Here is a 144,179-nt window from a genome sequence, read left to right as displayed (position 1 = left end):
CACAATGTCTCAAGTGACCATAGTTCTACAGGGGAGAGGTTAAAAAAAAAAAAAAAAAAAAAGCCATATCTCCCAGACACTGATATTTTTAACACGTCTGAAAATTTTGGACTGGGAAATTTCAGTACAGTATGGAATCCACAGAGTCTTGCAGAATTTAAGGAATCCATGACATTTTTTATTTTAAATGCACATTGCTCAGCAGCGCTACAAGGTCCCAGGTGAAATCAGGTGTCTACTGTGTGCACTTCTGTACATAGACATACAGAAAAAAAACCCTTCACCACCCCAAAGACTTCACAATCAAAAGAGACAAGAGAAGCAATTATTTTCATTTTTCAGAGGAGGAATTAACATGCAGGGTGATGAAGTGTTATTTGGAGACAACCTTCTATCTATGTCCAATTTATGTTGTGTAGATTTTAGTAAGTTAGGTGCTGAAAACAGCGGGGTGGTTCAGGCTTCCTGCAACTGCTGTCAGAACACATAGGTTAGAAACCAAGGGTGAAATTTATTACATGTAAGTGTAGGAGTGGGAATAATTTCACCCACCTCTGAGTGCACTGAATCTACACTAGGTCTTTGCCCATTTGATTTTCAACTGCCAGTCCAGAAAGGTTACTGTACAATTAAGTCGTGTCATATCTGCTAGCCCCAAACAGATGTCTTATCCCCCATAAGGTGTCTTAAATACCACTTTGTGCTCTACAAAGGATTTTGAGCTCTAACCTAAGGAAATTAGTTAGATTAACTTTATAACTATACAAAGAGCCAATAGAGAGTGCTAGACACCTCCAAGAGCTGATTTGGTCCTTCCTAATAGAGGTATCTGGAAAAAGTGGTATGGTTCACGTTCTGGACTTGCCTAGCCCTCTCCACAAAGAGCAGAGGAAGGCTAGAAGCTTGGCATACACAGGATATATATCCCTGAGGTACCTAAATTCATCTGAAACCCTTCTCACATGACCAATAAAAACCAAACAGATAAAGCTCCTTTCCCTTTCTCCTTCTCCTTCTCCTATGCTTAGCATCAAAGCCGTGTCAGGTCACCTGAAATTCTTATCTTAAGATACATAAAGACAGCAAGGCATTACGAAGGAGCAGAGCTCTACATATCAAGAGTTCCATATACCAAGGGAAAAATCTTATAATACACTTGACTGCAGAACCTTTGATAGAAGGGGCTATAACTAACTTTACGTCTGTAAAGAAGTTCTTACCTTGAGTTGTTACCTTAGTAAGGCCAATCTCTGCTGTTGCCATGGGAGTGGTAAATAGTAATATTACCGGAACCAGTAATTTGTGAACCAAGGGTGGAAAGCATTCATACTACAATACAATGGCTTTTCATAAAAAAATATTATCAAGAACCATAGCTATTCCACAAACAACTCAAACATGTTTATTGTTATATATAGGAAAGGCAAGAATAGTGGACAAATATGTTACTTCCTATATTAGTTTCTGTGCTCTTTCTCGAGATGGATTGCATCTGCCTTCAGCTTCTCTTATACCTATAAAGAGTGCCTGGGAATAGGGTGATGGGCTCCCAGATACAGCTGGAAATGGTAATTTTGTTGGTACTAATTGTCCCTGTGCTGAGTTCCCTTATGGATGGTTTTCAGCTGTGGATTAATAATTCACAGATCACTGTGTTTTGCTTCTCAAGGTGGTGAGGAAATTTCAGTGTAGTGATGTATGACCTTTTTCAACTTAATTCCTACAGGCCTTCATGCTAGGAGACAGTAATTGAGAAAATACCTTGGGTGTGAGAAGACTGCATTTAGTTTCTGTATAAACAAGAACAAAGATAATACTTGCTTTTTTCCTTATGCCTTCAAAACTATTTTATTTGGCCCAGTTGGATTTTATTTGGCACCCATACCAACGTATTAAGCATAGCCAGGGTTTGTTCCTAAACACTGGAACTTGGTCATCTGTACTGTTTAATTATTAATGAATCATTTTGGCCTTATCCAGCTAGCAGTCTCTGAAATAATTCCTAGGCATGGTCAAGAGTCAGCATGGGTAGAGATCATTTTCAGCAGGTAGTTTAGTTGTTGTATTTTATTTTTTTATTTTTATTTTTTTTTGTTGTATTTTAAAAGGATGTGGCCAGACTCCCTAGTGATCTCAAAGTCAGAGAATAGATGCTGTGACTCTTTAGTATATCTGTAAGGATTCAACTATTTGAAATTCAAATAAAATAAAAAGAACACCCTTTCCCTCTTTTATAGGCACATATCCAGAGATTATAAAAATTTGATCCATATTTAGTGTTTTAAGGGGAAAATATTAAACTCCCTGCCAATATTCCATGGGAAAAGGTTATGGATTCACACACGTATACCAAAGTTGTACCCCTAATGACAAACCGCTGACAATATTCTTGGTGTGCGTTTGAATCCCAGATGTTTGGGTAAAATCATTCCCACACAATCCTTTATCAAAAAGGGACAGTGACCCATGCAAGCTTGCATGACTAGTATCGCCAGGACACTCTAGTTTCTGTAGCCAAAGGCAGCAGTATGGCCAGCATCAGGATTAGTTACCTCGGCTCCCCAAATTTCAGCCTGGATGATTATATGACAGCTGGGTCAACTTGCCTTTGGCATGAATCTGGAGTGAGCATTCATTCTGTACCATGGGTTTATGGCGAAATGCCTTAATCATTACTACAGTTCCTTATGAATCCCATAGTTAAGAACGTCAGTTATGTTTTGGAAAAAAAAAAAGTATCTTGAAGCAGCACTGTTTCCCTCTTTACTTCTTTTCTTTTTCCCTCCTTACCTGTCTGTAACAAAAATTCAGTTGTTATTTTTGAGTCTAAGACATGACTTCTACAGTTTGTGTAAATCGGTTGTTTCTAAATTCAAATGATATATGATTTTTTTCATCAATATGACAAATGAAAAGTGGTTTTTTCCTGAAAAAAGATTCATAGAAAGTTGATTTCTTCAACTTGGTAACAACTTGGTCTAAAACTCCAAGATAGAGGAGTGGATTCTTCTAATGAAGGATCAGACTTCCAATTTTTTTAAAAAGCAGGAATGTTCCAGTCAAGTTGAAATCAAGGCCATGTTTTAAAATGTTATGACTTCTGGATTTTACATTGTGAATGCACATGGAGCAAGATGTCCCATACCTATTTCTATAGCTGGACTTTATCTATCATTGATAAAATGAACAATGATTAATGGAATGAAATTTAACAAGTCCAAATGTTGGATTCTGCACCTAGGATGGGGCAACTGGGTGCAAATTGGGAGAGGAGTGGCTGGAGAGCAGCTCTGCAGAAAGGGATCTGGGGGTGCTGGTTGACAGCAGCTCAATAGGAGCAGTGTGCCCTGGCAGCCAAGGGGGCAAACCACACAGTATAACCAGCTGGTCAAAGAAGGGGATTATCCCACTGTGTTCAGCGTTGGTGTGACCTCATCTTGAGTACTATATGCAGTTCTGGGCACCAAAATTTAAGAAAAATGTGAAGTTCCTTGAATGTGTCCAGAGGAGGGTAACAAAGCTGGTGAAAGGGCTGGAAGGCGTGTCCTACGAGGAGTGGCTAAGGAGTTTGGGCTTGCCTACTTTGGAGAAAAAGAGGCTGAGGGGTGACCTCATTGCTCTCTGCAGCTTCCTGAGGGGGGGAATTGGAGAGGGAGGGGCTGATCTCTTCCTTGTGGGATCCAGTTGATAGGAGGGATGGGAATGTTTCACAGCTGCTCCAGGGGAGGTTCAGACTGGAAATTAGGAAGCATTTCTTTACTGAGAGGGTGGTCAAACACTGGAACAGGCTTCCTAGACAGGTGGTCAATGCCTCAAGCCTGTCAGCATTTAAGAGGCCTTTGGACAATGCCCTTAACAGACTTTAACTTTTGGTCAGCCCTGAATTGGTCAGTCAGTTGGACTAGTTGGTCATTGTAGGTCCCTTCCAACTGAAAATTATTCTATTCTATTCTATTCTATTCTATTCTATTCTATTCTATTCTATTCTATTCTATTCTATTCTATTCTAAAATCTCCTCCTACAGCTACAGCAGAGACACTTTCTGAAAATGTCCTCCATTATGGTGGGGAAAGGTATTTGAATTCTCCACTTTACATATTCAAGGTTTATAAGTTCCATCTAGTGAAGTATTGCCTTTCTAGCTGTTCAGTTTCTCATTTGACTTTGGATCAGGTTGTGAAGATGTCTAGTCACCACCAGTCAGCTAATGTGTGGTAAGATTGTCTGCAAGAGAAACTGAATATAAAAACCAGGAGGTGGGGATAGGATGAGAAAGCATAGTGATCCTAGACGTGAGGTATCACGATACTCACATTATGTCTACAAAGATTAATAATTGCTATTAAAAAGATCTGTGGCAAACCTTCATTGGAGCTATCCTAGTTGAACTACAGTGTTTTAAGGTAAGTGCAATAAGGTGAAATTTGATATCTTAAGCATAGTTGGGAAAAGTTGCCAGATGAACATATGATGTTATCATATGAGGTACTGAAAGGACGCTAAAAAGTCTCTCCGGAGCCTTCTCTTCTCCAGGCTGAACAACACCAACTCCCTCAGCCTGTCCTCATAGTAGAGGTGCTCCAGCCCTCTGATCATCTTTATGGCCCTCTGATGGACCCCTTCCAACAGGTCCATGTCCTTCTTGTGTTGAGGACTCCAGAGCTGGATGCAGTACTCCAGGTGGTGTCACATGAGAGCAGAGTAGAGGGGGAGAATCACCTCCCTCGCCCTGCTGGCCATGCTGCTTTTGATGCAGCCCAGGATGCGGTTGGCTTTCTGGGCTGCAAGTGTGCATTGCCTGCTGACGTTGAGCTTCTTGTCCACCAAATTATCCCCATTGTAACTCTTGGAGTTAGACCATTGTAGAACGTGTTAGTCTAACGTTGTGTCTACTTTCTGTTTCTATCATAATGTTGGCCATAGTGGAAAAAGTCATTACACTGTAAAATTGATGTGCATTTAGACCTGCTGTCTACATGACTGCTAAATGCAAGTGTTGCTTCATTTTGTAGCATGTCTCATCTGTGGGTTGAATCACAGCTCTTTGGAATTGGGGGCGGGGGGGGTGGGGGGGTGGGGGAATCAGTGATTCATTTATTTTGTAGTTATTTTTCTTTCTCTCAAAATATGACTCAAATGCCTCAAAATAATTTGAAAGATACTCCAGAGTTAATCTAATGTAACGTTGCTGTCTGAAATGTAAAGGTCTACCTCTGAGCTACTCACCCTGGGCTCCTTTTGTGGTCAATGGAGAGGAATAGGTATCTCGAGGCTGTAACTGATCTCACCAAAAGTAGAGCATTCAAGTAGGTCAAATGAATCAAGCCTGAATGTGTCTGTTTCCTTCAAGAGCAGATGTAGATGTCTACATTAGAGAAGTCTAAAGTACCCCTTGAGTGCTATTCCATCCTTCCACAGTTCAGAGGTACAAACAAGGCTCAGCTAATTCACAGTCAGATTATTCTGTCTGAGTTCCACTAAGATCATAAGAACATAAGAGAGATTTTACTGAATCTCACCATCTATCTCAGCATGCTGTCTCTGACAGCTGTCGAAAAGCAGATGCCCAGGGAAGAGCCATAAAAACAGGGCAAACATATCATATTTCCTCCAGCTTCTTTCCCAGCCTCTAACCATCTGTAGCTTCAGAACTCTCTAAGCCAGACATGTTTTTGATGTGTTCAGTAATCTATGAATGTGTCCCATCTTCCTGCAAACCAATGTTAAAGACTTAACCATGCACAGCATCCTTCAGTAAGGAGCCTCTCAGCTGAGCTGCAGGCTGCGTAATGAATTTCCTTTTGTGTGCTTTGTTCTTGCCTTCTGCTAGTTTCATTTGAAACAGAGGAAAGTGATCTCTGGAAGATAGTTGGTGTAAAAAGGCAATCTGTTAGCTTTCTCCAACCTGAAGCGTGCAAACGTTGTTGGTGGTAGAACCCTGTGTGCTCCAGTAACTTTTTTGTGACTTTTGTGTGTTCTTTCCAGCCACTCTAGCTGATGCCAGGCATCTGAACCAGGTGTCCTGAACTACAGCCCTACAGACATTTCTTTATCTGTTGTTGGAAAAAGGCACTCAGGTGCTTTATGTTAGTCTCTAGAACTGTGTTTAAGCTAAATGTTGTAAAGAGTGTCTAGTTCTGCTCTAATTTCAATGCAGCAGAAAGTCCTCTACACTCTTTGGGATGTGACACTGCATGTTTTATCTATTTTTAATTACTATTTTGGTTTTGTTTTCAGATTTCATTTCCCACAATCACAATTGTTAAAATGTCATTCATTCTGTTCCACTTTCTCCTTAAAATTCTGTCATTTATTCATGGTTGCTAACCCAAGCACTTGCTTCGCTTGCCACATAAACAATCAGAGGGTTAGAATACCTCTGCTATGAGGACAGGCTGAGAGAGTTGGGGTTATTCAACTTGGAGAAGAAAAGGCTTCGGAGAGACCTCATTTCAGTACTTAAAGGGGGCTGATAAGAAAGATAGGGACAGACTTTTTAGTAGGGACTGTAGCGATAGGACAAGGGGTAATGGCTTTAAACTGAAAGAGGGAATATTTAGACTAGGTATAAGAGAGTTTTTTGTGATGAGGGTGGTGAAACAATGGCCAGGTTGCCCAGAGAGGTGGTAGATGCCCTAACTCTGGAAACATTCAAGGTCAGGTTGGATGGGGCTCTAAGCAACCTGATCTAGCTGAAAATGTCCCTGCTTATTGCAAGGGGGTTGGACTAGATGACCATTGAAGGTCCCTTCCAACCAAAATTATTCTATGTTCTATGATTCTATGGTTCAAAGTTGGACTTTAAAGCTGAGTAAGAAAGGGAAAGTTAAAGAATGACAAACAACTAGGTCTGGCATGTGGAAAATTTTGTCACAATATTTTGAAATAGAAGGAGAAGTAACAAATTGAGGAAGCAAAAGCTGAGTTGGTGTGTCTGGGTCAAGGGCAGAGAACAAGGTTTAGGTTAACCCCACTGCAGAGTATGACAATAAAGTTAGACGTGAACTATTGACCATGAAAAATTGTCTAGACAATAATGTACAAAGAAATATAAAAGTAACTTGTGTAGAAGACAGGGAAAAGACAGAAAGGGAGACAGCTAGATGTTTTTGGGGATTGAATGCAAAGAGACTGATGACCACAAAGCAAAACACACTTCTTTATATTCTTGTACTGTGTTCACTTATGAAGAGAAAAACTACAGTGCAGCCAAGCCAAGGAAAGAAAGCATGTGAAAAGAAAAAGAAGAGAAAACCTTGAGAGGCCTTGTAAAGGTGAAAAAACAAATGGGAACAAATGAAGATGACTGTTATTATCCACCAGGACATAATAGTTTATGCGGTTTTCCCTTCTCATCTCTTTTTCCCTCTTTATTTCACCATCTAAGAACCAGTTCTGCAAGACTTGTGACTTGCCTCCTCCTTCCTGCCCTTTTTTTGACCCAGTTGAATTCCCATTTATCTTCTATATCTTTGCTAATTTCCAAGTCTCTTGCTGCATCTTACAAACACCAGACCTGCCAGTCAGAGCCTGAGTACCAGATTTCAGGGCCGTGAGCAAATCCTAAAAGAAAAAGTGAATTGAACCACCACCTTTCCATCAATTTTTCATGTATAGACTGGTTTGGAAAGCTTTATTCCACCTTCTGTTCCTTCGTGGTTTGTTCTGGTTGTATTTTTATGTATCTGTAGTACACAAAAGTACTAAAATCTCCCTTGAAAGATTAAGTTCATGAGAGCACTGGCTTTTCATAAATATTGAGAAAGAATTTGTAAATTTTCAGAAACTACATAGAATTTAATTAAAAATGATACCTGAGTTACAGACAGTAATAAGATTTTTTTTTTTTATCCTTTAAGCCAAGAAAAGTTTTCTCTATTGAGAAATGTAATTTCTTTAGAATCCTACCAATTTTTGTAGCCTAATTTTAGTCTTATTCAAACTGTTTGAAATCTGCTGCATAATATGCAGCAGATTTCACTATTAATGACATACTGCAACAATAAATAGCTAAAAGCAATTATTGGAAGATTGACAATGGGCAAGAAAAATAAATTAGTTAATTCAAGCTACATAGCAAATGCTTTCACATAACCAGCAGCATCTTCAAAACCAGGGTAGATGAACTACAAACAGTTTGAAATTCTCCACAAATACTGTTTACAGCAGACAATGTGTTGACAATCAGACAAGACTGAGATTAAATAGGGTCTGGCCTTATTTGTTATTTTTGTTTGCCAAACATTCCTTTTATAAAATACACTATATTTGGGTTTATTTCGTTGTTCACACATCTCACATGAGTATCACTTCTTAATTAGCAACACTAATGAGGGCATATGACTCAAAATCATATTAAAATCTTTGCTGTTTAAACAGCGTAGATTTACAAATATCTTAGCAAAACAACTATGTCATTCAATATCAAAACACTCTCATCACCTACTCAACAATCTTGTTCTGAAAGGAATATATTTCAGCATCATATTTATGAAAAAACAAATAAAGCAATGTCTTCAATAGAAAAAGAAATAAAGCTGTGTCCAAGGAAAATAATTTCTACTCTCATTTCTATTAGGTGTACTAAAGAAAAAACAGTTGAGCTAGATTCATAACGGCTTATATTATTACCATCACAGAGAACTTTCCAGTGGTCCACGCTGGAAGAGACTAGCAGCGTGCTCTGTTCCCAGGAAGTACCCAGTACTTCCCACATGCTGAAATATTATTTGACTGATACAGTCCTCAATTTTTTTTTTTTTTTTTAATTGAAGTAGGAAAATACGAAGATGAGTCTGTGCAGAAAAGTTTGGCTTTTCTGTTAACTTAGGCCCACAGAAATTCTTATGAAACTTGCTCACAACTCCTGATGAAGAACTCACCCTGTGTTTAGTGACAGACAAGCCAGGGGTCAAACTGACACAAATTATAGACCTCTGCCGATATATTTGTGGTCTCTAAAGTGCTGCCTATTACCAGTTCTGTAAGGAAGAAAAAATCACTCCTACAGCAGGGAAGGGGTAATGCTTGGTTCTCTAGGCCATTTGACACCGGACGTTTATTTGCTGTATGTAGCATTGCCAGAGAGGGGTTTTGTATTGGTGAAATGTTTAAACTGTTTTTTACTAGTAAAAGTAATGCTAGTAGCATCTCTTCAGAACATTGTCAAGGTTTTGTATTTTTTGGCTGGAAGGGAAAGTTACATTCTCTCCATCTTTAAAAGTTTCCACTTCCTTGCAACAAAGTAGAGGGGTTCATTCTGCTACGCCCTTTTTCTGGAGATAACATGAGGGCTATTGACAAAAAATGGTCAGGTCTCCAGAGTCCTTGGCCCTGACAACACCAGCTGCAGAGAAAGCAGGACACAAAAGCATCAGCAATTAAAAGATCCAAATTGTAGCATGGTGGTAGGCTGAAAAAACCCTTTCCGTGTTTCTCTGAGCTTTAGCTACATGGTCTTATGTTCACATTCAAGCTAAAGAGGAAAGTTCATAAGATATGACTGTTCTAGGGGTGTAGTGAAGAAGACAATGAGGAGGATAGTGTAGGTGCTTTGGTTTGGTTTAGTAATTAGTTTTAGTACAGATACTTTAAAAGTTCTTTAAAGAAGCTCCTCTTCCACCTTGGGTTTAGATCTCAAATAATCTCTACTCTCTTTACGTGGTAGGGCTGAGACCCTGCTGTCTTTCTGTTCCTATTCATACCTACTTCCAACTTCGTGGTCCTTGGTTACAACACTAACACAGTCAATATTTGATCTTTATCTTGTTCATGGCTCTGAAAGCATGTCAGAACACCACATTTCAGTTCTTTGGTTCTTCTAGTTCTTTGGTAAGGCCTAGCTCTGGCATTGCATCATCTCCTGCTTTTTGTATCTCTTGCTCATTTAGCTTGCAGACTTCTGGAAGCAAGGACAGGCTGTTGCTGGGTGTGCATTAAGGGTGAAAACCACCAAAGGCTATAAATGAAGCAGTATCAGAGACAATAAAAAAACCACCCAGATAACTGATTGTTCACTTAAGGTAACAGAACTGCCTAACAAATGGAGATTTTTAAGCAAACACAATTAAAAATGGAATTTATTCCAATCTTTTTACCATCTACTTCCTCATTTATTCAGATTTATGTCATCATGAAAAATGGAATATTTCAACAAAATAATAATGCAAAATTTATCAAAAGCTGGAAAAAAGTGAACATATTATTTTATTAAATTGGAGTGTATATTTCAGAAATTTATCTAGTATTAGTGTTTTTAATTGTATAATATGATGAAGTAGAACAGCAGCCTAGAAGAAATATCTAAGTTGACTTCCTTGACAAATAATTAATTGTTAATTATAGTAAGTATTTTTTATATCACAGTAAGAAAAATAGCATAACTTTATAAAACTACAAGCTATGTACAAAACTACAAGCATCTCATGTTTAGGTGTCCACCTAAACATGAGGAGGAACTTCTTTCCTTTGAGGGTGGCAGAGCACTGGAACAGGCTGTCCAGAGAGGTGGTGGAGTCTCCGACTCTGGAGACATTCAAAACCTGCCTGGATGCGTTCCTGTGCAACCTGCTCTGGGTGACCCTGCTCTGGCAGGGGGTTGGACTAGATGATCTCCAGAGGTCCCTTCCAACCCCTACCATTCTGTGATTCTGTGGTTCTGGTTTGCCATCTAAGTCCTTGTTACAGTTGATGGAGCACAAGAGGTTTTCAGAAGCTGATTCTGAAACTGGTGTGATGAAACATTCCCTGGAGAAACATATCTCTTTCCACAGTTTTTAGAGTATGACTAGACTAAATTAGATATACAGGTTTTAGACATTTAAAATACAGATAAATAAATTCTGGATACACCAAAAAACAGATAAGGCTGGTTTCACCCAAGTGAGGAATGCTTTTGGTGACATATACAGTCCTCAGCGACTTGAGAATCTGCCGTCCCAACACTAGGCTTTGTCTGTACATGGGACATTGCGGTATATTCAGCATATTTTCTGAATACAAACTGTGGGTCCAGTTCTAAAAAACCTTCCCCACCCATCAAACTACAAGTATATAAATTGGCTTCAGTGTTTCTGTGTTTGCAAGATTGGATCTATGTCAGACACATATTGGGCACATTTGAGCATTACTGCAAGAGCGCACAGCTCAGTTTGCACCGTTTTCAGATAGGTTTGACTTTTACTTCCCATTATTTTAAACGTATGGTTGAATTCATATTCACTGGAATGTCGCCCTGCCACTTTGCTGACAGCTGTAATTTATCTGTTTGACTTCCTTCATTTGAAACTCTTCAGAAATACCTTTTTTTTAACCCTGTTATCAGACCTTGTTTTCCCCCATTTACCTCAGTCAGGCAAAAGGATTCCTGCATTAAGCAAGTGGTTCAGGATGCAGCCCCCATCTCTGAGAAAATTTGCTCTCAAATAGACAATTATCCATCTTAGAAGTTCTTTGCCAGGATTTTATTGAGGCATATGGTATGTGATGGTTTGCCCTCATGGCTGGAAGGTATGGACACTGTTGGAAGGAATGTTTCATAATAGCTTGAGTCACCCTTGCCACCAGCATTAGCATAGCCCAGACTGATATTTAGTATTCTCTTTGTAGCTGTGAGCAAATTGTGTAGCACCTTCAGTGAACTGGGTTCCAGTCCCCCTGAACTCAGTAGGAATTTTGTGGCTGTAATAAAATGTAAGTAAGGTTGGAGAGCAGCTTCCAGTCTGTAAAACAGAAACCATGGCCACACTTCAGCAAAGCACTTCTGTTTAGTTTTAACCTCGTGAATAATCCTTTTATACAGGATCACTGTTCTGCTTAACTCAAAGCCTGTGCTTAAGCCCTTTGCAAAATCAAGGCCAAGAAGTCACAATTATCTCTCAACTGTGCTGACACTTAATTATTTTTCTGTATCACACAGATGATAGAAGAGCTTTATTTAATAATAATAATAATAATATAATAACAACAACAAATAATAATGCTATGAAACTCTCTGTTATTTTTCGTTAAAGGTGGAAGGCATTCTTATCCTTTATAGATGGACTGGCATAAATCCTTACAGAGTTAGAATGTTTCTCTCTGAAATTAAAATTCAACAACATTATCTTATATGCAAAATATATAATAATTTATATTACACATCTTAGGTTACCATGTTGAAAGCAGATTTCCAAGGCCCTGTCTTAATCTTCATTTTTCTTTTCAACAAGGAAAGAGATACTGGTTATACAAAGCAATAATATAAACCCAAGCAACAACATGAGTCAACGCAAACTGATTATTTGCACACATTTTCCTGAATCCTAATTGCTTTCAGTGTTCTCAAAACACCATTAGATGGAGAAATAACAACTTTCATCATACAGTAAAAGGCAATTACACCAACTTGGAAAAGATACCTTGGGAACCTTCGTATCAAGTTTGATTTACCCTGATGTTCTGCAAACGTGTACCAATCACAACAGTTTTGACTTAACTCCAACACAAAATAGAGTTCCCTGAAGTTCATTGGAGGTAAAACTAAATATTCACAGTGGTCCCTTCTGGCCTTTAATCTATTAATCATGGTCTTTTAAGATTAAAGTACCAGAATTGCCTATGTACCCTATCTTCCTGATTTCCTCCTACTCATTTTCCTATAGTCTTTCTGATTCTATATTTAAACTCCATACTTCTTTCCAGCCTTAACATATGCAGTGCATCCTACCCTCCTTATCTCAACCTGCTTGTGAAATTGGGTAGCCTGGTTTGTATGGCCATACCCGAAGAGTATTTCGGAACAAAACAAATTTCTGCCTAATTACCACCTTCAACATGTGAAACTGCATGCTTTATTATGAAATGAAGCAATGTCTGAAAAACCAGTCCAAGGTTATTCAGTAAAGTAATTCAAATGGAGCTGATGGGCAAAAAAATGCATCTGGGTTAAAAAGTCCTGAAGAACTGGGGAAGTTACTCCCTGATGTTACTTGGAACAGCCATGGGAGTGGTCATTATTGGTTCTAGGAGCAAAAAAAAAGCTTATTTAAGAGACTCATTAATCCTTAAATCCTGGTACCTCCTTTTGCAGAAACTACTGTATAAGGAATTAAAATGTTATCTTTGCCCTAATATGTTAGTCAGAAGCAGAGATCAGCTCATAACCTGCCCCAACAACAACTTATTTATTCTGAGAGCTCCCTAGACCTGCAAAATAAAGAAGAGTTTCACCAAGTGCCAAACTAGAGAATGAAAACTTCCGGTTGCATTCTCTGGTGTTTAATAAAAAAGTAACCATGTTAAGGTCTTCATGTGTCTTCTTGTGTCACTCACAGTTATGAAAGTTATTTGGTTTGACAACTTTTAGATATGTAGACCGATATCAAGCTTTTCACTGAAATTGGCTAATGAGTTCCTGGGAGAGGGCAAACAAAGAGACAATGACATGTTTGTACACAGTGTCCTCATTTAAGTCTTTTTTCTCTTAAAGAAACAGACTAAAAGACAATCTTCCTCCTCAGACAAAATTATGTAATGAAAGAGAACAATTTTAACCTGATAAATAAGCAGGAAGACAAGGCAGCTGTGACAGAACCAAAAAATGTCATCCTGCAAAGTTGGGTTTATGTACTTATTTACTCACTTGCTTTATGTATTTATATAGCACAACTGACTTTCCTAAAGCTGTCATAAAGCATAAAGGTCACCTCACTTAATTTTATGAGTCTAAAAGGTAGGTGTTAAGGCTAAGCTAGCCTTCTAAATTGCTTTTGTAGGCACTAAGGAATTCATGGCCTCCAGAAATCACACACTATGAAGTGGCGATCTCCTCGCAGTTCAGTATTCTTACTGAATTAGGCACATTGATGAGTCACGCGTCCCTGGGAGTATTTAATCTGAAATTAATTTCATTATGCTTTGATCTGTCCTTCATGTTTCAGTTTCACTTGTGCTATAATTTTGTACTCAGAACATGTATGTTCATTACAGGAGTCTGCTGTATGGCACAGCAGCTTTGGTAAGTGGATGAGAAACACTCCAACTTTTGCAGACTCCCAATTTATGTAGCAGCTTGGGATTTCTCCCTAAATCCACTGACTCCATCCTTCAACCTAAAATATCACTAAACAGTAGCTAATGACATTTTATAATTATTACACAAATTGATGAGTGATTAATACATATTTGTGCAGGCAGCTCTTATTCTCAATAATATTTTTCTTTATATTTTGGGTGGGCTACCTGCCCACTTAGAAAAATATGCCTGTACGCATTCTGTGACAAGCAGTTTACACGCATGGAATTACATGCAAAGGATGTAAAATGATCATAACTTTTTTTTCTTTTTTTTTTTTTAATTAACATTTCTAATTTCACAAAGCAGTCTGAGCAATGTTTCCTGCATGCACAAGACCATTTGTGCAGCATTGCCAATCCAGTCTGTCATTTCCCTGTCTATATAGGAAGCAACAACCTGGTTTAACCATAAGCTGACTCATATCTTCAGTCCCCTCAAATGTCATGTTGTCATAGAGGCAAACAAAAGTGATCAGTAGGAGGGATAATGACTGCAGCACCACCCCTGCATATTCAGAGAGGGATGTTAAGAGACATGGGTTTCAGACAAGCCACTTCCACAGCCATCCTTGGTGACAGCTGTTGGCACCCTGGTAACCTGCTATGCTTTGCAGAGTTCTTGGACAGTAAAGTGAAGCTAGTAATGAAGGTGAGCAGGAGTTTTTACTTGCTGTTGTGAGAGGAGGGGAAAAAAAAGAAAGTTTCAGAAAGAGTTTTTTCATCTGTTAGATACCACGTGTAACCGACCATTTCATTAGTGCTGCAAGGACATACCTCTGGGAGGGAGGGCAAGCAGCGTGGGAGAACTGAAGTCTCCTTTTCATGAATCATAGTCCTTGTTAGGAGTTTATTAGATTATGATGGCAACTTTTTCATGTCTGTTCTTATTTTTCTGTCCAAACCCCTCTAATTGTTGAATGCCTTTGATTCCAGTTAGTCCTGCAGATCCAACTTACTTCTGAGACTATAGCCTGGCACCCATGTCATGAACTGGACTGATGACTAGGGTTGATCCAGTTTCCAATAAATTTAGTGGCAAGCTGCCTGCTTACTTCAGTAAGCAATTGCAATTTCAGAAATCATGTCACTTCTGATGATGCATGAGATGGAAAGAACGTGGACTGACTGTTGTATTGTTAAACTGAGTATGTGGGTTTAACAGCTGGAAAACGAATCCATCTTTACCTCTAAGATGTTATCTAGGTATCTGTCTATCTATAGTTCTGGAGCAGATTCAGAGGTTCTTCTCTATACAAGGCTAAACATCTAATGGAATATTTTGTTTGCATGTTATGTTGGGGATACTGTAAGCATTTTGTCTTTGTCAAAGACATTATTCTTGTATTTATTTTAAGCCTTCAGAAAACATGTCTTATTTTGGGCCTTTTCTCACACTACAGCCGTCAGAGGGGGAAGAACCTAATTTATAGGGTTTGAGGTTTATTTTCACAGTTTAATCAATTAATCAACATGTAGGAAGAAGTAGAACCCATATTTGATCAATATCTCCCTCAAAAGATGTTTTTCAACACAGCTTCAGTCATCAGTTTTATTAGTGTTATTTTGGAGTAGATATTCTTTTATTTGTTTTCCGGATGTGGGAGGGCTGGATGTGTAAGGACTAACAAAGCAGAAGCCTAGCTCTACACAGCTACCCAAATGAAAATGGCATTTTAATGGAAATGTGGAGCAGAGTAGGCATTGTGAGTCTGACCTGAAGTTTATGTCTTTTGTTCTAGTTGTATACTGACTCACTCCTGTGTATGCTAAGCATTTTCAGAACTACTACATTCAGGCATCCAGAGTGCTCACAGCTCATAGTCAACTTCACGTTGTCAGTTTAGGTGGACTGCATTTATCCTTAAATTACTCCAAACCTCAATTTTTTTCGTCGCTTTTTTTTTGAAATTGCATGTGCCTTTTCCAAGACAACACAAGTGACTTAGCTGAAGTGATCTTGATAAAGTAATAGTCAATGTGACCTGGTAACTGTTGCCTTTACATTGTCACTAGTTAAGTTTTTTGGGAGGACAAGAGTGGGATTAAATTTGGAGCAAAGCAAAGCAGCTTGATATTCTCAGGGCTTTATGTAGCAAAAGCATTTCTAGTCATATATATGCATGCATCTAAACAGATCTGTAGGGGGGAAATCACAAAGGCTAATTTTGGCCTGAAGAGGTGGATATCTCTGAGCTGCCCTATAGACAGGAAAAAGAGGGAGAGAGACAGCCTCCTTCAGGGAGCGATTAAGGAGAACCCCCTCCAGAAGAGAGTATTTCTTTCCTCTGATCCAACAGAACCAAACGCTGTGGGCTAGTGTTAGCCTTTGCTGACACCACCCTTAGAGTGTTTGCTGTTAGCCTAAGAGCTAGAACAACTGGCCATGTCACAGGATGGACTTTTACTTGTAAAGTGTAAGTCATAACTCATTAAGCCTTTGGTCATGTGAAAATTTACATGCACCATTAAAGGCAACAAGATTACTCACAGTGCATAAACCGCTATCTGACTGCCATCATTTTTAGTCACAGTTTGGAAAAACTTATATATATGCTTAGCTGCAGGCACAACGGGTAGCAGAACTAGTTTGAACAGTGGTGTATAATATAAGGATTTGTCAATAGCAAAAATATGTTCTAGGAAAATAACTTTGTCAACACGCCTTGCTTTGGGAAAGGTTTCTCAGGTCCAGGAGAGAATTTCAGTCCAGTTATAGGCATGCTGGAGAACAGCCAATAGCCCAGGGCTAAGGCATTCACCCGGGACAGGGGAGACCCAGGTTGTCTCTGCATTGCCTGATTCAGCCCAGGTGCTTGAATTTTTCTTCCTGTCTTTCAAGTAAGTGATCTGATGCCTTGGTTAACCCGAGGTGGGATATTTCCCTCTGGAAACTCAAAAAGTCTTCCTTTACTTCAAAAGGAAAAGGAAGCAGATTTAATTATAAAGCAGCTTAGTTAGGAATGCATTCAAATGTATTTTTACATTTTCCATTAAGGCAGGAAGGCTTTTATTGCTACAAGCTCAAGAAGGTTGTTATTGGAAAAACACCCTGCGTAAGAGTACATTTTCAGGTCTTAGCTAGAAAAAACCTGTGTCCCATTTTCTCACTGCATTTTATGTCCTCTTTTGCACCTATTATTTTGTAATTTTCCATTAATTTTTAACCATTGTTTATCCATACCTTTCCTTATTAGTAAATTAATAAATGCATTAATAAATTTATAATTTATTAACGTACAAATTCGAAGTGGTTTTAACTGGTTTTGCAGTCAAGAACCACATATTTACTGAGAGTTATCACACTAGATCAAATTTTAATGCCACGTTATGACAAGAAGACATATCTCAGAAGTTCCAGTCCTAATAAGAAGTAGCTAGCTTAAAAAAATCCCATATTTTTCATAAGATGTGAAAATAACTTCCCAGTATGTTCTTGTAAGTGATGCTGTTACCTCAAAAAGGGCAACTTGCAGTCGGTAACACTGAGGAATTTACAGTGTGATTAATGGGGAAAGTAGTTCATCTGTCTTTTAAAAATAAATTGCAGATGGATGAAATGCCTAATAGGCAGAATTTTCATCTGCAAATATTTTTTTATTTTTCCAATGCTATGGAAAAAGAGAAAATAATGCTGACAGCCTATTTGTATGATTCTTCCTGCTCTTTAAAAACTGCAGCAGTGGGTTTCTTTATTTTAAGTCCGGTACTGCTTCTTGTTCTTTTAATTACTTAATTGTTGATAAAAATGGACAGAGTGGAACATGGGTTTGGTTTGAATGACTGCTAACTTGTTTTTTATTAGCTTGGCAATTAAATGTAATATTTCACAGACAGTGAAAAGAAGAAAAATAAAAGCATTGTTCAGCAATATCTCTAACCCCACTGTGTAGTAAAGGAATATTATAAGAGCATTATTATCATAAGCAAGACAAGAACTTAGTTATTTCCGAAGAGAGTGTAACTTTTTTTTCAAAAAATTAGAGGAAAAGCAGAGTATTCTTAGTGAAATGCTTTATTTTTATTATTTTTTTTTTAATGGCAGCATCTTTTAGTTATCCAACAAAAAGTAGATACACTCCAAAATAAATTGACATGAAAAGTTTACAAAATTATTAGTCATGCAATACCAAACAAAACAGCTTTCCCTCAAAACAAAAAAAAAGATATTCTAACTTTGATCCTCACTTATGATGCTTTGATGAGTATAACAAAAAAAAGGCTGACTGACAAGGTACAGATGGTGTCTGTTGATCAGAACCCAGATCTTCCTCTTCTTGGAGCACTCAGAATAATAGTCATGCCCCTTCTTGCTCATGGTCTGTCTAGTCCCACTGAAGTTGTTCCCATTCATGAGATTCCCTATGACACCAGTCATAGGGGAGAGTTTTCTGCACCTTGCCCTGCACCCAGCTCCCTCATTCATCTTTGCTGACATCTTTGAGTGTCATCTAGAGAGATATGAAGTCCTCCAACTAAAATGGGTCTCCAAGCTATTAGGTTTGTAGATCATAGAGTCGTAGAATCATAGAATGGTTTGGGTTGGAAGCGACCTTAAAGATCATCTAGTTCCAACCCCCCTGCCATGGGCAGGGACACCTCTCACTAGACCAAGTTGCTCAAAGCCCCATCCAGCCTGGTCTTGAACACTTCCAGGGAAGGGGCCCACTTCCCAGATAAATGAGGGAATTTAGACATTTTTTTGCCTAATTTCTGAGACGCTCAGAATAAAGACTCAATTAATAATGAAGGCAGGAGTGCTCCAGGGAACAGCCATAAGGAGGAGCTTTAGACAACCTTGGATGTTGATTGAGGGAACCCAAAGGCTGGTAGGTGTGGGTTGCAATAGGCCTGAAGTCCACCTTGGCTATATTTTGGCTCTAGCACTTGCTAGAGAATAAAGAAGGATGGAGGAAGAAAGAATAATGAGTGATGATTTAAAAATAAGTTCAAGAAGATAGTTTTAAGTACAAAAATATCTCTATCATCTCTCTGCAGTCAAATACTTTCTGAACAGCAAACCCTAAGCTGTCTGCACTGAAACAGAGACTCCAAAGGCCAGATGCTAATTGAAATGTTCAGGTATGAATCCTGAGCAATCCTACAGACCTCAGTTAAGACTCTCCATATTTACCCTGATTGATTGTGATTACGTTCTGTCTCTATAAAAATAAACAACTAAGGATCTGTTATTGCACAAGGCTACAAATGCTGTGTTCACGTGTAGTTCTGAGTAGATCATTAAGGTCAAGTGGCTGAAGTTGAATATATATACACAGGTTTAAGGCTCTGGGCAGAAATTGTCATTTATGCTTGTGTTTAGCACATAGACTAATACTGCAGTCATCTCTTGAACGTTAAAACAATGCATCGTGATGCTAAACTGATAAGTCAGCCTGTACATACATCCTGAAAAATGTTTATATTGCAAGGGACAACCCTGTTGCATTCTCTCCTGCAAATAGAAGTGTTTTTTTAAGGGCCAAATTTGTTGGGATGTGTTGGTATGTGTAAATCAGCAGAGTTCTGTGATGTGAACAGAACTACACCAGTCTACCGCAGCAGAGAATCTGATATTTTTCATAGAAAGTAATGACTGTTTATTTACAGTTTCAGCTATTAAAATTCATTATTTGGAAATTCTTAGGCTACATGTATTGAACAGAAATTATTGCCGTAAGGGTGCTGTTTTAATAACCGTGTACCTAGCTCACGAAAAAGCCTCTGCAGTTCTTTCCCCTCACTGCATTTTTTTGTTGCTTTGTTTACTGTTATTTTGACCATATATTAGTTTAGCAATAATTCACATCAGCTTTAGAAGCTTGGGGACTGGTATGAGGGTTGTTGTAAGACTATGTTTTAATATCTGATTTTGAAAACTCAGTAAAGCAAAAAAATTATACTTACGTAAGCTAGGTTTTATTATATTTTTAATGGAATGAGTGTTAAATATTAGATTTCATTGGTTTTAATGGCAATAGCTCCTTTTAAAAAAATAAGAAAAGAGAACCTGTGTGCTTTCATTGCTAGAAATGCCCTTGTTAAATCTTAACATATTGTTTCCCATGTTTGAAAAAAAATAGATTTTAAAAAAATCATAATGAGCTTAATTTTACCATAAAGCCTCAGAAGAGCAGACATCACCCGGTGAAATAAAGCGCTTCTAGAGCCATTTGCTGTATGCTATTGATGTCAGATATTATGTAGACTGCACTCTGAGTACGATTACCTTTCAGAATTCTGTTTTGGAAGGAAAATAAAATCAATAGTACATCATAACAGAAAATCTGCAGCGAATCAGTAAATAGAGTTCACTTGATTAATAATTCTTATTTTTAAATTTAGTAGCAAAAGGAAAGGTATAAGCAGTAAAACTGGGTTAAATGAGTTAACTGGGTTAAGAGAACTTTTTTCTTGCTTTTGCTTTGTTTCTTGTAGTTTCACTGTTTCTAGGATGTTCATTATTTTGCGCATAAGAACAATGAAAGGTTAAAGTAAACTTGATTTTTGCTTTTTGGGATAGTGTTTGAAACAATTTAATAAAACTATTGTTCATTTTCTTTTCAAATCTATTTCCTTTTGATTCTATTTGTCTGGTTTTATATATGTGTCTGTCTGATAGAAATGTACCCGAGACTCAAATTTATTCAGTTGTACTATAATACTCTTCTGTAAGAAAATAGCACAGTAAAAAACCAAAGTCCCCAATCTATTCTTCAAGTGAGTACACAGAAACAGCAGAGCTCATTTTATGTACATTCCTACATGCAACTTATTTTTCATAAAATCATATCATGCTGTACCCTACAGAAAACTGTCTCTGTAAAAATGTTGCACACACAATTCTAAACTGCTGTACGTATCTTGCAGTTTGCGAGCTGTCACAAAACAGATAAATGCCACAAAATCCTACACCACATCTTTGAATTTTTAGTTTTATTTAGATGAAACACTGAGAATAATTCTAGTAGGGAAATATTAAATTCTGCATGCATGTCCTATAATCTTTTCTATTTAAATTGACACCGTCTGCGCTTAAAAGTGGCTGGATTAGTATACTAAATTATGGTTGTGATAACTCTTGGCATTATTTTTAATAACAATTAAAAATGACCTTTCAAAAACTTACTTACTGCCTACAGTCTTCTCAGTGAGTGTGATTCTGAGCACAGCGTTATCAGACCAGATTGGAGATTTCATGTTACTTTCTGCATTTCAAGCCTTAATATTAAACACTTTTCCTTGCCTAGTATTAGTTTCATATGTTAATATCATTTTTTATTAACATAATACAAATATCACTTGCAGTACTACATCCTTCATTGCTAGCGGCTTTCATATCAAATGTCACAGCAAATTTTATTTTCGCTAATAGATTACGACTTGTACATTGTATTAGTGAAAGTGAACATTATTACAGGCTGACACTAAAATTAAAGAACATACTGTACAACAGCACATAACACTCTGCTAAATTACCTACTCCTCCTGACCCACTCCCTATCCTATCCCACCCCACAAAACGCTATCAGAAGTTCTGTTAGATATTTTATTGCTTCTTTGGAGAAAACTTCACCTTTCAAGAACCTCACTATATCCATTGTCAAAATATCACATTATACAATTCACTGGAAGTGAACTTATTGCTAAATACCCATTAGGATCCCAGGAGATGCCTTACATTAATTGTTTAGTGAAAGCACCCTTAGGCTATCGCTAGGGAAGTACATTAAATGCATAAAAAGAGAAGTTGACAGAGATCCCTGTAGAACAAGATACATCTACTGGCTTAAAACTTCTCCATGAAGAATCCTGCAAGTCGCTGTTCAAAATGGTCATTTTGGGGTTATTTTTCCACCTGCTCCTGCAAGCACAAATACAATTAATTTGAATGGAAAATCAATGCTGCATCAGCAGAGAGTCTTTAAAACGTGGTTATGAAAAGGCAAGCTGGGGGTGGTAAACAAGGAAAAAAACAAAGAAAAGAAAGGACATTGCTTTGGACCTGAGATGTCTGTGTGTCTTGTGGAGATAATAACAAGGAAAAAAAAAAGTTGGAGAGCGGAAAAACTGCAGAACTAAAGCTGCAGATGAAATAGAAAATAAGAAAAAAAGGTGGTCAGGAGAGATAAGAGGGAAAATGAAGACAGAAAAGACAGAGGGGATGCTCAAATGAGTTATGTATTGAGAAAAGTTGTATCTAAAATGTCAGTTAGCTGTTCATGAGCAAGAAGTCCAGTTCAGAAAGGAAGGATAATGATTTCAACAGCAAGGCATATCATATTTTCCTATCTGATACACCCTTTCTACCGTGTCCCCTTAACATTGCTCTTTTCTCTAATATTGATAGCTGATAGATCTCTTGATTATGCATATAATAGCATTTCACCTCTCTTACGATAATTTGTATTTAAAACACCTCTGGAACGAGCCTATATTATACTCTGTATTTTTCTTATTTTAGGAAAAAGAGATTTTGGGGTTTGGTACTGCTGCCAAAGTACCACAAGAGGGGGCACTAGTTAAACAAGACGCAACAATGTATCTTTTACTTTTCTCGATTTTTTTTTTTCCTTTTGTCACTCGTAAATACAGAAAAAATATTCTCTTTCCCTGCTGCATAATAGCAATTCGATGCTATTATAATGAGAACATTTATTCCTATTGGGATAATTAATCAAAGAGTAGCTACCATGAAGATATATTGTAAAAAGGGACGTAGAAGCCTGAGTGTCCTCAAAAGTAATTAGCAAAATAAAATTAAGTTTTTGTTCACATCCCCCTTAAGAAAAACATTTACCTAAGAGGAAAATAAAATCTTTTTTATTTTAGTCTGATTCTTCAAATCTGTTTATAATCAACGTTTGAAAACACAGGCCTCCTGAATATTGAGATGTGCCTGTATTTTCAACTGTCAGTGCCTTGCAGCTTGCGTAGTCATTTGTCTTTGTAAAAAGTGTACACAAATGATATTACTGCGAGTTTTATTTTCATTTGGCACTCATTTTGTGCAGGTGCAAATGCCTGCAAGGCTGTAGAAATCAAGCATATGTACTTTGACGCTTTATACTAGCTGCCTATCTTAGGGGCTTGTATGTAAGCACCTCAGTCTGTTCAGGATTTTTCTCCAAACAGCCCAAGGAGGTAGAAAGTATCATTATGCTTAGTTTTATATTTGGGGAGCTAAAGCAACCAAGGTCTGGAAACAAAAAGACCCTCAACTCCCAGTGAAATCACTGGAGTCCAGGCAATCCCATATATGTGAGTTGTTGGGCCCAGATAATTTGCCCTGAGCCACTGGAGATGCCAAGAAACTTAAATGAGGGATCCCCAGTCCTAAAATGGAAGATTTAATTCTTTCTCTGTAAGCAAAAATACGTGGCCCCAAACTGCCTCTGTTCTCATTTGTATGAGCTTTATCAAAGTGCAGTTCATGCCCAAACTACAGGGCTCTCACATTCCCAAATGGTGCTGTTCTTAATACGCAATGTGAGGAGAACCAGCACTCACTTTTCCAGCTCTTCCGATGTTTTAGGGCTTTTTCTGCACTCAAATTGACAAATCTGGCTAAATGCAAGACTTCAGACTTAATTAGGTTACTGAAAACTCCCTGATGCCTGTTCCCACCAGTTCACCCATGTTAAAGATCTGGGTAAGTGAGGACAACGACTCAGGAAAATAGGTGTTCTGTTTTCAGGTATTGCAGTGGGCTTTGTCCCCAGCCTACCCCAGCACAAGAATTATTATACATCATTAACCAATTTCTATCTTGATTTATTGTGGAAGATCAACAGGCTATTGAATGGGAAAGCACCCCTCATGGTGCATCCAATCTCCAGTCACTGATGAACCCATTTCAGTGCCTGTACTGGGGAGTCTCATACATTTCTCATGACTGGATTAAAATAGACCTGTTTAACTCAGCACAGTTTGTCCAACATGGGCAAAGTTGCAAAAAATAGCAAATACCCCTCATGAAGCGGCACTAAGCTGATGAAAAAGAAAGGAAGACCAGTGGTTTAATTTTTAGCTTAGAGCTTGAGCAGCGAAGAGTCAGGTCCCTGCTCTATCACAGACCGTCCTTGTCATCTCAGGTAGACATCTCCAGAATAGTTTAATGGATTGTTTCATAGGCAGCTTGAGTTGAATTAACTGTTCATTGCAACTGAAAAGATTAGGAACAGTTTCCTCTCTCGCTTACCTTGAGCCAGGCTTTGTGTACATTTCATGGCATGACAATGCCAACTCAAGCCTCTCAAGAGGCTGAAAAATAATCTGGCCAAAAAGTAGCCAATGCTCATTAGATTAGTGAGCTGAACTCTCTTGCTGTGTAGTTGCATGAGCAGCATCGAAAGCTGATGGGAGGAAAGAATTACAATGCTGGGACTGGGGATGAGTGCAAGGAAAAGCAAAGGAAGGAAAAGCAGGAAGGTGGCCATGCATCCTTGACAGCAACAAGCCATGAGCTTGTCTCATCTGCCTGTGAAGCACATCTGTGTTAGGCAATCAGAGCACATAATGAATGGGGAATAAGATGAACCCTGAGAATGAGAACCAAGCCTCTGACAAAGAACTGTCACCAGCAGCCAGATGGGAATGTGAAGAGGAGGGTAGCTTTCTTCCTCATGGTGCTCTTGAGTGGTTCATGGTCTGGATGCTCTGGCTAATTAGAAGCAGCCATCCATACCCCTTCTGGAGTGAGGGAAACTCTCACAAGTCTCCTTTGGAAAAAGACATGATGTTTCTATCTAGAAGCCCTGGGCTAACAGTATTCACTCAGAATACGGATTACCAGCCCTTCTCTCTATGAGGGCACAGGGTATCACCATTCTTACCTTCCCAGTCAGTCCCCAAAACAGCAGGCTACATATCAGCATTTCCAGAATGAGGTGATTTGGTGAATCAGTTGTCAAGGTGCTGTCAGCTGAAATTTCTAAAAGAGCTTGATTCTATATCAGGACAGGCTATGTTGTCCAGTGGACAACATTTTTTTACAGTGCCAGCAGCTGAGCGAACCAGGGAGGACCATCCTCGAAATGCTATCAGATTCATGGTCCATGGAAGATCCATAAGAAGACATTGGGAAGAGCCCCACATGCATCAAGCTTGGTGTGAACACAATCCTTTTGACCAGGAGTGGATATGGGCACACAAAGAAAACTTTGGCATGAGTTAGAAAAATGTGTGTTATTATACGATATTTGAGTAAAGAAATTAATGGTGTAAAATGCAGTCTAGAGGCTGAATACGCTGTTTGTCTTGTGGGTGATATCCCAGAATATTTCCCAGAGTATAAAACCGCAGGAATCTGCATCAGACCAAAAGTCCACTTACCCTGATGTCCTGCCTCTAACCGGTTTCACAGAAATGCATACAGAAACAAACCATTTCCCCTGTCACATCCTCCTAGACTCTGGAACTTTTCTTGCCTGGGCATGTTGAGAGACTTGTTATAATGATGCTTCTGATGGACTTTTTTTTCATGCATTCATCTCATAATTTTTGAATCTGCTCATCATTTGGACTCCACAGCACACTGTGGTGAATATTTCCACAGTTTAACTACGTATGGCAAATGTAATTAGTTTTGCTTGTTTAAAACTAGATACCAGGGCATTTTGTTTCATGCCATCTAGATTTGGGCATTATAAGAAGCAATGAATAAACCTTTCCTATTGACTTTCTCCATGTCAGCCATAATTTTATCTACCTTTAGCATGTGAGAGGGGAAAGTTCAGAATGGGGTGTATGTTCTTCTCTCCTCCTCTCTTTTGTGTTATAATATGCTTGTCTGATCTGGAACAATCCCAGCTGGACAAGACTGCTATCTGGAACTCCTCTGCGGATGGCCACCAACTACGTGCAGGCTGAGTGATCATATGGAGTGAATCCTATTGAATCTGTAGAGTTGGTCTCACTGCTCATGCACAGACAGAATGCCCAAAGCGCGCATCCTGAGTACCTCAGATTCACTGGACTTTAGTTGCAGGTTCAAATTGTGCACAGCTAATATCCAACACACTTCAAATTCTTCAGACTTACTGTAAGTGTAGCATAGGTCTGAAACATCCCCAAATTGAGACACCCACCCTGGAAGTGCTTATGTATGTAGTTTTATATATATATATATATAAAAGATGAATATGTAACTTCCTGTAAGTGATGAGGTAGAGACAATGTGTGGCTCTGGAAGGAGTCCCCTAAACACCCAACCTTGAAAGAACTGAAGAGACGAGAAGGCGAAAGAACTCAGTGATTCCCAGTTTGTATAACCATGAGTGGAGAATGAAGTCTTCTTCAGTCTCCATGCGAGGTCAGCTTGCGTGTTCTATGTGTTGTTGCTAAGTTCATAAAGCAATATTCTCCCAGTTTCAAAAACGGGATGACCTCTTGGAAACATCATATTGGAAATGGCTCACGTTAAAATGTTGTTTGGCAGTGACTTCTTTGCCCTGCTTAACTGTGTATCAGGCTTCAATCTAACCAGGTAAGAACAAAGGCAGTCCACATGCAGTATCTGCATCTGTGCCCAGCAGTGTTTCATTTACTGGCATTGCCATAATCCCAAAGAACACTGTAACTTCAGGATGAGATGTGTCAGCCTGTACACTCCACATATTAAGCCCATTTTATTGTTCCCTTTTCCCGCACCTTCCCCCTAGTGCCACCATCTCTAGGGTGTACAGGACAGTCTGATGTTTTTCTTCCAGGGCAGGTAAGGCTTGGTTCATGAGGCCACAAAGAAAGTTTTCATGGTGTTGTGGATAAGGTGTTGACTTCTACCAGAACTCTATCATCAAATGGTCCCTGATGGAGACACATGCCTAGAAGGCAGCTCACTGCTACAACCCTTCCTCTATCATGTTGCCTGAATATACAATATTCTCAGTTACCTTTATGTGAATTGATCTGTGGAATATCACACTTCAATATCTGGGAAGACTGATCAGTTTGGAAATGGGGGAGGAAAAGCAAAACTGTAGCGAAAGGAACCATTCTCACTTCCTGAAGTATGGACAGATGTTCCTGAAGAAAATATTTTAGGGTATGAAACGTGGGGGAAAGGAAAGAGATGATGTTAGAGATGGTCACTAGAGCATTTCCATGTTAGTCATAAATTAGTATGTCTGGGATCAGTCCAAGCTAATCTGGAAATCTGTTGTGCAAGTGTCTATGTGAGAATGATTCACCTGAGAGTCCCTTTATAGTCTAGAGAAAGGAAAACACTCTTTCAGGATGGATCAGAGGAATCACACCTACTTCACACATGGAAAACCTGGTTTTAGTTCCTGCTTCTACTGCAGGGAATTTAACCCTGTTGCGTGAAAAGGGGCAAAGCGGTTTTAGCAGAAGATAAACCCCCTTGCGTTCTAACACTCCTCACTGAGGTGGGAGGCTAGGTGCGGCTAGGTTTAAATTCTGAGTGATGCCCAATTCAGCACTATCAGTCCAATCGCGTTTAATATGTATTAAACTATTACGATTTGGATACACTAATAGTGGACTGCACCTTCAGTCTAGTTGTGCTCATGAACTAGCACGGCCACTCTCGAGTCTTTGGTCGCGTTCAGTGAGAAACCAAAACGACTAGCTACTTAAAAAAGTGCAGTTTATTTAAACAACAGATATATAGGTTCTTAGGATTGCCGGTGATAAATACACTGTCTGCAAAGCACGTGCAAATGAAAGTATTGTTACATATACAAAACGCGCGACAAAGTTATAAACAATACAGCCTGGCTTTAAATGTAGAAAAAGAGAGTCTCTAGAGAAATTTCTAAGTTTCCCGAGGAAGCACTCGGTATAATCTAAGTCTTACCCAAAGGCATCCCTATGGGGGGGAAGAGAGGCTCAGCCCGTCGACTGATCCCAGAAGTCAGTGATGTAATTCTTTGTGATGGTGTCTTCCCTGGGTATCCCCCCTCTCTTGGGCTATTTTTATACTATTTGTTATCTTCAAGGTGGAGTTTGAGTGACTTTAGTCATACACACTTTTATCATGATTGGTGTAAATTTCTCTCGCTTCACAGTTAAAGGTATAGTTTACGAGAAATTCAGGGCGCAGACTCAAGAAGGAGTGGTCGCACCTTGGAGGCGGGTAGCCTTCGGGATGGAGGTGTGTTTTGGTATTATAATGACATTATAATGAGCAAAGTTCGCACAAAGGACAGCATTTCATCAAAATTTGACAAAATGTTGGCTCTGAGCATCTAGCGGGCAGCTAATTGGCAGCTTATCTGTTTCATGGTATCATCCCATTCCTGTATCCGCTATACATCATAAGGTAAAGCCACGGAATAATTGCATCCCGTCCCGTACCTCATGTAGCTTATCAGGGAACCACAGATGTTGTGTCCTTCATGCCAGCTGCGGCTATTTTCTACCTCAGAAGCCTCTTGATTTTATACTTTTCCTTAATGTGTGAACAATGCTGTACTTTTGTATTTTTTAGCCAATTTAGTATTTATTCCACAAACTCATCAAAACCAGGGAAACCCTCAGTGGCAAGGAGGCAGGAGATGGTATGACCACATTTTGAACATAATCCAGCCTGATAAATGTGCTCTAACACCTACTAAAGCAAGATCCTCAAGGGAAAGATGTGGAAGAAGGCTTAATTTGTAGATCCCAAAAGCCATACAGGTATTGACTTGCTGAATTCTGTCAGCACTGAGACACTTTGCAGCACAGCCACAATCAGGCACTGAGAAAACTTTACTGAAGAATATTGGGAATTTGATTCAGTTAATCTATTTTTTCTTCATTTTGGGATTTACGTACCTGAATTTCATGTACATTACCATCAGAAACCCTTCTGCCATCTATTTTCTGTTCTCTCTTCATGTAGGAACCTAATCCCAGCATTAACCACCATGTTTGGTCTTCTGGGAGATTGCTGACAGACTGCTCCTTTATGCTTCTCCAGTTTTAGCCAAAAAACTACTTAAATTCTAATTTTTGGAGCACTCTGAGAAACGTAATTTGCCTGCTGTGATGTCTCACTTTTTTTCTCGTAATAAGTAATCTAATGATTACTACGTCTGTCCAGAAAGCAAACAGACAGGGTTCTACATCCTCTCTGGCAGGAGAGGATCCTAAACCACCTGTCCTCCATTTTATCAGACTGTCCCAAACATCAGACGTTCTCAAAAGGAAACTGTCCCTGTTTCTGAAGATGACCACCGAACGCTCAAGAATGAAGATGTCCTCAAAGCATAAGAAGCCCAGGAGTATGACTGCTGGAAAGGGAACAGAAACGAGGTGATGGACCCATCTCACAAGGGTGAGTCCCTTAACCATGACCAAACCATAATTTTAATTATAATTATTCTGAAGAGTAGAACTGATGCTATTAGTATGTAAATATATAATAAGAGGATAATAAGAGGATAATTCTTACCCTGTTAAACACTTATTCTAACTTAGGTATGGATAGCTGAGCTCCTAACTATAGCCGTGTGTCTGCACAGGCCTTTTAGTGCATGAAGTTGAGATGATAGGTTTGGTTTTTTCCTAATGTACCATGACTATGTAGCTCCTGGGCCAGTCTAGTGGTTTAGTAAATATAGAGCTTGACTAAGTGAAAAGGGTCTTCTTCATCATCTACAATTCCAGTTGTATTATTTCAGTATCGTCATCTATGTACCACACAGACCATCTGTCACTTCATCCTCCTTTTAGGCTACATTTCCACTTCAGTGTAAAAAGATGTAAAGGTAGAAGATTAAAAATGGACATTGTTCAGGCTTTTGAAGAGAAGGGAGTTTATGATACCAAGTCACATTATGGCAATTTCCAGCCACCTAGTGATAAGTGGTTTTGACTTATTCCTCTCTGATGGAATTTCCTCCTCTGGAAAGTGGAGGGCTCACAACATTGTCACAGTGTTGGCATAAACTATTCCCATTGACTTGACTCTGATTTTCCTGAAGGGTTTCTTTCATGGAAAGACTAAGTAATGGAAGAGCTCTACTCTGAATTGTTTTTAAGAATATGCTTTAATGATGAGCATAAATGAATCTAGTCTAAGTCCATGTAACTAATTAAGGGAACAATACCTTCAAAAACAATCCTGGAGCAATTCTGTTCCTTTTCCTTACCCTGAATGGCAATCCTGTGGCTGAGTGATCAGGTAGAATGGAGAGGCACTGGATGAAAAATATGGATTTTTGTAAAATCTCTTTTGCATTCAGAAGAATTAATTTCCTGATACGCTAATTTTGATATTTCAGGAGCTCTGTGATGACACAAAGGTGATGATTGAGAGCTGGAGGTTAGCATGGAATCTTTCCTTTGAAAACAGCCTTAGATTGCCTTAAATTCACTGTGAAAATAAACCCTTTGTTTACCCTTGTCCTGTAACTACATGTCCTTGTAAAAAGTCCCTCTCCAGCTTTCTTCTAGGCCCCTTTCAGATGCTGGAAGGCCACTATAAGGTCTCCACATGGACAGATGTGCTTCTTTCACCTAGACAAAACCATAATAGTAGATTCTAGGAATATCTACCAGTAGTAGATGTTTCTAGCTTCTATGAGCCACAGCTCCAGGTCTTGTCCTCCAAGAACACCAGTCCCTTGGACAATAGGGTGAAGATTCACCTCACCAAATTCAAACATTTACAGCATAGAAATATAAATCCGTGGTACTCATTATAGCGTCTCTGAGTAATCAGTGGAAAGAAAGAAGCTGTCTAGGTTATAGGTTTCATCTGAACTCAGGTATCTAAAATAGGCCATGCGAAGCAAACTAAAGAACCAGCCTGCATACTGCTATCAAGTATATTTTCTGCCTTTTATCTGCATTACTGCGGGAGAAAAAAACCTGGCTCCACGGTGCTCAGATTGGTAGAAGCTTTTAGGATTCAATCTGCTGCATAAAGAAAAAGAGAGAGGGAGAAAACAGTTGGTTTTATGTGGTATTACATACATTTGGCTCCATTTTCATATTGATTGTATATATAAAAAAGGGGAAAAGTAAATAAACATGAGGAGGATAATGTCCCAAATTGAGTTTTATCACAAGTGCCTCCTGCTGGGATTTGAGAGCAAAACCTTCCCTCGAGGGGACAGAATAATATCATTTTCGTTATGGCCATATTCTTCATTTGGAACCTCGTCATCAGCATGTCAATGCATGTTATTCACTGCTTGGAGAGACAATAAAATCAAAGGGCCCATCTTTAGGAAGAAACACGCATGTTACCAACATTTACACTACAGAGATCTTGGCCCTTAATAAAACCTACATCCAGTAGCGAAGTTATCAAATGGAGTTGTGCTCATTTTCTTTTATACGCAATGAAGGGGCAAAATATATCTTTACCAGCAGCTGGGAAATTAATGCTACAACTAAAATGACATTCCGCGTCTCAATGAATGATTTCCTGTGGGGTTCGGATAGTGGCTGTGACGAGAAGAGGTGTGATAATGGATCTAAGTCCGTAATGCATTTATCCCCAGGTGCACTTGCTCAATCTGTTCCTTGTGCAGCTCTTTTGGGCTTAGTAGGACTTTTAGAGTTTTATTTTGCTGTGCTGAGGCGAATGGTTATGATATTCACTTTTTAAAAGCTGCAAAGGGGAAGGTTTCTGTGCCTGTGAGATTGTGCGGAATGAGATTGGGCTTCTTCGCCGTGCGATTCCTCAGAAAGGAAAGAATTGAGATTTTTCAGCAGGACTGCAAAACAGAGTTGTACCACCATTTGTTTTTCATCTTGGGAAACTGAGGCACACAACAGTCAACCTTGAGAGGCAAAGGCAGGTTGTTAAAACCCAGCTTCTTTCCTGTGACATCCCTGTCCTGCAAAGAGACCAACACTGCAGGAAACACATCCTCTTTTACAGCTTAAGTGCAAGACATTTCTAAGCATGCTTTGTATTAAGGTTTACCTGTATTAATAATTGAAAAAGGGCTAATACATGATTAATAAATATTATAAGCATGTTACAGTCCCAAGTAACATTTCTCAAAGAGGACACTAAGAGCTTCAGCAGATCTTTTAGGTAGTAGGTTGTATGTCAGGAGTTTACCCCGTTAGACTATGCGGTAATTTCTATGAAGGAGTTATTAATCACTTTTGAAAACAGTTCCTTAAAAACTGAATTATAATGCAGTAGATTCTTTCTGTGATGAAGGAAAATACACAGAGAAGTAGAACAACGTTTTGAAAGGAAATACAGAGAATCTTAACCAAATGGTGCAATATTGCAAGCTGATGATGACTGTGAGAAAAAAACCCAACAAAACAAAAGTTGTCTTATGGCTTTTATTGTCTTAAGGGGGAAAAAACCACCTGTTTTGCTTTTCATTTTAAGGAAGCTGATGGGGCTGCTACTTGATTATTTATCTCTTCAGTATTATTAGTAAATAATGTTAGTACATTATTATCACAAGTACATACACACTAGATCTCTATTGCAAAACTATTACTATGTTCTATTATCAATATTAGTGCTATTGTATCTCTGAAAGATGAAATTTAGGGGCAGAGGGAGTTTAGGTTTTTCTGGAAGGTCCTGCACATGAGCAGAGCTGCCCACTGGCTTGGGAAACTGCACAGCCCACCTCAAAGCCACAGTAGTGGGAGAAGTGGGGCTGTTCAGCCTGGAGAAGAGAAGGCTCCATGGAGACCTTATAGTGGTTTTTCAGTACCTAAAAGGGGCCTAAAGGAAGGACGGGGAGGGACTCTTGATCAGAGAGTGTGATGATAGGACAAGGGGTAACGGTTTCAAGCTGAAAGAGGGGAGATTTAGTTTGGAAATTAGGAAGAAATTCTTTACTGTGAGGGTGGTGAGGCACTGGAACAGGTTGCCCAGGGAGGCTGTCGATGCCCCATCCCTGGAAGTGTTCGAGACCAGGCTGGACGGGGCTTTGAGCAACCTGGTCCAGTGGGAGATGTCCCTGCCCATGGCAGGGGGTTTGGAAATAGATGATCTTTAAGGTTGCTTCCAACCCAAACCATTCTATGATTCTATGACACTATGAAGAAAATACAAATCCCTTGGTGTCCTGTGTAACATCTACCTTTGCGTTCATACAGTGCTGGGTGCTATACATCCATGCATCATAGAATCATAGTATAATAGAATGTTATGATTCTATGATTCTATGAGTGCTACACAGCCATGGGTCTGACACACCCAACCTGCAGCCTTGATGATGGAGATTCAGAGATCTAGAGCTTGTGACGTGGAAAAGTCACCTGTTTCCCCCACCAGGCTGCCTTGGTCCTGACACAAGCTGACTCACTTGGCTGTGAAAACTCCTCTCCTCTGTCTTAAAATCCCCCCATGGCCCATGCGCTTCCCCACCTGCCAGCAGGAGGCTTTGTGAAGTGGTTCTTGGGGGGAGATACTGAACAGTTGTTCAGTAAACAAAACCTAAGATTCATCTGGGACTTCCTACCTCCCGAAATGTCATGGGATTGCTTGGGAAAATATTGTAAAGAGGCAATATACAGCACAGTTCCCTGCTGCTGCAAACATGATCTGAGACGCTCTCCAGAAGGCCAAGTAACTCTGAAAATCCAGTATCCAGTAAAGGGAACAGCTTCTGCTCCTACCCCCAACCCTGTAGGGAAAAAAAAAAAAAAGGTTTTTATGGAAAAAAATATCTGCAATTATCCAACACCAGACAACTTTCCGAATCCAGCTCACCTAAGCTATATTTTTTTTTTTTTCCCCTCCATGAGCAAAATGAATGCTGCAAGCAGTCACAGTGCTAATGGTCTTTTTTCACATCGCTTCCCCTTGCTCCCCGAACTGAAGGCAGAACTGCAGAGACTTCAGGAGACTCTTCATGCTATCACTTCACAGGCTGGAAGGTGACAGCTTCGCCAGGGACTAATGCGGGCCGACATAATTGAATGTGGCCTGCAGCAAAGCAGCTGCCTGGAGCCACTGTTGATTGTAGCTGTCATCAGGTGGAGCTTGCTGCCGTAAAATACGGTCCGGAGGAACGCGGCTCTCGCATGCAGCTCCGCAGTGATAGCTTATTTACTCTTACCCCGCTACAACAGTTTTGTAGTTAATAATTGTCAGTATCACACTGTTGAGTGAGCACAGATGCTCAAGCTCTGCATCATCAATAATTTTCCCGCTAACCTGGTCTCGGAAATTAAACAACGGCCCTAATATTCCCATTTTCTGGGTGTATATTGTGTGTTCCAGCATGTCGTCCTCTTTTTTTTTTTTTTCTTTTTTTATGGAGAACCTTAAATGATTTTAGAGATATTTCCTACGCCTGTTTATTTAACTGTCACAGGATGTGGGAGAAATATAATCTGCTAAATTAGGCATGAAAAACTGTACACAAGGAGAAGGCTCCCTGATTTCTGCCTTGAAAAAGAAGTGGCTTTAATTACAAATTCAGATAAAGAAGCAATCACATCTTCCATTTATACAGCTTTTTTCATTTCAAAGGATCTCACCACAATGAACAAGCAATAGGTTTAATCTTTTCTCCTTTATTTGGAGATTGTGAAGTGTAGAGGGAGTATGAGAATATTTCACATGAACAAGGCTGCAGGATCTCTCTCCTAGATGCAAGTAATGTATATCTCAGATAACACTGATCTTTGCTACTTAAAGCCTTCCCAAACTCTTAGTGGAAACCTATGCAAGCCCCAGGATAATTTTGGTCTATTTTTTTGATTACTACGATTCGTAAGCTATTTATAACACATTATAAACTGTGCATATTATATTTCAATTTAGTATATGAAATATAGTATATAAAGGACCATGTACAAAATACGATATATATTTAGTGTATTTAGGATACCATCACTAAATTTAAATACAAAATACAAACCTTGGTCTGTATTAAAATATATACAGGCTGAGGAAGGAGATCCCGTAGCTCTCAAACTATTATGTTCTTTTGCTGATAATACATTACTCTAGTTAAGCTTAATAAGCATCATTTTCCTTTAAATACTTGTCCTTTTCATTTAAAAAATAGATTATATTGGCGTCATGGCGTTTTAGACATCCAGTGCTTCCACACCAGTTGACAACTAAGGAGGTGCAGAGCTGCAGGTGCATCAAAGAATTCAAAGAGAGTTGATTAAAAGAAAAAAAAAAAATAAAAGGAGAAAAAGGGATATTGGAGAAGAGATATGAAAAGAATAATTGTCATCCTATGTCTGCTGGATGTTTTGAGTTACTTTACTGTTTGTACCTGCTTGGCTTCCTAGGAGGTTAGCTTGGTGGAGATGAGGGCAAGGGGGTTGGCTATGTCTGCATTGCAATGTGACACACATGTTCCTTGCTGGGACACAGGAACTGTGCATCCCTTTGGGTGTCTTTATGAGGTTCTGCCCAGCCTGTAGCACCTGGACCAGCCCAACTGCAGGCTCAGGAGGTCCCAAAAGGCTCTACAAACTGAAGTTTAACTCACAGAGAATGCTTTTCCCGTGCAGTTTTTTAGGTCTTACTCAGGTTTTGATTACTTTGGTTTTGCACTCCGTCCATCTCCCCGGCTGCATTATGGTGGGGGTGAGTTGGCAATTACGTCTGTTATTATAATGATTAATCTTGTTGATTCTAGTTTCCACCTAGGCTTACATTAGGGGTGGTCCTTTGATTTGGCACTAAAACAACTGGGAGCAACATTCTGTCCTTTGTCTTGATTCTGAACTTCCCTTACACTGCTGCAAATTAAGAATAATTCTGGTATGAAATCGGTGTACAATAAGAAAAGTTTATCCCATCTATGAATCTGCTGAATGAAAGCTGTGGGTCTGACTCTGTCCTTATGGTAGTTTCACAGCGGTGTAACTTTAATGATTTCAGCAGAGTTACTGCTGATAGATACCCTCAAGAGTAATCAAAAACGGAACCAATTGCTTTTATGCAGGGCTCTTCTACCGCAGACAGAAACAAAAGGTATTTCTTTCCAAACCTCAGCTGCTTAGTCGGTTGTGAAATATTTCTTCCTTTCCTTAACAGAAGTGGATCTGTTGTTTATGAAAAGCAAGTATTAATTATACAAGGTTTAGCCACAAACATCTGGTTTTTCTGCTTTTAAATAAACATGTCCCTTCAGCTGGTACCGAGCGTTCTCGGGGAAGGGAAAAGATGCACACTGCAAAATATGACTGTGGGTTAACACAAGCGGTCTGATCATCTTGTCAGGGATGACTCCATACCTTACCCAAGAACACGAGCAAGCAATATTCTCATAAACAGTAAAATAATGTGGTTTTAGTAGGGGATCATGATGTCGCCTTAGCTGTCTGCTTGTGTTTAGATTTTGGGAGCTTGCAAGAGGATTAAAACCACTTGTTTCTTTTCTTTCTTTCGTTTTTTTTTCCCCTTTTTTTTTTTTTTTTTTTTTTTTAACTTGTCACTGCAATAAAGTTGGCTGTGGCTCTGGGGAGTCCTCTGTAAAGTACAATGCCCTGGGCTATGGGAGATGGAGCCCTCAATAACTGATATGAAAGGTCCTTAATTAAGCACTTAGCATTTCAAGGCAGTTATCACGGCTAGCCCACAGACCGAGCTGGCAGTCCGTCACCACCGATAGGCCACCTAGATGACTAACGTGAGTTGAGTCGAGTCTTTTGTACTTTAGGCGAGGAGCCCCGAGGCACAGGCTGATCTGGTGACCCTCCCAGATCCACTTTCTCTGCCGAAAGGAACGGGATATCGGATGTGACAACACTGCAGACGGGGAACATGGGTTTTTTTCTTTCCCCCCCTGAAGAGCAGGGATTGAGGAGAAAGTTAGAATGACAGTGGCACTTTCTTGGCTCTGTGCGTTGGTATGAATATGACCAAACCAAATGAATGAATAATTATGAATGTATTATGAAAACAGAAAGGAAAACCCTGTTGCTGTGGTGCATTCAATTATTTCACCAATTACATATGGCCATTGGGAAGTTAACTAGGAAAGAGACAGTTCATCCCCCCCAGTACCACTTTCCTTCCTGTTCTCTTTGAAATCCTCTGGACACGAGAGCATAAATGTTTCAGGCGAAGTTTATCTTTATATTAAGGAGAGGGGGAAGACTTTTGTGGCATTAAAATGGAAAGGGTTAATGGAATGAACTATAGATTAAATTGTAAAGCAATCAAAGAAAACCAAACACTTTATAGCAGACAACCATCTTCTGGTGTTTGGGTCTGTGTCAAGCCATGGATGTGGAAAATTAAAGCCATACTGAGAAGGGAAATGAACCATGTCTAATACATCCCCAGCAATAAAATGTTTTCACTAGGACTGTAAAACTGTGGCTTACATTAGGAAAAAGAAAATCAAACTATATGTCAATTCCACATCATGGGACATGAAGTGTCCACAAAAATTTATATTACTATTTAGAAGTGTTTCATTCTGGTGTTTTATTGTGATTGGATGCGCCCTTCTCAGTATCTTTTGACTGGTATGAAAATGATTTGAACTACTTTTTTAGCATTTATTTTACATCTATTACCTGTTCTATTACTTTTTATTATTTTATTGTGCTTGTGTAGAGGATTTTGCACAGTTTTCATTATAATGTAACATTAAGTCAATTTATTTGTGTATTACACGCTGTATAATTGCACCTTTTTTTGTGGAACAATTTGGATTTCATTATCCAACAAATCAGCAGTGTTACATTTTGAAAAGCTCTTGTTAGAAATCAAGTGCATTTTCCAACTAAGACAACAGAGGTCAAGTTTGCACCAAAAAGGGAGCAGAAGATTGCTTGCCTAAAACACTTGCACAGATGAGGAAGGTCGTGGTGGAAAAAGAAATACTCATTTCTTTGAGAAAATATTTAATCACTATGGTCCAGATCAATGGAGATCAATATTTGTAAGAAGGGAAATAGCATGGAATAAGGTGGTCTGACATGAAACAGGTTTGAAGGGGAATAGATCAACGCAAAACCAAATGGGTGCCAGGAACAAGTCAAATATAACAGCAGTTTTGTTTAATATTCTTCTGTATCATTCTGTTCCTTAATTTACAAGTGCCATAAAGAGTATAACTAACGTAGGCAAAACGAAGTGTACATCTGTTTGTGCAGATCTGCTTTGCTATCATATATCAGGCTTAAACCTTTCATAAGAGGTGACATAAGAGCAATTGCATCTCTCTCAAAGGTGAACTGACAGCCCCTCTGAAATAGAATTGCAAAATATAATTGTAAATAACACACCAAGAGTGAGAATAGATGTGAAGGTACAAACCTTCACTTTTTTTTAATCCGCCATAATTGCTACCTGGATCCCTCAGTTCTTCTCTGGTAGTTATTACAGCTTCACTCAGAAAAGTTAAAATTAATTCATGAGTAAATAAATTAGCAGGTTGAACATGAAATCCTCACATTGTGTGAAAATCTTTCCACTCTTAGTCATCCTATGTCGTTCAGCTGTCCTGTCATGACATAGTGGGACCACCAGTTTTCAAAGGGCTATGATTTCCCCTCCTTTTTTTCTTTTCTGTTTAACAGGGACTTTTTATTGAAGATATTGGATTTACAGGCAGGGATTTACATGTGTGTGTATGTGCTTGTGTGTCCACGCAGTGCTGAGCACAACTGATCTATAGGATCACTTGAACTTCCATGAGCAGTGAGCCCTGCAGGTCTTCCAGAAATGATGGAAACAATGTAAATAATCTCCTTTTAGTGCTTTAAATTTTGTCAAGTTTTATGTGGAATTGCAGTGCCTTGAACTAAAATGGATGCAGAAAAAGAGAAATGAGAGTATTTTGCAAATGCAATTTTTTCTGTCATTTTGGAACTATTTTGCTGTTGATAGATTTATTCCTCTAAAATATTGTTCTGACAGACCTTATGCTCTGTACTGAAATTCCTTAAGGAAGATGTGAGGAAAAGCAAAACAGATTTGGATGCTTTTTCAAATGTAACACTTTTTCAACAAATTGTCGAGTTCACTCTTGAGCTGTGGTTTTAAGTCTTCACCTGCTTCATGGTAGCAGATGAATCAGAGAAAATACCAGCCCTGAGTATTTCAATTACTGATAACACCTTTTAACTCAGTCCTTTAATTCTCTTTTCCATCACAACTGGCTCAGAAGCTCTACTACAGAAAGCCTTGTTTACTTCAGGCTCCTTCCCAAACCACACATCAGATGCCAATGTATTTCAACACCTCTCAAAGGTTAAACAAAGGACTGAAGACTGCAGCAGAACAATGAGGAGTGACTGCCCAGTAATAAATCTTATTTTTAATATCTAATGTCTGTAATTCAGGTTCTGGACTATTTTGTGCACGTGTATATGCTGTATGTTTGAATACTCTACCATTCACTGCCTCAATACTAAAAGCATCACGTATTTAACACCCCAAATTCTCGAGTTGATTTAAACAGCTTAACAGATGTAGTATTTCATATTTCATAAGACTGAAAATGGATTTTGTCCCCCTTTTTGAATGTTATGCTTTATTTTCAGTGAGTACTAACATCTTTAATGGGCTGAGATGAGGTCAATAACACACACACAAGAAGTACATTCTGTACAAAATTACAGTTTTGTACAAAATTACCGTAATTATGCAATTTCTGTACAAAATTACAAGTGCTTTTACTTGGATCTGAAAAAAATATTCAACTCCCATTTCCAGACAGAAATCAGTGAAAACCTTTACTTCTTTCTAGTAGATAATCACACACAGTAGTTAGTGGAGCAATGAACTCCATCACTTCAAAACATATAGTCAGAAACCAAGTTGAGCAGCTGAGTGGGCGATGATCCAATGTGAAGTGTTTTCTCTCAGTTCCTCAGTTTCCCACAGACTTATTGAATGGGTCATTTAGGCCACTGAAAGCCAGAGTTTGAAAAGATTTTTAGATATTTAACAATCAATAACCCTGAGGGTTTTGGCTTTTTCCTTTCCTTAGCTCAAGTTCCATGTGTAAAAGTGTAATGGAGCTTTTATGTGACTTCTCTTGAATAGTCATGAAGTTTGATGTTCAACCATGATCCTAAAGAATGTGAAGCTTTTTTTTTTTTTTTTTAAGGGCAAGACCTGAACAAGTATCACTTCCATTCAGTAGCAAATTTCCTATGTCCATTCAGAATGATAAAAATGTAGTAGCATATGAGTTCTCAGTAAAATCTCTTCTAAAAAGAGCATACTACAAGCAAAAAAGGAAATTACTTCAAAATGAACTATTGTTATTGTTTTTAACTCATTCAAATTCTGTGACAAAATCTAGATCCTGTTGAATTCATAGCAAACACTCTCTAAGTCCCACAGATTTAACTGATTCTGATCAAAAGAACAACCCAGAACCTCAGAAGAGAGGAGCAATTCGTCAAAAATACTATAGAAGAGTGGGATCAGAGACAACATTTTCAGCACAGAGTGGATAGTCTAGCAGTTAGGCATCTAGATAATTTCCTGAGAGTTTAAGTACTCAGATTGAAAATATTTACTTTAGTATTAATCGCAAGCAATTAAAGATTTACAATCATTTATTTGCTTTAACAATTGTTTTTAATTATGTAGAGGTGACGTTTAATAAAAAGCCTGCACAAAAGTAGGTAAAAATATTCCAATAACATAGGTAAAGGAATTGCCTGTAAATTTTTATCTGACATATGGATGTATTTTGATTTTTTAAAAAAAATACTATTATTACCTATAAGAACTTAATATGCTAATACTTTATAGCAAAGCAAGTAGGACATTAAATTTGGATCTATACATTTTCATATTTATATATTGAATGTATATTTTACAGCAGTATGGAAGACATTTCTGTCTTTTACAACATACCTGATGTCACAATCTCCAATTCCGAAACCATTTTCTTAGTCAAAACACAAACGCCACTATGCACGGAATAACCGTATGTGACATCATAAAATACAAGGACAAGGTAAGAATATTGGAGCGCAAAGGACCAGACGTTCCATCTCCTGAAGAAATGGGCAACCATATAATAGGTGTCTTGTTTAGAAGAAACAACTGTCAGCTATGCACCCTGTCCTACACTGTTGGCCATAAGACATTTCTTTATATGTTATAGCAAACATACAGATTGCTGTACATGACCAAATTTTTCAGCCGTAATATGAGAAAGTGAACAGGGGAGAGCAGGAACATTACCAATAGTTGTACAATAGCAGGGAATTTGTTCATTAAAATTATGTGATAAACCTAGGAAGGAAGGAAGCATGACACGCCCTGTGCTAAGACATTTCCCTACTGCCTGCAAATAATATAGAATCTTCATGGTTGGAAAGGACCTCTGAGATCATTGAGTCCGTTTTTTTTTTAACTTAAATTTATTCTTTAAAACATCTTAGATGTTGAATTTCAAATATTTTCAGTTGTGAACAATATATACACTAAAACTTACTCAGAGAAATGATCTCATGAATACATACATAATATAGAAAAAAATAAAATTAAAAATTTGCCAGCGTGACCAATGGAAAAAGTTGTCCTAGCATTCCAATTACAAGAATAAATTTTAACCTGAACCTCTAAATGGGAGACACAAACTGGGCACACGATAATAAAATGAGAAGAGGAAGTACCCTAATTCCTGCCTCCAACACCGGGCAGAAATGTGAAAATACCCTAAGCTGACAAAAACTGGCGTTTCTTGATTGTTGTCGAAGTAACAATTCTGTCATATAACAGCTCCTGCAAAGTGCAACCTCCTTTATTTTTTAATAATCTTGGTTCATGAAGTATTCCTGTTGATTTCTTCCCACCTTGAGTAAGTATTTATGACCATAAATGCTCAGGCTCTTTAATGGGCATTTGTACTAGATGCAGTGAAGTTACCCCAGAGATCTCCCATTATCTTTACGAGCATTTTTTCTTCCATGTTCATCCATTTCTGCTCTATATTTGTCTCAGAAAGGCATCTTGAGTCCCAAAGAAGTCTTTGATAATACGAATTCATAAGCAATGACTTATGCATAAGCAACGACCTATTTACATGCAATTGATTCTGTGGGGAGAAGGAAACTGAACCTAAGATGACAAACTGCACGACACATTGAAGACCCATTTCATTTACATACCTAATCCGGGGATGGATTCTGTACACTGAAATTCAGTTTGTTGCCTCTTTACTGTCTATTGCCCCCTTCTAGAAAACAACCATTATTGAAAAGTCCTTAACTGGGCAATCCTCATCTAGTAAATCAGAAAAACCTTCCTTCCTAGGACTCCTTCACCCTTTCCCTAGGTTGGTCATCTGCAGTGGAGTAGGATTTTCTTGGCATTTATGTGTAAAAAAAAAAAAAAAAAAAAAAAGAAAAAAATGTTTCCAAGAGAAAACAAAAGTTGAAGGTTAGTCTGGGTATACTGCACTGTCTTTGGTTAGAAGTTCAGGTGTGCCTTTAGCAGCAACAAAACCAACAAATCCCATTTTTCTTCTGCCCCATATTCCCCAGTTTCTCATTAGTTGGTTACAAGTGTTGTTGAAGGTGAAGAGGAAAAAAAGCCCAAAACTGCTATGACAAATGAAATTAGCGCAGTGAAGGCTCAAATAAAGAAGTAGTAGGTTTTCTAGATGCAGGGGTTTATAATTATAATTATTTTATTTTATTGTTTGCTGGGGAGAGTCAGAGTTTCGAACAGTACTGGCACGTAGCTATTTCCTCTCTTGTGAGAAAGATGGGAGATGACATGTCAGTGCAATTCTTTGTCAGAAATATACATCTGCATGAAGAGAGTAGAGTTAAAAATTTAATCTGCAAAGCTATTTAGAGAGTGGATAGGCCTTGACAGGCCTCCCAAATGTATTAAAAGAACAAGAACAGCAGAGTTATGGAAAAAAAAAGCTGTTGCAAGCAAACAGAATGAAACTAAGCTTTCTTGACAGAATCAGTTTGCCAAATGACTTTAAAATTGCACTATGTCTTGTAGTTTTTTCTTAAATAGATTTTAATTTAAATGTGTAAAGCAGAAGAAACTTGCTTAACTTCAGAGACCTGCACAGCTTTTCCTTAAAAAAGAGAAGAAAAGGACCCTCACAGTGATGTTTAGTCAGGTCATGAGGCTGAGGAAGGAAGGACGGATGGTGTTGATGTTGAGCAGTGGCTCAGAGCTCTGGAGAGCTGGCTTCAGTTCCTGCCTATACGCAGACTTTGTGTGTGACTTGATGCAAGTTACTTGATCTTACTGGACCCATTTTTGCAAGCATCTAAATATTCTGAAATTTGGGTTCTTATGTCACTGAAGGAAATGCTGCCCTCTCTACCACATGCCTCCCTGCCTGTGAAATGAGGACGTGCTACTTATCTTATTGGTCTTTTCTGCATATATAACAAGCCTTTGAGTCAGGGCAGCTAAATTTAGGTGGTAGTCATCATGCCTAAATAAAATTGTCTAAAAGTTAGACATCCATCCTAAATCACTCCTGACTTTTTCTGCAGTCAGGAGTCAGGCATCTCCAGAGACCAACCCATTCTTTCCATTTTAGATATGCCTGTTAGAATAGGATGAATCACTCTCTGAAAAGCCCTTTCATTCTCCATTGCTTGTGGAAGAAATATTGACTGATAAAGACTTTTACATGGCTAAACCCAGGAATTGTTTACATAGTTAAAGACAATCCTATTGTCCGTAACAGTAGCGTACTCAGCACAAAGAGGTTTCGAAGAGCTATATTGAAGTAGATAATGCAGACCAGTCGAGTCTTAGATAATTGACAACTGATTCTGCTCCCTTGAAGCCAAGCCTGTACCTCCCACATTTACAGCCTAGCACTGCAGAAACATTTACACAGTTCTGGACATCCCATACTTGATATGATCGTATGGAGTTGCTGGCTGGAAGGGAGCCTTGAGGGCGGTCCTGCAGAAGGGTGTTTGCTTCATGGCATGGACAAAGTAGAGGGCAGCCACAACAGATGTTCTTGAGTTCCTTATCTCCTTTTCCTGTGCATTACTTGAAGCGTAATATTTCTAGTACCGAGTTAAAAAGCACTTCACAGTTGTAATTAGAGCAACTCTGGCCACACGTAACTACTGACCATGAAAAATGAAGTCCATATGCTGCTGAATGACCTCAGAAGACCTTTTGTAAAACATTTTGTTGATATGAAGCTCTATCATTTTCAAAGTACTGTGTAGATTAAATAAATAAAAAAAAGAAAGTCAAAGTTAAATTCTAGATGCAATGAAACACTTTTCTGCCCAAAAAAATTCTCTTTCTCAGCAAACAATGAGAGAGCAACCTGCATGTGGTAGGTTCTACTCATCAGTTATTGCCACATTTTGGAGGTGTCTCAGAGAATTCAGGGATGAGGGAGGTAAAGAAACCCACAGAGAACAGAATTAAAGTTTGCATAAATTTGTGTGGCATTAATAATATTTATAATAATATTTATAAATAATATTTATTTTAATGGTGACGGACCTGCAGACATACAAGTGGACTCAATGAAGTTGATGAGATTTCATTGTAAATTTTAAATTATTTTCTTCTTTCATACAACCCAACGATGTTACTTTCAAGGCTTTATTTCAGCATAAAACAATCAGTCACCAAGATTACTGCCAATATATTTGCCTTTTTCCCAGGTTTACCCAAATTCCCAGGTTAAGCTATAAGTACGGATGGCTCACATAGTTCACAAAATACTGATGGTTCCTGTTCTCTTATAGGGTCATTCTACCTGTGACAGGGAGGTGTTGTAATATCATCAAGATTTACAAATTCTAAAGCAAGACTATAATCTAACCTTATCCTCTCAGTAATGGAGAATAAAGACATAGAAATGTCACAATAGGTTTGGAATTGGAGATTAAATATTTTATACAATAATGCACTGTCATTATTTAGATAAGTTGGCTCAATGTTTGCTTAACTACAAAAAGCACATTTTCTGTTCCCTGTTTACTACTTGTTGATAGAACCCATTTTGACTGCTGTTCATATTAAGAGTGGATGTATTTTGAGTTCTCGCATGGAACCAATTGAAAGAAAAATTTCTGGTCACTTCTATCTGTGAAAGTGTCTGTGCATGGGCAAATGCTTTGTTTTCTTTCCTGGTGAGCATCCCATACTTCAAGGAAAATAAAGGAAGAGGTTGTCCCAGTACTTTTCTCAACATGCTGGAAGAGTAGAGGCCTCCGGAATGAAATAGATTTCTACATCCACTAGTGTAGCAGATTAAGATCAGATGACTAGGAAATAGCAAAAATTAATCAGAAGGTGATAGAATTTGTACAGAGTTCTGCTCATTAGCATACAACAGGACACAAATGAGTGACTTACACTTTAGCTTTGAGTAAGCCTTTAAGCTGTGATTTCTTTTTTTTTTGTGTATTCTTTCTTTCTATCATCCTTTTTACCACTGTGGCTTCCATCAAGTGCCAGTTCAGCCACTGTATTTACAGATTTGTAACCACTCAGGCTCAGCTACTCAGTGAAGTGTATAAGGAAAACATTGCCTTTTTATGCTTTATTTCTGTGGCTTTTGATTCATGGCTTAGGGGGTCATAAGCAGGTCTTGTTGACAGGAGGAATAGGTCTACAAAGAAAGAAAAAATGAAACATCACTTTTTCATTCCCAAACTCATAGTTTGCTAATAAATAAAAAAGGATGAGAAGAGAAGGGAGAAGTTGTATATCTATTTCCTTTTCCATTAACATACTGATCTTATCCATTTTAAAAAATATTTATACAATATTCAAATACTGCGTTTTAGTCATTCAGACCATTTTAGTGCAATAAATACTTAATATTTTAATATAACACAATAGCCCAAATGAAACAATTGGAAATGAAAGTAATAAAAACAATTTAATTATTTAACAATGAACTGTTTAATACCCTTAATAATTTTTTTTTTACTTGAAAAGCTTGGATTTTTGATTCAGATGCAGCTGACTTAGAACATCTTTCTTTTCCAAATGCCCGAACTACCCAGAAGATACATTTAGTTTCCCACACTGCTGTGATACCATGGCAGAGTCAAAATTACAAGAATACATTGTATAAAAATAATACCAAGATTCCCTGTAGAGAAAGGTAGAGGAAACTAAATGTATTACGTAAGTGAGGGGAGAATAGAGAAGGTGGAGTAATTGGGAAGAAAATGCAGAGACACGCACCTTAACTATAAATGACAGGAATGTAGAGAGTATTGTTTGAGGTTATAGCAATGAAATAGAGATTTAAAGGAAAAGCTGGAGAGGTTTTTTATGTGAATCCCTGGATTTGGTGTCTAAATATAATAATGAGAAGACATAGAGTCTTTATTCCTTATCTTCAGCATGGTACTAGATAAATTTTTAATTTCTTGGAGATGAGGTTTTCTTAGGTAACTTCATAAATATACTCTTTTGCTTAGCCTGTAGTTTAGCAGCAGAGGTTGCTAAGAAGTCACTGTTAAATGATTTTTTTTGCCTCTAGAGAGTGGTTTATCTCATCCTAAAACAAAACAAAAATCCGAAGTATATCAGATGATTCGCAGCTGGAAGCACCTATTTGTTTCCTTTGAGCATAAAGGAACTTTGGGTGATGAAACCTGACCTAGACATATGATTCAGTTGAACTGTGTCCTTTGTTTCACACTAAATCCTGTCTCAGGTGTGTACAGCTAAGGCCAATGACTTCTAGTTTTTGTGACCTTATGCCTCTTTTCTTTAAGTTGGAAAATAAAATAATACTGTCTAACCAAGACAATCTTTTAGGGATCCTCATTTAAACACAGCAACACTGCGGCTGTTGGAAGTATGATGTCATGTCAAAAGGTCTTATTCCCTTCTAGGAATAAGAAGTCAGGTATTTAAATAAACAACAAGGTTTTAAGAAAAACTTGATTTGGAATAGGTAACCTATTCCATTGTTAAGGACCTATCACTGAAGATATTTAATAAGAAAAGAAAAAGGAAATAGCCAAAATATTAACGCACAGAGCATTAATACAAACAAGAACTTTGAGCAAAGGGACCTGCCTTTGATTTCAAAAGGTTTCCTGGGCATCAATATGTCAGTCGTTATTTTTTACATAGCTAGAATGTTGGTTATGGTTCTGCTGTAGAGCAGCAGAAGTAGAAGGAATTCTTAGCTGTCGTACTGAACTGCTCAGTAATCTACTGAATCTGTCTGCTGTGCATTCACCCCATCTTTACTTGCCCAAAGTTTTCATTGCTTGGTTTTATCACAAAATCCAGAAGTGGAAATGCAGTCGGATATGGGAACCAGACAAGATATTGGGAGCAAAATGTAGTAAGTTAAAGTGCAATTTAACCAACCTATTTCAATGGAAGTTTTACAGAAATCTGAAGTAGTGGAAGATGTTAGAAAGTCTTCAGATAATAGATTATTCTTAAAAAAGTAGCATCAGACCTTGATGAGAGTTTGAATAAGTCAATCTTTGAAAGTATACTACTAAAACCATGCAAAAATGATGATGACCAATTTTAAGTAGCACCACCTATGAATAAATAATCTGTCCCTCATTCTATCCACCCAATTCATTGACCAAGTTTATGCCTCTCTAAGAGACCTAAAGTTATTATAAATCATATTTGTCTGGATGTAACATTTCATGCTTACAGAAACTCATACACTGAATGCCTCCGTAAGACTTCAGGATGTAAAATATCCTCAGGCCTTAGTTCCTATTGAGGAGTAATAATGTATCCCTTGCATTTAGAAGCCTATGAAGGGCATAATTTTTATTCCCAGTCTTAGCCTTTAGGTGTCAGATTAATAGGGTGTAGAAGATTTAAAAGTAGCATCCTGAGGCCTTGAAAGCAGGATTCATCTAACCTAATTTTAGCCATCTAAAATTTAGTGGCTCGGTTTAATAGCCCACACATGCTGGGGTTGCTAGCACTGTCTGAGATGTAGAGTTGCAGCTGGAGTCCAGGTGGAATACTTTAGGTATTCCAAATGGCACTAAATACTTGTCTTTAGCCAGCTGACTACTGCATGTCTACTTCATATTAATTACCTAGGATATGATTCAGTTCAAGATTAACACACTTAAATTTAGGTGTTTGCAATGTAGGTTCTTGCATAGGTACTGCATGTCTGAGCTCCCATTGTTCATAACTTAGTCAATATAGTTCATCTGCCTAAAAATGTTCTTCTAGTGCCATTTGGGATGACGGAGTTTATCCCCCACAATCTTGTTTTTCCAGATCATGGCATGCCTGTAGGTCCTGTACTACACCCATCATGAGCATGCAGATGGCTCAGGTATCCTAGGGCAACTCTGATGTGGTTATGCTTCACCCTGAAGTGGAGAAATCTTCAAGAGGTTCTTGGGAGCTTTTCTGCTGGTTAAATGGAGATGGTTACTGACTAAAAGGGGAGCTTAGTCATGTAGGGAGTAATTCATGTCACTAGTGTCATTTGATATAACACAGAATTTATGGGACTTGTAATTTTCTAAAGCTAGACCTCAATTTCTTCATACGTGATGATTTCCTGGCCTCTGTTTATCCCTGCCTCAGTGCCCATGACCAGGATTATTAAAAAAGAGTATAATTGGTTTTTTTCTTCTTTTTTTTTTTTTTTCAGAGAATTCCAAACGTATGTTTTCATCAATGTTTGCAGACAACAACATGTGCTCTTCTTTCGCTAAGTGTGTCATAAATAATCAGGTCCTAAAAGCTGTTTAGTAGCATTCCCATGTCACTGCTTTTGAGCGAGAAAACCTCAGGAATCTGTTTAGCCACACCTGAAAATTAAACAGGACGATTCAATCAAGATATGTGTTTTATTAATATTCCTTGTAAACTCATCTACTGCAGATCCTCCTTCAATATCTAGTCTAAAAATGTCAGGAAAAAAATCTGTAAGATAGCGTTCTGAGTAGAACCATGCAAGAAAGGAAAAGGAAAATTGCAAACAGAGGTAAGATGGCTGAAATGGAGATAGGAAGAAGCTCAAGTATTCAGGAGGGAAAAAGACAACATAGAACAGCATAAAATGATAAAGGAAAAGATGGAAAACCTCTCAGGAACATCAAGAAGGCTGACTGACACCCTCTGACTGATCAGCTTGGGTGTCTTACTGGTGATGGTGAGCATACCAATGCTTAGAAGAGCAACTAATTCGTCTCAGCTATCTTCTGTGCTTATTTACGCAATGGATAACTGCTTTTTACTTTTGAGCTGTGTATCTTCTGTGTATTTACACGCTTCTTTACACACAGGTAAAAGTGGCAAAAAAAAGTGGCCAACAAAAGGAGGGTTACAACAGAGACAAAATTAATGCTTCACTAAGAAGTTGCATAGGCTCTCACCTTCTCTTCCTTCCTCTCCTCGTTTTGCTCATGTATCTGTGTTTAAGTACTGGCATGGGTCCAAACACCTATGGTGCTTGGTGAATTGGGGCCCAAATAGTTACAACCAATTGAACCGCTAAAGGGGAAAGAAGCAAATCAATAAATGCAGTCTTCTAACCCTCTGGCTGTCAGTACAATTCCAGTGCATTTAAGGCAGATATTCAAAGAAAGGATTTCAACTGTGGTCTGTGCTGCTCCCTACATTTTTCAATCAGAGTCACTCTGCTCTTTCAAGAAGCTCATTTTCAAAGTTTGGGATCTTCCTAGGGAAGGCAGTATGCAGGAGAAGTTGTTTTCTAGAGGCAGCAGACAGGAAACGCTAAAGGGAAGGATATGTTACAATTCCAACCCTCACAGACAAATACTGAAACTTTTAACATATGTTTTGGTATTTTATGAGATGTTTCTTTGGACTGTCTTCAATTCTCTCTACTGAAGACTGGATCCAAGATATTTCTTTTATAATGTGTATTCAAAACACAGCTGAAAGAAGTTACATCACTGCTTTATTAGGTATTTACATCTACCTAGAAGGTGAAATATTGTGTCCAAAAAATAAGAGATCCATTTTTGTTTCCTCTTTGCCCATTTTTCTCACTTTGTCTAAGTAAGTAATGACTAATAGCTTCTTTTGGAGGTGATTCCTTAGCTTTCCTGGTAAAGCCATTCTCCCTGTCACTAAAGAATTAAAGAATAACTGAGACAAAGAGAAGGCTTAAGAAAGATGCTAGCTTTCTATATTTCTTCAGGCACTTGGCTGGAATGGGGAGAGGAAAAAGTGTTTAAATTAACCCCTCTCATTTTGCTTGAAGTTCATTAGAGAGTTTTGAGATGATTGCACAAAAAGTCTGAACTCCTGCAAGTGGTTAGGGACAGTAAATTTGCATTTGTTATACTGTAAGAGAGTACACTTGCTGCTGTGTTTTACCAAAAGCCTGATCCAATAAACATTCTTGGATTTCCTCGTTGGCTTTAAGTTTCTTGATAGCAATGAATGAACACCATTTTGTGATCCCGGAGGATGCTAGGTGCCCAAGGAGATCTGGTGTGTTGAGACTGAAGCCCTTCAGAGCAGTTGCATATCCTAAGTGCCAAGCACCAGAGAAACTTCAATAAATGGAGAGAGGATCTGATAATGACAGATTTAGATTTAGGTGCACAAATTTTGTCAGTATCCTGCCATAGGCATCTGTGGTTTACTCACAGACCAGGTCATTGTCTGTGCCTATCTACTGTGGAAGTGGAGTAAAATAATAGAACAATCAGAGAAAAAAAAAGGACCGGATAAGCAATTCAGAGTAAAAAGTGTACTCAGCATAATAATCTGTGTGTGGGTATGTGTGCATGCTCATAGGTTATTCACTAACAAACTTAAATTTTCAGGAAATCTTTGTGCTTTGTTATTTGTGTGGTATGGTGGATCAGCTAAGTCATGAGATACTTACTGAGATTAATTGATGTTTGTAGAATGTTTCTGTTTCATCCAAGCATTTTGCTTTTTAGTGTCATGATTAAACACCCCCAGGTTCAAAATTGACATTTTAGCATGTTCTCAGTCCAGAGGATAATCTGTGTTGAGAGAAAGGATCTGTGCCTTCTTATGGACTACGCAGAAGGGGTCTGAATATCTTATTGATTTGGATAACCGTGATCACGTTTTCCAGACCAAGAAGTAAACAAGAGTTTTTTTAACTCAGGAACTGCTAAATTCATTTTTCATAGGTAATTCTAAGAAGGGCTAACTACAGATACTTAACCATAGATGGTCAATCATAGATTGACCAACTGCAAATCATAAATGTTTCTCTTGCTCATTGGATCAGCTCTCCCAAGAACAAGACATTGATGATCAAGTCCAGCTCCTTGCTATCACAGTCCATCATTGTCATACTTGGCCACGGTTCCACCTAGAAAGCAGCAGTAATTTTGTTATCATTTAATCTCATTTTTTCTCTCTTTTCAAATGCTTTTCCTGAATCTCCTTGGCATATTAATTATTAGAACCTGCCAATAAGTTCAGATCTTGGTCAGCTTCCACATTTGGGGTTTAAATCTGGTTCAGTCCTAGAAGAATCAATTCACTGAAGTGCAAGGGTACAAGTACTGCTTTATTATATCAGGTACTTACTGATCCCCTGATGTTCCTTACTACATTGCCTCTGAACACAAGCTAAGAGATTGTGTTAAAAACTTTAATGCCCCTAAAGTTAGATTCAGAATCTCCACTGATTCATATATGCAAAAATTGCTAATTACTTTAAGCCTAAAACCAAGACCAGAGTTTCCTAAATCTTTCATAATGCACTTAACTATAACATGACCACTCATATCCAGTCATGTGTTGATATAAATTTATCCCCTACCTTTTCTGCTTCCTTTTTTCCTTGGCTTGATTCAGACTATATCCCAAGCCTGTCCAAAATATTAAAGCTAACTCTACGCAACATTTTAATGTATTTAAAAAATTAATAAAAGGTAAGTTATGCCAATTTATAAATTATTAATTACTGTATATCTGTAATTAAAAGAATATTTTGGTTAGGATTTATGTAGTTAGGGGTTGGGTTTTTTTTGTTATTGATTTTTTTTTGCCATGTTAGCTTTGAGAAAACAGGTCACCTCTGCAGATAGATTGCAGCAAATCTGATTTATGGTCAAACCCTACAGAAAAGGAATCCCTATGAAATATTCACTTTGATTCAACTGCAGTGGGAAAATGTAAAAATAGAGAAAGCTCATGACATGATATATGAAAATAATTCATTCTGCTGTATATGAAAAATGAGGAGATCCGGCAGCATCAATGATTCATCCTCTGCTAATACAAATTCAAAGTAGAGGAAATGCTGGATTTTGTAAAACAACAGTCTGACAAGAGTTAAGCTGCCAACTATTGTTTCAGATCATTATTTCCTGAAAAATGGGAAGATGATTATTGTGTTTTCACCTGCTGCAGCTTCCTAGCACACTATTAGCCTGCACAAAGGGGTTTCTATCTAGTTTGCACCATCCACAGACATATTAAGATTGCGGACAGCTGGTGACTGTTTTGTTACTGTTTTCAGTGCATGTCACTCCTTTTTTTTTCAAAGAATATCCTGTCCTATTACGCTGATGACATTTTCTTTGTCAACACTTTGGGTCAGCTACTCAGCTGATGTAAATCAGCATAGCTTCACTGAAGCCAGCAGAATGATGTGGACTTACACCAACTGAGAATCTGGCCTGCAGATCCTAAGACAAGCAAATAATTCAGTGAATTATTTATAGGGTGTTTCACATGTTTTTCTGTTTATGAAAATCTCTGATTTATTTTGCATTCTATGCAGAATTGCTTCACAATATTTCCTTTGGCAAAGAATCCCTTGGACTGCAGATATCTCAGTTTGCAGGTGACAGGTATTTTATCCACAGTAAGTTGGTGTAAGATTGGGTAAAGACACACGAGTTTCTCAGACTATTTCAGACCACTTCCTCTTGCTGATACAACCATTTCAAAAATATTTGCATGTTATTTATTATTTTATTTTGCTTTCTTGAATTCAAGATCTAGAATCATGGAGGAGGTTTTGTCATACATTCCATAGGTGATGATGTTTACTTGGCCAAAGTGGAAGATCCACTGAAATTTGTGATTGTGACCACGTGGAATTATATACGTCCCCGGCCAGGTGGAAGAATGGTGCAGTGGACTGGATACAGGATCTAGGAGACTAATATAGATTTGGAATCCCTTCCAGACTTGCAAAGACCCTTCACACGTGCTCAAGCAAGTCAATTTAACTTCTCTATATCACATTTTCCCTATCTATATGTAAAATTTTTGAGTAATTCACATATTTTTAGGTTTCCAAAAGCTGTGAATTTAGTGTGAGAAAGCCAAGAGGATTTCTATACACTTCATGGATAATTTATCCCACCCACTCTAGTCTTGTCTTGGCATGGGATGGCATTACCTAACTCTTTCCATGATAACCTCCTCTTTCAGCTGCTCTGAAACATTCATATTCTTACACTGTTTGGGCTGCCAATCTTTATTTTTTCCCTGAAATATAAAAAAAAAATCATAATGGTTCGTTATAAGGGGTGCAAATAAATTAGCATTTCTGTGCTTTTAAGGTATTTCCCTTTTTCTTTGAGGACCAAGGACACTGCCACTTTTAAACTTCAGCTTAAATTGTTGAAAATTACTCTAGAGCTAAGCCCATTGTTTTGAGATGCTGCCTATTCTGTCCCAGTGACGATCCATCCCAGTTTAGTTGGGATGAAGCAACTTCACAGTGAATAATATTCTCAAGACCTTTTGCACAAAGCAACTCTAGACACAGGGTTGGATTCAGTTCCCTAAAATGAGATGTCTAGTGCCACTTCAAGTGCCCTGGGACAGCTGACTAGCCCCATGGGGCTGGCAGGTATTACACAGAACACACATGAGACCTGGACAGTAGCTGAAAGTCAGGCACAGTATCTCAGGATGCCTTAAACTTAAGTAGAAACCTGTCTTTAGGCAAGTGAATCTAGCTGCTGTAGCGCGGCATTCAATCCTCTTAATGTCTAATGGCACTTTAGATTCAGTGAAGCATTTTACCTGATCTCCAGCTGCTGTTCTAGAAAGGTGTTAATCTCTGACATACCCTTTGGTTTCATGCAGACTTCTTGGATACTCTAGAGTATCTTACTCAGAATTAAATGTCATCATTTAAACAATGATCCTGCTTATGCATCAATATTCAGGTCCAGCTGAGGACAACTAAGTTTAGGTATATCCATGCAGGTATCTAGATGTACCCTAGGTACATCCTATTATAGTAATTAAATAAGTGATGAATAGAGGTCTGTAGATAAACACATCTAGTGTTTGAAATACCCATGTCCACTAGTTTTCTAGCTCTTGCTCCAGAATAATGAGAACCACACAGTGTTGACATCACATTTGCCAGATCAGTGTAAATGTCTCTGATGCTCTAATGTATTTCAGATCACGGCAAATTCTTACATTTAAGCAAACTGACAGTTAAACTGTCCTCCCTTGACTGTACTGACTAGGTTTCCATTAACTGTAACAGATAATTATACATCTTTCATATCTATAAAAATGCTTATGTAGACACCTGCATTCAGTTGCCTTAAACTCAAACTGAATTCTACTCCATGGAGAAATAAATAGCAAGAGGTCAATCTGAAAGGATCAGGAAGGGCACCAGCCATTCTATGATTCTATGATTCAATACAATGTGTTTTATCCTAGAGGAAAGTGCACTGATCTAGGATTAGCATGATGATGTCATCAACCTACTCTCTTTGGACAAGACTGGGAAAGTTTGAGACATGTATTTATGTGCCATTCTTTGTGTGGGATTAATCTCATCCAACCTGAGATGTGCACAGCACAACAGTCTGCATCTGAGATGGGTGTCTGAATGCCATTTATAATAAAGTGAGAGAAATGTCCACTTAACTTACATTTTAGCTTCCAACATTAGATGAAACTTTTTTCACCATTATTTTCTCATTTTAAATGTCTAAGAGAAGCTGTTTCTTCAGTTGATGTATACTGGTTTATCACCAGTTACTCCTCCAATGCTGTACTGATTCCAATATTCTTACATATGTGAATTTCTTCTGAGTTTCAGTACATAGAGTACCATGAATCAAAATAATTCTTTTAGGATTATTTCCACACAAGATTTTTAAGGTCATTCACAACTCCATTTTCAAGATAAGATTCAGATGTTGCTTTGTGGTGGGACCAAAAAGACAAACACATGACTTTGAGAAAAACATTATAAAATGTCATTGTAACATTATCGTATTTTTAGATGCTCTGTTGGAGTCACACCTCCATGGTAAATATACAAAACTCAAGAAATTCATTAGTGCTCCATGCACAAGGGAGTTCTGAATCCAAAATCCATCCTCCACTGTCCCTTGTTCCACTGGAGCAGTGTTGTTACATATAACCAGTATAAGAAGTGATACACTTTTTATTTCAATGCAATGTGGTGTTTGCGAGCAGCTATTATTGTGGGAAGTGGGTTCAGAAGGTAATAATTGTTGTATGCATGGCACGCCAATCTGATCAATAGACTGCTGAAGCATGTGTGGCCGGCTCTGCCCAGCCCCACCATTTGCAACCTAATTAGCAGCTGCTCAGAGATGGGAAACAGGTGCAGATCCGGGCCCAGGCCAGGGAAGTCTGCCTATAATTAACAAGGAAAAAAGGGTCAGATATTGGGAAGAATATCAAATCTTGGTCCACTGGGGCTATCATGCTGGCCTCAAAGGCATAGTCACCTGAGATCTTAGGCATGCTAATGTAAATTATGCAAGCTTTCAAACAACATGGCTGTATAATCAGTTGGCAGGGAAGAAATGACTGGCTGTTTTTGTGTAGTTTAGTCTGAGCGGTTAAAAAAAAGAGAAAGGATTTCAATGTTCTCACTGTGTTGTTTTTTTGTTTTGCAAATAACAGTGGTTTGCTGTTGAATAAACAGAGGAAAGAATGCCTGACTACTGGTAGTAGTAAAATGCAGGAGTATTATTTAGCTCTGAGATTTTATTTAATCATTGAACTGAGTGAGCACTCATATATTCAGAAAAATTGATTCTGAATTAAAACAGATTACCCTGGTTAATGCTTGTATGGGCACTGGAAGGTGAAGCCTTCCTAATATCATCACTATTTTCTAGCTATATTCGTATAACTTATGGAGAGCCAAATTACATCTTTGGGATATTGAAAAGAAAATGTTTGATGATCAGTTGATTCTGGCTGTGGTGACGGTAGTCATGGTATCAACTGGGGTTCCAGGTCTCATTGGGCTAAGCAGAATATTTACATGAGAGAAAAAGGAAGGCTTTTTACAACAGAGGAAAAAGGTAAGAAACTCCCCCAAAGTAGTTAAAATGTATTGATGACTTGACAGAACTTTCTGGATGCCAACAGGTACTTCAAAGGAAGGATTGTTTCCTCATGAGGTAAGGCATAATCCTTCAGTTTGCCCTTTGAAGTTTATCTGATTAACTTCAGGTCTGTAGCAGAATAGAGGCCAATCACTTGCATTTATAGTAATGAGCCCGTTACAATACATATCTAATTGAGACGTTATTAAATATGTCATTATGTACAGACACACACACATACACAAACTTGGGGCCACCTTTTAAACAGTGGGATATGGGGAAACCAAACTAAAAAGAAAAAGGAGAAGGAAGGCAAAAGACTTAGTCTCTTCCACTGTGAAAGTTCTGCACAGGTCTTTAAATGTATACTTTTAGGAAAAGAGCAGGCAGAGAGTAATGTTTGTACCTGTTTTTCACTAATCTTTGCAGAATAGATCTTTTCCTGCCTCCTAACATCTTATTTCTTTACCTAAAAATATATGTATTCTACGTAATTTCTCAAACAACCGTGACAACTGAATCAAAGTGTCTAGTCAAAAGGTAGGACCCTTTTTTGAAAAAATCCTTGGGGTTTTTTTGGCAATAATAGCCCACTGAAAGTAGAAGTATTTTGTGACTGGAAAGGCTGTCATTCTAGCAATTTGGATTTTTTTGGTTACACCTATTTTGTAATTCAAAGTTCCAGTTCCCAAACATTTGCCAGATTCTAGTTTCTTGCTTTGCTTTAACATGGGAAATATTTCTAAGAATTCTTATTCAGTATTATGTAGCATTATTAGGCAGAATGTGACAACAGAAATAATGAAAATAGTATAAGTTTTTGAAGAGGAAGGATGCTCCTGTGCTTACAAGGCTGACTAGGCTGGAATATTTCCCAAAGGAAACCTGTTTACAAGATCTCAAGGTCACTGTGGGAAGTGACTTCCTGGGAAGTGTAGGAGATGACTAACTGACCTGACTGTGCAGTAGGCAGCCAGTGAGAAGAACCACAAAAGTTGTTCGAATTCAACACACCTCTGAGGACAAGCAACAGATCCAATGTCCACACAATAAGTATTCTTGCAGAGACTGGAAATCTGCCCACACCACGTAAGCAAAGCTGGAGCAAGGGCCCTGGAAGGACATGTGAGTTTATTAATCTGAATTTTTACATATGTGATTAGTTGTAAAAGTGGTCAGTCTGTAAAAAGTGTCTTATCCCAGAGATTTGGAGCATATACTGCCAAGAGACCAGCTTCAACAAAGGGGTACCGCTTGACATCAGGGTGCACATCCTGTCCTTATGGTTTCTGTGTCAAAAACTTCAGTGGAATAGACAGGTTTCTTCAATTTTTTTTTAGTTCTGGTGAATCTGGTAGAAAACTATTTTACTTGGAAATTATTAACTGACTGTACTCGGTCTAGACAAAAGAAACAGTGGAAGGTCGGGGGAAAGGGTATATTATTAGCTTTGATCAACAGATGGGGAATAGAGACACAGTGGATTTAAAACAATTACCCAAGATTATGCAAGAAATTGAGGCTGAGCTGGAAATGTATGCCAGGGGTTTATCTAGTATATTTTTCCCTTTCACTAAAGGCAAAATCCATGAAGTTCCAGCTTAAAATCAAAAGGTAGCAAATAAAATATTACTATTTTTTGACTCAATCACATTGGTGATCATAGAAGAGGCAAGCTTTCTATACCATTTAAGAAGCTAAACCCCTTAGTTTATAGCAAAAAATAAAAGACCTTGCAGCATTTTATTCACATTTCATTTGTTTCTTTTTCTTACTCTAAGAAGAAATGTAGGAATAAATTTGCAGAACTGCCTCATTTTTCCATGCTGGTCTTATGATTATACATATAGGTCCAGAAAACAGCTGATCAGATTATTAGTAATCATTTGCCCAATCTTGTCTGTGGTACTACAGAGTACTGAAGATTAGTGATGCTGTTTAAGAAGCCCGAATACATCCATATTTATTTCTTCTTAAAATAAAACTTTTTTTTCTTTATTTCTCTCTTTTTCTTGCCCTCATAGCAACAATGGCAGGAGCTATGTTGTACCTCTCAGTGGCCCAGACTACAGTATAATATACAAAGTCTGACAATGTCCCATAAAGTCGAATACAAATAACCCCATATCATCCTGGAAAAGGAAAGTTATGTCAATTTTTTCAGTATCAATAACCTCAGCTTCTTGAGTCTTCTGAGGGAAATGATTTCAAGAAAAGAGAGAGAACTTTATATCTGGAGATAATTTGGAGCAGGGAAGTATGACTGTCATTTGAATTTGACAGCCTGAATTCCCAAGACAGGGTTTTTTGATTATTCTTGTTAAAAAATTTCAGGCTGATTCTAGAACGATACCCTTTATACCTAACATAAAAAGTAAAGGAAATATTTATATATATTCTGCATATGTGAAAGTTACATATACACACACGCACACCTTTTCAAATCCCGAGTGACTTGAAGTGATTAATTAATCATTACAATACCCTTGGGACAGGAATATTATCTCCAATTTAGAAGCAGCAAAGTGGATGAAAACAGTTCAAGTGATTTATTCAAAGAGTAAGAAGCCAGCAGAGTAAAGGAACTAATTATGACTCATTTCTAACTCCTTGTGTGATCTACATATTCTTGTAAGTTATGGAACACAATATTGGAACCCTGCATGCAAACACCTCTGAATTTTGTGATAATTCATTTTGAACTGACCTCTAACTCTGTAAGGGCTTATATAAAAAATCCTGGCTGTGCTATCCCATTTTGTAGCATCAACTCTTTTAGGGTATAAAAAACTTCAGCATTTATCATTGGGTTATAATTATAATTGTACATTTCAGTGTCCCGGTAGGTATGTAACACATAGATAATTATTTGTTGGTCTTATGACAGACATCACCACCCCTTGCTAGCCTTATTTAATTTCTATCCTGAGAGCATCATAGCTAAATTAACCGTACTCCTGTAATGTAAGGCAGAAAATATAATCAGAATCATTGGAGTTATGATGATCAAAGGAGATAAGGGAAATCTTGACATTTTAAATGTGATTAAACTGAAGGTACCTTTCTAAAATAAACTTCTATTGCTACAGACTATAGCTCATGGTTCTTAGGAACAGAGATTTTCAGTAGAGTGTCTGTCTCATGAAGGAGCTACTTGTTTCTCTGACAATGTGCCCTTACAGGTTTTTTTCTTTTTATTATTTCTTTCCCTGCTACTGTCATTAACCCTGTCTAGTCACCATTACAAGCACCAGACAAGGCAATCCAACGCCAAGGCACTAAATTATTGCCAACCCATTTGTACCATCTGCTGCACAAGTGTCTGTTGATGGAAGGGGTGGTGGGGCACCTGGTGACTGTGATGTCAAAACAACATTTGTAGGGGAGGCAGGGAACAGCAAAAGGACTGCATAAACAAAGCATTGGAGCAGTCAAGAAACAGATTAGCAGAGACTCCAAAGCAAGGAAAACTGATGCTCTTCTGCTTGGCTATTTTGAGAATCCCAACTGCATACCTTGTGATGTCCATCTCAGAAGTGGGAGCAAAGTTGAATTTCGCTGCTTATAGGTTACAGAAGTAAGGCTATGCCATTGCTGCTACAGGGAATCACAGAGAAAAAGAGGAGAAAAAGTACAGAAATAAGGAAAGTTGCTGTGGGGCATCAGGCTTGCTCATCATCCGGCTGGAGGAATGGGGAAGGAAGGGAGAATTGCCCATTGCTGCTAGGAGGGGTGTCCTTTTCCTCCTTCAGAGGCAGGTTGTTTTTCTAGGTCTTGTTGTAGAAATAGCTGGCAATGCAATTAAGGATGTTTTCCCGTCACCTGTATGTAGCCTGTTTTCCTCTTTTGCTTATATAAAGTAATGTGACACCACCTATACCATTTCTTTTTCATAAACCACTAGTAGAACAAAGCACAAAATGCTCACCCTAAAATCTGTCCGATTTTACCCTTACTGAATATCCTCTCCTTGTACTTTTGCCTGTGCAATAGACCATGCTAAGCTCTTAAACGTCCTCCCATCTCTAGAAAAGCCAAGTTTTTTTATTTATCAGGTGTTGTAACCAAATTCTCCAACCATTCTCAGTGTAACTGTTAGTTACCTGGTCAGTTTTTTTCTCCAGACAACTTCCAATCTCTCATATCATGTTCTAGCATTCATGACTGATATCACTAAATGAAATTGATTCTTTGATGACTTCTAAACATGTTTTAAAATAATTTATTGTAAAATCCATATGGGGTGTACTTTCTTTTTCTGTTTCTCTTCCTTGCTTGGTCTCTCTCTGGAGAGACGTGGATTTGTAGCACAAACTTTAAGTTGATTTGATTCGGTGAGGTTCATTGCTGGAAGCAAGGTTGTGCAATAGATTAAAATCTTACAAATTTCAGATGGTGAACATTGTTTAGTGGCCTTTAAGGCCTTTTTGTATATTTGCATCTATGAATTCCAAGATGGAAGTTTAAGATTCTGCAATTGGCTTCCTAAAAAGTAGTTTATTTTTTTTTCTTTTCCTAGTTGTTCCTTTCCAAGTAACATTCAGAACACAAACAACAAATACAGATGTATTACTTATTTTAAGTGTGACTGTCTTCATTATTTTCAGGTCTGCTCCACGTGTTCAGTAGTAATAATAATTTGCATCTATAGGTCTAAAATACTGGACAAGAATTGACCAGCACAAATTTTCACACTTTTTATTAGAAAACAAAAAGCCTAATACAAAGTGAAGTGTCTGCTAAGGTATTCATCCCTCCTGTAGGAAGGAGAGTTTCTCAGGACCACTAGTCCAGCTAGTTAGAAAATTCAAGGTTTGCAGTTTCCATGAGGCAGGGTATCAGGTTTTTTTTTCCCCCTAATGGTATCTCAAAAGTCTCTGCAAACATTTTCTCTGTCACTGTCTTTTAAACTTTTTAAAGAGTTCTGTGAACATTTATACTTCTTGGACCAGCTTCAGAAGTCTTTCAGGAACAGCTGCATTTCTTGCCTTCAATTTAATTGAATCTTTCTCATCTTTTCAATCTTTCCCCATTATTACGTTTTCTGTATCTCTAAGGATCTCTTCTACTTCCCACTAGAACCACTTGCTATCTTTATTGACATACATTGTCCAGCTGAAGCCTCAAATCACAGTCAAATTATGTGACTTGTTTTGGAAATCTTTATACATCCTAACCTGACAGTTAACTCTCTGAAACAGAATGACAGAGACAAGTTAGTGTTCCTGTAGTATGTAGGTAATTTTTTGCAGAAGTGCTGACTACTCAAACATCTCCCATTCTGCAACAGCGCAATTCATTTTTACTGTGTAATGTAGAACTTTGCACTTGGGCTTATTGAATGAAATCTGTGATGATGATTTTGACTTCTAATTCTTTCCTCTGTCACACTTGCAGCCCTCTCATCTGGAGTCACTCACAAAAATTAATAACTCTACTCTTCATTTTATAATTGAAGTCCCTAATAACAACATTAAACCGTACCTGATTCACTTCAGGTCCCTGTCCTGTTGTGTTCAAGATGTTATGCTAGTGGACCTTGTCCATCAAGTATCTGTGCTGCTCCACATATCACAATACAGCCTGTCTCAGCCCTGATTATATCAGTGGGAAACTCAAATAAGAATGTAGCTGTGAGTCATACTCTTTCACGTAGGTTAAAAAGGATGTGCATGATCTGGAGGAGCCCTTTGGTCTCTATCATGTCTTCTAAGCTTCTCTACTATGTGTGCACAACAGGCACCATTATTTGGACGAGGAATCTGAGTATACTTCTGGGACATAGCCTAAAAGATTTTACATGAGGGGAGTATTGCAAAATGATCCTTTATTACATTTTGCCCTGATCCGACCTTAGCACATTTAAATAGTAGGGTTATGAAACTGGAGAGAAATGATATCAACTGAGTATTTCCCAGAGGAAAATTCACTTTCTCTGGTTGAATTTTCTTCTGCTCACTCCTTATAAGAGTCCAGAATCTGCAAAAATAAAACCTCATGAACGATTATTGAATGAATTTATCATTAGAGATGGAACCATGCTACAGTAAAAAAAGGGCAAATGTTCATGCCTGAATTGAAAAGCTGTTACGAATTGGTGATAATTAAGTCAACAGACTGATAAGGATTGGGATTGAAATTTCAGCGTGGCTGAGAGTTTTAACTCATTCTTTGCCTTTGTCAGGTTGGCTTTAGAGGTTTAGGCTTATGAATGTGGAATGGATAGCTCTTTGTTCCAAGTGTGTTTGCAACATCTTCCCAAAACTTGTGGTTTTTTGTTTGTTTTGTTTTTGGATTTTTAATAAAAGACCAAAAATGTATTGGCAGAACTCAGAAGAGGAATCAGATTTTGAAAGCTTACTTTTCTGTGCTATTTGACTGTGTTATTCTGGCTTTTAGAACTGTTTTATTACAACAGATCATTATTCATTATTCAGACTTTCCTAAGCTTCTAGTTCCTGTGATATACAAAGAGTTACTTTTTTATTTTCTCAAATTCTTCTGTTGAAAATTTAACACAAAACAAATGGAAGTTTTAGTTGATCTCACAATAAATTTCTTCTCATAATCAGAAGATGCAATTTCACAATGTTTCCAAATACATCTAGACCCAGGCCTGAAGTAGAAGAAAATAGCTGAATAACTGTGACAGATAGAACATTTTCAGATACTGATTTACTGCCTTGGGAGAGAGTCCGTAATGTTCCATAGCAGAAAAAATTGACAGCCTTATTTTATGAAGCAAAGCAAGTATGAAATTTTCTGTGATAATGAAGAGCTGTTAAGCCTTTTCCTATATCTTTTGGATAAGAGAGAAAATTAAGATTCTGACCATATCTGCCATTAGACATTCTTTATCTAGCTGTGTACCTCTCTACCTGCCTTCCTACTTGTGTGATTTTCAGCCCTTCAGTGCTAGAATTCATTTAGCTGTCCCAGCATCTGCAATCTGTTGAAATATGTGTGACTCTAATTTGCCTACACAATGTCCTACTTTAGTTTCTTCTGGAAAAAAACAGTTTTTGTTTCTCAAGCTGAGCCATGGTGTGTTTCAGCTCGGTTTGTCAAACAGAGGTTGTTTTCTGTCCAAGAGGGAGCTGCAAATGTAATCCAAGATTTACATACACTCAGTAAGGTTGGCCTTCCACTTTTATGGTAAAGTACCGATTAGCCACTGACTAGGAAAAGAATACGAGCTCCAAATAACTTTCTGCAAAATCAGAAAACTTTATACTAGTGCTTGAAAATGTCTGAGAACTAATTAAAATATTGGTTTATCCCTAGGTCATTTCTATAGTGTCTAAGAGGGACAAAAGTAATTCATCTGAACATGAAATTCATAAAATAATAACTGTCTTTGTATCTATGACAAATCTTTGTTGATTTCAGAGCATCTGGGTAACTTTGTCATATAGGCAGCCACTCATGTAATCTGGAATATTGTCTTATTTTCATAATAGCAAAGTTTGCCTTAGGGTTTACTGTTAATTAATCATGTCCAAATATTAACTGACATCCATTCTTGGGTGTGAGCAAAACTCCCCCCCAGGGCACCTCCTCTGCAGAAAATTTAGCATTTCCATTTAGAAAGTGAAAAGGATGAAATGCTCTAAGAATTAGGGCAGTTGTATACAAGGGAAAAAACACCTCACATTAGCTGGGGGAAGACAGGGAAAGACCAGTTGGCTCCTGGGAGCCAGTTGAGGAAGAAGTCATCAGTTTTGGCAGAGTTTGAGTGAAAGAAGGGAAAAAGGAAGAAGAAGTAAGGAGCTGCCATCTTCCCCTGGGATCACACTGGTGTACATTCAAATGGACTCTAATGTGAGTAGACAACCTGATCTTTGATCAGTATTGCATTAATTTTACATTCTTGGTGATCTATGTAGCTTTAATGGAATTATTACAGACTTAAAACAGGGCGAATGAGGATAGACCTAAACCTACTGAGAAAATGCCTTTTGTTAGGAGAATAGTTTGGATGAGCATGCCCATATGGGATCTTAACATAAAAAATCAGGACTTGCTGAACTTTTTTGGAAACTTTAAAATGGCATGAAAATGAACAGTGAGTGTTCGAACTATTTTTCTTTTATTTATGGAAATATTTTTATTTTATTTTATTTTTGAAAATAAAATGACAATCCTGTGGAAAGAGATTATAACGTACATGTACAAAGAACGTGCATTGAGACTTGAAGTCTGTGCCCAGACAGATTTCGTTCCTACAATTTCTTCATCCCATTGTACATATATATTGAAAAAAATCACCCTAAAGTGTTCATTTCTTTCCATCAAGTATTAGAGAGTGGTAGTCACCAATACTTTTCGAAAGCCTTCTATGTAGATACCTATTTCAGCATCCTGTTCTCGGAGGACTATCTCTGCTCCCCCTGGCCATGACTATTTACCTGCCTAAGTGATAAAATGTCTCAACAGTGTGGGCTAATAGATGTTTTGAAAGGTCTTATAATTTTGAGTGTTTTGTTATCACAAGACATGCTTCTGATGCAATAGGCAATTCCCTATCCGATTTCAAATCGCAACTACTAACTAAATATGGGCCTTCTGAAGAATTCTTTAATGCTAAAAAAAAAAGTCATTCACTTTCTCTATTTATAAAAAGTTCAGTAATGAAATGGCTTGGAAGCTATGGTGGTAATTAATTGAATTAGCTTTATATAGAATCATAAAATGGTTAGAGGTGGAAGAAACCTTAAAGATCATCTATTTCCAACCCCCCTGCCCTGGGCAGGGACATCTCCCACTGGACCAGGTTGCTCAAAGCCCCATCCAACCTGGCCTTGAACACCTCCAGGGATGGGGCATCCACAACTTCTCTGGTCAACCTGTTCCAGTGCCTCACCACCCTCACAGGTAAGAATTTCTTCCTAATACCTAATCTAAATCTCCCCTCTTTCAGTTTAAAACCGTTACCCCTTGTCCTATTGCTCCCCTCCCTGATAAAAGAGTCCCTCCCCATCTTTTCTGTAGCCCCCTTTAGGTACTGAAAGGGTGCTATAAAGTCTCTCTAGAGCCTTCTCTTCTCCAGGCTGGGGAAGCTGTTTTTTGGGGTTTTTTTTTGTGTCAAAAGAGGTATGTGATTGAAAGAAACTAAGATGGGCTGATATAATATATTTTCAAGAAGTTTAGTTCAATACTACTGTTACAGCAGGAGTTGTACTTTCAAGCAACATCTACTACACCGTCCCCTTACAATCTTTGCACTGAGTTCTCTGTGTCTGAAATGACTGTATTACTAATATAAAAATGCCTAATAAAGGAGACTATCAAAGAGATTAAAGTCCCTACTGCAGCATTACACATATATAAAGACAGCCTGACAGAGTCAGAGCTCCAAGGATGTCAGAGCCTCGCTTTCAGAACAAATCTGAATTTTTCAGAGATTTCTGGTCACTAAATGTACAAGTAGACAATAAGTTAAAAATATACATCTCATTGAAAGCTGTAGTAAAAAGTAGAATCCGTTCACTCGCAGGTAAGATGGTCTGGATAAACATATGTTACTCTATGTTTCCTGCTTGAAAACTTTCCTGTTCAAGCCCATTTTACTTTGATGCACAGATGGGTAGCAACTTGCTTACATTTCCATACTTGGCCATTGAATGAGCCAGGAATAGAATGAGCATCACCATTTCCAGCTCCCAATTTAAATTTCCCTTCCGTATAATTCCCAATGGTAATTACAGTAGGTTTGGGAGGGTCTTTTTTCTGAAAGGTATATTGACAGTGGTTTGAGATTGTCTTTGTTTTTTTCTTTTGCCTCTGCAATGTTCTTGTTTAAATCCTTCATTACTATTAGATCACTTCTGGTAAACTATGCCCAGTTCTGAGTCCTGCAATATAGGAAAGACTTGGATAAAGCACCCTGACTTCAATGGAGGGCCACCAAGACGATCATCACTGGAGCACTTGCTGTATAAGGACAGCTTGGGGTAATGGTCTTGTTTAACTGGGAGAAGAGATGGCTTTGGGTAGCTGGGGGAATGGGGAGACCTAACAACTGCCCTTCAGTAAGTATGGAGAGGTTATCAAGGAGACAGAGCCAGGCTCCTCCCAGTGCTGTGTGACAGGAGGATGAGGAGCAAAGGATATAAGCTGAAACAGAGATGTTCAGACAAGATGTAAGGAGAAACTTCCACCATGAGCAATGGAAGTTGCTCAAAGTGGTTGTACAGTCTCCTTCCTGAGGGGTTTTGAACCACCACCTGGGTCATGTCCTGAGCTACAGCTGTCCGTGCTTTGAGCTGGAGGTTTGACTAGAGACTTCCGGAGACCCCTTCCAACCTGCATGAGTCTGTGATCCTATACAGCTGTGCATTTGTTCTATGATTCTTCAACCTCATTACAGAAATATTTTGTATCCTTCTGGGTTGTTTGTACACACATTTTTTCTTCTTTCTTAAAGAATTCCTTGCCTTGCACTTACATAAAGCTGCTTTTATCTCACATTAAAAACTGCTGATTTTTCTCATGTTTTCTTGTATTATATTGGTACGTTCTCCCATGACCCATGGCTAAGAAGTCATTCCTAGATGACACTTCAGTCTCTCTTGCAATCTTTGCTGAATCGCTTTCTTGCTCTTGTAAAATGTATTCAACATCACAGATACATGACAGATAAGTGAACGTTCTGGCAGATTCCAACCTCAGGAAAATAAACCATTTTAAGTCTAAATTTGTATCAAGCTATCCCTCCCTGTATGTACATATTTTGACACCTTCGTCAACGCAATTTCACTGTGCTTTTATGTAGTTTCTATATATTTCTTGAAGCCCCTTAAAGTAGATAATCAAAATTCAGGCACTTCTGCCAGTTTATTGAGTTTTCAAAGCTCCATTTATAGTTTAGTTACTTTAAAGGGTTCTAGAACAAAAGCTGGAGGTAAGAACTGAGTGCTTTGAAAAAGTTGCAAGAGAAGCAAATGTACTTTTGTTTTCAGATATGAATGTAACTATATATATGCGTGCATGTTTCTGTTACACAGTTGTCTTCTCCTTCTCTTTTACAGACCTTAGAATTTTTTATATTTTCAAATTTTGTTCTCTAAACCCAAGTTTGGCCTGAGTTACTGCAACTCAGATTGAGAGCTCAGTTCTACTCCTTGGAGTCTGACTGAACAAACAAGGCGTCGTTTCCATAAAATATGCTAGGGACTCAGGTTATGATCAGCATAGGCAAAAGATGATGTCCCAAAGCATAATTATTCAACTCATTTTACCAAGGTATACTGGAAATTATACTGACTGGTACTGATATGCTTTCAACAGAAAAGAGTGCATTTTTTGCAGCTCTCCTATGCCAACAGGGCATTCAGTGCAGCATTCATGGCTAAGATCAGTTGCTGCTGATCTTATATGCTGCTGAAACATATAAGAATATGCTTCTTATTTATAAGAAGAATATAAATAAATATGGGATTTCACATAGGAATTCAGGAGGCAACACAACTACATCTGTATCGGTAAACTAAACAGACAGTTACAGTTTTCTGGCCCATAGGACAAATGACTGGATATGTCCATACTATTAAATTCTTTTGTCCTTTAAAATATAATAGCAACACTCAAAATTCCTCTTGGAAATGGTCCCTGTCCTGTGTTGATTCAGAAACTGTGCTTAAATATTGCATAGCACTGTGCTAGTTTTACCTGAGTGAAAAATGTCCAGGCATTATACCGATAACTCAGTATTAAGTTCCAGTGCCTGTATCCAGGATCTGATGGTGTTCAAACTACTAAAAGTGACAAAATTAAAGTGCCTGAGATCCAAGCAAAAAATGGGAAAAGCTGTCTTAATGGTAGGACTAATGAGGAATACGCTACTGGAGAATTATTCCTCTTAAATTGTATCTGTGGGTGTAAAAGCTCATACCTTTATTTTGTTAGTCTCTTGTTTGATCACTGGGTGTATATCAGAAAATCATGTCTGGAAGTAAATTGATATGAAATTAGACAGGCTTCCACTACCACCGTAACATATTTCTGAAGTTAATGAGGACTTAGGAGCCAGGTGATTGCCAGGTGATTAAGTGATTGCCATTTATATGTGTTAATTCACTGTGCATTGTGTAAATTTGAAAAGAAGGGAAAAAAAAGGAATTTTTGAAAAATTAAACCTTTTAGAAGCAAGAGCAGAAAATTAGGGAAAAACTGGAAGAATAAAATTTGGTGATTCTCAGGTTCCATAGAAGTATAGGGTCTCCTAAAATTATCTTTGAAAAGCTCTAAATATATATATATCTTTTTTTTTTCCATTTAGTTTTGCGTTTTTTTACTACTGCCAGCAACATTGTTTGCAACATAAAATATTAAATTTTGTCACAGGGGTTAAGTCAATCATTTTGCTAGTTAGCTTGTTTGGAAGAAACAGACTCTTGTTTAGAAACTATAAAGTTGTTCCTAAATCAATTTGGGTCCCTGTCCTGCATTTCTTCTGTGCAGGCAGGGTCCTGTCCTAATGGTACATACCAAGGATCTCCCCAAGCACAGAAAATTTCAGCAGCTTGTAGAAATTTCAGTCTTGGATGGTACAAAATAAATGAAGCATCGCACAGCTTTTGAGAAGGGGGAATTTTTATCGGTCTGGTTTGTTTTACATGCCATCCTCCTCTGATAAATTGTTGCAGACTATCAGCAGCTTATGTTGTCGGAGTCGCAGTATAGCCTAGTTATAATCATGTTTATTAAATGCCACAACAGGGGAATAAGCCAGCTTAACATGTCGTGTCATATGTGACTACTGATTGCTACGCACACCTAAGTAAAAACTAGAGGATAATGAAGAATCCAACAGCAGACCCGTGATAAGCAATGATCCATGGGTAAGTCAATTATTTGCTAACCTGCGGTGCATTTCTTCCACTTCATGTCTCTGCTCCTTTTTCCTGTTCTTCCACACGTATAGGCTGGGACATGTATGAAAATTTGAGTGCCTACTGAGGCCAAAAAACAAACCTTTGCAAATAATGATAATTGGAATCAAAAAACTTTGTTTGAGCTTCTTTATACCAAAGGGGAGCATGACTGTTGACGCTAAAAGAAAGAATAGGTGATGGGAACAATAGAAGAAGTGTTTCTCTGGCAAAGTAACAAGCCACAATTCTTGTTAGCGTAGGACCAAAAACTGTTGCCTTTATCAAAACAAAGAGCAAAGCAGTTGGGATGGAGTGCAACTGAATTTACTGTGTGGATAAGGATGGTAGGTAGGAAAAATGGAGACTAAAGCAATAACAATAATAATCATATGTCACAGTGAAAACTACAAGAAAGTAACAGCGAAGAACTGTGTGTAGAGGTACTATATGAATTAATGCAGGCTTCCAAAACACTGTATGGATTTTAAAAAGGGGTTGAGATAATAATAATTAGCAGGAAAAGGGGAAAAGGAAAAAAAAAATCAAGTTATAAATCTACTTTTTCAAACCTGGGGCAGATATTTTCAAAGGTGCTGAAATTAATGTGATCTCAGTAGCTAAATTCCCTAGCTAGTTTTGAACGTTTTCATATTAATGCTTACTATTGGGCTGCTAGATCCATAATGAGGCCCTTAAATCAAAGAAAAATAGTTTTCAGAGAAGTTGACCTCTTCTTAAAGTTATTCAGAGTTCAATGCTTTAGAAGACCAGGTCACTTTTTGATTTAGGTCTTGGGTATGTAGCCTGGGTATTTTGACTGCCAGGGACAACTCGAACAAGTGTCACAGGGTTACAACCTTCATGTCCACTCAGCGTTGCAAAATTAAAAGAAGGTACTGCAAAGGCCTTTCTGTAGAAGAGGCAGCCTGGTACAATAGGAATATTGAGAGCCAAGTTATGGTCTTACTGGCTTGATGTGAGATAGTTGCAGGAAGGACTACCTATTCCCTGCAAGCTGCACAGTTCTGCTCAGATGCTTTTCTCCATGTCAGTCCAGGTGGGAAGGTGCACATGAGTAGAATAAGAGCCAGTCATGAGCCTGAACTTATGGATAGGTGACTGGCCCACAATTCAAACGATTTGGTTCATTTCCTTATGCCAAGATTCCTGGGTCATGGCTGGCCTAGAATATCTCCTTTCCTTACTTCAAATCAGGACAAGGAACACTGCTGAAAACTGATGGGCTATTCTGGCCACCCTGGAGAGGAATCCATGATATGACCCTACTTGAGGGTTCAATTTCTTGGTTGTGCAGAGAATAAATAAATAAATAAAATAGAAAAGAATTCCTCTACTCCAAATGGTTGTGATCCTCAGAGGACTTCCTTTATCTCAGTTACTGCAAGGCAGGCAAAATACTGGTTTTAGTTCTCATGACAGACAAGGAGCCCTTATCCACCTCTTTAGTTCTAACCTGGTCTAGCCTAGTCTCTTCCACAGTCATGTTTACAAAATGAAGTCCAAGGAGATATATAAGAAGCTCAGATCAGTTACTGAGGTACTGAAGAGGCATTATAAATATATATAGGTTGGTTCTGTGCTTATCTAACTGATATAATTCAAAATCTCAAGACACGCATTTTACAACTGTTGATGCTTGTGTGATTTTCAGGTAGTGACAATACAGTGCTGGAACCAGGGAGAAAATTAACATCATCTTTAAGCTCCCTCAAAGCCATTTTACCACAATTTTTGTTCCTAGTACAATTGCAATGGGTTTGTGTAATGATCCCATGTATTAAACCTTCCATTTCTCTCTTCCTTTCTGTTCTTATTTCCCCTTTCCTCTCATAATTTCCTTTTTCCTTCACTCTTTCTTTTTTAGCCACCACCCTTCACTGAGCTCGCACAGCTACTGATTTTGCACTACCAGAGTGAGTCAATAGGAAGAACAACTGTCTTCTTCTGTGGCTTTGACGCTGCATCCTAAGATTAGGAGGGCTGAGCTGGAAAAAAAATCGATTATATTACGTCATTGTTCATTACCTGAACAGACTAATGCTGTTCTTCCTAGCTAAGAGTGATTCTCCAGTTTAGATAAGTATAAAATATATGACATGGCTCAAATCCATAATGCGTGAAAGAAGTGATGGAGTGAGAGTCAGGAACCTACCTATCAGAAACCAATGGAAAGTGGAATTCAGTTTCAATAATTTTTGCATTAATGTCTTCACACGTAAACTCTTAAGGGCTGCAGGGAACGTTGTGACTGTCTCCTCTGACCTCTTGCATTACACAGGCCACTGAACTGAGCAAACTGATCTCTGCAGCAGGCCCATAACTTGGGTTGAGTTTGTATGAGATTCTAACAGCATCAGTACTGGGTCAGAACACCACTCCAGCCTCTTCTCTGACACAACATAAAAAAATAATAGAGCAAGTTTATTCCACACCTTTTGGGAAGACATCTAGGCTAGTGCTGATCTTAGCTCAAGGAAGAAAATCTTAGTGTTTCTCTATAATCAGGGGAGAGAAACACGTTGGCTCTTCTAGCAGGCTAGTCAGGACACTCAGTTTGGCCCTTGTCATGAATTTTACCCCTAAGTGTACATTTTTTTCTTCCTGTTACTGACTACTGAGGGGGTTTATGGAGATAAAAATTCTAGAAAGGAGTCAGCCTGATTGAATCACACCCTCTGTGTCCTAATGATAGAGGATTCACTTGCAAATTAAGCCTTTTTTATTCTTTTTTTAAGCAGATGATAAGGGAAGATCTGAAATGCTTTTGAGTGAAGGCATCATTTTCAAATTAAAATATTAATGTTGTCTATAACAGTGACATAACAGCAAGAAAAAATATTAACAGAGTGAACATTATCCCTTGGAATTACTCATTAAACAACCATGTGGTTCCTAGTGGATAATCATTACAACAGACTTCAAGTAGATAAAGCAACAGTGGGGCATTCACATGCTTACAGCTAAGTGTTTGTGTAAGAATTTGAGGTTCAATATCACGGTTGTTGGAATTCTTTAAAGAACGCACGAGTGATCTGTCCAGGCAATGGACAACACAGGACAAGTTCATGAGCAGATTATAATAGAGACACCACTAACACCCTTGTGCACCCAGTAGCTAGTATAGACAATATATTACTCAAGTCTTTGGCTCTAATTTTTTAATGGCATAAAAATAAACTATGCATAGGATAGCATAGCATAGCATAGAATAGAATAGAATAGATTAGATTTCAGTTGGAAGGATTTACAATGATCATCTAGTTCAACTGCCTGACTAATTCAGGGGTGACCAAAAGTTAAAGCATGCTAAGGGCATTGTCCAAATGTCTCTTAAACACTGACAGGCTTGGGACGTCAACCACATCATTAGTTTTCAAATATAAAAAAAGTCAAAGGACTGCAATTTTTCCCCATCATTCACCCGTCTTTTATATTCACCTTCCTACAATTAACCAAAGATGTAAAATAGAGGTCCTGACCCATTCTGACTGTAGTAAAATTGTCTGGACCCCTTATTATTAATAAAGGAGTTTAATTCTAGGATCACACTCAAATTCCAGTGCAGGTAATTGCATTTTGCATGTCTTAATGTCCCTCAGCTCCTTCAGCTGCCTTCAGTTCCTGTTCAGATTGTTGCAGTGTATTGTCAAGGCTATTTAATAGCTGACACATTCATGTCTGAAGTGGTTCCATTTTCTGTCGGACAAGAAGGTGATTTCCTAGTTTTGTCCTGCTGACATACCTGACAAAGGGGAGGGGCTCTGCTGAGGGTTTGCACTGAGATGTGCTTAGTTAATATTTATAAACTTTACTTGAAACGTGCTAGGAAAAGAAGACAAATTCTTGCTGTTAGAACAATAGTGTCATCCACCTATTTCCATAAGCTCTTCCTTTCAATAATTAGCATCAAGTGCTCACAAAACAAAACACAACCTCTTGACCAAAAGAAAAAAATAAGTATCTGAAGGTATTAAAAGAAAACCCTTCATACCTGATTTTTCATGTGTGTGTGCCTGTTTAGCTCTATTTGGTTTTTGTTTGAATTGTATAAAACTGTTGAAACAAAATAATTTATTAGCTCAGTTTTATTTGCAAGGAAGGTTCAGTTGCCCTTTATATTATTGTTATATCTCAAGACAATGTTTCTTTACTTATGAGCAGATGTTTGAAATCCTCCAGGAGATTTTTATAAGACTATGGAAATGAACTTGGCATGAGTACCGGTCTCCCAGGTGGAGCGGGTGAACACAAGCCTTCTTAGAAGTCTCAGATCAAGGCTAGTCAGAAAGAGCAACAGAGCCCAGCCACCAAAAGCCTAGTGCTTTGGTGACTGACAGGTACAGGCTCTTTCTGAAGCATAAAAAGGAATGCTAAATGATCTCACTGACAGAATAAATCTTCTATTTGTTTGGTCTGGACCAGATGTGCTACAGGCTGATGTGGAAATGTCTGCTGATGCCAATCTCAGTTTAAATCACAATTTGGCAGCAGGGTTTTTTTTCCCCCCTCTCTGCTTTCCCCCCACCCTCTTTTCCTTTTTTTTTTTTTTAAAGTTGCAAGCCCATACAGGGCTCCTAAAAAAGTTCCAGCAATGATCAAAATTAATTGGAAAGGGCCTCACTTGCCTTCTCTAGGACTGTGAGGAGCTTTGCTGCCTGCATAGCAGAGAAGCCACTGTGAAGTCAGGAGGAACTCCTCAAGGTGTCATGCACTGAGGCCTCTGCCCCATCCTAACACCATCCGGCCACATCTCATTACACAGACTTGGATGCCCTTCTAAAACATGGTCCAACAGAAATGGCTGAGATAATTTTAAGTCTGGTAGTTTGACAGATCTCCATGGGCTGGAGTTCTTGTTTTCCGTAGTAATAAAAAAAAATCAATCTGGTTTCATCACTTTAAAACAATGAAGCACTTTAAAAAATTAATACCTTTGCACTAATGACAGCACCCTGCCATGTCTGGTTCCATCTTCTTCTGTAAAAAGAAGACAAACATTTTTTTAATTGAAAAACTAACATTTTTTTTGTTTGTTTTGACACGGAACATGCAGTCAAAATGCTCCAATTTTTCCCTATAAATTATATTTTCGTAGAGGTATATTGGAGGGCATTAAAACTTCAGCCAAAGGAAAAAAAAAAGTAAAAAAAAGAGTGGAAGCATTAGTGTTAGGATTAGATATTATTATCTATTGTGTAATAAATAATCACACAAGAAACCTCTGGTTTCATTGAGAGCCTTGCCAAGATTAAACAAGTTTGACATACCTGAGCAGAAAGTCTCTGGCTCGGAGAAATTACGTTTTCCTGTTAGAACTGAAAACGTGGAGAAAACAACACTAAGGCATTGAAAGGGAAGGACGCATGTTGTCAAGCTTTGCTGTTTGTAAGACCCAATAAAACACATTATTTCATCATCCAACACTTTCAGGTATTTCAGAAAGCCAGATACATATTAATGCAGAAGTGTTGCCTATGTACTGAATGATAGAACTATTAAAAAATCGATTTATCACATACCTCCTCACATGACCTCCTCACAAACCTTTTGCTCATGGATCTGTTTTCACAGAACTCAGTCTAGAGCTTCAGCCCTCTGGTGGCTTTGTTTTTGCTTTAATTCATTCAGCCACAATAAAGTCTTCTCCTTCCTGAAAGGTAAAGTTTGTTCCAAAGGCAAGATTCAGTCCTTCGGCAAATGAAAGATTTTCTGCATCAGACATGTTACACCTTTCAAATACATTAGAGTCACTGGAGGGTTAGAAATGGGAATTTTGCTTCACTCTGTGGAATAAATTTTCTGTTTCACAGTGGAATTCAACATTTAATTCTGACATTATAAATAACAGACTTCTTATTTGTTATAACATGAAGATTTGAATGTTATTGTGGTCTTTAAGTTGTTCTTTAGTAAGTGGGGTGAGAGAGCGAGCAGTGCATGACTCAGAGTACTGAATAATAAATTAGCACGTCAAGGGGAGGTCCAAAGAGGTGTGGGAAGAACATTTGTCCCCATTTAAATAATCTCTGAAACTGAATCTAAAAGTGGCCCTTTGTGGTCCAGAACCCCAACAGGAAAATGTTTCCTTAAGGCTTTCTGACATCTTTGCTTCAACCCCCAAATTAAAAAGGCAGTGAGGTTCAAAGAGAAAGGGAATATTTTCCTAGCTTAAGTTTGTTTCCTGAATCAAGCAAGAGCTGAAAGGCTGTCAGAGTTATGCTGCAGTTGCTGCCTGCATCTCATTTCAGCTTCTGATACTCTAGGTCAAGAAAATAACTGAATTTGGAAAGCAAGGTATGACAGAGGTTTAAAAATAGCAAAGGAATCATTACTAGTTTGGCAGACATTAACATGATCAAATCTGCTAGTACATCTGATTATGATGGATTCCATGTATATTATATGCAGCCACAGTTAAATTCTACATCCAAGAAAAAGGATATTTGCATTGCTTTAATTCCAAAGCAAATTTATTTCAGATGATGAAGCTGACTTGAAGGTGCTAAGAATTATCATCAGAGTTCACAAACTTTGTCAACATATGTAAATTGTGCTTTTTTTTTTTGTCAGGAAAAAAGCCACTGCATTTCATGGCAAAGCAGACGTACACTGACTATTTGAGCATCCAAGGAATTTGTTGTTCTGTGCCAGTGTGTTACAGTAGACTGCATAACCAAGGCTTCAAATTATTTCCATTGACAGAAAAAGGTGGGCAATCTTCCCAGATAAATCCAGTTTTTCATTCTCAATGGCCAAATTGTTTGCACTGCAGTCAAATGAAGCCAGTTCTTTGATCAAAATGTGATGCAAGTCTTGGGAACTTAACTAAAAAAATAAAACCGAGGCCAGTGCACCAGGGATGGAGGATACAGCACTAGCATGGACTTTCTCGCACTGTGGGTTAGTCATGTGAAAAGAGGATTTGAAAATTGTATGGGATGTAGAGGATTCCTTTAGCTGGTGAACATAATGCCAACGATAAGGATCTTGACTGAGCAGCTGCTGTCAACGTCTAGTTCTGAGAAGCCTGTTTACACATATATTTTAGGAGCACCCAGTAGCCTAAATAATTTTCAGTGTGCCAGGATGGAGGCACTCATAGTCCTAACAACCATTTCAGAATAAATACAGGGTCCCCTGTATTTATTCCCGCCCCACTTCCTTCACCTCTATTTTGCTGTCCCTACCAGACTTCTACCCTAGGTTGCAACATGAAGCTGGCTCTGGACCATCTTAGATACCATCTGGAGACCATCCAGAGAAAAGGAGGCTGAGAGGAGACCTTATTGCTCTCTACAACTACCTGAAAGGATGTAGCCAGGGGGACGTTGGTCTCTTCTCCCAAGTAATAAGCAATAGGACAAGAGGAAATGGCCTCAAGTTGCACCAGGGGAGGTTTAGATTGGATATTAGGATAAATTTCTTCACTAGAAGGCTGTCAAGCATTGGAACAGGCTGCCCAGGGAAGTGGTTGGGTCACCATCCCTGGAAGTATTTAAAAGATGAGTAGAAGTGGTGCTGAGGGACACGATTTAGTGGTAACTTGGAATGGATAATGGACTTAATGATCTTAAAGGTCGCTTAGACCTTTAGACATTAGGAAGAAGTTCTTTACGATGAGGGTGGTGAGACACTGGCCTGGGTTGCCCAGAGAGGTGGCGGAGGCCCCATCCCTGGAGACATTAAAGGTCAGGCTTAATGAGGCTCTGAGCAACCTGATAGAGTTAAAGATGTCCCTGCTTACTGCAGGGGGGTTGGACTAGATGACCTTTAAAGGTCCCTTCCAACCCAACACATTCTATGATTCTATGATTCTCTTCCAACCATAATGATTCTACAAATCTGTGATTCTATTCTCAGTTCCTTTTTTCTATGGAAACTCTTCAGCGGTGACCACAGTCCATCAGCTTTTACACACAGTCAAGTGAGCTATTTCTGTGGGCACTACAGTCCCCCAGTAGTTACAGACTCCAAAGCTCATGTTGCGTACCTGCTGATGGGACTTCATCAGCCAAGGACTGAACATGCATTAGAAATGTTTGTTAGCTCTTAGCATTCTTCTCAAAACAGACCTTGGAGGAAAACTTACGGATGGTTTCCTTGTTCACATGGACCCTCAGATGCAGAATCCAAAAATCATCAATTCTTTATTCTCTCCTTTTCTGCACCTACAGGGGACACTAGGCCAGGTCATGAGGCACTGGCATGCTACCAGTAGTGATCTGTACATCTTCATACTTGGTATAACAGAGGGAAACAGAGGCGATCTTGCGAAATTACCTAGACTTTACACATAGACTTTTCTTCAAAGGCATCTGCACTCTGACTGCTGAAGCAGTCTATTGTTTTGTGGTTCTGTTAGAAGTGTCCTTGCTCCAGGAAAACTTGACAGCAACAATAGCAAAAAATGTGAGTGAATATCAAGTATATACTGTAATACATATTTCATCAGAGCTCAGCAGCTCTTTCTCTGACTCAAAATAAATACTCTTCTTTTACTGTGACTCCCAAAATATAAACACAACACAAAGTCCTTCCAAAAAACAATAATCAAAACTGTGAGTCCATCTCCTCAGGAGTGCTGTAACTTCAGTGTACTGTTTACTTCACTGGAACTCCCAAATTACATCAACAATTAATAGAGAAGCTGCAACTTTAAATATTTAGTTTCATTTCCCTGAACACCGAGATCGGCTTTTTCTCCAATTAATGTGGTGAATACACGCTTTCTGTTCTTATTTAAGATGTCAAAGTGTCAAATTTTTTCTTTACAGTTCAAACAGGAGACACGTGTTTACAAAAAATAAAATAGAATAGTTCAGTCATAGCTGTAGTTAATCATTTCAGAAATGATACAACAAGATAGAAATACTATTGTATTATGGTATAACACGACATAATTATGTCAGGCCTTGACATGTGCTGGGCATGATTGCCTGTCATGCAACACTGTTGCTGAATCTTCACGAAATCAGTCTTAATGCAAGCAATACAAAATATAATTTCAGCTGGACAAATTCAGGCTGGGCAAAAGACTCATGTGTTTTAATAGCAAGAAGAATTAACCTTTGCAGCAAGGATTTTGATGCATATTCTACCTCAGGCAAATTTAGAAGAAGGTTTTAAATTTTTACTTTATTTTCCTAGAAGAGAAGAGTTAGTTTAAGCACAGAGGTATTCGATGCTACCCAAACTAGATGAACAGCAGTAACCTTTTCTAATTGGCAGAAAATCTACTGTTAACGCTTCTACCACAAAACTGTCAAGTATATTTCTTAAAGGAAGATAGTTATTATCAGTCCTCCTTTAGAATAATTAACCAGTGTTTTACAGCTCCTATCTGCATGTGATTTAAAGAGGCCTGCTTTTCAGTGAGTGATGACACAGTCATGACATCTCACCCAAGTTTAACTGTCTAATTATTAAATGTGCTGTCTCCTTTATCCATTTCCGTGGCTAGCAAATTAAGTTCTGCGCTATAAACAGCATGGGAACTGTGGAGAGCCATTTAACAAGCTGTTTTTAAAACTAGATGGCCCCCCAAAAATGGATTTTAATTAGCTGACTGACTTTGCATTGATAAACCCTCAGACATTCCATAATAGTATCTCCTGAGCTTTCTCAAATAAAATTAATTAAAAATAGCACTTGAACAAATTTTTTCCAAGCTTGGCAGGAGTATTTCCAGTGCTCTGATATTACAGCATGAACAATCCTACATGTAAAGTCTTTTCCTCCTTCATAGTTAATCTAGAAACTTTAAGGCTAAGTGCATTTTCGAATTCTATGGTATTGGAGGAAAAGTATGAGGCTTTATAGCCAAAGGGGCTATAAGTCAGAGTTATTTGAAGGATTAATATGCCAGAGGCCATCACCTTTCAATATTGCAAAATGAGTTAATGGCTTTCATTGCATAGAGTATAAAACCACAAGGGATCCTACTAAATTTTGACCTTCTGTCTATCATTGGGCACTCAGTGCTACCCAATATCATACCCCGGATCTGAGTTAGTCAAAGCATTTAAATTTCAGGGTTTGTCAGTTGTGTGTCATTGGCACAGAAAAAGAGAAGCCAAGATGTGACCAAAACCTAAGGTTGCAAAGCATGGAAATCAGTTGGATGTGTTTTTCCCACTTTATATTTGAAGATAAATTGCACCCTAATTGCAGCCTAGCAGTGGAAGGTAACCTACTACACCCACAAAATCCAGATCTTTGCTCCTGTTGGACCTAAGTGGAAAATTCTTTCCTGAATCCAGTGAGTGCTCTGACTCTGAAAGAACACGAATTTTCTGTGCCACCTTTGAGCACTGAGCAACATCATCACTGATGTCTCTGAGGAAGGCTGAGAAAAATCAACCAGGCAACTCCAAATATATCTGGTTAATGGTGTACTCAGGGAAAAAAAGTTCTTTGAGCCCTTCAGGCAACTGAAGCATGACATAGAATTGTTATTTTTCTTAATGAAGGCATTTTGAACATGTCAGGAGCATTTCATCTGTTTAGCAGAAAACAAGTCTGTCTGTGAAAGAGAAACCTGAGAGTATACATGAATAGGGTATGAACTATCTTTCCCATTCTTCTCCAAGATCCTCCCAGGTCTTTGCTGAGTTTCATTTTGCAGGACACTGTAATTAAAGACTGTGCTTAAATCCACAGGGCCAAGTTTGTTTCCAGACAAATGGAGCTTTGCTTTTCAGAGGTGAGGAAACAAAAAAGGAGAAATGAGCAATACATTGGTCGCAGGGCTGCTCTTCAGAAAGATCTCAGTGATAGGATCATGAGGGCAGGATCTTAATGGCCCAGACCAGCCTAACCTGGAACCCCCACCCCTGTTCCCCATGGACCTAGCATCCCCATTTAAATTCAGACCTGTGTTTCAGTCCCTGCTTGAGCTAAGTTGTGGGTATGCTGGTCTCTAGTCCTGCCTCTGACCTTGCATCCTGGATGGACTTTAGACCCATATTGTAACTTTCTCTTCAGTTCTGTCTCTTGCCTTGTCCCATTTGTCACCTTGGAGTGGGGATGGGCCTGGTTCGTTCACTTGCTTTGTCTGAGGCTTTTCCCAGATCCCATTTCCAACACAGAACACTACCTGCACTACCTGGAATGTTCAGAATTACACTCTGTCAGTGGGGATACTGTCTGCACTGGGGTCACCCTTAAGTCCTGGGTTGTCCTCTTTCGTGGAAAAGTTGGTCTTTCCTACTTGAGTATGAGTCCACATGAGCATCTTCTTTCAGTGACCTGTGTGGGGAGCTATATCAGCTCCAATGAAGAGAAAAATGAAAATACTTTAGATGTGGACTCACAGGGAAACGGTATCCAGCTCTGTGCTCCTCAGTGCAAGACAGGCATTGATATACTGGAGCAAGTGCAAGACAGATCCACAAGGATTGTTAGAGGATTAGAGCACATGATATACAAGGACAACAAGGTTTGTTCAACAATAAAAAGAGAGGGTTAAAGGGAGACCTTCTTGTTGCCTCCAAAGGGGACAGAGAAGATCACCTAGACTTTTTGGACATGCACAGTTGATAGGGTGAGAGGCAACAGACATGAGTTGCGACAAGAGAAACTCCAGCTAGAAGTCAGGAAATTTTTTCAACTATGCAGGTGGTCAAACATTGGAACAAGGGCCCAGAGAGACTGTGAAATCTTCATCCTTGGAGACAGTCAAACCTCCCTGCGCAGGGACCTGAGCTACCTGATCTAATTTAGCTCTGCCCTGCTGAGGGGACGAACAAGACCAGGTTGGATGGGGATTTGAGCAACCTGGTCTAGCGGGAGGTGTCCCTGCCCATGGCAGGGGGGGTGGAACTGGATGATCTTTAAGGTCTCTTCTAACCCAAACCATTCTATGATTCTATGATGCTATGAAGTGAGTTGCTGCAAAGGTTATTTCTAACCTGTCTTATTCTATGGTTCTACTAAAATCCTTTAAAAAGTATTTAGTTACAGAAACTGCACAAGCAAACAGCACAAATGAACAGCTGATGTCTGAAACTACAACAGAGTGGCAATTCTCCCTGTCCTATTTCTTCTCTCTGCCTTTATTAACAGGGGCTGGTCTCTCAAAATGGAATTATTTCTCAGGAGCTCATCTGTTCCTTCTGTGCCAAGAACAAAGGAAAAGAAATATTTAAAATGAGTGTGATGTGAACAGGATCATTGCAAAGTAAGATGTTTTTCAAAGTTCCCCAGGAGGTATCACTAGTTTTTTAGTTCCATCTGGAATTCAATCATTGTTACTTGCCAGCTGCTTCTGGGACCTTTCAGTTGTTTCTCCTCTTCTGGACACAACATGTAGTGGGAGCAGTTATTGCTGCTGATATAACTCTGAAGGACAGGCACATAAACTGGGAATACAGGCAGCATTTTTTTGTTGTTGTTGCGTTTTGAACTGGGCCAAATTTATTTTGTACTGCCTTGGCTGCTTACAGCTGAGGTTATTGGAGGGTACAACTTCCGAAAGCCCATACAGAATAGAGCCTCTCTGCTACCCCCAACATGAGAATCTGTTCACTGCACAATCCTGACAGTTTTATTTAATGTTACAGGCATTACCAAAAGCTCAGTTTTGGAGGATATATACGATAGAATTTATATTTTATATTTTATTCCCTGAAAAACAACACATGAAGGCATGTAATTCTCTCTCAAAAGTATCACATTTAATTTACAGAAGAATTAATAAGAACCTATGGCCTCTAGGTATTAGTCCTCATTATACAGCAAATTACTTGATCCCAATGTAAAACCAGCAAGAATCAAAAAAAACCCCATTTCTATTCACGCATTTAAACAACACAAAATCTTTTTCTGCCCCTTATGGTGTCTCAGTTTGGATTGCTGACAGGCTCTGAATCCCCCACTGTCAACAGTGAAGAGCTGCATGATAACCTACTGCAGGTGCTGAACTTATGCACTGCATTGACTCCCCGCTGACTGTGATCAATTGTATTCCTGAACAGTAGATAGTTTGACTAACACATCACACTCCAACAAAGGTGCCTTACTCTTTCTTAAGTTTCCTGGAAAGTGGTCTGAATAGCATTTCACAGATGTTTGAAGAGTTTTGTGAACAGTGTTCAGCTTAGTTGCCTTAGACACCTGCAAGCTTAAGGTAAAAGAAAAAAAATAATCCAACTTAAAGCAACTGCTTGGGAAAAAACTGTTAAGATGCTCGTCCTTGACAGGGTTGGAAAGTTAGGAGGTACAAATTTTTAGAAGAAAAATCAATGAAGCCCTAAGGTGTGTTTTCCTGGGTGTCTTAGGGCTAGTCCTGCTTTGCACCCTATATTGATGCCTTGGAGGTTCGGCCTTTTAGTATCACACAAATCTAAAAGAAATGTGATAATACTGAACATGACAACGTGTTGCTAAAAACAAGCTGCCAGGGAGCTTAAAAAAGCTGTCAGACTACCTGTCAATAAATGTGCATTGTGTGGTGAAGTGGATCCCAGCTGCAAATTCTAGGAGATAAGAGGGTATTGAACACCCCACAAAGTTTCTCTTAAGATCTTCTCTCCTCCCTGAGATCCTGCACGGGCAGGATCTTAGGCCAGCAAGGATGCAAACAGACTGATGGCACCAAAAGAAATCTCTCAGTAACATTATTGGCCTTTCTGGTTCATATTTAACCAGGCAGCATCTCAAAACTTCTACTCTGCCAAATAATGAATCAAGACATTAGTAACAGGATGAAGCCTTTTGCCCCCAGGTTATTGGTCTGAACATAGACAAGTAACAAAATTTGAGATGGAGGCCTATTAGGTGGTTGTAATTTGGCGAAAACAATCAAAATTAAAGCATGGTCAGATCCAGGGTTCAATCTATGACATTCCTAAACCAAGTATTGACTTCAGGGAGCTAAGGCAGGGTTTGCCAAAGATGTACATCACAGTGTGGTTCAAAACCAAGGTCATATTCCCAAGGTAGTTTGCATATTGCCATTAATTCTGGGTAGATTTCTCATACAGTGCTTTCTCTTCACAGCCTGGTCTAATGGGAGGTGTCCCTGCCCATGGCAGGGGGGTTGGAACTAGATGATCTTTAAGGTCCCTTCCAACCCGAACCGTTCTGTGGGATTCTGCGTGATTCTACTGCCGGGTTTATAATATTATTGCTCCCCATCCTAGCAGACATTGTTAGCTCAATTAGATCTACAGTGAATAGTTTACTGTAGTGCAGGCAAATGCAGCTAGTCTTTTCCATACTCACATCAGCCTCAAACCTCATGTAATTCAGTGAAAAAAACATATCCACTGTATTCACAGAGTAACATATTAATGAGGGTGGGTAATAGAACGGAACTGGGCAGAACTGTGGAAAGAGACCAGACCTGGGAGTCCTGGTGGCAACAGGATGACCATGAGCCAGCAATGTGCCCTTGTGGCCAAGAAGGTCAATGGCATCCTGGGCTGCATCAAGAAGAGTGTGGCCAGCAGGTTGAGGGAGGTCATCCTCCCCCCTACTCTTCCCTGGTGAGGCTGCATCTGGAGTGTCCAGTTCTGGGCTCCCCAGTTCAAGATGGACAGGGAACTGCTGGAGAGGGTGCAGCAAAGGGCTACCAAGATGATTAGGGGACTGGAACACCTCTCTGATGAAGAAAGGCTGAGGGATTTGGGTCTCTTCAGTCTGGAAAAAAGATGGCTGAGGGGGGATCTGATCAACACTTATAAATACTGAAAGGGTGGGTGTCAGGAGGATGGGGCCAGGCTCTTTTCAGTGGTGCCCAGTGACAGGACAAGAGGTAATGGGCACAAACTTGAACATAGGAAGCTCCACCTAAACATGAGAAGAAACTTCTTTCCCTTGGGAGTGGCAGAGCCCTGGCACAGGCTGCCCAGAGAGGTGGTGGAGTCTCCGACTCTGGAGACATTCCAGACCCACCTGGGTGCGTTCCTGTGCAACCTGCTCTAGGTGATCCTGCTCTGGCAGGGGGGTTGGACTAGATGATCTCCAGAGGTCCCTTCCAACCCCTACCATTCTGTGATTAATCTTACAAAGGAAATCCTACAAATGTCAACCATCTCCTAGTCAGATAACAGTATAGAAAACTGGAAGAAGTTTAAATAATGTGGTTTTCATATCTAAAATTGGAAGAAAGACAGACTGGCCATAAAGCATTTGAAAATCTTAGTAGTTTCTACACATAAATATGTTCAAAATATTTTCAGTGAGTTGACAGAATTTGCATCTGATTGATATCAAAAAGCATCACTTTTCTTTTCTTAACAGTACAAAGAAAAGAAACATCTAACCCAAAGCATATTGGGCCTGTAAGTTTTTGGTGAAGATGTGAGAATCTTGAGATTTGTCTAAAACAGTCGGAATCAAATGGAAAAATGTATGTCCCTCCAAAGCAGACAGAGCCATACTTCAGAGGCTACTCCAGTGGCAAGGTCTGGCTTGAGAATGGTTTGATCTGCCCTCGCTGAGAGGAAGACAGAAACAAGAAAACAAACAGCAGAACAGAAATGACTCCAGGGATAAATGCTGTGGATAAACATCTGAATAAGAAGATGTGTGAGATCATAAATATTTTGAGTTAGAAAAATGCATGAACTGGGAAGAAATGTTCTGTATCTTGGAGTCTCTTCTCCTTTGTCTCCAAATCTTTTGTCCCTTAATCTTTCTGTTACATTTTCTGCCATTGGTATGATTTTACCATTTTGCAGAGAAAAAGCTAAGGAGAGGGATGTTTCCAAAACCAAGTGAATTTCTTTCTGTATTTGTCATTGAACAGAGACTTGAGGTGGTGAGACACATATTATGGGGATGTACTTGTGGAGCCACACCTCAGCACACAGGAGGGAGGAGAGACCACAGAGAGCACTGAGCCAGCCATGGGTATTCCAGGTCATGGTCAAGAAGGCAGCAAATATACAGAACAAAACTCACCATAGCTAGAACTTCCTTAACTTCTGGTCTATTGAGCTGAATCATGTTGGCTCCATAATGTTTGCAAGAGAGGAAAAAGGGAAACCCAAAGCCCAAGTGAAGACAGGCACTATGGAAACTCAGTAATAACATAGTAGAGAAGTAAAAATAGCAAAGCTGAGGCCAGAACAAAAGTTTAAAATTTGGATTTAAAAAAAATGCAGATGCAAATGGTTCCGAGCGTTACGAATTATATTTTGAATTATTTTGAATCGGTGGCCAGGATTTTTTGGGAGGATGTGGGACACCCAGAAAAAAACCTGTGTCTGGGCCCTGTTTTTAACTCACAAAGATAGATGAGTTACAGAGTACCATCTGGAAAAAAAAAACTACACCAGAAACTGATCTCAGTTAAGCAGTAGGAGTGCGCAAGCAATAGAGGCACAGCCAGATTTTCTTAATCTTTATCTTTGCCTGGCACTGTTCTCTTCTGTGTGAGTATCAACAAACTGCCTTGTAGTGCCTGGTCAGTGTCTAATTAAATTGAAGAGCAATCATTGCTAGGAATGAAACTGGCTTACTTAGGGATTGCTGATGATGTTGTCCCAAGCTGTCCTCACTACCCATAGTGTCCAAATGCTGAGCTTTTGTGGGTTACAGCATAATATTTCAGAAGAAATCATCACATTTTTTAGGAAAATAGAACAATTAGAAGTGAGTTACTGTGTGGACCAGCATCAGGCTGGTGCAAATAACAGGGGATTTTGACAGCCATGATGAAGTAGGACTTTTCCACCAACCCAGTGTTCCCTCTCACCTCTTGCCATGATGGCACTGTATGGACTGAGTGGTGTCACTTCCAATAATACACTTTCCACTGGAGTTTGAGAGAGTAGGAGGGAAAGAGTGAGTAGGAAAGAGAAATGAGGATCACAATGCATGATGTTACCCAGCCACAATGTCACACTGAAGGGGCATCGGGATGTGGTGGGCTTTTTATTTCCTGAATGCTCCTCTGTGAGCTGACGACTGAACCTCTGTCTAAACACAACACATGGCAAATGGTGGCGCGGAGAAGTGACAGCTCAGTATGAAGTCTCAGTGCTCAGATTTTTCATTTTCTATTCAAATCATTGTTTACAAGCTTCCTGAACAACAGTTCCAGGATGCAAAATTGCATTCAATGTCCTCCCTCTCATTTGGCTTGGCAGAATAAAGGTCATGAGTGAGTCTGTCAGACTGAACACCACGTCTTTTGCTCGCTGTGACAAATAAAGAGCTAATCTGATGCTGTAGGCTCTGTCACCTCTATCGAATCTCATTTTGTCTTCAGTTTGTTGGAAGTTTCAAATGGTTGTTTTTCAAAAGGTTCCCTCCTGAATATGTGAATTTGGGGCTTTACATCTTTTTCTCATGAGATGTTGACATCCCACTTAGAGCATGGACTAATGATTGAATCTTCTTTGCAAGTATATCATGTTTTGCACTAGTCTGGTTTGGAGAGGGCTTTTCACATATGCACTTGCTTAAACATACTCAGTTCAATGCGAGTGGTACAATCTAAAATGGGCTGCAGGGTTTTTGGTTTTTTGGGTTTTTTTTTTTCTTTTTCTTTGTAGCGCAAAGAATGTGAAATTAAAAGAGTCAGCTTTAACTTTAGTGTTGCAACACAGTTCCTTTTAACTTGCCTCAGTCCCGCGAGTACCCTGTCACCTTAATTTCTGTTTAGAGTAAGACAGGTTTGTAGCACTCTTCTTAGTAATTCATCTCTGAAATAATGTTGACTTGGGGCCTCAAGTCTATCTTGAAGTATAATAGTGTCATTTACTGTTAAAAGTGGCATCAAGAGATCCTTTTTTTGTCACATTTGCAGTGTCTCCACAGAACTAGATATTTTTCGAAAGGTTGTGAAGACCGGGCCCTGATCCTGCCAGTGATTTCTGCAAGGGAAATATTTTGAACCTGCAGTCTTTTAGACCATGACCCTTATAGGAAAGGGGATGTTGTTCACAGCAGCCTGTGGCTTACGATACCTAATAAAACCAGTGCTTACCTGGGAAATTGGACTTTTCCCTTTTTGTTTTATTTGTTTTTCCTGTCTCCAGATTGTTAGGGTTTTTTAATTTTTACTTTATTTTACTTCTGTTTATTAACATTTTTTAACCCAGGTGTTTTAATTTCTGTGGGACTGATACTTCCTTGATCAAGTTAACAGCATTGTCATCCTTCAAATCACAATGTTACCAATCATATTTGTATTGCAAATTTGATTGCAACAACTCTCTTCGCTGAAACAGGATATTGTAGGTTATATGTAGGATATATGTGAGGCTATACCCGCATCACTCCCTAACTAAATTCCTATGCTTTAATGTACAGGTGAATCCAAGATGACTCCCCTTGTTCAGTGGCTCTTCGACATTTTTACTGAGGAAAACCACCACGGGAAATAACACTAAAAATGTTGGATCTTCACTCTTACCCACGTCACATGCAGACATTCCCAGTGTTAAAACACATCTTTCTCATTACTGGTACACAGCTGACAGTTCACAGTTGAGCTTGTTGCAGGAACATTGTCTTATTTCCCCGCATCTTTGTCATAATTACCAACATTCAGAATCAGGACTGTCAGACTTTACAAAACCAGGCATTTCCTGTCATTTATCTTCTCTCTCAGAATTTGTATAGAAATTACATTTTTGCCATCAATGTTTCTGTCATACAATGAGAGCCGTTTTTTCAGGATTCCTGATTGTTTGTTGCCTTGAACTAAAGAGGCAGATTTTTCTTCTGGATTTCCTCACCCTTTCTTTCAAGGATTTCCTAAGATACATAAGGACAATTTTTTTCCTGCTTTACCAGTGGTCTACTGCTCTGAAATAGTCCCTGAGAAACTCAATACATTTGGTATAGAGGATATTATCTTCCTTGCCCTTCCTTACCTACTTTTCCTTCCAAGGGGAAGGAAATAACGTATGCACTTTAGAAGCCTCAGTGTTATTTCTAAACATAATAAAAGACTTTCCCTTTACTTTTGTGTCTGTTTTTTTCTCTGGAGAGATGGAATCTGTCTCGTCTAGTGTCACATGCAGGTAGGAAGCAATGTCCCTTTTACTTCTTCTCTTTCTTCTTTGCTAGGTGCTTATCACATCTTCCATCCTTCTCTAGCTTTTCTCTGGCCTTTCTGCTTATTCAGTCCTTTCCAGTTTACCCTATTTACGCTAAAATTAAACTAGATAAACAGCGTGGCTATCCTTTGTTTGTATACAACCTTATGCTCCTTTGCCATTCCTTCCCTTCCCATTTTTTTTGACAGTTCAGATTGCAATAATTTGAACCACAGCTGTCTCCTCCTCTACTATAATGGAAATTTGCTCTTGAATGATCGTAATTGGTACTGTATAATAATGAGGATGTTTATGTGTGCATATGCACAGATGTACAAAACCACAGGGAAATAAGTTAGACTTTGTATAACCAGATACAGCTCTGATCATTAAAAAAATTCTTGCACCTATTTATTTCAGACTATTTTAATTCTCATTTACACTATGGATACCTCATATAACCCTGTCACTGTGAACATAAATTATTTTCAGGTACCAATCGCTACACTGCAATTGATGAACAATAATAGAAATTGCTCAACTATGCTTCCAGCATGGGATGAAGTGAGTATAGTGTAAATGGCAAGCATGGCCATTTATTTTTCTTTATAGCCAAGCTGGCTCACTCATCCTTAGTTTAAGTGATAGTTCAAGCTGTGAAAGAGTTGTTATCACACTCATCATTTTTATTACATAGGAAATGGTCCCTTTGGTTAATTGGATTTGGAAAATTTGCTGATCATTCAGGTGAACCTCCATGAATCCTAGTAATATTGTGATAACCCACAAATCTCCATCAGCTGTCCGCATTCTAACTAAACCTTCCATTTTCTGGAGTTTTGAGCCCAGAATTGCAAAAAACCCCCCAACCATCCATGAAGTCCATTTGGACTTGATTACTGTAATATATTTTACAGAGAGAATGCTGAGATACTGTAGGCCATGTCTCCAATGCATGTTCATAAAATACATAATGAGATTGATTTACTTTTCAGATTAACAGACTAAAAGTCCCTTCCTTAATACTCTGTAGCTGAATGGAAGACTTGTAGATGTCTCAGCCACACACCTAATAATCAACTTTCACTAGTCTTATTTAAGACCTGCCACACTCATTGTGGGAGGGTGTTTCTGAAGTTGTCCCTTTGAATCCTCTTTGCCGTTTAGAAATAAAACCATGGGGAGAGTGTGAGTGGGGGGACATAATAAAAAAAAAAGAAAAGGAGGAACCGCTCAAGAACTCGATTTTCCAGTTTGTCCTTCTAAGGTTTGATCTGAAAGTCTCCAGAAGCATTAGGATACTTCCAATTGACTTCAGTGGGTTTTGGATGAAGTCTTTAGGGAACAGTGTTTCACAAAACTGCAGACAGGAGTCTTTCTTTCCCTCTCTCACAATAATGAAAAATAACCCTAGCAAACTATAAAAACCTTCTATGACTTCCCAACTATTCTCACTTTGGGAAACTGGGGAAAAGAAGCTGTAGTATCCTAATGAGACAAATAAAAACAAAAGAAAGAAGCAAGTTAAATTGTTTTCTCCTTTTTAACATACCTAATTGCTAGTGTACGATTGAGATCTACATCTTATAAAAATGACATCCTCCACAATACAACAGGGATAGTTTAAGCTACCTTAAATCACTCAACCTGCAATACATCTGAAATGTTAATTAAGCAAGTTTTTTATCCTCACCTCTGCTCTGCTGGCTTTAGTGAAAGCTTGTCTGCCAGAGAAAACTCTCTACAGGTGCCGCCAATTCTGTTTGAAGTTGGTGATCTGGGTTTGGCTCATAACATTCACAGTAGATTTACCTGAAAGATCAATAAAAGCATGTTCAAAGCAAGATTGGCTTCATAGAGCCTAGGATTTTATTAATTTATATAAACTTCCTAAAACTTTTGCTTTAAAGAAAAAGGGAAAAGCTTGAAAATATTCACATTGTACAGCAGAGTAATGAAAATGGTATAGAAAAGTTCAGGAATCAATTTCTCTTTTTCTAAAAAAAACCCTCAAAATAGTGCACATATCAGAATGACAGGATCCTACAGACACAGATGAGATTTTTCAAATACAGATGGAACTTTCAGATATTTCCAATTATGACATCTCAAGAGGTCCTCTTTTTCAGGGGATTGTAAGCACTCTGTCTTGGAAACATGTCTTTAAAGAATCTCATACAAAGCACCCCAAAATACCACTCAGAATGTCTCCCCTTGAAAATTTTTATTGTGGCAAATCCTTCATTCAAAACTGTGTTTTCTGTCATTGATGTCAAGAGACAGATCATTGTAATGGAAGAAATCTAAAGGCAATGCTCATACCCTACTGCTAAATGAAACGGTATCCCTCAGTGTGGCACATGCTGATTTCTTTTTTTTTTTTTCTATGGTGTATAGTTTAGTAGAATATAAAATCAGAATTTAAAAACCAATCAAGCAGCCAGCAAGGCTTTGATCTTTAAAATGCTGGAATTATCTTTAATCAGAGGAGATTTATAGGTAGTAGTTGAATTAAAGGTGGAATTACTGTCTGGCTTTGTTCGTTTAAGTTTCTCTGCTCTTCCCACTAACAAAAATTTTGTCTCAAATATCTCCTATATTCTTTGAGAGGGATTTGTAATAGGCAGTCTTCAACTTCAGAATTGGGTTAATCTTCCAGATCTTTAGTGGCAGCACTATAAGTAGATCTGTGAGCTCGGAGACCCTTATCAGTGAAAGAGTATTTGAAGCTCTGGGAATGTGTGTTCCCAAGCCCACAGTGAACTGCCTCAAAGAACAGGAGAAAATAGAGTAAGTTGGGATGGAGAAATCCTTGTTTTTCATGTATGCTCCTAGGGAAAAGCAGGCTATTTTCTTTTGAAATCCTGCTTCTTTGGGTTTACTTATTTGTTCTCACACACTTAATGATTCTTATAATGGAGGAGGGGTTGGGTTTTTTCATTGGAATAAATGGGAAAAATATGTTGAAATGCCCAAATTGGGTTAAAAGTTTCATAGAAAATGATATTTTCTCTACAGACCTGGTAAGCAATATGAAATTTGTGACAGAGAGGTCCCATTCAGGAGAGGAAAATGTGTGTACCAAAGCCCAAGGACTCATGCAACACCAGACCCTTCAGATACAGCTGAGCACACTGTCACCTTCCTTCACTTCCTACCTAGTTTAGGTTTGACACTTCAGAAGGAGATATTTGGTCAGAAAGGAGGTCCTTCTGTCAACAAAGCAAGAAACCCTTCTTTTTTGTGTGGTCAGCTTCACTACCCAGCCATCCCCACGCTAAAAACGTGGTCAGAAATGTTTTGATGACCCTTTTGAAATAATAACATTTCCTACTCCCCCCAATCTGAGAAATATAAGATAGTTTAACCAAAAAGACCAAAGAAAATGTCAAAATGATGGAGTGACACATGTAAATAGAGCCTCCCTGCCCCTGCTCCTTCTCAAGGTTTTTCACAGAGCGATACCGATAGACTGTGCCTCCTTCATTCCTCACAATCTTATCGGTTTAGTATTTTTTATTGTGGTATTTGCTGGCATGGTTGATATACCATTTTCTAGTCTGTGAGTTCAAACCTAACAGAACAAAGGTTGGAAGTCATGTTTTCCTCTTTTTTATTGATACCACCATGACGTGAAAGGCCACTAAAGACAAAGTGAGGTTGCCTGCCTGGCTGAGTAGCTGGAGGACCATCTCCGATGCCCTTCATTGTCTTTATAGTTTCTGCATCATGTCACTTTCCTCCCATTCCATCCCAAAAGCAAAAAAAGTGAGTGACTGTGTGGGGTGACACTATACAAAGGGGAACTGCTTTAATGGAGTTTTCAGGAAAAACAAATAGTCTGTGGAGGAGAAGGTGTGATGTGGAGAAAGGAACTTTTAGAGAGGAGGTTACTTTTTCTTTTCTATTCTTTTTTTTTTTTTTTGAGTTTCCAAACTATGTGCCAGGTGTTTGTTCACTTTCCAACCCCTGTGAACCAAGCATCGAACCTAATCCACTGAGCCGTTTTCTAACTGAACCCTACTGGATTTATCCTGCTTTACTTAGAGTATATTGTTTGGATACTTTGACTGCTTTAGATGATTATGGCTCTAATTCTTTGGGGGGCTTTACTGCATGACACCAGGACGTAACAAGACCTTAAATACAAATTAAAAAAAAAAAAAAAAAAAAGGAGAAAGGAAAAAAAAGAAGGAAAAAAATGAAAAATAACCCCACACCAAAACCCCTTATCTGTGAATAAAGTCTTCTATAAGCAGCATAGCATTGCATTCTGCCTGAGCGTTCCTTCTGACAGTGTAACACTGGAAAAATAAGTATTCCCATTGCCCCTTTGCAAGGAAAGGTCTATCTGAGGCACAGTGAACAGCAGTTTAACATTTCTTGTTTTTCCTTTTATTTATGGGTAACTGGGATTGCTGCTCTTGTAGCGGCGAAGTAGGGCAAAGTAACCCACAGAAGCAATTTCCACAAAGACAGACCCAGGAAGAACACTCTTAATAGACATCCAAAGAGAAGGGATAGCTAGAGCTCCCTTAAGAAAACACAGAGACACATTATGACTGAGTTCTGTTAAAGGTGTAAGTCAGTCAAATTCCTGCTTCTGTACAAGAAAAGAAGCAAAATCACTATGAGGTTCTCATGCCCGCTTCTTGGGATGAGAAGGAATCTTTATAACTTACTTAAATACACTGTTTGACTCTTAATATACCTATTCATTGTACAACATGCTGAAAGATGGGGCTGAGAATACAAGAATGTCAATATAGGAAAAGATAGGTGAGGACAGAAGAGTGACATTTTTCAATTCACTGTTTTTTGGGGTCAGGAAAAGGGAACAGGCTGGAGGGAACATTTACCAACCACCAACCACGTAATGCGACAGAGTTTACTTGAGAGGATGTATTCGCTACACTGAGCTTTGTAGTTCAGAGTAAGGGTTGCTGCCATGGTTCATCTCTAATTCTTGTGCCATGATGTTGGCATGTATATGATGTATATTTCTCTGCATGCTGGCTTAAGGAAGGTGACAAGGAAAAATTACATATCCCACTTCTAGAATTTTGTACACAACAGAGTATTGAAGAAGGCATTTGTGAGCTAGAAAGTTTTTCAGGGCTCTAGTGTCCACTCTGGGATCTCTGGTGACCCTATCTTCTCTCTCATACATGCCTTTTCTCCGTACTGCTTAGCTGAGATTCATGTTTCTACAGTGACTTCCTCAGTTCTCTGTACATACAAACAGCTCTTTCTGAACTGATCCTTCCATCCAGTTCTTTCCTCCCAAGCCCTATTTATCTACCAGCATTTCTCACCGGAAGGAACAAGGAAAGGGGCTTGGGTATCATCTTCCAGTCACCCCGACTTGTCTAAATGCTCCCAGCCATGGTTTTGGTCCTGGTTAGCTAGCACCCAACACAGACAGTGTCTGAACACTGTTCAGGGGTTAACACAATATAGGAGACCTTTCCAAGCAGCAGGTGGGATGCAGCCACTCTATTTTCAGGAGGAGGAGAGTCTAAGCATATGGATGCAAGCTGTCTCCTCCCAGCTGGTCTCAAGGACAGACAACGAGCCCTGGCCTTTTTTGTTTAGGAATATACAGGAGGGGAGAATTCTAGCAGCAAACAATAACTTGGGGAGCAGATGTGATTTCTTAACGTTTAACTCATTGTTAGAGTTTCTAATTATGTGTTTACAATTACAATTATGTATGCTTATAGTTGACTGTATTCCTTTCTTAAAATGAAAATAAATGACTCATTTTACATAGAAAATATTCACAGGGGCATTTTCAGATGCTTCGTTATCTGTGATTATGTTTCCGTGGCTGTGCGTCACTGTCTTTTTAAATGCATCTTTCTTACAAGCATGTTAGACTTTAATATATTTGTATCTTTTTATTGTGCCTATATGTATCACAAATTATTGAATAAATATCTGATAGTCTTTTAACCTTTTCTAGTAACTTAACTTATTTTCCTCATTTTCACACTTTTGTGTGATCCTCCCACCCTTCTATAAATCTTCCTGTGTGACACAACGGTTAACGTAAATAAAACTGCTATGTATAATTGATGTGGTCTCTGTTTAATAAATAAGGTATCTGTCATATAGGGGACAAGATTTCTGGTTGTTAAACTGGCTGGATGAGTGGTCAGAGTATTTTTAGCTTCTGTCCAAAAGAACAGATAAGGTAAATCTGTTCTTGATAAGAAATTATTTCTTTGGAACATAAATTCTGATTGAAGATATATCTGAATGATACCTTCAAAAGAAAATATTTACAAATCTGCTATTCATCAAATTTTCAGAATTGTGAGACTTAATCCACTGTTCGTTTCACAGTAGCAAAAAATGCCAGTGAAAAAAAAAATAAAAAAGAGAAAGTTTTCCTGCTGTTAATGAGACAGAGGTGACTGTAAACAATAGATGCCTTATAGCTATTCTCAAACAGGAATCAAAGCTGTAATTAAATATAAAACACTGTCAGTGATAGGCTCTTTAATGTAACATATCTCAGTTGCTTTTCTCTCTCTATCAAATATCTTCACTTAGACAAAAGCAGAGAGTGAGAGAAAAGAATACGAGAAGAAAGACTTGTGCTGAACACTGACTTCTTGTTGCTTATGACGTCCTGTAGCTTGAGTAGTAAATATTCTTGGCTAAGAGTCAGAACAGAGTTAATTACACAATTTTGGTGGCATCTGTCGAACTAAATGGTGCCATGTGAAGACAGTTTGTTCATAGATGAACATAGGGTTCAGCTGAACCCCAGGAAAAGGCAGATCCAAGCAATGTTTGCAACTGCTACCTTCTCTCTTCAGACCTTGGGTTGTCTTCTCCCTGAGCTCAAGTAGGCAAGGAAAAGAGAAAATAACTTGGGGAAAACTAGTGAAGAGCTGAAGCTTCTTTACCTTTGTAATTTCAAGTTTTATAACACAAATTTGTAGGTGCTGGATGGATGGCAGCAGTCTCACAAAGCCACAGGTCCAAAGTATGTTGCTTCATGAATACACATGAATGAGAACAATGTAAAGGGAGTTCTGGAAGTCAGAGGCAACTCTCATGCAACACCTGCCTGAGCTAATCAAAAGGATAGACGACTTCTGCACAGTCCTTGATCAGCTGTACGATGCCTCCAGCCAGAATCCAGCCTATATACGTAAACAAAGAGGAAGCCCTGAGCAAGTACTAGGAAATAGGCCAGAGGATTTCGTATAAAGAACCACAGCTCTTGCATGGTACAGGTTAATTCTCTTCTCGCATAATTTTCTACTTGCAAATCAAAAGAAAGTTCTTCAGAATCTGAGCCATTACCCTGTTAAAAGGCTATAAAATAAAGTAAAAATCTACACCACTGAAGGAAGTGTAGGTAAATAAACACAGTACAACAAATCCATCAGTTTTGGGGTAGCATAGCAGCTAAACCCAAGGTATTTCAATATATAACAGAAACAACATTTCATCTATATTACAAGAGGAAATAGAAGGAAAAAAATTCTATTCCCAGTTAACTCAGAACAACTCTACTCCAGAGTGTGACCCTGGAGAAGCTCTTCCACAGGAGAAGATATTTGCCAACTATTTTTACTTTCAAGAGCAGTGGAAATAATGAAACTTGGTTTCTTACTGTTTGAAGTGATGACTTTGGACTTTCTGATGTCTAATAACCTGCACCTTCTGCTGGGGTGCAGAATGCCCCTTCTCTGCAGATTTGCTAATATCACATGTTAAGTTTGTACTGCAGCTGTCTCTCAATGGCACCACAAAAAAAGGTTTTTCTCCTTTACTGAGTTAGCCAGTGATATTTCTGGGAATTTGATGTCATTGAAAAAGTTGACAATCTCCCAAATTATCTTGACAATGAAAAATATGTTAAAAAGTCATTAGGGAGAAACTGATAGACTTGTGACAGCATACACACATGCACAGTCTCAGCTAAACTCCATAAGACACAGACCCTTATAAGAACCAGGCTTGGAATACTGGCAACTTAAGGCCTTAGAAATGCTTCAGGGCAGAAAGAACAGCACACAAATCTCCTGTTTTATTGCACCCAGGGCAGAAATATCCCTGAGGGATGGTGGTCTATGAAGGACCCACACTGGAGCAGAGGAAAATGAATAAGAAACAAAGATTTAGACTCTGCTGCAAGCATTACCCCAATCTCCTGCACCACCCAGCCCAGGACCAGAAAAATTGGGACATGCTTGGTGTACCACATACTAAAAAAAAAGGGACGTATGAAATAAGAAAGAGGGGAGAAGAAGTGTTGACTGAAGTTCAGGCTGAGTAATGGGGAGAGAAGAAGTTTCCCTAAGTTTTTCTTCAGTAATAAATGTTCCTGTTAATTGACAGTAAGTTAAGTAAAATTCCCCATGCCAAGACTTTGAACTGTGATACCTTTCCCTGCTCTCCTAAGTGGGAGTGTTGCAATTTCACAAAGCCATCTCTCTCTTGATCCAGGTGTTAAGAATAGCCAGGTGTTTTCTATCTGGCAAACTGGCAATGCCTGACTGGATACTTTTCTTTCAAAGCAATGGGCAGATTTTCATAGTTACTACTGATGCTAAATAAAACAGGACGGAGAGTGATCCCACATACCTTGCTGCTTTGGGCCCCTCACTACAAGACAGACATTGAAGTGCTGGAGCGTGTCCAAAGAAGGCAACGAAGATGGTGAGGGGTCTGGAGCACAAGTCTTGTGAGGAGTGGCTGAGGGAACAACTGGTGTTGTTTAGCCTGGAGAAAAGGAGGCTGAGGGGAGACTTTCTTGCTCTCTACAACTGCCTGAAAGGAGGTCGTAGTGAGGTGGGGTTTGGTCTCTCCTTCCAAGTATCAAGCGACAGGACAAGAGGAAATGTCCTCAAGTCGTGCCAGGGGAGGTTTAGATTGGATATTGGAAGAAATTTTTTCACTGAAAAGGCAGTCAAGCATTGGAACGGGCTGCCCAGGGAAGTGGTGGAGTCACCATCCCTGGAGGTATTTAGAAGATGTGCAGATGTGGTGCTGAGGGATGTGATTTAGAGGTGGACTTGGCAGTGTTAGATTAATGGTTGGACTCAATGATCTTAAAGGTCTTTTCCAACCTAAACAATTCTATGATCCTGTGATTCTATGATCATTCCTCCGGCTTTATTGCTGGCATGTTCTCTGTCATAGTTGTGGTCTGTAGCAACAACAAATCTTCCAGACAGAGCCTAAGTATGGCTTGGGGATAGGACATGGCATCTCACACCTCATGAGGCACGTGGACCAAAATGCTTCAGGTTTGAATTCCATCCTTACATGGTACTCCAATATATCACGGTAGGCTTTGTAACATCAGAGATTGCTGCATGCCTTTCTTTTGCACACACAAAGCTTTTCGTAGTTTTTTGCCTGGAAAACACCATTCTGGTGGTGAACACTTTTGACTGAAAAAAGAAAAATTAATACTGAAGATAACTCTATGCCTTGGAGCCATAGGTGCTCCACACAGATCCCCACAGAGGTACAGAGGCAAGCGCAAGTTAGGGTGAACATTGCCAACCTTGGCTTAAGGGCCAAGAAAAAGAGGGACTCTAGAGAGGAACAGAATTGCCATCCCAGATAATATTTTTTTCCCTAATTCCTTGGGGTAGTTATGCACGCAGTCCCTCTCATCGCTACCTGGGAGGTATCTCACGAGCATTTATGTATGTAACTTTACAGCTCTGCTCATGTTAACAATTCAGGTAAGGATCTGGCACTTAGAGCTTTGTCTTGAACTCACGTCAAATCAGTTCTTACTTCTACTTGATCATTTTGATGGCCAGAGATTATATTGATGTCTTATTCCTTGGCATGTTATTGTCTACAGAATTCAGTATGTCTCAGTAATCTTGGTTTGACAGGCTGCTTATAGTCCACTGACTTGCAACCTCTTAACCAATATGTAAGGTGAATGGCTATTCTAAAAATTGTTTGGTGAATTTGACTTCTAGACAGCATAGAAAATATATCCAAGTTATGTTACGTACAGTTCAGTGGAGAAGAGGTTGGATATTATATCAATTCAATTCCTTTGGCACAGGAATTTAGAGTAACTTGTGATGCTGTGCAGTGTCTTACCCAACCTTTAGATGCTCCTCTGGAATGGAGCACGTTTTATGCATCCCCTGTGTCATACCCGGCAGCTCCAAGCAAAAGCCTTCGATATTCCAATGCAACTCAAAAGGTAAAATTTGCCTTTTATTAGACAACCAATATGAACCGGAGTCTATTATAATAACGAGAGTTTTGACCCTCAGTGCACTTTCAGACAGTTAAGTTTGGAGCTGAGTCTCACTTAGTTTTCTTGAACCTTAGATTAATAATCTACTGGGGACATTTTGAAGTCTAGCAACTAATTTTAATTGTATAATGATAAAAATAATATTTGGCATAGTGTTTTGCGTACTAAATTCCCTCCATAGAGTTATGCTCTAACTTTTTTAGCTCTACATTTCTTTCTTCTTCTTCTCAAAGCTGAAGGACTGACTTGAACAACAGTCAAGGCCTTCAGATTCCTCAAGGACCCTTCAATCTCCAAGCTTCACAAAAACAAATCAACTGCTTCAGCTAACAAAAAAGCTGCTCCACAGTCGGAATCTACCTGGTAATATTTTCCCAGTGCACAATGGCACCGGTCACCTTCTTCCTAATTACCACCCCAGTAGACCTGTATCAATGTGTTTTGAAAAGTTCTCAACAACAGTCTCTTCTGTGAAGTAGCTTAAAAATTGCACGCTGCACTCTGTTTTGATTGATTGATGAACCTCATTGCAGTGTACACAATAATGTGCTAAATGTTACATATGCCCTTAGTGGGTAATTTCAGGAAATTATTAAAATGTGCTTCTTTTAAAAGGTTTGGTAATGTTAGTCAAAGAGACACTTAACAGACTCAATGCTGATTAGTGTGGGTGACCACAGTATACTGGAGTCTTTGATATTTCTTGGCTTTTTCTTGGTTTCCCGGAGGCCCTTTGGACAAAGCAAGAAAGGTGGCTGAGACACCCTTGGCCTTCTGGGAAACTCAGTGACATTTAAAGACTGCTGGGGCCTATTCTGCTAATATCTAAACTAATTAAAATCAAATCATAATTGTAGAAGCTTGTTCACCAGAATTCTAATAAGCCTCGGAGCAGTACATGCTGCGTGCTGCTGTGCTAAAGGCTGTCTCAGCTATGTGAGAAGTGTTTTACTATACAGCGAATTGTTCTTGGTGATTTTTCTCGATCTTAACCAGCTCCTTATATCAGAAATGTCACTTCAAATGTAGGATGAAGGCTTGCTTCAACATGTCTCCTTCCATATACACTTAACACATTTTGCTGTATCATGTGATGGGGTATTTGTCAGGGTGTGTCTGGCTTGTATATACCAACCGTGTTCTTATTTGGACAGAGTGCGATAGCCTGCACTGAATTTCCACCTTTTACAGCCCCAAAAAGATTTCTGGAATTATATTTGACACCTGAGGAGACAGAGCAGTTGAGGAATAAGAGCCCTTGCCGAACAGCCATGACTGGTTCCCTTTTTCTTACTTCACTCCCGGCATGGTCATGGTCAGTTCCTTCAAAAATGTAGGAATTATTTGGGAAATAAAAATTAAAGACAGCATATGATTGTATAAATCCCTATTTTCTCTCAATTAAAATCTGTCACCCGCAGAAATGATACAAAGGAAGGTGCTCAAAGATGATCAGAGGTAGAGGAAACCTTCAGTTTTCCTTGGTTAGGACTCCTCAACATGGAAAAAGTTATTGAGGAGGGATGCAATAAATAAGGTGAACAGAGAGTGTTTATTCATTGCTATAATAAATGAAGGAAGGGAGGTACAAGGAGATAACCAGGCGGCAAGTTTAAAACAAATAAATATTGCCTTTTTCGCACTGCACAGTTAAGGAGCTTAAAAGTTGAGGAGCTTAAAACCATAGGCTGTAGTAAACAGGTTCAAAGAGGAATGAAGCAAATTAATGCTACTTCAGTTGAAAACCTGAGTTAAAAATTCCTCTACACCAATAACAGCTGGAGGCTGCAAGAATGTATCATGGGAAGGATCACTCTTATATTTTCTTTCTCATATTTCTTGGTAAACATCTCCACTGCTGGACACTGCTGAAGACGGATTGGTGGATATTTTCTCTGATCTGAATTATTCAGATTAATTTCTTAGGAAATCAGTGTCACGTTAGGGTATGTAAGTCCTATTCATTTCCACAAAATAACTAAATATATTAAGTGTTTAATCAGCTAAATTCTTTAAGTACAAAACAAAGGAAATTACAAAAAGAAAGAAAACTTGGACCACACCCCAAAATAGGCAAATACCGCAGAGCAAAGAGTAATAAGCACTGGGGATCTCACTGAGTAAAAATTTCATCTCTCATTACACACTTCTTGTTGAAGGCAATGAGGACTTCATTACAGACTTTACTGGAAGCAGAGGAAGGTCTACAATTAAGTTTTGTTTAATAAGTCTCTAGTTCCCTTAAAATTATTCTCTCTCCCATCTGCACTCATATCAGACTGTGAGAAGGCTGGTAAGGGTATAAGTGTCACAATTAAAGGTAATTAACCCATGAGGAAATGTGTTCTCAGGTAATTATCGGCATGATGGGGTGTTGGGGAGCTAAAGGACAGGAGAGGATAGGCTTCATGTATTCCAGCAGAACTTTCAAACGAGTGTGGCAAAGGCCTAATTCTGCTCCCTCAGAGTCAATATACAGGTAGTGTCTTCAGTCATGTTGAGACTGGAGAAGATCATGGACAATATTTTAGCACGTCTCAGTGCAATATTGTAAATGATAGGGTCCTACGGCTGAGCTGAATGAGAGCTATGTCTGATGGAGTACATGCTGCTGATGAAGCATATGTCTGTCAACTTAGCTCTGAGTCTGGCAGGTCTTATTTTTAACATCTGTGTGTTCAGTGTCAGTATGACTGTAGAGTGAAATACCTGTGTCAGATCAATAAGACATTCTAACTGCTAAGGAAAACAGCATGAGAATATAACAAGTATTAAAGCATATAGGAAAGGCTTATTAATATTTAGCAAAACTAATCTGTTTCTCACTAGCCAAAACATGCACATCCAGCCCTTTTGGGAAGACAGCTTTGAAGATTCACTAAGTTGAAATGAGTTTTTCTTCACTATATGTAACCATTCGTATTCTCTGTGGGCTAAATCCTATTCCATAATTTTGAAATCAACCTTTGAGATTTGGGAGATCATTAGAGGGTTTGTGTATGTTTTCTTCATTCTGTTTTTCCAGATAGACCAAATGTAGTCACTTTATAGATGGGAATGTGATTTAAATAATATGACTTTGCTAACATTACATTTTGAATTTATCTTTATTAAGGCTGCATTTTAATTTCATTCCATGTATCCTCATTAAGCAACTGTTTGCTCCCTCAGGCATTTTTTCAAGCTATCTTTTAATCTACCTATTGGTACTCAGGCTGTAAAAGTTAAAGCCTATTTGAATTTTTATTTGGAAATCTGCTAGATTTTTTCCCCTTTATAGAACTGCAGGCGTTCCGCTTTTGCTGGAGATGGTCTGTTTTCCCTGTATAATCTGATAAATATTAAATTAAATAACACATATTCATATCAATGTTTTGTATGCAAAGCCTTGATCTCCAGAAAAAGTATATCTTAAGTACAATAGCACTTTATTTTATATTACTACTGCAGAAGCTCTGTCTAATTAGCTGTCTGGAATCCTGTCACTGTAGCATTCAGATGCTGGAAAGCCATTTAAATTATCAGCAAGTTGGCCTAAAGGTCATATATTTTCCTTGTTTCTATTGATTCTGACTTGTTAATGTTGCACACGCTACTTTAAGATGAAGGTGTGAAAAGTGGAGAGGGACTGTAGTCAGGGGATGTAGTGATAGGATGAGGGGTAACTGTTTTAAACTGAAACAGGGGAGATTTAGATGAGATATCACAAAGAAATTCTTTGTTGTGAGGGTGGTGAGACACTGGCCCAGGTTGCCCAGAGAAGCTGTGGATGCCCCATCCCTGTAGGTGTTCAAGGCCAGGCTGGATGGGGTTTTAAGCAACCTGGTCTGGTGGAGGGTCCGGTGGGAATAGGGTTAACTTTTCCTGGTATTCCATGCCATGTGAGCCACGCCCACCCTGAGCTGCCGGGGGAGGGGGCAGGAAGTTGCTGCTTAAAAGCCGGCTGGGGCGTCCCGGGTCCGGCCGGTCGGCGAGCGGCGGGGAGCGGTGGTTCCGTAATCCCGTTTGTATATTCCCCTGTCCGTGTTGTTGTTGTTGTTTGCCTGTTCCCTTTGCTGTTCTGTTAAACTGCCTTTGTCCCAACCCAAGAGTCTTGCCTTTTCTTACGATCCTTCCTGTATTAGGAAGGGACGTGCGAGCGGCACGTGGTTCTTTGTTGCCATCTGAGGCTAAACCACGACAGTCCTTTTTGGCGCCCAACGTGGGGCTCGAAGGGTTGAGATAACTGGTCATCATGTTGCTTGGTTTGTTCTCATGGCTGTGTTACATAAATTCCTATATGGCTTATGTACTCCCTGCGATGCTGTTTACCATGTCTGGAAGAGGGATGAGGATTATCATTCTGCTGTCCTGTGCGATATCTGTTTATGATATGATAACATCACTGTTCAGACGGTTATTTTGGGGTGTTTATGTGGTTTTGTTGTCCTGTCCGTACATTGGACACCGTCTCTCAGAATTTGTTAATAGTTTCCCCAGCCCTTTTGCCTCCCTTTTCTCCTTCGGGTCAGGTATGACAGCTTTTGAGAATCTTGAATATCCTTGGGATACTCAAACTAGTGTGTTCCTAGTGCTATGTCTCCTGAATACGTTCCAGGTCTTGTTTAGGGTTAAGCGACTATTTAAGACTACCACCCAGAGATCTCCTCCGAGGCTGGATAGTCAGGGGTGGCATGGCATGTGGGAGAACATGGGCAGGTACCTAGAGAACTACTCGCCTCCAATGGTCTGGGACTTCACCCCTGAACAATTACAGGACCCTGATAAAGTGGTAGAATATTTGAAGGGAAAATGTTGTGGCTATTCTAGAGAGGCACAACTCACCGCGCTGTGCTGGGCCCTGGCCAGTATCTACCAGGCACTGCTCAGAATTATGCAGCACCCTCAAGGGGAAGAGATGGAAACCAGACCGGCGGCCCCTGCGGCTGCTGCAGCCCCTGCGGCGGCCCCTGCGGCTGCTGCAGCCCCTGCGGCAGACACTGCGGCTACTGCAACCCCCGTGGTAGCCACTGCCACTGAACCAGAGAACCAACCCGTGCCGGTATCAGTTGCCCCCATACAGAAGAAGAAGTACACAAAGAAATCAGTTCGCTTAGTAAGAGATGATGATGAACCAGGGCCATCACGAGAGCAGGAGGAAGAGGCAGAACCAGAGATAATTACTCGATCCCTATCCTTGAGTGAGCTGCGGGATATGCGAAAAGATTTCAGCTGACTTTCAGGCGAGCACATTGTCACCTGGCTGCTCCGGTGCTGGGATAATGGGGCCAGTAGCCTGGAATTAGAGGGTAGGGAGGCCAGGCAGCTGGGATCCCTGTCTAGGGAAGGCGGCATTGACAAGGCGATTGGGAAAAAGACCCAAGCCCTCAGCCTCTGGAAACGACTCCTGTCAGGCGTGAGGGAGAGGTACCCCTTCAGTGAGGATGTTGTATGTCAGCCAAGCAAGTGGACTACCATGGAAAGAGGTATCCAGTACCTGAGAGAATTAGCCGTGCGGGAGATGATTTATTATGACTTGGACAATGCCGACTTACCCACAGACCCTGATGAGGTGCGATGCACAAGGCCCATGTGGCGGAAGTTTGTACGGAGCGCACCATCGTCATATGCCAACTCCCTGGCAGTAATGGAATGGAAAGGTGAAGAGGGACCAACGGTGGATGAGGTAGCTGGCCGGCTCCGGCGATATGAAGAAAGTCTCTCTTCCCCCCTTGTCTCAGCTGTGGAGAAACTGTCGCGGAAGGTCCAGCAACTTGAAGAGAATATGTTCTACTCCCCACCTGCACGGGCCAGCATCTCAGCTATTAGAAGCAGGCATTTCCCCACTCAAGAGAGAGAGTACAGAGGGTACACACCACGAGGCACCCTGTGGTTCTACCTGCGGGACCACGGAGAGGACATGAGGAAGTGGGATGGACGACCTACTTCGATCCTGCGGACACGGGTACAGGAGTTGCAAGGAAGGACAACCACAAAAGGGGATCCCTCCAGGAAAAGTGCCGCCCCAGTTTCCAGTGGGCCGTTCCCCAGACAAAGCAGAAGGCCTGATCTTGCTTCTGATCCTCTTGAAGGAACTTCCAAGTCATTTATGCAAGAAGTGAGTAATGGATACTATGACGAGTATTAGGGGGGCCCTGCCTCCGGCCAGGTGGAGGAAAGGGACAACCGGGTTTATTGGATGGTGTGGATTCGATGGCCTGGCACATCAGACCCACAGGAGTATAAGGCTCTAGTGGACACGGGTGCGCAGTGTACTTTAATACCATCAAGCTATAGAGGGGCAGAACCCATTTGTATTTCTGGGGTGACAGGGGGATCCCAAGAGTTGACTGTACTGGAGGCAGAAGTGAGCCTAACTGGGAATGAGTGGCAAAAGCATCCCATTGTGACTGGCCCAGAGGCTCCATGCATCCTTGGTATAGATTACCTCAGGAGAGGGTATTTTAAGGACCCAAAAGGGTACCGGTGGGCCTTTGGCATAGCTGCTTTGGAGACAGAGGAAGTTAAACAGTTGTCTGCCTTGCCTGGTCTCTCGGAGGATTCTTCTGTTGTGGGGTTGTTGAGGGTCAAAGAACAACAGGTGCCGATTGCTACCACAACGGTGCATTGGCGGCAGTATCGCACTAACCAAGACTCTCTGATTCCCATCCATGAGCTGATTCGTCAACTAGAGGTTCAAGGAGTGATCAGCAAGACTCGCTCACCCTTTAACAGTCCCATATGGCCGGTGCGAAAATCTAATGGAGAGTGGAGGCTAACTGTAGACTATCGTGGTCTGAATGAAGTCACGCCACCGCTGAGTGCTGCCGTGCCGGACATGCTAGAACTCCAGTACGAACTGGAGTCCAAGGCAGCCAAGTGGTATGCCACGATTGATATAGCGAATGCATTCTTCTCAATCCCTTTGGCAGCAGAGTGCAGGCCACAGTTTGCTTTCACTTGGAGGGGCGTCCAATACACCTGGAATCGACTGCCCCAGGGGTGGAAACACAGCCCCACCATTTGCCATGGACTGATCCAGACTGCACTGGAACAGGGTGAAGCTCCAGAACATCTGCAGTACATTGATGACATCATTGTATGGGGAAACACAGCAGAAGAAGTTTTTGAGAAAGGGAGTAAAATAGTCCAAATCCTTCTGAACGCTGGTTTTGCTATAAAGCGAAGTAAGGTCAAGGGACCTGCGCAGGAGATCCAGTTTTTAGGAATAAAATGGCAAGATGGACGCCGTCAGATTCCAATGGATGTGATCAACAAAATAGCAGCTATGTCTCCACCAACTAGTAAAAAGGAAACACAGGCTTTCTTAGGTATTGTGGGTTTTTGGAGAATGCATATCCCAGATTACAGTCAAATTGTAAGCCCTCTGTATCAAGTAACCCGGAAGAAGAATGATTTTAAATGGGGTCCTGAGCAACGACAAGCTTTTGAACAAATCAAACAGGAAATAGTCCATGCAGTGGCCCTGGGGCCAGTCCGGGCAGGACAAGATGTTAAAAATGTGCTCTATACCGCAGCCGGGGAGAACGGCCCTACCTGGAGCCTCTGGCAGAAAGCACCAGGGGAGACTCGAGGTCGACCCCTAGGGTTTTGGAGTCGTGGATACAGAGGATCCGAAGCCCGCTACACTCCAACAGAAAAAGAGATATTGGCAGCATATGAAGGGGTTCGAGCTGCTTCGGAAGTAGTTGGTACAGAAGCACAGCTCCTCTTAGCACCTCGACTGCCGGTGCTGGGTTGGATGTTCAAAGAAAGGGTCCCCACCACACATCATGCAACCGATGCTACATGGAGTAAGTGGATTGCACTGATCACGCAGCGAACTCGAATGGGAAACCCCAGTCGCCCAGGAATTCTGGAAGTGATCATGGACTGGCCAGAAGGCAAGGATTTCGGAATGTCACCAGAGGAGGAGGTGACGCGTACAGAAGAGGCCCCACCATATAATAAACTGCCAGAAAATGAGAAGAAATATGCCCTGTTCACTGATGGGTCCTGCCGTATTGTGGGAAAGCATCGAAAGTGGAAGGCTGCTGTGTGGAGTCCTACACGACGGGTTGCAGAAGCCAGTGAGGGACAGGGTGAATCGAGCCAGTTTGCAGAGGTGAAGGCTATTCAGCTGGCTTTGGACATTGCTGAGTGAGAAAAATGGCCAGTACTTTATCTCTACACTGACTCATGGATGGTGGCAAATGCTGTGTGGGGGTGGTTACAGCAGTGGAAGCAGGGCAACTGGCAGCGCAGAGGCAAACCCATCTGGGCTGCTGAACTGTGGAAAGATATTGCTGCCCGGACAGAGAATCTGGTTGTGAAAGTACGCCATGTAGATGCCCATGTACCGAAGAATCGGGCCACGGAGGAACATCAGAACAACCAGCAGGTGGATCGGGCTGCTAGGATTGAAATGGCTCAAGTGGATCTGGACTGGCAACGTAAGGGTGAACTATTCATAGCTCGGTGGGCCCATGACTCCTCAGGCCATCAAGGGAGAGATGCGACATATAGATGGGCTCGTGACCGAGGGGTGGACTTGACCATGGACACTATTGCACAGGTCATCCATGAATGTGAGACATGCGCTGCGATCAAACAAGCCAAGCGTTTGGAGCCTCTTTGGTATGGAGGGCGATGGCTGAAATACAAATATGGGGAGGCCTGGCAGATTGATTATATCACACTGCCACAAACCCGTCAAGGCAAGCGCTATGTGCTCACAATGGTGGAAGCAACCACTGGATGGCTGGAAACATACCCTGTGCCCCATGCCACTGCCCGGAACACTATCCTGGGCCTTGAAAAGCAAGTCCTGTGGCGACATGGTACCCCAGAGAGAATTGAGTCGGACAACGGGACTCATTTCCGAAACAGCCTCATAGACACCTGGGCCAAAGAGCATGGTATCGAGTGGGTGTATCACATCCCCTATCACGCACCAGCCTCTGGGAAGATAGAACGATACAATGGACTGTTAAAAACTACACTGAGAGCAAAGGGTGGTGGGACTTTCAAACACTGGGATACACATTTAGCAAAAGCTACCTGGCTAGTTAACACCAGGGGATCTAACAATCGGGCTGGCCCTGCCCAATCAAAACTTCCACGTACTGTAGAAGGGGATAAAGTCCCCGTAGTGCATATGAAGAATGTGCTAGGGAAGACAGTCTGGGTTAGTCCTGCGTCAGGCAAAGGCAAACCCATCCGTGGGATTGCTTTTGCCCAAGGACCTGGGTGCACTTGGTGGGTGATGCGGCAGGATGGGGAAGTCCGATGTGTACCTCATGGGGATCTGATTTTGGGCGAGAATAGCCAATGAATCAGATTGTGTGCTGTTAATTGATAAGTAACACTGTCACTGTATGTCCTCATTGCTATAATTGATATCAGTTGTACTACAAGTAAGGCACAGGGATGATGGGATAAGAACTGATCTCAGCAGCTGGCGCCCAGCAGTTTCCTCAAGATCTACATCTTCAGCCCACGGACTGCGTGCATGAGCCACACCAGGTGCACCAGTCACAAGCTCCGAAAAATACAGCATGCAACAGACCAGCACCACCCAGCATCTCACCTGCCCTGAGAGACTGTTCTAACAAATGGAGCCCAAAGCCGTGGATTAAAAGAACTCAACGGACACTTTGGAGGGATGACCCATAAACTAAGGGCATTATATGTGTGTATATATATATATATATATATATAACAGGGGAAAGTGGTGGCAATTCATTGGAACCTGCTGGGCATGGCATAGATGGTATGGAATAAGGGGTGGATAATGTCCTGGTTCCGGTGGGAATAGGGTTAACTTTTCCTGGTATTCCATGCCATGTGAGCCACGCCCACCCTGAGCTGCCGGGGGAGGGGGCAGGAAGTTGCTGCTTAAAAGCGGGCTGGGGCGTCCTGGGTCCGGCCGGTCGGCGAGCGGCGGGGAGCGGCGGTTCCGTAATCGCGTTTGTATATTCCCCTGTCCGTGTTGTTGTTGTTGTTGTTGTTTGCATGTTCCCTTTGCTGTTCTGTTAAACTGCCTTTGTCCCAACCCAAGAGTCTTGCCTTTTCTTACGATCCTTCCTGTATTAGGAAGGCACGTGTGAGCGGCACGTGGTTCTTTGTTGCCATCTGAGGCTAAACCACGACAGATGTAGTGATAGGATGAGGGGTAACTGTTTTAAACTGAAACAGGGGAGATTTAGATGAGATATCACAAAGAAATTCTTTGTTGTGAGGGTGGTGAGACACTGGCCCAGGTTGCCCAGAGAAGCTGTGGATGCCCCATCCCTGTAGGTGTTCAAGGGCAGGCTGGATGGGGTTTTGAGCAACCTGGTCTGGTGGAGGGTGTCCCTGTCCAGGGCAGGGGTGTTGGAACTGAATGATTTTCAAAGTTCCTTCTGACCCAAACCATTCTATGATTTTATGTAAGAAATGCAAACTGTAGATATCATTATTTGACTAAACAGCATGGGAAAGACAGACACATCTCAGGAAGGTAATAAAAGCACCCAGCATTAGTTAAGATTGCAAAGCAAGTTAATGGTGTTTTGGGACATGGATTTGGATTTCATGCTTTCTCTTCTTGTGCCCTCATCATCCACCCTTTGTCTTTGATTAGCTGCAGTGGCCATTCTGGAAATGGAGTCCTGTATCTGCGTTGGCACCACGCAAGCCGGGACATATATACGGCAATGTGCGGTAATAGTGGGTGAGCTACTGCTCTCCTCATATCATCCTTTCCTTCCTCCTCCTTTGCCTGCATTTCTCCTCATACAATCCAGTTCAAGCCACCGTATATTTACCTAGAGGGACAAAGTTGTTGTTCCTTGATTTGATATAATCCTTCATTCCCAGAACTTACATAGTTTACAGTTACTGACTGCTGTCAAACAAAGTTATTGTATAGAAATATTTTTCCAGCTCAGCATTTCTTGTTTAGAAAAACTGGGTGCTACCTTCAGCAAAAAAAATAAATAAAACCTCCAAAGTAGGTCAGGAATCAGAACCAAAAAGGCTGCTCAAGGCAGGCTCAGATCTGTAGGTATTTGCAATTTTAACTCACCGGTTGTTCAAAAAATAAGTAAAGCTCATGAGCATACAGCACAAAGAGTTAGTAAGTAAAACTTGTTTGTATTATAGGTGTCTGCGTGTGTCCTAATTGCTACCTGCTTGGAGACATATATATAAAAATATGTAAAACTACAATTAGATATAAATAGATACAAATTGCACAAACATTGCTAGATTTTTTTTTTCCCCTTTATGGTACTCACTGATTTAATTGATTAAGTTTTCATTTCATATACCCTTTCAGTTATGACTGGATTTCCTTGTAAGTGACTCTCAAAGTTCACCGCTGCAAATGATTGTTCAGAATAAAAATAATTCTGCTGACAGCAGTGGGATAACCTGTGCATTTGCGGACTCCTGCACTGAGACACACTGCAGGCACGTAGCAGGAGGAACAATAGAGAAGGAAAACTTTCAGAAAAGGAAAATGCCCATTTTGGTGCTATTACAAAGGGTAGTGGCCGTATGAATTTACTGCACCATCTTTAACAGTAAACACTACTCCTTCATTGCTGGGTGTTTCCAAACTTGATTCCTCAGCCTCATAATAAACAAGCCAATCTCAACAGTAAAAATAGTTTAAGTACAACTGGTTGGAAGTCACTGGTGGAAGATGTATCAAGGTGAAAATTTGCCTTTGTGCAAAAGTTTTCTCCTTGGGCTAGGTGGCAACATGTTTCCTCAGAGGCCATCTCAGACTCCATTTTGTGGTTTGTTGAATGTCCACAATTTGCAGGTGTGAAGAAGGAAAAAAATTCAGTACAGCAAAGACAGCACTTCAAGTATGATCCAACAAAGGTTTCTCTTCCTAGTTGGGCCAGTGAGTCCTCATGTTTTGGGCCAAGTTGAGCTCTTTGAAGGGTGAAGACATTGTATCACCCCTATGAACATGCTCAAAAAGGTGACCATTTTCTGAGACTGACTTGTCACCAGTCTCAGTAAAGAGTGGAAAACAACAGAATGAGTGTGGCCAAGACAGCAAAAACACAAGCATGAAAAAAAAAACCCAAAACATTTACAACCTTCCTTCCAGTATCACACAAGATATGACTAGTATCAGATATATACTGAGCACAGGAAACCACAAGTGATCCAGGAAATGCGATTGATATACCTAATAAATACAACCAAGCAGCAGAAGCAGATTCAGAGAAATGTCCCCATCTGACCTTGAAGTCACATGGTTTTAAACCAAATGTAGCTAGCAAATTACTCCAACTGACCTGTACTCTGCAGGAAGGTAAGCGTTTGCCCTGACTCCCTGTTGGGCTGGCAGTTTACATATCCAGCATAATTACTTCTATTAGAAATAATTGACTTCTAATGGAAAACTTCTACAGACTTCTGCTAGACAAGGTCCCTGAGATCCTGTGCTGTGCTGTCAAAGTGCTGCCTGCAATACCCAGGCTGAAGGCAAGACCTTATGGGCTGCCAGTGGGAACCTAATGAGGGACCTCTTCATTCATCCCATTTTGGCTTCTTGACAGATCTCAACAAATGCATGTAATTGCTGGAACTAAAGTCAGAAACTTCCACTATATTCAGGTGTGAATCTTGAGCTGGAATCTATGTTTTTTTCTCAATTCCTTCTAAAAACACATATATTGTTATTTTATAAGTACGTGTAATTTGTGTGTGTAATTATTATTTTTTCTCTGCATAATTCTGATCCTGCTTCTAAGATGCTGAGGTGCAAAATAAAAAGAAAACCTGATCTCTGATTTAAGAGTTCAAGCTTGCCAAACTCTTGGCAAACTCTTGGCCTTGCCAAATAAAGACCAGATGCAGAAACATTGCTGACCTCACAATTTATCCCAAATTGCTACCAAATAAAAACCGGATTTTTAATTGTCTGAGCTAAAAGATTCTTTAGCTATAGGTAGTTGCAAGTTTATACGCCTCTTTGAGTCAGCCAGTGGATATGAACAAGTGGCTTATAAATTGCACCTTGAGCGACATTCAACCTCATTCGGTGATACGTATTTTAGCTCAGATGGGACAAGGAGGAAAATAGAAGTTTGGTCAGGTGCTTTTGACTAGCTTCCCTTCAACATCTGCTCTTGATTAAAAATCCAAGTCATGCCATGAAAAAGTGATCTCAATTTGTGGGTAAATTTCCAAAAACACAGGGCTGTTTTTATAAACTGAGAATAATTTTCACACAAAACATTTCTTCCTTCTTTTTTCATTCCTTCTAGAAACACAAAATTAATTAATGCTATCCTGATTTATACTGTATGAGGACTCAGCCCTGCTCCTTCATAACATCTATGTGGATTTCTTACATGCAAATGGTAAGGGACTTCAGTCTCTTTTGGTGTGTTTTTGTTTTTAACATATTGAATATTTATTCCTATATAGACCTTGTTCAGAAGATTATCCAGTTGATTACTCCCCAGTATTCTTAGCACTGCACTGACTTGAATTCTGCTTTTAGTGGTCTCGGTCATTTTATCTTACCAAAAATTTGAGGAAAGTCACCTCCTTTCAATGCTGTAAGCATTAGAAAGTTTTTGTTGGAGGAGGAAATTCAGGTGTTTCTTTGATGGCTTCCATTCTACTGGTGTAACACGCCGTTAAGTGAGCTAATGCTGCGGTGGGTGGTCACTGCTGACTATTCACTGCAACACGTTCATCAATTCCTGAAATAAAGGTGTCTAATTTCACCAGCTTGGTGTTCCTTGACAGTTACCAGGAAAGTCTCTAAATGTGCTCCTAATTGCATAAAACACAAGTAGGATCAGGAATATGTGATATCATTGTATGAAGCCCAACATGGAGAGCTATAATTTGGTTTTTAATAGAAGGTCGTATTTGGAACTCAGTAGTGAAGAACACTGCTGCAAAAATATAGAAAAGAAATAAAATAGGTGAAAAATTTCTTCTAGAATGACGTTTTCAATTTTACTATATTGGAAGAACCCTTAATCAGGGCAAGCTTGTAGAACTTAACCAAAAAATTATTCAAACTGTAGCTCTGCAGTTTCTGCCATGTTGAATAGTGTCATTCTTTTATGTGGCAAATTTGCTTGTACCTCACATGAATTTGACAGCACTATCATTTTTCCAATCATATACAATTACTTAGCTCAGAAATGTTGAATTAGTGTATAGAAGTTATCTCCAAAGCTCAAATTATCCCTTGGAACATGTTTTCTGATATTTTAAGTTTCCTACTGTAAATATTTTTTAATATCTTATATTACAATGAAGTTGTGAGAACTACAGTTAGTACTACCAAAAGGTCTTATGAATTTAATCCACTTTCACAGATTTATTTTGTGCAGAAAGAAAAAAAAAAAGTGTTTGGAAAACCAATGATACATTTCATGTCATCATCTCCAAAAGGAAACTTCCAGATTTTTCACTTGGGATGACTTTGTTTTAAATAAAAACTGCTTAACATTTTAATTTTGTTATGGTGCATTTTTAAGGTATCAGGTAACTAAAATATCAATGAGAGGCGAATGCTTCTTATTTCCCTTCCTTCTAATTATGGCTGAAAATGTAATAAGAATAGACTTACAAAATTTCAAGACCTTCTTGTATAGAATTAGGCTAGAAACTTACTTGCAACATTGAGATGTGCCCATTGGGGGCGTTGTTGACATCAGAAGATGTGAAGACACATAATAATAAGCAAGAAAAAGAAGTTTCCAGGTCATTACATATTTTTTTACTGGAACTGAAAAACAAAACTGGGCTAAGTGTCACAGTCTGAGGTCAGGTTTTGCTTTACCTTGATGTTTCATTTCTCTTCAGATTGTTGCAATATCTTTGCTTCAGCCTTCTCCAGATCTGCTTTCCTATCTTGCCCTTTCCTGTTGTTAGGAAGGCTAATACATCCGAAGTATTAGCGTTAAAGGCTAATACATCCAAACCTGCAAAGTCCTGTATATTTCCATCTTGCTTTAACCTTTTGAATCTTAATTCTGAACTAATTCTAATCTTGAAAATGATCAAGACATGTTATGACAACATCTCTTAGTGCCTGCCGTAAGCAAGGATCCAGCTGGCATAATATAAAACCATGGCTACAGGTTGCTGACTCCTCTCCCCTACTACCAAATTTGCTTACCACATCAAGAAGAACAATGTTAGTAAAGGAACCAGCAGGCTGGACAAAGAAAGGAGGTTGTGTTCAAATCTCCCACTGATACTGAGTTTCACAGGTAATAAGCAGGACTGGCCTAAGGCCAAAAATAAACTTTTTATTTGGCTGTCTCAGGATGTCAGCAAACTTTCCCTGAAGCTAATGAAATTTCATTCTACTCAGGACTGTTAAAAGTGATTCTAGAAGATAGTATAACTCGGGTCCCTCATATTGGTTTTCTTTCCAAAGTCCTATCAGAAGCTAAAGAGTTATTTGACCATATATCAGAAAATGTTTTAAAAGGTCTAGATGTATCTGATGTTCACATTCTGCACCATGAGGGAAAAAACCCACAATAATCCGGTTCTACTTTTTCTTTACAGATTTTTCTATAACCGCAGGAATAAACCTGGTTGTGTACATGCCTATGTACCTTCTTTAATCAACAGGAACCGTCTTTAAGGAGTCCCATAACTGGGATGGACTGTGTAGCTAAAAAAAAAAATAAGAAAAAAATTAGAGAATTCTTAAATTAAAAATGTGTGCCTCCAGAAATGTGAGGGCATTTTGCATCTGAATAAACAACAGTCATTATCACAAGATTCTTTTCCCCTACCAGAAAACTTTGTTGCCTCTCAGAGAAAAAAAGAAAAAAAAAAGAAACAAAACACAAAATTCTGGGAAGTGCAGACCAAAATTTTTATTTTATTTTTCAGGCAAAAAATGTCATTTCCTCCTACATTTATCCTTGGTTTCTCATCCTCAGTACTATACTTGTTCTTTTGCATTCTGTGACATTAAGAAAAGAAGTACTTGTGGAATCTTCTTTTCTGACATCACTTTTTTAAATGTGTCTCTCAATAAAAAAAACCTCCCACAAACTGATTAACTATTCTAGAACCATTTGGCCATACTCCAAAGCCCAAGTGGTGCTCGAAAAACAATTTTTAAGTTCTATATTTTAAAAATAATTGAATATTTCTAATCCTAGGTGTTCCAACCCTATATGTTAGTTGCAGAACTAAGTAAACAACCTTCTTATGTATTTTGCATTTTAGTTTTAACAACTTGCAATATAGATTTTCATACAGAAAATGCTTCTCTCTTTTTTTTTTTTATAAACAGATGCCACTCTATCTGTCATTTCAAAGATGTGTGACTGAATTTCTGAAAGTCTAAGAGAAATGTTAAAAGTGACATGAAGTAAAGCAAATGGTTTTTCAGGTGTTCCTTTTTTAAAAAAAAAATTAAATGTAAAAAAACCCCTGAAGGTATTATTCAGTAATAATAACAATGATCTTTCTATAATGCTTTAAATTGTACAATACCTGTGTAAACACTAATTAATTCAAATAGTCCTCACAACTTTTAGATGCTAATACTAACCTTGCAGAAGTAAGTGGATTTGCGTGCGTATGTGGGCATAAGGGCTACAGTCCCTCCATGTATTCACATGCACAGACTATACCATCATTTATCAGTCTCTAATAAGAAACAGAAGTGACATCTGTCATGCATTCCAGTAAACACATTAAGCAAACACAATAGGACCCCAAAATGTTTACTCATGTACTCTAATTAATTGTGACTTGCTGTAACAGAGTTTTCTATGAATTAAACAGAAAGATCCATGCTTTCTCCTCCCCCTGCTGTAGCTTTTTGTGCAGTGGGAAAAGATTTAAACTAAAGACTTCCCTTCTGGCCCTGCCAAGGTGCATTTTTTCCTCATAGACTTGACTTGCAGTAGAAGTTGATGTGAGAGTTTGTCATGGCTGTTTTGACAGTCCGGTCATCCTAATCCAGGGATCTGGTCCCTGTGGTTTGTCAATTATCCTACTAACCCTACAGCGAGAAGAACACTCAAGGCACTGAACTGTCATCCAATAAGCAAGAAATAATGTCAGAAGCCAGTGAGTAGGGATTGTGAGAGATGGGGATGCTTTTGACAACAGAGAAGTGTGGATCATTTCAGCATTTATTTTATTTATAGGCATTCATAACAAATTAATTGTATCTCACTGCAAGGCTTCGCTAAAACTAGCTGGATCCAGACCTGCATGCACACACAGGATGACGAGTGCAATTGAGTGCAGAGATTGCAGCACGGCAGATCCAGGCGTGGAGGTTCGATTCCCAGTTTCTTTCACCCCCCTCCTGTGACCTTGAGCTTGTTACTTGACTTGGATATGTTTCAATATCCCCCTGGATAAACTGAGGATAAAAGCATCCACTCTTAAGAGCAGACCAAGCCTTAATCAATTAATTCCTGTAAAGAACATTAAGATCATTTAGCAAAAGGTAGAATTAAAGTGCAAATTATGCTAAGGTCCTACTGAAATGAAAGGCAAGTGTATTTAAAAGGGGATTTAGATGCAGAAGGCTAGACAGCAAAGAAAATCTAGGTGGAGGATCACAGGAGGTTTGATTCTGATCCAACGTGTATCAGGATAATTTGGCTTAACTCCCCACTTAATACTAACAAAGCGGGCTCTGCCCTGGATTCTCACTTGGTGTAAAGTTACCCTGATCTATGGTTGCACCAATTAAACCAACTGACAGTCTAAATGTTTGACTCTTAAAGTTCTTATAATTAGAACTATAATTTTGTGGCTTTTTGTTTCCTGAGTCTGTTTTTTCTGATTGTTTTCTCAATCACAGTTTTACTCTAACCGTGTTGAAGTGAGAAAATAATGTCAGAAGAAATTAAATAATAGAGACAAACTAAATCTCTGGAGTTATTCTTTTTCCAAGTAAGCCACAGCATGACCAGCAAGACTGGATGATGGCCTGGGTACCAATGAGAGTCTCTTACACCTTTAGTTTCTCTAGTTGAGATGTGGTACAGTACCAGCAGTAAATGGTTCAAGTTTTCTACCACCTAACAGCTCTTCAGAAAAGCACGGGGTGTGAGATGAGTGAATTCACTCAGCAGGCATTAGCCACCATTGAGGTAACTTCTTTTGAACTGATACACTGAGTTTCCTCATTTCCAGAAAAATGGTGTGGGAACAGGCCAGCAAACACAGTATGGGGGTGGACTCCGATAAAACAGAGCTGATACGAAATTTAAAATTTTAAGGCATTGTTTTAAAACTTCTTCTAGTAGACTGAACAATTAAGAGCACAGGTGTTTGTGGTGGTTGGGAAGGTTTATTCTGGACACCAGCCAAGAAATGGAAAGGAAAAATTTATGGTGTTCCTTAGAAGGAAAAGCACTTTCAGTTGTAGGTAATGCAAAACTGTGGGTGATACCATTAGAACAAATGAATGTAGTGGATCATAGTAGATCATGCTATTCATCAAATAATTTTGTTTCCTACATATTCCCTACATGACTGAAATATGCACATCCACTGCTAACATTTAGGAAAATTCTGGGAAAACAGAGATGCCTCAAAGTATCTGTTTACAATCACCACCTTCATTCTTAGCTATATTGGTGGGGAGATAAAATCCGGAGTCTAGGACTTTTCATGGTCATGTCTGATATTAGACCCTAGCTGTTTCAATTGCAGTATTGTCATCAAATTTGGAAAACAACTGGAAGCCAGACCAGGAAAATATTGTACTTAATGTGAATGTCACTTCATTGTGCAAAATTTAAACCATCTTATTCCTGAAAACCTTGAAAGTATTTGCCCTACGTAGAAAAAAAAAACAAAACATCAAACCTTTGGAATAGCCCAAATGAGAAACAACTGATCCAGCTGAAACCAGCTGAAACAGCTGCTTCTTGTCATTCTCCATAGCATTTGGGTAGTTTAGGGTAACTTTTTATACATAAAAACATTATCTTGCCATCAAACAGTAAAAAAAGTCTGTGCTGGGGATGAATATTTTCAAAGCTTAAGACAGAAGGCATAGTCTGATGTAGAAATATACATTGTATAACAAAAAAAACATTCAGTTCCTGAGAGCCAAAGCCATGGAGTGAACCTGTGTCCCCAACCAAAGGCCACCAAACTTTTTTCTCCGTGTACCTCACCATTTTATGATCTGGATATCAGCCCAGCTGTTGTTGAAATGTCGGTCAAGAAAATCTTTTTCTGCTAATTTATGAACTTACCTGCTTGTAAATGTAAGATTTACATCGACCCTCGCCACCCTGATGGGTGTTGTTTTCATATAATCATAGAACGGTAGTAGTTGGAAGGGACCTTAAAGATCATCTAGTTCCAATGCCCTGCCCTGGACAGGGACACCTTCCACTAGACCAGGATGATCCAAGCCCCATCCAGCCTGGCCTTGAACATCTCCGGGGATGAGGCACCGACAGCTTCTCTGGGCAACCTGCTCCAGTGCCTCACCACCCTCATATCACCTAATATCTAAAAATACACAAACAAACTGCATCAAAATCACGACAGATCTCACGCCCAAGTGCCTAAACCATGGAATATACTTATTTTCTACCAGTGACTTGGGGAACAGCAATACGCATCTCAGGCTACAGGCCAGTCTCTTCATCCCACCCTCAGTGGGAAAGGACATACATTTTTCAGGTCCGTTGTTCTGTTTTTTTAAAAGATGGGCATGCTGATAATACAAGCGTGTCTGAAGATATTCAGACATGTTTGGACTTGTGTCTGGGAGGTGGGTATTACAGTCAGACTGCTAGCGAGGTGGTCAAGGGAAGTTGGTAAACACAGCCTATCCCCTGACTCTCCCCACACTGATGAGTCTAATACCTCAGAAGGTTTATTCCATAAACATTGAATCCTTTAAAACAATTTGCAGGAAAGTTAGATTATCAATGAGAAACTTTAAACCTCTAAGACTGCTACTTGACAATTTGTCACTCAACTTCAGCAAAACTATAGGGGAAAAGCACAATGAATTAATGAATAGCAACAAATCCCCATGACAACATGTTACTTCATTAAAATTTTATCAGCATTCTTCCTAAGGAAAGCATGCCTTCTGTTCTATGCTGAGTTTCTTCTACAGTGTTTTACAGACAATTCACAGCATTCTGGTGCTTCAAAATTAGTTCCTGTGGAGAGTGAGCTACACACAGACTCTAGATTGTGTCACACAGCGGTCTCCTGGGTGCCATGATGAAGTTTTGCCTACATTTTTTCTGTGTATCTTATGCCTTAAACATTAATCAAGCATTTCCCAACTGCTTTCTTTGAGAATAGGTTAATTAGCTGCAAATGCATCTCTCTGTTAATTTTCAGCAAACGCATTAAACTGCATTTCATAAATATTTTCCTAGCAACAAAATAAAAGCTTTGAAAGGAAAATGTTTTCATTGCTTTCGCTGGGGCTCTATCTTATGCTTTTTTTTTTTCTTTTTTTTTTTTTTTGTGTGTGTGTGGAGATCCATAAAACATACCCATTGCTGTTCAGTGTATTTCTCAGTTCTGGATGTAAGTACAAAAAAAGAAAATAATAAAAATGTTTGCTAGATATTGTAAGCTTGCCAATATAATCTTAGGATTTGATACAAAAAATTCTCCTGCTCAGAAACACTTAAAGTATCTGCTTGGAAATTCAAATTATTTTAAAGAGGAGAAAAGCATAGATCAGGAGAAAAAAGCCAAAATTACTGTTAAAAATAAATAATAGCTTATATGCATATTAGTAACCTGCTTATTTTAATAAACATTTCTCTCAGAGAATTACAGTCCATTTATTTACTGCGTGCGTTTGGCTCTAACAACACCTAACAAGAGAATATCTGTTCCTGAACACTTTGTAAACCAAAGAGCTTTGGGATGCAAAGGCTGCAGGGAAGGAAATTCATTCCTGGTTTTTCACCTGTGAACTAAAGTGTCTGACACAGAGATTAGGGTGGTGAAATGAGCAGCTAAAATCCTGTTTTTTCATTTTCTTAGTTATGTAGGAGGAGGCAGAATTAAGTGGGCATCCAGAGATTCACTACTTCTGATGTAAGATTTGAAGTTTCTTTAGCTTTTGATAGTTAGTTTCTACAAACCAAAAAAGTTGCAAAAGGAAGAAACCAAAGCCTCCTACTTCCAGCCAAGTGCCTGAACTGCACGTCTCTGTCTTTTCTCCTTATGGCTTCATGAATCTTGCCAGTCTTGAGCTGTGGTGCTGTAGAAAGCATGTAGAGATCTATCTACAGAGTATCACAATGATGAAAAAATTCTGCTTGGATGAGGAAATTTGTCATAACCACCCTGCAAACCAAGGAAAGTCTAAAAACAAGGTTTTCTGCCTTCTGCACGACCAACCTAGCCACTGGGCTATTATGCTAATTATTTTTACCCTGTACTGATTTTAGTTGTATTTATTGCAATCTTAGTAAGTTAGGCTTGATTCTGAGCAAGCTTACCAACGTGAGTCCCTCAAGTGACTGAGTGGAATAGATAAATTCATCTTGAACCTAAACCTTTTTCTGGAAAACTAGTCTAGCTGGTCATGGTCAGTTCAGAAAAGCCAAGGTCCTACTAGGCACTTCCAATGGCATTGCTTGATTACACAATGAAGCATATTATGTGGAATGCAAGTGCCAACAGCACCTTTTCTTAGGTTGCAGCACTGAAGTAAGGACCTGGCTGGATCTAAATGTCACATAAGCTAGCGTGACATGTCCAGATAACATAAACAATAGGTACCAGAGATCACAATGGTTAGTAGATGTCTGCATCTCAATGTTTGATATCCATGTTCATTGGGAAATGTTTTCTCTTCACCCATTGTTTAACTTTCTATTTTTTTGAACTTTTTTTTTTCCCAACCACCTGCAATCCAGCTAAAACAACGTATGTATATAGTGACCACCTTCCTATGCAGAGTATTTAACAGAAGAAATACAGTGCAGTCCTGCTTTTTTCAATGGGAGGTTTACATTGACATCAGCGAGCTCTGGTTCAGGTTCTGTAGAAGTCTGTTATATGATCTCGGTAGGATAAACATTGACAGAAGCATTGAATCAGTTAATTAAGGAAAGTGAGATATGTCTTATCTGAAATCTTATTTTAAAAGAGCTTTAGTAGTAGTGTTTCCTCAATTACAGCTTTGTACACTTTTTGGTTATTACAATTCATGAGATGTCATCCCATGACTCATTTTAAAGTAACAAATCCAGGCCCAGCACCTTACAGATCCATTTATAACTACTCTAATCTTAACAAACCAAACACAGGATGCCACTACACTTCTGCAAAAAGAGATTTCTTTGTCCTTTTCCCGCAATTCTATTTCCTTCTCAGCTTGTCTTATTTCCCTTTCTGCTCAAGAAAAGATGAGTGTTGGATATTATAGGATAGGTGGTAGTTGTACACTCTTGTGACACCATCATGAAGAAGCTCTAGAGTTCCAATATCTATTTGTTACTTCCTGGACTTGTTTACTGGGACCCCCAAGTTTATTTTGTCACAGTTGGATAAAGATTCAAGCATCTCATCATTATGGATTTCAGCAGTTAGTAGACAGTATGAGGATCATCTGCAGATGCATTTTTCTACATTAGTTATGCAACAACTTGACCTTATGAGAACTTTTATCAAAACCTCTTTACTTTGTCAGTAACTCCTGTTCTTTTCAGTTTCAGCAATCCCAGTACAGATGCACCATCCCTTTACTTCATTATTTGCATCAGGGCTAGAAATGTAAAAATAGCTACTGTTAGGTGGCAGCAGTTTTCAGAAATACAGATAATGCCAGGTTGCGGCCAGTAGGAAATTGAATATGATGTGCTTGATACACTTACTGCCATGCATGCATTTAATGATATTTCAGGGTTCAGCAAGCTGTGGCATAAGTGTCAATGATACATTGTGAGCAGATTTCAAATGTCATGAAGCGGGGTCAGGAGCTGGGAGTCATGGTGCTCTGAGAAAGGGCTCAGTGGGAGGCAGGTGATATCAGGCTGCAAGTTACCTTGTTACCTTGCTCTCTTGCAGATGACAAAATACAGGACAAGGGAAGTGGTAGCTGCTGTTGTGTTGAAAGACAGAATTTCCTGTTGTGTTTCTTTTGGCAGAAACATCTTCAAACTTGGGGAAAAATTCTAGTCAAGGACATGAACCTCCACAAGACCGTCGGACAACTAAATACAACATATTTTTCTAGACACTTCAACCCAAGCCTCTGTTTGTGTGAAATGTCTAACAATATTTGGCCAGATGATAGAAATAAATCATGATTCTGAAATTACAGCTATCATTACCCATAACCAAAGCCAAATAGACAGTGTGTTATTCTTGGAGAAAGCAGAGGGAAAACTATTTCCTTTCTTCTCTTCCTTTCTTTTTCCACTTCTGAAGACATCAGCAACTTGTGAATTAAAAAGCAAGGGGAGGTGGCTTTGAGCAGGATTCAGATAAAGCTGTCGTGGGGAGCATGTGGTGCTATTTAAGTTCCTTCTGAACTCTGCCTGCCTGTCTCTGTCCTGTAGTCTTTTTGAGGCAGCTTTTGTTAAAGGCGAGTCATGCCAATCAATCCTGGCAGGTGGTCTTTTTAGTTCCAGGTGTTGACAACAGGTATTTACTTTGGTCTCCTATATCCTATATCACAAAGGGAGATGGTGAATTCATCATTTGTTGGCAGAAAGATGATAGATGACATTTGCTGGCTCAACATTCTTCATGCGACCATCCCCAACAGACGTTATTCCAGTTCATGTGCCTCTCAGTAAGGAGTAGCTGCAGATTCAGGACTTGAAAATTCATTGTCCTGTGCAGAGTGGTCTCTCCACCAGCATGCATACTTCAAAGGAACACAGTGCTCCCTGGTTCTTTGTATTTTGTTGTAACGGAGCTTTTCATTCAGGTTCTTTTAATTTACCCCTGAGTTTTAATGAGTTGCACTCTATTCTAATCTGAGTCATTTTTATAGAAATCTGATGGTGAATTAGAAACAGATGCATCCCTCCCAGACATTTCCTAAAAACTACAAGATGCTTAAAAAGAATCTGCTTGCTAGTGTCTAGGAAAGGGCCATTGGGGATTGATATATATTTGTCTACCTTTATTAAATTATATTAATTATCTGAGAGCATGAAATATTCTCAGTGCATGTTCTTTTTTATTTTTCTGTTTGCTTTTTGTATGCCATGTCATGTTTGCCAGATGTTTCTAGCCAAATCTCTGAATTAAAATTTTAGCAATCAGAACAATGCTTACAACATTCCTGTTCCCATAACTGCTGGTTTGGACATAAGTTGCATTTATTTAGCTTATATTTATTTACTTATTTATTAATGTATTGTGGCTTTTTGTTGATGTTTTTAGTGTTGTTGTTGCTACAATTCTAACATGAGCAATGTGAACACGGGTCTCTGCCTTTATGCATTCCAAAGCAGTTTTGTTAAATAAGTGATACGGACAACTAACTTTGTAAACCACTAAAAGTAAGCCCAAAATTCATAGAATCATAGAAAATTCCCTAAGAACTTGACTGTTCACATCCTGTCTTTTGGAAGAAGCCTTCCCAAGGGAAAATGGCAACAGAGAAAGACAACACTGCTAGGTGGTGAAACTAGAGAATTAGAGGAAAATGAATAAATGAGAGGACTGCTCTCAGTGATCCCATCCAACCAGGACCTATAATAAAAAGAAGAGAAGAAAATAAATATTTTTTTAAAAAAAGATCATCTGGTCTCTGAAGTTCTTTTCTGTATTCAGCCTCAAAATTGCTAATACTGACCTTTGTTCACCTGAAGGAACAAAACACTTCTTCATCCTTGCCTGGATGATAGGACAACATGTAATTGCAGTGTCCCAGTAAAGACCAGAGCAAGCATTGTGACTCCAAGAACTACATCTCTAGACTTTGCTCAAGAGCAGGTATAGGCAGTTGATCCACATCTGTACTAGGAAGCAGCCGCTCCCCACAAGACACAGGTAATTCTCTGCCCTAAAAAAAGTGTAGTACCCAAACTGGCTGTTGGGTAGGGTGGCTGGAATAGACCCTCAATCCATGATCGGGAGCCGTTGGGTCAATGCCAACTGGCCAGTGGTAAAACTATGCCAGAGTCCATATTACAGTTTTAACAAAATACTTGCTGGTACTTGACTCTCTGCCTTACTTGTTAATTTTATTAATACAGAGGTAGCCAAAGCCTCTGTGTTGGCTTACAAAGCTTTCAGCATAGGTGATGGAGGAAAGAGCTACAGGGTATTTCCTCTTCCTCCACTCCCGCTCCTTGATCTTGACTAGAATAGAATAGAATAGAATAGAATAGAATAGAACAGAACAGAACAGAACAGAACAGAACAGAACAGAACAGGAGTAGTACAGTTGCAAGGGACCTACAATGATCATCTAGCCCAACTAGATGCAATGTTGTGGCACAGTGCACCAACCGCTTGAATGTGCTCAGCCTCACTTGGAAGAAAAAAATTGCAAGCCAGGTTCATATCTTTTCACGTTCTCCACGTTCAGTGGCATTGCTGTCTACAGGACCCTGCCATCTTGCCTTTGGCTTCTGCCTCTCCAAATATCTCCACATCATTGCCTCACAGACTTTATCTTAGTGTCTTTTAGCCTAACTTCGTCACGAAATTTGCAGCCTGTACACCAGCCCGAATAACATAACTTTTTTGGGGTTTTATCTTTTTTAAAATATGGTTAGCATTCCTATATTGATTATCTAGAGAGAGGAAGAAATGATTGAAATGGTAGCAAACGCTCTGAAAAGATTCCTCTAAAGCAGAAAACTGTTTTGACTTTTTGCATTTTATTCTCAAGGAGAGGGCTTTTATCGACGCCAGCTCAGCACCTTGGAGAGAAAGATGATATCTTGAAAAAGACTTTTAAACCCCGAGGTTGGCTGTGGGTGTATTTTTTTTTCCTTTTTCCTAGACTTTGTAAACACTTTTCTCCGTGAAAGTAATGCACATAATTGTGGGATCTTCTGTCTTTTTCTAAGCAATAGTGTTCAAGTATTACAAATCCCCCCACCCAAAAAGCTTATTTTTCCTTTTTTCTTTTTTTCCGCTGTTTTTAGATGGAAGTTACCCGGTTAGGGAATAAAAGCAGAACACAAAGATGTCATTTTCTTTCTTAAACAAGGTCAGTATCCTGATAATAAGGGCACTTTAAAAGCTTGTCATTGTGCATGCGTTCATGGGGGAGAAGGAGCTGATCAATGTCCTTTCAGGTTTTCAGGTTTCTTTCTAGGACTTTTCCTTGGGTTCTTTTCTTTTTATTTTTTTCCCTTTAAAAATGAAATAAATATTTTATTTTGTAAGGAGGAAATAAAACATCAGTTACATTGCCATATTTTAGCAAGGAAAATCAATCTGGTCCAGGTCTGAGTTCAGGTTTTTATTTTTTACCTGCAATAGCTAAGAAACATCTCAGCAATATTTTAAGAAAGAAATATCTGGTTACTTGCTTTGCAGGCACAGATTGGCCTCCAGTCCTGCAAACTATGAGGCAAGGCTTCAGTTTTATCAAAGTACTACTTAGAGAAGCCATATCATGAGCACTGTCAGTCAGACTCTGGTTTGAAGCTCTTCTTGGCAGACAAGCAACAGAAAGACAGTCCTGGTTTTGCCAATGGTGGCATCACAAGATGAAATTCATCTTTCCTAGCTTGGTCTGTAGTGTGGATGCTTCCATTTTAGTCAACTATCCTCAAATTCCATAGGGGTCAATGGAAAGAAATTATTCCAACATCACATTTTATTTCCTACTTTTTCTGCCTCACCTTTACTCATGACCACATAGTGCTTTCTATTTGTGCTATACTGTTAGTATCTAATTATTAGAGCAATAGAAGGTACAAATAGCCAGATTAAGACAGTTATTGCTATATCACAAGAAGTGATACTTGCCTAAAACGTATTTTGTGGTACTGTTTGTAGAAATACTGACTATTCTATCAAGGACCACGAGGAGTGTGTAAGCTACAAATACTAAGATATGTTGAATGGATTTGAAAGGTAAAGCTTGATAAAATAATGACTTATGCAAAGAGGATAATAACAATGCAGATGTTAGTGTGATTTATCTTTTCCTAGATTTTTTTAAATATACGTATCCTATAAGCAAAGCATTATAGGATACATATATTTATGTATCCTATATATAATTGCATTGTTAAGATGTGCAAGACTCTGAAATAAGTCATACAGTTAAGTGGGGCATTTTTGGAACTGCCACAATTAGGAGAAAAAATGTCAGTTGTTTCCAAATGAACTTCTGCTCTTAATTCTGCTTGAAAATACCCTACTCCAGCAAAGCAATAATGGCAAGCTGTACGTGTTAGGTCTGGGTCCTATTCCTCAAAACACCTGTTTTCAGACCTAGAACTAAACTGGTTCAAGAAAGTGTTAAGGAGTCCTCCATGGATCTGAATCAATGTCAAAATCAGTTTAAAAAAGCTTAAGAGAACTTAGCCCGGCTGAGCCGCAGACACATCCAGGTGTAATACAGGATCTCGTTGCAGTGTCACATGGGGCAATTCAAGGATGGAGCTGTACTTCTCCTGCTCCCATCTCTTTAAGGTAGATATAACATTACTTTAACATAATTTTGATGCTGATTTCATTACAGTGTTTAAAGGAAGATCAATGTAAATGTATAATATCAGCTACCTCTTATAAAAGTCTTTTATATAAGCAGGTGGTTTTGGACCTTGCCTCCAGCTATACCTTTTGATCATTTAGAAGGCTACTGATGTACCCCAGGCAACTTAGGTAAAACAGTTATTTGTACTCATTTAATGCTATACCTTTAAACACCCCTTTAATCTATTTGCAGTTGTAAAAGGCTCACAGTATGGAAATGTTTCAAAGGAGTAGGTTTAACTTCCACAATTAGGCTGGATTTTTTTTCTGGGTAGAAAAGGTTTACCTCTTTTCTCAATTTGTGCAATCATGTACACATCCAAACACACACGGTCCTCTGTTCTGAAAAAATCTCTAAGCAGAAGCTCCTCGATCAAAGGTGTGTGCTGCTGGATGGCAAGGGACTGGGTAAGGGCTGCAGGAATTTGTGTCTGTTCCAGTAAGTGCATTTCAGTGCTTCAGACAATTCAGGAACACTAAAAATGAAATTTTTTTTTACTTATCATTAAAAAAAAAAAAAAGTCAATTTGTGCTTATTTCTTGTTACTGTGGATAAGCTCCATCTGCCAAAAAAGGTAAAACACTTAATAACATGGCCAAAGATGAAAGCATCGATCCCAGATTCCTTACCATGATTGGCCTTACTAAACTTACGTCTGGGTAAGTTTGGCCCATGGCCTGCAAAGAAGGAAGAGTGATTTCATTCTTTATTAATTTATGTGATTGAACCAGTGTTTCCATTTTCTCCCTGTTTTTGTTTCCCAGGTCAAGACAGCAAACAGTGCAGTCCAGGTAAAATGTAAGAGCACTTCATACAGCTTAATAATGTAATTTTCATGTATGCTTATGTGCTCTGTGCTGTGATCAGCAATAAATGTGCACAGCAAATCCATTTTATTAATACCTTTAATTGCTTCCAGAAGGTTCTGGTGTTTTATTCTGTCAAACCAGCCATAGAAAGACAATTAGATACCAGTTAACACATTTACTGTTCTTATTGTTTTTTGATAGCAACAATCATAAAACAATAAAAGCATTCCTTCTCCATAATGATATTCTGGGGAGCCAGGTGTTCTGCATGTTAGAACAAAATTACTACCTTTTATAAATAAAAGCTTTGTATAACACAGCAGTAGCAGAAGGTGGAAGGGATGTAACAAAATAGCTACATGCTCATATATATTTTTCCCCCTTGGATTTGTTTGCGGAAACTGTATGCATATATCTATCTATGCACACAGATATGTTTACATCTAGACACATGCACACACACACGCACACACTTTCTTTTTTGAACAGCAAAAGTGGTGGTAGCTGTCTTGTAATCCATAAACAGACCCATTTCTTTAGTTTACGACGTGTATCTTTGGATACTAAACCAAACATAGCAACCTACGTCTAAGCTAGTTGTAGACCTTCCCTTCCTAGACAGTCAATGTCTTCTAAAATCAGATTTCTAAGAGACAGATGACATCAGACCCCAAATTGGCCATTTGTCTCCCCATTGACTGTGACGGAAGTCTGGTATGGTTTTATCTGCAGATGTTTGTTCTGTAGACATTTAATGTGATGCAGAATTAATCTCATTCTTTCTGCTCCTTTTTGCAAAACTCAGGACAGAAAAGTCTTTCTGAATTACTACTTACTGTAAACACTGATATCAGAAAATAATTTTGATAAGCACAATAATCTCCATCTTGAGAGCTGAGAGTAATTTCTGTTCCTAATTGTCCCATTTGAAGGCTGTTTTCACTGATTTGATAACTAAAAACTTCATGTTTTCCTAAATTTCTAATAGACCCTTTCTATCCACTGAACCTTCTTTGCCTAGAAGAGCAGTTAGATCTTATGTTTCACGGCATATTTCATTTCTCTCCCCCCCATTCTCAAGTATTCATCAGAATCAAAGATAAGATCAGAAGTAGAAATTGATTTAAAGGATGATGACCAATATAAAAAAATGCCTCGCAGAAAATAAAATCAGAGTTGGCAAAATCAAACCAAGTGAGAACTAGAAAAGAAATTAAAGCAATGTAAAAAGATTCATATGAAGAAAAGAAAAAAGTAGAGTGAGATGTGAAGATGGGATGGACATAAAGGTACGAAGGTGAAAGTATTGTTTACCTCAACCACCACCCAGGTTCAGTCAGTCCTCCTTGCTCAGATGCACGTGTCTTTCCTAATGGATCTTCTTTCTATAGCAACCCTTTTATTTGACAAAACCTAATCCAAACTTGATCTGCCACATGTTTGCTCATTGAATTTGTCAGAGAAATGTGCCAGCTCTAAAAGGAGTAACTGAATCTTATTGGTAAGTTTTTTTGTACTTTAGCTTTCATCTGGGAGCTAGAACTTCTTCATAATGATTTAGTTCATAATAACATTTTAATCTTGGAAATTTATGTATTGCATAATTTGTAACCATTTTGTAACCATACTGCAATGTAAAATAAATATATATTTGTTTGTCTGTAGGTTATGCACATGTATGTTTACAGAAAACACTATGTGTATGAAATAATTCGGAAAAATCTCTCTGTATTCTCATAGCTCCTCTTGACAATCTATAAGGGACTTCAAGAATTATTGTGCCGATAACTCTTTCATCTTTCTTCCCCTGTGTGATTTTGACCCAGACAGCTTCCCTTTCACCCAAGATATTCTTTCTTGTTTCTTTACTGTTGCATTAAATAAATCAGCACCCCATCACCTTTAACTATATTCTTTTTGATTTTGAACACCTCACTCCTGTCAGTTCCCATCTTTCAGTCTTGACTGCTGTTTCACCACCTTCCTGTCACCTTGCAGTACTCAGATTCACAACCTACACCAGAAATTCCTGCTCCTTCCCTGGAGATGGAGGTTGCTTTTATGGCTTACCCTTGAAACTCTTTGTCTTTGTCCAGCTTTCCATGCATTTTCTAAATGATCTTTCATGGCTCAAGTTCTCTGCTTGTGGGATTAAGGAGAAACAGGAGTGACTACATGTCATCTATTAGTATTTCCAGCTGTCCAGAGTACAGCCTGTCCTCTTAAACTGTGCAAGCAGATCTTGCCTGTGGTCTATAAAAACTATAGCAAACAGCCTTTGATGATTGAGGCCAGAAAGTTCCAAGCATCTGAATCCTGACAATTAGCAATCCACATGATACAACTCCTCCAAGACTATTTAAAATGTAGGTCTTGCCAGCCTTTGCACTATCAACCCAACAGGCTACACTGAGAGCAAGTTTCCTCAGTAAGTTTGTGGACAACACCATGCTGAGTGGTGCATTTGACACACCTAAGGGATGGGATGCCATCCAGAGGGACCTGGATTTGAGAAGTAGGCTCATGTGAGGTTCAACAGGGCCAAATGCAGGGTTCTGCACCTGGGTTGGGGCAACCCCCAGTATCAATACAGGTTGTGGGATGAAGGGATTAAGAGCAGCCCTGCTGAGAAGGACTCAGGGGTACTGGCGGGTGAAAAGCTGGTCATATGCCAGAAATGTGTTTTTACAGCTCAGAAAGCCACCCATACCCTGGGCTGCATCCAAAGCAGTGTGGCCAGCAGGTCGAGGGAGGTGATTCTGCCCCTTTACTCTGCTCTGGTAAGACGCCACCTGGAGTACTGTATCCAGCTCTGGAGCCCCCAACATAAGAAAGACATGGACCTGTTGGAGTGAGTCCAGAGGAGGGCCACAAAGATGATCAGAGGGCTGGAGCACCTCTGCTATGAGGACAGACTGAGAGAGTTGGGTCTGTTCAGCCTGGAGAAAAGAATGCTTTGGAGAGACCTTATTGTGACCTTTCAGTACTTAAAGGGGGCCTACAGGAAATATGGAGACAAATATTTTTGCAGGCCTATTGCAATAGAGCAAGGGGTAATGTTTTTAAATTAAAAGAGGGTAGATTTAGATTAGATATAAGGAACAAATTTTTCACAGTAAGGGTGGTGAAAGACTGGCCCATATTTCCCAGAGAGGTGGAAGATGCCCCACCCCTGGATGCATCCAAGGTCAGGTTGGATGGGGCTCTGAGCAATCTCATCTAATTGAAGATGTCCCTCCTCATTGCAAGGGGGTTGGATTAGATGACCTTTAAAGGTCCCTTCCAACTCAAACTATCCTATGATTCTATGGTTCTATTCTATGAGAGCTCTCTTCACACCTCTGCCCAGCTTTTTCTCATAATGAAAGCCAACATTTTATATTTTTGCTCTCACAAAAATCCCCTCTCGGATGTTACGATTACCATGTATGAGAATTATCTTCTACTCAGTACAAAGGATATTGAACTAGACAGCTTTGGGGTTAAAAGCATGACCTGTCTGGTTAAAAAGATCCAAACATTTACAGGTTGATGGAAACAACTCATCTCATTTGTCGATCAGCTACACTGGGGACACAGAATGCTTACTCTTCTTCATCAAAATGAATGGAATCCCAAATATTAATTACTCACTGAGGTCTGAACTTACAAACTAACGTCAGACACTTGAGGAAGTGACCCAGAGGAGTCTACAAATTGCATGATTTTATAAAATAGGCTACCTGGTTTGACTGACCTTATAGCTGACGGTCCATGAGTGAGAGCAAGGAAATCTAAGTATTCCATGATTTGTCACAACATTTCTCTGTCTCTGAAGAAGGCCTTTGGATCTCTTTTGCCTTCATTTTCCAATGTGGAGAATGGGAATCCTAATGTCAAGCTCCTAGATTGTGTTGCTGAACCTATCAATAAATGCACAGTGAGTTCAGATCCTTAAAACCAAACAGTTCAATACAAGGTTAAATGTTACAATCATAAATGGAACTGATTAACAATAATATATATAAGTGTATGTGTTTGACTGAAGAATGTAGACAGCTGGGCATTTTTTTGCTTGTGTTCCTGTCGACAGATATGTCAAGAAAAGACATCTCTAAAGTTGTCCAATGCAGTGAAGTTAGAAGACATGCAAATTTACAAGCCAGTAATCAGATGCCACCTTCTGGTTCATGAAGAGAAGGAGAAAATCAATAGCCCTATATAAATAAATCAGCCAGACTGTATAACACCTGTCTGCATTTTCCATAGATGCAGAGTGTGGTATGGACTTTGTTATTTTCTGTTTGTGATCACTTAGTCACAGAAACCCACCACACTGGCAATTGGAAAATAAAGTCTCTAAAATGGAAAAAAAAAGGGAGTGAAAAAAGAGAGAGAGAAAGAAGGAGAAGGAATAGTGGAGAAGGGGTGACTTTGTTCTGGAAAGGGGACAAAAGTCATTGATAGTCCATAAGGGATCCCACAGCACATCAGGTCTCGCCTGAGTCCTAGGAGCCACTGGACGAGGCTCAGAGTTTCTCCAGAGCACTCCTTGCTCCCACTCCCAGCTGGGATCCTGGTCCAGCATCAGAAAAGAAGATATGTACTAGAATATTTCAGCCTCTCAAAATCAAAGTCCTAAAAGTAGCTAAAAAATAAAAAAAAAACCACCCAAAACAAAACCCAAAAGGAGTTTTTCTAATGCCTTCACTATAAGACCCCATTCTATGAGAGAAATTAGAAATGCTTTGAGCAAACATCTGTGCTGTGGTGTTTTAAAAATTAAGAATGATAATTCGATTTTTAACACATTATTTATGAAAAATGATTTAACTCCTGTTTAAGATGATACTGAGATTAAGAAAAATATTTTAGAGGAACCATTTGTCATTATATAATAGTATCATTTCAATAGATTAAAAAATAATATGCAGAATCAAATTAATCTCATAAATTGGAGTTAAAAAGTCAGTCTTCTTACATGGTCATGAACAGAATAGGGAATTGTTAGAACATTTTTAAAGTGAAGTTTTTTTTAAATTACACCTTATAAAGTATCGCTCTGTAGATTTTCTAACATATTCACATTGCCAGGGACTCTGATGATAGAGAAAATAGGAACAAACACCTTTGTTTTTACTATGTAAATTAACTAAAGCTGAATTAAATATTTGTCTGGTCAGGGTTTAAATAAATTTCAGACTTTAAAATGACGTGTAGAATTACTTAGTAACTTGCCAAAAGTATATATTCTCCCTTTCGGTGGTTTGGAAAACTTTTTGCTTAATTACCTCTTCTTTCGGCTTACAAGAAATATTTTTCACTTTAATTCTGCAGTTTGTTCACCAGAGTCATCTGGCTTTGTTCCAAGTGCAGTTTTCAGTGTTGATTTAAACAGCTGGAAGCAGGAAGAGGAGAGGGAGATATTTAACTAACCAGAACAATTGTGTATTTTCATCTAAATCCCAATACCCGCACAAACACACTTGATACAAATGGGGAGTAAAATGTCAGTCACTATCTAGTAAGTAAAACTTCTTTCACCCTTTTCCAACATAATGAAAAGGCTGAATATATGTATGTGAAGCCATATATTTATTTAAATAAATGAATAATATTTTAGTGTGTCCCCTGGGTAACCAGAAAGTACCAAGGACTACATTGCCTTGAATTCTGTGTTCTAATAGCTAAGCCTAACCATTAAATTCAGAATTCTTCTCTGTGGAAAATAAGAGTAATTGGGGAAGAGCATGCAAAACGACAATTGAAACCAAGGAGTTTTGCTTGCATTTTTAAATTATGATGAAAATAAAAATTTTAAAGCACAAGGACAGACTTTCAAAGCACTACAGTTCTGATCTACTAAAACACATGGTTCATTCCCATTTGAGTTCAACAGAATTGTCCACAGTATAAGACCAGAAATCTCCTGCATTTTTCCTCCAAGAGGACAATTCCTGTGGACGTTAAGAGGTGTCTGTGATTAAAATCCTGTGCAAAATTGTGAGTATTTTCTGAAGAGTTGACTAGCAGTCTATGGCCTGTTGTTTTTTTTTGTTGTTGTTGTTTTTTTTGTTTTGGTTTTTTTTTTTGTTTTTTTTCTCTTCTCTTCCAGATTAAGAGTATTTTGTCCTGGATCAACAACCTCATCTTGCTCTCCAGACTGCCCAGCCTAGCTGCAGTTTAGGAATATAGGCACAGGTTTTCTCAAACTGAGTTTTCAGCAGAAATACTACTCTATTTTAACTGAAATGAAGGAATACCTATTTCAAATCTCAGAGTTCCTGAATCAAGCCAATCTAGGGAAAATTCCTTAAAGGAGTTTATTTAATATTAGTGGACAAATCACTAATAGGTTGCAAAGGGAACCCATAAAGCCTGAAGACCTATAAGATTACCAAGATGTGCCTTAGTATTTATCCATCTGTATCTTTCCACTAACTGTTACATGTTCAAACTGTTACATGTTTGTGTTATTTTCAAACTCAGACAATAAGCAGATGGTGGTGTATGGTCATATGTGTTCCCTCTCTGTTAGAAATACAACTCTGGGAAAGTGTTTAAGGCTTCTTTGATTTATCCTTCCTAAGCGAAGATTAAATGCTTCATTAGTGTCTCTGAAATCAGTTGAAATTTGCTTAATTGGGTGGCTCTGAAACTCAGAAGAGCAAAAATGTGAATTTTTTTGCTCATATTTTAGTATCACATTTCAGTGGTTCTTTCTAAATCTTGGACTGATATCCACAGTGCATCTTAGGAAACTTCACAGCCAAAATATTAAGCTCAGCAATTAAGCATATCTATGTGAAGAGCCTAAGATCCTTATGTAATTAAATACCTGTAAGCTTGTAGGAAAAGACTGGTTAAATCTTAAAGTCTACAGCGGTGGAAGTTGAGCAAATTACTAAATCTGGCTCCTGGTTTGGGTTTGTACTTCATACACCTTCATCCTCCCTGAGATCCCCATGGTAGTCTTCCTATTTTGGACACACACAAAGGACCAGAGGAGCTGATATCTCTCATTTATTCATAATAACTTGTCAGTCAGAGAAACCTGTGGTCCTCTTTGAGTAGAAGACTGGTTTAAATGAATGGTTTAATCACTAGTCTGTTAAGGAAAATATGGTCATCCAGGAAATCAGGGTAACAAAGGTACTAGCAAACTTAGCTGTGTCAGGAGACAAGCACGTCAAATTAAATTACCCATGTTCTTGGAGCAATGCTCTTTATTGGTCAACATTGCACCAAGATGCTGAGCTTTTAAGATGAAATTTGATTGATTTATGCTCTCACACATCATGGTGTAGTGTGGTTGTCCAAAAAAAGCAAAACACTATGCTTGATGATTGAGATGGTCAATTCTGAGAACATGTTTCTAAGTGATGGCATTACATTTTTTCCCATAATATTTTCTCTCATTCCTTCTGCTTCCTGGCTTTTGTACATTGCAGGTTTGCATCATTTTTTATCCTGCAGTGTAGATGTGTTCCCTTCACAACTGACTTAGTAGCTAATATATTATATGAACATTTCAATAATTTCTTCTAAGTCTGCGTGTGTCAAGAAGTAATGCCACTTGCCCATATCATAAATCTTGTTGAAGTTCAGTACTATTGCTTGCCTTAAATAACTAAAACAAATTTCATCTGACAGTTTTATTTATTGCTTGTCAGTTTTCTTGTAGTGATAATGAGCTTCTATGCATCCCACCAGTTTGAGATGTTTTCATACGTATTAAGCTTCATTCCTGGAATCTGGAATGTATTCCTTGAATAAGAAGATCCCATCTGAAGGCTGGTTAACCTGAAGCGGTGAAGTCTCCATGTGTTGAAACATAAAAAAAAAAAAAAAAAAGAAATGAGGGCTGCAGCATCACCCATTCATTCTACTTACAAACTCCAGATGCTTATCCCACATTTTGCCATCCTTCTCTCCTTTCATACCCTGTTTGTGGGCAACATATTCAAATAAATATGTTTATAAAACATGTTTGTGCAACATATTCAAGAAAAATAGACAGTAAACCTGTCCAGTTAGCTATTATTGAAGGGGGATACTTATCAATAATATGATATATTGTAATACAATAATGGCCCTAGCCTTTAATTAATAGCTTCTTGAGATACTTACATTTTTATAAGACAGTCCAGTCACCAGTTGTTTCTGTCTGCAACAGTCTTAAGGCATTAAGTAGGGGTGAAACAAAAAAAAATCCACACCTGGAAATGTTCCATATATGAATTTAATAGAAGTCACTCCAAAAAACATATGCACCAGCACAGAGAACAACCTCCTGTGGAAGATTATATTAAATCCTATGGAGGAAAGAAAATTCATTGTTTGATGTGAAGCACTTAAGAATTTCTGAGAAAAGCTCTTTTTTTTGTTGTTGTTGAAATTCTATGGGAATTTTACACGAGGGGCTGATATATCAAGGATGAATGATGAAACAAATGCAAACTTTGCAGCCAGCTCATATTTCCTGTAGACCCTGACCTTACACACCTAGAACTAGGAGGATGGGCAACATGTACTGCAATCACCTCTGAATGGGACTAACCTCTTAATGCCAGAAAGAATAGGATTTACCTCATTTGAAATGTACTTCCAGCAGTGGACATGCCCAACGTGCTGCCCTTACTCAGAAAGAAACTTCCAGCAGAAGCCTGGCAGCTCCCATTATGCAGAGTGGGCTAAGATATTAAACAGAAGGCTTAAAAAAAAAAAAAAAAAAAAAAAGAAAGATAAAGCAAAAAAGAAAAAGCATCAGTCCCATATTTTCCAGTGCTCTGATAAAGGTCCCTGAAAAATGTGCTTTAAAGAAGCCAGGCAGCTTTCATCTGAACAGGTCAAGAGGGGAGAGAAACCTTTACAGCACACACAAAGAGGGTATAACGTTCAGTTTGGATAGTGCCTTACCTGATGAATTCTGATTGCATCCTCATTTGACTTGTTTAAACTGTGACTAAATGTTCTTTAACACCCAGTGAACTAAACACATTGAGGAGAACTTAGTTTGAAAGCTATTATCGTATTCATTTCTTTTACACTTCTGAGAACATTGCTTATGGCACCTTACGAATTCCTGTGAATTCCCTTTTTAGTACCTTAGATAGAGGGTGTGAAAGAGAATATGATCAAAATTAATGCTGAAACATCTCCATAGGCAAAAAACTGCCTGGAAAATCAGGCCTTAAGGAGAATTCACTGTTCGGCTTTGGCTTTACATTCGCAGCTGAGTGTATTCTAAGTGTTTTATATGGAAAGTAACATAGATATGAGCACTTGGCTTACAAGTGAATTAAGAAATCCTACTGTTCTACCACTTTGCACAACATATCAGAACAGCAGAGAGATGATACACAATGTGTAAACAGGAGCATCTCTTTTTTCTCAAAGAGCCTGTTCTCCCATCAGCCACAAGCCTCAAGATCTGCAGGTGAAGCCCTAATGATCATATGCTAATGACCAGATAGTGTTTTATAGATAACTCAAATTATAACAATTGAAGTAATTTTTTTACTGGTACAAGGTGAAGTCAAATAATGGTAAAAATACTGCTTCTGAGATGAATAACCTAAATGGTTGATAACTGGAACCAGGAGTGTCTGGAATTTAGGTATTTGTGGGGTAGCTCATGTATCATTCCTGTGTTATAACTCCTTAGCAACAATTAATATATGAACATTGTTGATGTAAGGGAGAACATTGTTCTCTCCATTCTTTGCAGAACCAAATGGCAAAGGCACAAAACTGCAACCTCTGAAAGGTTTTGCATAACTAAATCAGCCCTTAAGTGACTAATAAAATTAACTAACTGACACATAATCTTTTGCTAAATTCATATTCCCAATGATGAGATTGATGAGAACAAATCTTCCTCTTTAATGAATTGTTTTGGACAGCCAGTAGGAGGTGGTAATGTGCAAAATGGATGATATTTCAATCACTCTCCACCTAGGTATGATTGGGGGCTTGCCAGTTGTAATTTCCTTGCAATTGGCTTGGAGGTCTCTTCATATTACAAGATCTTCTCTGATGACTGAAAAGTCCAACCAAGAAAGTATCATGGTGTCATCAGACACAAGATGGTTCTGAGGACAATCAGTTATGTGAAAAGTTCTGAGACTTCAAGAGGCACATGCAGAAATGTAACCAAATTTATATAATCTAACTTTCACCATGTACAATGCAGATATCTATCACCAAATGCTCTAAACTCCCTGTAGAAAAAAGGGAGAAAAACGCAGGAAAAAAAAAGAAGACTTTGAGGAATCAGTGCATCTCATTCCAAATAAATATTTCAGAGAGGTCAGATGAATTACTCACTAGAAGAGTCCATTCCTTGGTGTTGGCTTTGCTGGGTACTGTGGGAGATCAGCTCTACAGACATTTTAGGGCTGGTGAGACCTCTCCTTTGTATGGTGTCTATGTCAGATGTGACCTGATGGATATAAGCACCTACCAACTTTCCTGAGGTTGTAGTCATAGAAACCTTGACAAACTAGGGGTTAATGACAGAAAGGAAGAGAAGCATTGTGTACTTCTACTGTCTACACTATACCCAAGTGGCATTAATCTGATATCTCCAAGAAACCCCATGATAAACTGCATCATACAAGCAGATAGAAACAGTGGGCCTGCATAAAATCTGATGTGCATTTAGAAGGAGAAGAATATCTTAGTTTCCTGAAAATAAGCATTATTTTCAAACAGTTCATCACACAGCATTCATCATATGCACTTGGTTTGCATGTGTATGCGTGGTTTTCTTCCCCAGTCCTGTTGATTGCACTGTGTTTTAAAGTCAGATGAAAGGAAGAGCAAGCAAACAGAGTTTTTTCCACTGCTTTGATGTCACTAATGTTCTGTCAACCAGCTTATTAAACCATACACTCTTAGTACTCTAAGCAAAAGCTTGAGTGCTTTACAAGGTGTCTAAAAATATACTGTGATCCTTAAAAGTATGATCATACTTATCGGACAAGACACTAAATAAAAGATGATGCTCAAGACCTCTTTTATATTTTATTCACCTCTACATATAAGTTTAATCAGGGAGGCAGAATTTTCCATTCAGTCATAGTCGGTTAGGGAAATCTTGCGGAGTCTGTAGGTGAGGTTTTTACACTATGTATTTTAAAAACAGTTTAAACAACACCATCCAGCTAATTTCCAGTGTGGAGCAAACTGGAATGAAAATGACACTGAGAGAAGAAATTGCTTGCAGCATTATTTTGGTGTGATGAAATACAACAATCCCACAAAGGAACAAGGGGATCGGTGATAAGCGTTGAACTCACAAGTCTTATGCATAGTGCAAAGAAGCTAAAAATCTGTGTTGAATTACAAGTCCAAACTGACCTGTTGCTGTGCTGACAGTGACTCCTTCTGTGCTCTGCAAAGAAAGTTCTTTGCTGCTCCCTTTAGCTGAGACTTTCTATCCTCGTGCAATCCTGCAGAATTCCTGAACTTGTTCCATAAATCTCAACTGAATAGTGAGAGATTGGGTGAAAAATATCACCAGGTGACCAGATTTTTAGCTCTTGAACCTCTCGTTCTGTTGACATTAGCAGTGACTCTTTTTGCCCTCAGTGGGACTAGAAAGTCATACTTGGTTTCTTTTCCAACTAAACAGAAAATTTTTCCTTAGTATTTGCTCTATTACCTTATCTAAGATATTTTTTTCTTTTTGCTACTGAGTAGCTTTCCCAATAAAACTGGGTCACAGGAGTAACAAGAGGTAGCTTCAGAAGACGAGTAGCTCTTGCTCTTTCCCCTATTTCTGTTTGGTTCTTTAAGCCTCTGTAGAGCTTTTAATCCCAGATCTCTGAGTGGGATTCAACAGGCTTAGCAACAAAACATAAAAGCTTACCAAAAGCACCCCAGAAAGGACTGCATTCTGTCTGCCTTTTTCCTAGCTGGTCACTTATTCATCCTGCTTTCATATCTATAATTTTTAATTACTTTTCCTCAGTTTCGGAAGCTGCTTACTGTTGCTTTGCATTTGAAAAAAAAATCATCTGGCTTGATAAACCCATGCAGTCATGCTGAATGGGGAATCTGCATTTCTACTTCCAAAGTCAGCCTCCAGGTCAGCACATGAAAACTCAGAGGTCAAAATGTTGTCAGTAATGAGATCTCAGGCATTTCAAAAGTTCACATAGCTCTTTGTACAATGCAGGAGAATCCCTCTGTTTCCTCTGGTGCTGTTTCATGCTAATTTGGAAGCTGCAAACCGGCATGAAACATTTCAAATGAAACATCAATTCATCTTGGATCCTAATTTATGGCTTCTGCAGAGTGCCGGGGTTGAAGCTGTTGAATTCTTAAAAATGAGAAAAAGACAGTGTATGTAGCTAGATAGCACACCAGTGAAATGAAGAGTGAGTTAATTGCAAATATTCCAAACAGGTCTTTTATGTGAAGTCAGAGGTATGCTATTATTTCCCACTTCATATTTTTGATAAACACTCCCATTATAAAAGGTACGATAAACTATTTTTTTTGACCAATGACATTTTTCTTCCCTTCTTCAGAGGATACCTTACATTAGTAGTAACAAATTAAAAGCCATGAGACTGTGTCCCCTTCTTCTGAAAGTCTTAGGAGTAAAGTCAGCTGATCCTGAAAAACTTTCTAATTTTGCAGTACATATTGTTGCAGGAGGATGGGAACTGAATGTTCTTATCACTGTAAATGGAGAAATCTTCATACTTTGTCATGCAGAAGTTCCCAACTAAGTCCTCAAGCAACATTTGATGCCAGCAGTCCAATAGACCTCTAGATTAAAACTCCATAAAATAGTAAGTCTTGAGCATCTGGAACTGTTGATATTTTTATAACAGAACACCACACATTTTCAACTTTATTTTCGTACTTATACTCCAAAGCAGTGGTCAGATCAAAGAGTTTGAAAGAAAACTTTGATCAGAAAAGGGATCATGAGAAATTTTAGTATGTTTCTTAAGCTAAAGAAAATGGGGAAACCAATGAAGTAACGTAAATTTAAGTAGCAACATTTTACTACAGACATTGAGGTCTACAGTTTGCAAGAGGCCAAGTGCTAGGTAAAGGTTAACAAATGCTAGTGAGAACAGGGAAACTGATTGCCATTATTTCTTTTCAACATCAGAGAAGTTTTCTTGTAAGCCAAATAATTAAAGGCTGACCTACGTTGGAAAGTATGAGAACCATTTTTGTCTCAAAACTTTTCTGAATGATTTTAGAATACTAGAATTCTGACACTAGATATTTGCCTCTTTCATATGATCACCAAACCTGTTTATGCAGCATCTGTAGTCCAAGGGCCAAGAGATTAAGAGAAGCTTGGATCCTTTCTCAGCTGAACCCAAGCTCTGAACCTTTTGAGTTCTGTCTCTCATTGATGTTTGTATCCTACTGGAAATGCAGACAAACTGGACTTCCAATCCTTCAGGAAACAACCACAAGAAAACAGAAATGTTGTTTTCCCTGCTTTGCACTCCTTTAAACAAACCCAGTGGGGTATATCAGATGTAGATTGAGGATTAAGTTATAATTACAATCAATATCTTTGCCATGCCCGCTTCGCCAAATAATATATATTTCAGTCAGTGCACTTTGGGGATTTATCTCTGCAAGGCCTGCTTCTGCCCAAATCAGTGTGTCTTTCCCTTTGATATTCCCACAGTGTTCACATATACCCTCAAACATACACAGCCCTGGGTAATATGTCTCCAATGCGATGAAATCAATGGGAACACAGCCTTTTTTGCCTGACAGTATTGTCAGGGTGTATTATCTGGTTTAGGCTGTGGCTTCAGTTCATAGCAGTCGTCAGTTAAATTTCCCTTTCTGAAGCTGAGCAAAGTGTGGTAATGTCACAGCCACAGGCGACTGCCGCTCACAGGACGGTTTACCGGTGGAGCTTAGCCTCCTGGCTTGTCACAGTGTATATATCTCAGGGTCTTCTTTTCCTTCCTACTCAGAGGTTTCCAAGAATGTTGCCTGGAGCAGTCATGGGATGCAAAAAAAGAGAGATTTTTGTTCTGCACTTAGCAACATTACCACACTTCACACTCAGTTTCTGATAAGGGGAAATTTAACTGACTGCTCTGAACTAGATATACCAGATAATACACTCTGACAGTGCTGTGGATAAAGGCTGGCAAACCTACTAATTTATATTTCATTATCTCTGCACTTGGCTTAATCTGTTATCTCTTACTAAATGTTAGAAAGCTCACAAAGAGAGCTGCACTGAACAGCAGAAAGTGGAACCACAAACACCTCTTGAACACAGGGTGGCTTCTGTGCCAGATGGTAGATGGGACATTTTGGTTATCCAGCCTTCCCAAAAGTTAATGTGCAGCACTGATGCACTGCCCGTCATTTTAAACCAAGGTTTGTATCCCTGTACAACCACCTCTCTGTCAATGCAGGATGTTTTTTTTTTTCCCTTCCCTGGGTCTCTGAAGGGGCGTTTGTTCCATCTGTAGGTGTTCAAGATAGAGGTTCATCAGGATAGCTGTGGTTGTCAACACAGCCCACAACTCCAGCTATTTCAGAAGTGGGTGATATACACAGATCAAAATGCACCCTTATTTTCCAGTCTCCAAGGAATGGCAATGTGAGTCGTTGCAGATGATGATCAAGTTTAATATCCTCAAGGCTGGAATACAAACTTTAACATCTATCACAATCCAACACACGCTTTGTCTCAATTGTCCATTTTTTACCAGGACCTTAGTCTTGTTAGTACAGTGAGCAAGATTAACTCAAGAGCCATCTCCAAATTAATACCCACAGAAGAATATTCAGTATTTGTTATGGTTGATTATCTCCAGGCATTAACTTTTTCCGCCTGTTAGTGAAGGTAGTACAAGGAACCACAGCAAAGAATACGTCAGTACAACATGCCGCTTACTTTTTTGCTATAAAGACAACTGGACCTTCAGAGGGAGGTTCAAAGACTGCTGTATAGGTCCAGGGACATTGTTGTCCCTGATCTGCAGTGCAACTATGATCATGAAACAGAGAAAAATCAGGAGAGCTAAATTCTCTCTGCAACTGACATAAAACAAAGCTTCCTATCTGGCACCAAGAGAGATCATGAAATCAAGATAATTCTTTCTGCCGTGGGGGAAGTGTGCTTGATTGCTTCACAATCAAGAATTCCCACTGTCTCTTACCCACTGATAAACGCATTGCAGAAATCAAGTCCTACTCTTGATCTAGGTCCATATCTTTAGGCAGAGAAAAGATTTGAACAGGCTTCCAGTGTGCTGCTCTGAGACCTCACCAATGAGATACTGGCTGAAAGGAAATGTTATCCTCCTGACTGACAATAACTCACAGTTTTAGGTCATTTCTCTCTCAGTTCTATTAATGTTACCCTAGAGAAAAACGTCTCCCCAAACTGGTTGCTGTTTAAGAAAAGTCATGGTGCTTTTAGAGGTAATGGATTGCAGTCTTGAGGTCCTTCTCAACAAACCAAGAGAAAGACAGGGAAACTGAGGGTCATTTCAGGACCCTAGATATCGTTCTTAGCTCAAATATTATAAGATACTTGGGAGGTATGCAAACACTTTTTCATCTAGTTGCAGTTTTTAAATACCTGTAGGTCATCAAATTAATACTGCTTTATAATAAAGGGTTGATTTTGACTAATTTCCTGTTCCTAAGCTTTGAAAGACATTTCTGAAATGTCAAAATGGTCCATTCTAACATGCGTAAGAGGAAAAAATTAATTATTTTTTTTGTTATTTGAAGTAGGTCTTCACATTGAAACATAGAAAAAAAAAATTGAAAGCTAATATCAAAATGAGAGCTCAAAAATATTAAAATGAAGCAGTTTGCTTAATGTTTTGGTCAGATTTCTCAATTTGTAATAGGTTTTCTCTTGGCCTTGGATGGAAGGAGCTCGATGACTAAAAATTTCTTGTAAGACTCGATAAATATTTCTTTTATTTGTAATAATAAAAGGTATGAAATAAGACAAGTAGACAGATAAATGGATGGGAATTCATATAGATGAGTCTAATCTGCCTTTCTGCCTTAGTTATGTAGACCATGATATATTTCTACCTGTTTGTTACCTGTCTGTATAAGAATCATTGCATCTATGTTTATTTCCAGTTCACCTTCATTATATTAATTCTTTTTCATAAAACTTAAAAGAATAGCATGTATGCCCTTATTTGTACAGCACATTTGTTTTACAAAGACTCAATATTAATTTTTTTTCTTTCCTGCTTTTTCCATCAGAGGCTGCTTGTTGTCTGTACCTATTTCATCAGTCATAATATCCCTGTGATCTCCTTTATAGATTGCCGAATAGTTTTACCTGTATTTAAGGTAGCTTTGCATTTTTAAACTTAAGGAAACCACAATGAACTTTCAGATCTTAGTTATTCTTTTTCTTTGCATGCTTTGATTTCTAACATTGATGGCCTTCACCACTCAGCTTTTTAAATCCATCCAGATACTTAAACTGATTTGACTTTACGTCATCTTAAACTACAGAAGTGCCTTTGTTTTGAGTTTTTCATGACTTCTTGACTGCCAAATTTGAAAGAATGAATTTAGGTTAGGATTTTGCTTTCTTTCACTTTTAATATACACAAACACAGATTTTCTCTTACTAAGCTGTCTTTTTTGGCTGGATCAGCACTCAATAAACACATTGTGAACTACTGATAGAAAAAGACTAGATAAGATTTGGCTTTTTCTTTTAGATAAAAACCTCTCTGAGGTACAGCACTGTGTGTTCAAAAAAAACCTGTCGAAAACACGATGCAACAATGATTTTTTTTTTTTTTTAAGTTTTTCTTTGACAGTGGTTTAGATCTGTTAAAAGAGGAAATGAGTGGTGTATATCCTACACACTGGCTAGCTGTGACCCTTTTGCAGGGTAGTAAGAGTCTTTTTCCCCTTCCTGACTAATATTTTTAACTTTATTGTTTTTGTTGATCATTCCATCTGAAATCTGGGACATCTCTAGAAAGAAGACAACTTAGTCTGCATATGAAATCAGTAATTTCTGTTTAAGAAACAGAACCTACTAATGTTAAGCAAGAAAGAGAGAAAGGAGGGTAGATTTTGCATGTCTATGTTTAGGATGCAAGCTGAATTCTTTTTATGTTCAGAGACGATCATCAAAGCACTTATTTAAGTAGGCTCAATGTGAATGTGAAGACTCCAGGATTGCTTTGTGATTTTTTTTTAGCATTCTGTTAATCTGTTGGTAACCCATGTAATATTATTTTGCTTAATGTTTCTTAAACATGTCTAATACATGGAGAATATGGTCTTGAGTGTAAATATGCTAGTCTAAAAAATGGGTGAACTGGATTCAGTTGCTGGTTTGGACGTAGATGTCCTGTATGTCATAAGTCAAATGGTTTGCTATTTCTATACCTGTTTTT

At 39.0% G+C, this 144,179-nt stretch overlaps 1 long non-coding RNA gene across 1 annotated transcript; it reads right to left on the bottom strand.

Annotated features, from left to right (window-relative positions):
- Window positions 1–32,305: 32,305 nt before the first annotated feature.
- LOC141740147 (uncharacterized) lies at window positions 32,306–128,263 on the bottom strand. Its single transcript, XR_012585895.1, has 6 exons — window positions 128,107–128,263; window positions 89,782–89,900; window positions 74,613–74,743; window positions 74,361–74,408; window positions 74,025–74,070; window positions 32,306–33,621 (listed from the first exon to the last, which is right to left on the bottom strand). It is a non-coding gene; the product is annotated as an uncharacterized LOC141740147 (long non-coding RNA).
- Between the last annotated feature and the right edge of the window lie 15,916 nt (window positions 128,264–144,179).

This window comes from Larus michahellis, chromosome 3, assembly GCF_964199755.1.
Source record: "Larus michahellis chromosome 3, bLarMic1.1, whole genome shotgun sequence".
Classification (NCBI taxonomy): Eukaryota; Metazoa; Chordata; class Aves; order Charadriiformes; family Laridae; genus Larus; species Larus michahellis.
The sequence above is the reverse complement of the archived record's forward strand: the minus strand, read 5'-3'. Positions and strand labels throughout refer to the sequence as shown.